The sequence below is a fragment of the Dysidea avara genome, chromosome 2, assembly GCF_963678975.1.
Source record: "Dysidea avara chromosome 2, odDysAvar1.4, whole genome shotgun sequence".
Taxonomy (NCBI): Eukaryota; Metazoa; Porifera; class Demospongiae; order Dictyoceratida; family Dysideidae; genus Dysidea; species Dysidea avara.
The window spans coordinates 34,697,949-34,842,127 of NC_089273.1; the positions used below are offsets into that span (position 1 = coordinate 34,697,949).

At 36.9% G+C, this 144,179-nt stretch overlaps 1 protein-coding gene and 6 long non-coding RNA genes across 14 annotated transcripts in view; 4 read left to right on the forward strand and 3 right to left on the reverse strand.

The window, feature by feature from the left end:
• Nucleotides 1-1,639: 1,639 nt before the first annotated feature.
• On the reverse strand, nucleotides 1,640-19,002 carry LOC136247150 (uncharacterized). The gene is made up of 6 exons (XR_010697120.1): nucleotides 18,873-19,002; nucleotides 10,263-10,381; nucleotides 5,354-5,465; nucleotides 5,080-5,295; nucleotides 3,449-3,843; nucleotides 1,640-1,780 (listed from the first exon to the last, which is right to left on the reverse strand). It is a non-coding gene; the product is annotated as an uncharacterized lncRNA (long non-coding RNA).
• Nucleotides 19,003-19,043: 41 nt separating this feature from the next.
• Nucleotides 19,044-53,749, forward strand: LOC136247158 (uncharacterized). 2 transcript variants are annotated; one of them, XR_010697130.1, is made up of 4 exons: nucleotides 19,044-19,165; nucleotides 27,567-27,946; nucleotides 51,904-51,976; nucleotides 53,523-53,749. It is a non-coding gene; the product is annotated as an uncharacterized lncRNA (long non-coding RNA). The 2 variants fall into 2 exon arrangements; XR_010697131.1 differs by lacking the exons at nucleotides 51,904-51,976; nucleotides 53,523-53,749 and adding an exon at nucleotides 28,268-28,596.
• Nucleotides 53,750-56,892: 3,143 nt separating this feature from the next.
• Nucleotides 56,893-59,712, forward strand: LOC136244488 (uncharacterized). 3 transcript variants are annotated; one of them, XR_010695349.1, is made up of 5 exons: nucleotides 56,893-56,980; nucleotides 59,180-59,270; nucleotides 59,322-59,409; nucleotides 59,463-59,531; nucleotides 59,583-59,712. It is a non-coding gene; the product is annotated as an uncharacterized lncRNA (long non-coding RNA). The 3 variants fall into 3 exon arrangements; XR_010695345.1 differs by lacking the exon at nucleotides 56,893-56,980 and adding an exon at nucleotides 58,743-58,782; XR_010695344.1 differs by lacking the exon at nucleotides 56,893-56,980 and having other exon boundaries at nucleotides 58,830-59,270.
• Nucleotides 59,713-64,710: 4,998 nt separating this feature from the next.
• LOC136247152 (uncharacterized) lies at nucleotides 64,711-67,306 on the reverse strand. Its single transcript, XM_066038786.1, has 2 exons — nucleotides 64,970-67,306; nucleotides 64,711-64,910 (listed from the first exon to the last, which is right to left on the reverse strand). Exons 1-2 carry the CDS (start codon nucleotides 67,300-67,302, stop codon nucleotides 64,832-64,834), a joined length of 2,412 nt encoding a protein of 803 aa, XP_065894858.1. The 5' UTR covers nucleotides 67,303-67,306; the 3' UTR covers nucleotides 64,711-64,831.
• An 8,982-nt stretch (nucleotides 67,307-76,288) lies between these two features.
• On the forward strand, nucleotides 76,289-99,685 carry LOC136247155 (uncharacterized). The gene is made up of 2 exons (XR_010697123.1): nucleotides 76,289-76,427; nucleotides 99,479-99,685. It is a non-coding gene; the product is annotated as an uncharacterized lncRNA (long non-coding RNA).
• Nucleotides 97,167-114,668, reverse strand: LOC136247156 (uncharacterized). 3 transcript variants are annotated; one of them, XR_010697126.1, is made up of 6 exons: nucleotides 114,553-114,668; nucleotides 105,941-106,059; nucleotides 101,031-101,142; nucleotides 100,757-100,972; nucleotides 99,126-99,520; nucleotides 97,167-97,463 (listed from the first exon to the last, which is right to left on the reverse strand). It is a non-coding gene; the product is annotated as an uncharacterized lncRNA (long non-coding RNA). The 3 variants fall into 3 exon arrangements; XR_010697124.1 differs by lacking the exon at nucleotides 97,167-97,463 and having other exon boundaries at nucleotides 97,470-99,520; XR_010697125.1 differs by lacking the exons at nucleotides 97,167-97,463; nucleotides 100,757-100,972 and having other exon boundaries at nucleotides 97,470-99,520.
• An 11-nt stretch (nucleotides 114,669-114,679) lies between these two features.
• The window catches only part of LOC136247157 (uncharacterized), a 56,111-nt gene continuing 26,611 nt past the window's right edge, over nucleotides 114,680-144,179 (forward strand). For 2 of the 3 annotated variants that reach the window (XR_010697127.1, XR_010697129.1), the window contains exons 1-3: nucleotides 114,680-114,817; nucleotides 119,263-119,365; nucleotides 124,701-124,955. This is a non-coding gene — a long non-coding RNA (uncharacterized lncRNA). Of the gene's footprint in view, nucleotides 114,818-119,262; nucleotides 119,366-124,700; nucleotides 124,956-125,246; nucleotides 125,545-144,179 lie in introns of those variants that run through there. The other variant, XR_010697128.1, reaches the window with a different exon arrangement.

The following is a 144,179-nucleotide window of genomic DNA, read 5'->3' on the forward strand; positions in this document are numbered from 1 at the left end:
ACATGATGGCTTCCTTTGTAATGGAAATTGTCCGTATTTTTCATAGTGGCTATTTTGATTTCAGAGGTGCTTTTTGAATAGTTTTTGATTCATACTGCTGTGTAACGGATTGAATATAGCTGACAATGAAGCTTAATGGATAGTTCATTTTTCAGACGATAATTGATATTACTGGGGTGCGCGGCACCAACCTTTTCTTTCGGTTTGCGTGGGTGGCAGAGATGCTTTTCAAACAATTCTTGATTTGTACTGCTGTGTAACGGGTTGAACATAGCTGACAACGAAGTGTAATGGATACTTCACTTTTCAGACGATATAGCTAGGTTGTGCGGTGCCATTTCATATGCAGTATACATGGGTTCACCAATCATAATAATATTATCTACAAAAAAAGTTAACAAACAAGTACCAAAAAAATTGGAATTTTTCAACTAGAGTAGGTACCATAGCACATCAATAGAAAATACTGAAACAAGCTGGAGTAGTGCATGATATTAAATCACAGTAAAACAATAAGAAGTGTTATATCGCTACTGTGCATTTCTTGAGCACAGTAGGGATATTACACTTCTTATTGTTTTAATGTGATTTAATATCATGCACTACTCCAGCTTGTTTCATTACTTTTATCGATGTGCTATGGTCTTAAAAATTCCAATTTTTTTGTGTACTTGTTATTTTAAAGAGTTATAAATTTGATAACCAAAACCCACAATTATAAAGTGAAGTCTGTAATCTTGACCAACAATATGAGTATATAACTTCCATCTGATTTATGTCATTGAATTTTTGGAAAAACTTTTGCTGAAAACAGAAAGTCTTTGATCGCTCTTACAAACTTGATTCTCTCATCAACGTTGGCTCACTAAAATATGGACAAAATGACAGAAAATAACTAAGTACATGATATTGATGTTTCGAATGCTGAAAATCAACTCAGAATTAAAATGATTGATGTAGTGAGAACAATGGTAACATTGGCTGAAGGTGAGAAATTGCATCTAGATCTGCAAAAACCTGTCTAGTACGTAGCCTTTCTAGAAAATCTGACGTCACCAAAGCTGACCTGTGTTTTAATCGCAGAGGAAATGAAACCACCTTCTTACCTGTGAAGAAGTATAGTATTAGCTTTATTTCCCTGTGCATGTGCAATGGGTAAGTAATTGAGTTGTGTCTGTTGTCGTCCGCACAGAATAACTATGTTGCTTAAAAAATTCAATACTAATATTAACACATTCATACACTGTTTAAAAATCTTTCCCAAAAAAATTATTTTGCATCTTAGAGTAGTAGTCTTGAAATCCTCAGCGTCTCTTTAAAACGGTGTAGTTTTATGCTTAGTTCTACTGTAAACACTAAACTTTGATGACGTTAAATATCTGTAAATCAAAATCACGTATTTATGAATTAGAAAACCGTCACACACTTCAATGGATCTGAGAAGAGACCCAAAACTTTTGTGAGCAGCATGACACTGAATTTGAAACGGTATAGAAAACTTATAAAAAGGTAAGTACATGCACAACAGCCTGTTGTTAATCTTCTGCTCGCTGCCAGCTGTTCCATCATTATTCTAATAACATGTTAAATAAATTCCTAATCATCTATTGTTCTAATAATTTTGTACATACAAGCTAGCCACAGGTTTACGTAAATTTTTGCATGAATAAATCAAGGCATGGTACGTAATTATATTGATATAGCTATTAGTTGATCTGCCAGTTATTTTGTACTGCATCCGTGTCACCAGACCTTCAATAATCAGCATAGCTATGCACTTCTGTGAAAATAAATGTAGTAATAATTAAATGTGTACATTATGAATTTCTTTATTTATTCAGTTACTTATGGATTCTTTTTTTTTTTTTTTTCAATTCCAATGTCCCTGCTGTATTTATACACTTATTACAACACTGAATCAGGGATTAATGTCCACTAGTATACAGTATCTCTGCAGGTGTATGTAGGTCTTATCACCCATGTCAGCAGATTCGATCTTTCACCCAGAACACAAAGCTACGTACGTGAATAATCTATTTAATCTCGCAATCAAAATCAGCTAGACTTTAGTGGTCTGGTTTTCCTGGATGCTGCGATTCGTACGTGCGGTGTGGGGCTCCAAAGGAGTTCTGGTCAGTCTGGGAATGGCTGTATGTGGCTGTATAGCTCCATGGTGTTCAATAAATACATTTGCTTTGACTTTCTTTTTATTTTAGTCAGCTTTGAGACCTGAATGGCCCATAACTTGGCCTGATTCATCCCAAAATTTTCCTCTACAATTTTTAAACAGCATCTTTCCTACCTTTTAGGCCCCCACCTCCCACACCTTTTGGAGCTTTCCTGATGCAGCCAACTTCGGTAAAAAAAAACTATCTAAAATGGTAGGGAAACTTAGCTGTACTTCTTCAGTAGATAATCTAGAAGGTAATAAATTGCTGTAAAACGTGTAAAATTTGGTAGGTGTAGCTACCACCATTAGCAAGCTACAACACTCTGAATATTTAGAACTGGCGTTTCTCAATACTTTCAGATGGACGATAAGACCGGTTTTCCCAGATGGTCACATATAAATTTCCTAACTCTTGTTACTCAAATCAGAGCCGATATTGACATTTTGATATTGATCTATTCTGATACTGAATAATAACCACTCACACCAATTGTCATCGTCATAACTATCACTATAAAATACTAAGTCAGCAAAATGTGGGGTATAACAGGCTGGAAATAGTGTTGAGTATTATTCTACCATAATTAGTTCAAGAATTATGTTTTTAAACATTGAGCAACTGCTACTCACTACGTTTGCATGAGATAATCTAATCATGTAGTACAAAGAGTGTCATGTAACAACAAAACATTTATAGCACTTGTCAAGATAAAGTGATGTATATTTACAAGTGCTACACTTTTGCCATCAATATTAAGTTACGGATTACCACTCAACTTGAAGTACTGTAGGAATACCCTGTTGAGACTGAAGGTGTGCAACATCTCTGTGTTTGTATGACTAAATGTTTGTAGTACTGTTTGCTGTACATGTTCATCAATAATATTGCATTGTTCATGCTGCGTTGTATTATTGGGGTCAGTAATATTAGAAATTGGTGATGTCATCGTTGTTAAATTAAGTAGTACATAGAATGTCACATCGGAACAACCAGTCATGCAAGAGCTACTCCCTATCACGATAATCGATAGATCATAACTATTGCTTAGCTATCAGCCTCACTTCTCCATGACAACAGCTTGACAATTAATGAGGCATATTCAAATCCAAATTTGCCTTCAAAATGATCCCAAGCACTCCCACCAAGATAAAGACTTCCTTTTGTCTGCAATACCCACTACACTTTCAGTAATTCCTAGTATTAGTTACTTCCACTGCTACCATGTATACGTACGTACTTAAACACATATACTATATTATTTTTTAAAAGGTACGTACTGTCTTAGAGTTTCATGGTTCAGTCAATCACTGCAGTTTACAAATCTCTGGTGATATAGTTTAAACATACAAAAATTACAGTTTAATAATTTTTACATATGCACAGTTTTACTTACTCACATTATGTTGTAGACAGAATTTTTAAATTGGATATGCCACAAGTAAAAGCTACTCATTGTTACCAGGTTTTGAATGCATTTTATTTAAATAGGAAGTAATCTATGGCAATCTTCCCCAATTTGTGACCATTAGTCAGAACACTACACAAGTGGAATATGTTTTGTTTAATCATATGCTTTCATGTGTACAACTCTTTAGTTGTTGACTGTAGCTCATCTTTGTTATTTCCACAGATAGCAGCTACGTGAAATGACAGTTGTTGACAAAAGAAGGACCTGAAAGAAAAGATATGAAGTAACACACAGCACAAACTACTCTATGTGGTAACTTTCGTATATTTATTAACACGTATAACTTTTTTTTCTTTTAACAATAAACATATTGTAAAATAATTAATAGAGGAAAGTACTAAATTTAATGAAAGTTATATTATAAGTAAATACATGTAATTCACTTATGAAAGTGTTTTTGTGATATGCTAGACGTTTATACATATAATGTTTTCAGCTATCTTATGGTGGCAAGAAACACATGCATGTAGTTTTAAGGGAATTAATCTCCAAGGTTTGGGAGGTATTAGGTATAAGTAGTTAATGAAGGTTTTTTTTAGATACCACAGTGGTTTTCTAAACTACCAAAATACCAATTTTTAATATCTTTCGTGGTTTAGTGATGGCTAGGGACCAGTCTATTTTGCTTTTTTTTCCACCTATTTTTCTTTCCAGCAATTCTTTTATTTTTCACCTATTATGCTCCATATTTTGCTCAAGAATTATAAATTTTGCTCAGCACTGATCTTTGTTAATCCAATTGCAAAGCTACAGTTTCGCCTTAAAGTGACTGTTCTATTAGAGTATCTCGATCAGCAATTCTAACATGTAAAGCAAGAAGCTAGCTAATATTGCTTAACATCTGTGACTGTTTTATTAGGGTATCTCGATTGTCACTTGTTGCTCCTGTAACAATTAGCTATGCATTGTCGATATTTTAGCGCGTCTGACTGTTCTATTAGAGTATCTCGATCTTTTGTGCAATTTTTATGTCCACTTCACAAAAATTGCACCTAATATGCCAGCATTTTGCTCATTGCAATTTACCCATCGATTATGTCAAAAATTTTGCGGGCAAAATCAACGGATCTTTAGTGATGGCCATACATCTAGCGAAGCCATATGCAGACAAGTATGTGTGTGAAGTACTCACCTGCTTTATAATAATTTGTTTATTATTGGGTTACTTCCATTCTTACTTTGTAGTACAATTGTCATTTTATTATTATGCTGCTTAGAAAACTTTTGGTAATAACTGGGATGTTGATGTACATGTGAATGATAACACACTCATCTCTTAGTGAGTTTTAGATATTTAGGTATTTTACTCAATACCATATCATTCTAAATGTAATCCCATTACAACATTCATGTGATCATAGATTCCACATGCACATAGGTGAACAGTTATCAAAATCTGGCCTGACCAGAAGAGGTTGGATATGTTCACGTGAGCCATACCTTTAATTGCATTCTTTGATTTGGTAATTCATGTGATGCTCAATTGTTGCAATGCAAAACTGAAAAACAGTCAGGATTATTAGATATTTGATCGTCCTTCACGTAAGCTTCAAGCTAGGCAGTATAATTTGCTTTGTAATTGACACTTGAATTCTGGGTGGAACTAATAAGTTGCGGTTTGGTGTACACTACTTCACCAGTCTCTACATACGTATTCTATTAATAAAACAATGATGATTCATTGAGTTATATATACTGAGATCAATGTACTAACCTACTCTGCAACAGTTGAATTTTGTGCAATTTGTTTCAATGGTAATTAAAGTGCGTCCAACCTCCTCTGTAGTCTGACAGTGTCAAATTCAAACCCAAATACAATAGATTAGCTAGGAGAGAATAAAACAGATAATTATTCAGTGATTGTCAAGATCATGGCATGTTTCAAATTTTTGAAAAATTCATAACTGCATGTTTGACCTTAAATTTTGGTCATTGCTATGGTATACTAGGGGTGTGTGATATTGAAATTTTATTAACGTACCTCATTATCACGATACTTGACTACACACGCAAATACTAATATTACATAATGTTAATATCTCTATAAATTATCACTGTGTCATTCATTATTCCATTGTGCATGCTTTATCAAGACACATGGTAGTGTGTCGTGTGGCCAAAGAAGCCGGGGCACAACACCGTGAGTATATTAACAGGAAGAAAGAAAACACGATTTTCGCACCCCCTTAGCTGTGCTAGCTGCCTTAACAAAACAAAACGATTTTTGTCGTGGACATGCCCATGCACTAACTTCAATATTTTACACACCAACTTTGAGCAAAATTGCTTCAAGCGTTCCTGAGATATATGCAACTTAAAAAATTAGCTTAGTTTCTTTGTTTTATTTTCTTTCTTTTTTCTTTGTCTTTTCGTAAATTTACAAAAACTGCCATAAAACGCGAACTCCATATCTGATTACAGATGCAACAATATTTTATATCGGTATATTGCGTATCGTATCATTTTACAACAATATTGCTGTATCCATACAAACCCAAACCGTATTGATATATCGCGTATTGTGATATATCGACATATTGTGGCTTATTGATATGGCTGACAATCAAATTAGGTCAAGTGTTGAAGCTCAAACCTTTTGTGGTTTGAAAGAAATCGAGCTAAAACCACGAAGATATAACGAAAAAACCAATAGTGTGTAACAATCACGCAATTGAGATTAGCTAATAAAAAAACAAAATTGCTATTGTTTCGGCAGCAGGAAATATGTTGCCAGGGCTATTGTTCCAGCAGTCCACTAGATTTCTCACTATCAAGCACATTAGTTGTATGCTATGCCCAAGTGTTCAACTTTAGGGCATGCGTCTAGTAGGTTGCCTCAAGTATTCGATTTTAGGGAACACATCTAGTAGGTTGTCCCAAGCATTCAACTTTAGGGAATGAATCTAGTAGGTTGCCTCGAGTATTCAACTGTAGAGGATGCGAAAAGTAGTTTTAGTGTTAGAGTAGGGTCGGGTTCAGCTTTTGTTTCTTCTTCACCTTCAATATATATTAGCTATATAGAAATTACTCCACTCAGAGATATGTAAGATAGAAACTAAGGGAAATGGGTAGCTGGAAACTACGTAGTACAATGGTTAGGACTCTGGGTACAAGCACTGGAGGTCCTGGGTTCAATTATCACTCGAGGTATTTTGTATTTTTTTTTGAGGACCTTTTTGTCTAAGTTTCCGTTTGAGGACCTGTTTTATTTTTATTCACATCACTGCCAGAACAATAGCAACAGCTACTTGCCACGCCTATCAGAAAAACTGCTTGGAGTAATCCTTTGAAAATTGCTGTACAGATGGAGTAATCATCTTAGAAAGGTTCTTCAGTGGTGTAGAAGAATCAGACTTAAAGCCACGGAGTTATAACAAGAAATTCAACTTGGTGTAGCAAGTGCAACATCAAGATACTCTAATAGATCACTCATCCTAATAGAGCAGTCACCCTGAAGAGAATTCAAGAGATCAGCTAAACAAAAAAAACCATAAAGAGATCAGCTACAAACAAATCACCCTGTAGAGCATTCAGCTATAAACAAATCACCCTGTAGAGAGATCAGCTAGAAGAAGTTACCTTGTAGATACGGTACAGTCCAAGCGCAACGTTGTACTCGCTCGTACACACAACTTTGCTCGATATTAAAAAAATAGCTAATTAAGGGGCGTGGCAACTGTTTTGCTCACGATTTTCATGAACAAAACAGCTGCCACATAGTCTCGCAAGCGAAACATTTGCCACACCCCTCAATTAGTGATTTTTAAAATCTCGAGCAAATTTGCATGTGCGAGCGAGTGTGACGTTGCACTTGGGAGGTATGTACCATAGTTCAGCTACAAAAAACCCATCATGTAGAGAGTTCAGCTGCAAACAAATCACCCTGTAGAGAATTCAGCCACGAAAAGATCACCTTGTAGAGAGTTCAGCTAGAAGAAGTTACCTTGTAGAGAATTCAGCTACAAAGAAACCACCTTGTAGAGAGTTCAGCTACAAACAAAATCACCCCGTAGAGAGTTCAGTCACAAACAAATCACCCTGTAGAGAGTTCAGGTACAAACAGATAACCCTGCAGAGAGTTCAGCTAGAAACAAGTCACCCTGTAGAGAGAATCCTGTACAGAGTTCATCTACAAGCAAATCACCCTGTAGAGACTTCAATTACATTTCAAGTCACCCAGTAGACAGATCAGCTGTAAACAAGTTATCCGTAGGGAATAATTTACACGTAATAAATACATGTATTACATAAATAATTTGTACATTTATGGATAAAATCAGAACTAGTTAAAGTATTTAAAATCTGTTTCATCTTTTTCTTCTTCAATAACGATAACTCAGGTGAATTTTGTGCCACTTACAGTCTCTTTGAGGGCCGCACTCTTTTATTTTTTACAGCATGGCTGTTATGGATTAGATAGGTATATCTGGAAGCTATAGTATCATGACAATAAATGTATTCGTTAGAATTAAACTGGAATTGTAAAATGTTCTCATTTCACGTTGGCCACATGTAGTTTCCAGAAGTTTACCATTATCACAATAATGCAATAATGAAAATTTCGCAGCAAAAACAATGGCTTTTCACAATAATCAATTATTCACAATAATTGCATAGCACTATGGTATACATGTTCTACATATTATTGTATGTGGCTGTAGTATTATGGTGATTGATGTACCCTTGAGAGTGCCCTTAATCTACATGAAAGAAAAAAGTCATTCTTTCTTCAACACAGACAAAAAAAAACAGTTTTACTGAAAACTAACTATGTACATTCCCTTTCAAATGTGAAATCCAGTCACATGCATATTAATAACATACATGACTACCCAAAAATTCTAACTATGTAATACTACCAAACAATCAGCAAGAATCAAACTCTAATATCACTAACATTACCTCATTGTACATCTTATATAATGCCACTTGTTACATTACATTGTGGGTTTCAGTTAAAAACTGTGCTATCTCAATAAGGACCGTTGAGAAAAACCCTGATTTATATAATACAGGAAGTTGGCAGGATCTTAACATACAACGGAATAAAATTAATGTGGTGATGTTGAAGACATGTTATTTCACAGCCTGGAGACAATTACCAGAAATTTACGAAGGAAATGTATGTGACTGCTGAACGAAAACTCAACTAGTTTGCATTTTGAGATAAATTACATTGAAATAGAAAAATGCATGCTACAAAACGCTTCAGTGAACAATTGCAATGAAACAATGCTTGAACAAAAATATAATAAATTTTCTTCATGGACAGTAAAAATATCTTTGTTTTGTTTCAATACCATGAAGCAAGCATGAGCAATGTGTGTTTGTTCACATTGCAGTAAAATGTAACATCATTCCGTTTCATAGCTTGAACAGCCTTCTTGCTTTAAAATACGAATGGACACTGGATATAGGCTAACAACTGTACCTCCCAGTTTATGGTAAACACAATGAGACAAGTCCCTACATAGCCTGTTGACCTCTTGACTTATGATTGATTAAATATAGGCACTGTACAAATTGATTGTTTTGCTCTTCCTGTTGTTTATTGTTATAACTACTTTGTATTCATCTGAAATTTTAATAGCTCATTGGTTTTTACTCTAGACAACAAAGAAGTCACAAAGTTCAAGAAAAATTACACACAAGTTGGGGTTTTTGCTCAGTGGAATACACATACATGAAACGGCAGCATTCTGGGCTTGTATATTTATTGATGACTATACATATCCTGGTAAGGCTACACTCTAGCCATCCACTTGCTGAATACAAGTTTTGTAGTGGACAATAAGTATTAAAATAACAATCGGCTATTGGTCACTTTTCTACCTGGCCAACATTCATTTTTTTACTTTATATTTAAATGGAAAACAAGTTGATGTTGTGCTACTTCTAAAAACCAGGCGCCATGCAGCTAGCTAACTCATCTGGAATAACTATAGACAGTATATACTACTATGAATTAACCAACTATGTATTACTACTTTACAATAGGGTAGTTTGGGTTGTGCAATAATATAATTAGCTATTTCTCGTATTTCGTAATTCATGAAATATTCGTAATTCGTTCAATTACGTTGCTATGCACTGCTAAGGAAGCGTTTGTTAAATAAACCGCTTTTACCAACATATTACGCTCAAAACTATCTTCTAAACTGTTTTATAGTGTGACTAACGTGTTTTTTCCCACAAATTCTCTCGACAAAGGCTCTTCATTTCCGTTCGCGTACTTAAGGGATACGCCCCCTTTCAACTCAAAGCGATAGGCTATTCCTGGCAGTGTACGAGGCCTGCACCGTTGTTTTTCAGTTGCTAAATGCCTGAAAACCTCAAGGGGAAGGTAGTCTGAGGAAAGTCACCACACCCGTATTTCAGTCCGCCGAAAAGAAACCACCTCAGAGCAAAGTTCACCTGTGCAGAAGTTTAATACAGACTTCATTTCACTTTTACTTCTTACGTAAAAGCTGCTTTTATCGTTATTAAACGATTTTGCTCACGTGGGTGCGTACGGACAAACATAGGTAGATAGATAGGTAGGTACACACACACACTTTTACGAAAACAATTTCAGTAAACTAGGAAAAAAATGGAAAAGTTGCTATCTGTTAAACACCACTGACCATTTTTGAGCATTATTTTGACATGGCACATTTGTACATAATCTAGTTGTTGTCTGTAGTTCATCTTTGTTCTTGCCAAAGGTGGCTACATAAGTAATCAGTTCTTGTCAAAGCAGCACCTGAAATAAAAGATACAAAGTAACATACAGCAAAATTACTGTATGTGGTAACTTTCATATATTTTTGAGCATATTATATTTTTCTTTCAACAGTGAACATACTATGCAACAAAAAAAGAGAGGAAATTGCTGCATTTATGGTTACAGTACAGTCACGGGTAATCATTCAAATTCTTGAATGCCTATCCTTCTTGAGTAGGCCATAAAACCAGTCTACTTAGTCTAACAGCATGAAAGGTTTAAAGTGAACACAAAGCCCTTCATATTTAATGTTTTTATGTCACTGCAGTGTAGTTTGAGGCAGGTGGAACACTACAAGTTGTTGTAGTAACACAAGTAAGCCAGCCTGTACATTGTTCAGCTCCAGCTGTCATTACCATGTTTTTCCGCCACCAAATGCAGCAAAAGCTGTAGGCTCTATGGGCAGTTCTGGGGCATGGTGATACTGTATATTAAATTTATTAGGTCCTGTGGTAGCATTTTTGGCATATTTCTTCCCGGTGACAGAGATACAAGCCTTCAAAGAACTTGTTTCACTCAAAGAAACTACTACAAGTTTAATAAAATAATTGTCTTCACAAATAGTAAATTAAAATATCGCTTCCACAGGACCTAGATATTTTAGTTACTTAGTTACTTGTGTCGAAATTATAGGGATTAAGTAATCTGTTAGTCTGGTATTTGGCAGCATGTTTTGAAAAACATCAGCTCTATCGGCTCTATTGTGGACCACACACCCAAGAACAGTCGTTGTTCTGCAGTATATACAAACAAGTACAAATAGTTGTATTACATCTGCAACACAGTTGGTGAAATTATTTATCCCTTGCTTGGTTTAGAGCAGGTTCTGTAATCTGTTCCACCCATACATTTTAAAATATACTGTAACCTTAATGACAGTTAATTACAAAGTTTACCAATGAAAGCTTTTTTTATATGACATTTCTTGTAATAAAAAAATTTACAGAGATTTTCATCTAGTTTTAGCATATGCTGTGGTGGCAAAAATACATGTATGCAGTACTGAACGTATTGTTGTCACAATGAAATCGATTTTGCATGTCATACACGGGTGATTAGGGAGTCGGGTACGAGTCTTTTTCACCTGTTATGCTCCACACTTTGCTCAACAATTATTTATTTTATTCAGCATTAATTTTCATTATTAAGTGACCATTCCTAAGAGCAAAGCTACAGTTTCACCTTGAAGTGACTGTCCTATTGCTACTATTAGAGTATCTCAATCTTTACTTGCTCTTAGCATGTGGCTGCTTAACATACATACATGTACGTGACTGTTCTATTAGGGTATCTCATCGCCACTTGCTCTTCCCACAACAATTAGCTAATATTTTATTGGATGTATCTGGTCTATTAGAGTACTCAATGTTTTGTGCAGTGTTAGTGAAACAAGAAATAGCTAAAAAGTAGTGAAACAGGACAGGTTGTGTATACCTGCAGATATACTAATCCATATACTTCAGCCTATAACCATGACTGAATTAGGGATTCAATGTCCATTACTATATCTGCAGGTATAGACAGTCTCTCTTGTTTCACTATATTCTTCAACTTTTCATTGTTTTTCTTTTTGATAACATACTTATCTATGATAGAACTTGTGCATACATGCCACACAAAACCAATGGCACCAGGCATGCCATAAAATTAATTTTATATCTGAACGTGTGCTCCAACAATCAATTACTGAGAAGCTGCGTTTCATTTTCAGCTATGTTCTACTCATATACACAATGTCACAAATGAATAACAGTACGAGAAACGTCTCTACAATCAGTCCAGTCACTACGGAAGATACAAACAATACACATGATAACTATAGTCAACACAGCCACAGAGAAGATGTATTGTGCTATCGTGAATCAACACCTTGCATGGTTAGTGAAAAGAACTAGGACACAAAGAAGGACGAAGGGAAGTCCATGATATAGTACATGTATTGTAGGTACTGCAGCTGCTTTCAGTCACATACGTATATCAAAACATACGTGACTGCCCAAAAATTCAAATTTTATTACATCTTCATGTATCAACTGTCTTCATCGCTTCATACTGGGCATTATATATAATGTTACTTGTTAAAATGTATTGTGGGTTTTGGTTTAAAAATAATAACAAACATGAAAGTGTTATCAACCAAAAGGGATCTGTGAGTTAATCCTGTAATACAGCGAGGCAACAGGATCTCGATGCTCTTGAATGACATTTTATTTCATAGCATGTGAGATTAGATCATTACACAACAGGTCTTTTCAATAGCAAATAAATGTTGTAGGACTCCAGGCTTGTGCATAAGTAATTATCCAGGTGTACCCTCTGGCCATCCTCTTGCTGGATACAAGTCGTGTAGTGTTAATTATGTGTAGCTGCATTCTCTACATGCCCTTTTATGATCATTACTTTTAATCAAAAGTTACAATAATTATAAGATGTACAAGTACAAGGAAAAATAGGAGTTTTTCTTTGGGTGCAGTTGACCTCCCTTGTTATAAACTTTTGCAACAAGTTTGCCTCAACAATCCGCAAGGAACCAATGATTCCTCATGAGGTTCCATCTCGCCCATGGGAGAAAGTAGGAGTGGATTATTTCACTGATTATTTTTGTCTTTAACTCCCTGAGACAGTAATTAACTTGTTAAAACATGGTACCAAACAAAAGATCTTGCTGATAGAAACAACTTGGTTTTTATTTGAAGTCAATAGGTGATTATTTCTTTGATCCCTTAAAATTCATATTTTTACTTGTTTACTAGCATGTGTTTGTTAACCATTTTGTAACCTAATTGTGACTGATGAACACGCGTATATTGCACAAATAGAAAGAATGACACTAGACTTAATTTTCATCTATATTATACTCCCCCCTATGAGAAAAGCACCTCTGCAATCAATTTAGCCCTATGGAAAATATGGACGATTTCCATTACAAATGTAGGAAAGTCGGATCACATGATACTGTGAATTGACATTTTTAGTTATAAGCTAGTGAAGGGAAATGGAGGATGAAAATCCATGATACATGTACTGTGCATGAAAAGGCACCTATCGGCCTGAAGCGACATTGAACAGTGAAATATAAAATCCATATCCCTTGCTGTTATTGAGTTACACTTGTCTGAAGGTATAAGTAGGTCAGTAGAAAATACAAAGTTGTACTGGAAGCACTTTTGTGCTTGGTTATACCTAACTAACACTGCCAAGACAATATGAAGGTACAGTATCTGGCTTTTTTGTGAAAAGTACAAACCCTACGTAATATACAACTACATGCAGTTAGCTACTGTTCTGTATAATATATGAACTAGAGATGTACTGATCTACCAATCTACTGATCTAGTATTGGATCAGTGCCGATCTCGACCATTTGAGCAAAACCGATTTTCTGTTGAAGCCACCAATTCATGGCACCAGTCTTTCTTATCTCCATTTCTTCAAACATACTAGTTTTCTTCTATCATTTCTCTGTTCCATTTACAAAATAAGCCAAAGTATAGCGCCATTTCTTTGCCTGGTGTTCATTGTAACTACGAGAGACCATATAAATACGTGCGACTTAGTTGTTTTAATTACCCTTGAACTTACCAGAGGTCCTTGGCAGAAAACAATGTATGGTGCTACACCATATCAAATAGACTAAACTATTAGAATCTTTGCTACAACAGCCTAAAAATCATTACAGATAAGTCTTGGTAGGAGCATGCATTAAAACATTTGTGGGTGTTGTCACTGCTGAATGTCTGGTGTAATCGAGGCCACACCACCACTGATATTGACTCCAGTAATACTATAAGAACTACCTGTACAAGATCAATCATCGCATCAGATAACTTATGCCAGATCGGTACAATATCAGTAATAAATTTCCTAGGTATGTACGTATCGGTAAAGCTCAGAAAAGTTGAATGGGTACATCTTTAAAATGAACCAAATACAGTAGTAGAATGTTACATATTAGTAACTGGTTTACTAAAATTTAAAGCCAGAACTCAAACCCACAACACAAGGTAATAAATGATACTATAAATTGTTTCAGTAAGGATTTATTAAATGATGGATGAGGCCATTGTGGTAATCATAAACAGCCGCATAGAGCAGATTAGTCAATAACTTTTGGAAGGTCATAATTGCTTGACCTCAACTGTGGCTATACCAGAGCCTACAGTACAACTGAGAATTCATAACACAAAAAAGGAGAGTGTCCAATCAGTATGGCCTGTATGAATGCGTATCTTGAAGTACATAATACTTTTGATTTCTTTAGGATATCATGTCAATACAAAGTGTTAAGGAGTGTTGACAATGTTATCGGTGGACTGCTTATTGAAGCCATAACTACGAGGGTCATTGTAACTTGAGAGTTTGTAAAACACAGAATAACGGAATAAGCAAAACTCAGACAGTTATATGGTCTATTGTAATTACAAGTTTAAGGAAAAATTAGGAATTTTAAGTTTGATAAGGGATTATAGAAAAAAAGTAGGGAAACAAGGGAGATTGTCTACACCTGCAGATATACAAAGACTGAAATAGGGATTAAATAATTGCTAGTACATCTGCAGGTGTAGGTGATCTCCCTTGTTTCCCTACTTTTTTTTCTATAATCCCTAATCGAATTTAAAATTCCTATTTTTTCCTTAAACGTGTCTGTTTACTTTTTTGTAACATTATTATGACCACGCATACTGCATCAAAAAAGCAGGATGGTGCCAGAATCAATGTTTTCGTCTGACGTGCGCCCCAGCTATCAAATACTGCTTTGAAAGTGCAGTGGCCATTATGCTTTGCTTTCAGCTACGTTCAGCCTGTTACACAGTGCTACAGACAAAAAAAACAGCAGAAGTGCCTCTGAAACAATCTAGTTACCACAAAAAATGACGATTTGTATGCCCCCAACTATCACCTTTTTTTTCAAACTATCAATTACTTCCTCGAAAGTGTAGTAGCCATTATGCTTCGCTTTCAGCTATGCTCAGTCTGTTATACAGCGTTACAAATGAAGAACAGTGATAGAATCGTCTCTACAATCAATCCAGTCACCACAGAAAATACGGATGATTCCTGTTTACAAACATATTGTAGGAAAGCCATGCATAGTGCTACCGCGAATCGACACATTGTCAGCAAAAAGAAATGGGACACAAAGGAGGACAAAGGAAAGTCCATGATGCGTGGATTGTACATACTACAGTATGCCAAACGGCACATATTGGGATGAAACGATGTTGAACAGCGAAAAAATCAAGCCCATAACTCTAGCCGATATTGAGTTACAGTTGCCTTAAGGCAGGCAGGCGGGCGGTCAGGCAGAATATTTGGAGGTGTACGTCATTTCGGGTGATCTCTACTTAAACAATACTAACGTACTGTGTGATAGAACAAATTGTGACTCAATTTGGAAAAACAATCCAAATCGCACATAAGATGAATGGTTTTAATGAATTCAAGTCAGCACACCTTGCCAAGGATAGCAAGCACATGTATGAAATTCACACGAAAGATGCATCAGTCTATTAGCTTTCAGACCACTTCCAGTACTTGTACAGAGCTTCCTGTAGAGTTTCCTGCGAAATAAGATAGAAAACTGAGCAGTTGGACGAGCGAAGCAGTATGTATCATGAGTGCTGGCTTCTTAGTGGCTGGTATGTAGCAAAATCAACAGAAAAATGTCTGGCCAACATTATTGCCATCCCCCAGTATATCACTGATTCTTGCCAGCCAGGCCCAGAAACCACTATTCAAGCTCTCCACATCATCCAGAAGAGACATCTGTTAAAACCATCCACAAGTAGTTTGAGGGTCAAAACTAGTAGTACAATAGCATAGCTATCCACTGATGGTGTTAGTTTGATTTTGCCAGATGTGTGATTTAGTAAAATCTGGTCACCACATGAAATATCACTCAACACGGCTGAGAAATAATCCTTGACTGTATCCTCTTCATTAACTTGTAACATACTGTAGTCCAACTACCTCAAGCACACTTGCTTACACGATACAGTCCCTCGTGTCTAATGGAACATTTCAAAAGTTACAGCACTTTGTTTACAGTTATACGTAAAAATCCTAGAGTGTATATACAAAATTTCATGTCTTTTTTTGCTCCAGGCCTTAGAATGTTTCTTGGTACCCTTGACTACTGTTACATCACTCAAAAACTAGACTTTGTTTTTGTTTTTTTCCAATAATGTACACTCAATGTAATGTTCTCTACTGTAAAATTTAGTCTTACATTATTTGTCAAAACCAGTCACATATAATATTAATAATATACGTGACTACCCAAAAATTCCTTTACACGATGCTGTTGAAGAAGATGATCATCACCTCTTCATCCTGGATAACAGTCAAATCCTGGATAACAGTCACTTATATAGAGTCTCTTATCACAATGCATTATGGGTTTTGGTTTTAAACATAATATTGTTGTGTAAGCCAAAGAGATTGCAGTACAGTATGTCGAAATCTTGATGTTAACCTGATCATTGTCACATGTAACCTGCTGAGCAAAACTCTAACCATAGTTTGCAAAACTCTGTTTTAGAGATAAATCATACAAGTTTATGAGATAAACCACATTGAAATGCACTGGGTAAAAATGCATACTATAAAATATATATTTACATTCTTTGGTAAACAGTGAAGCAATACTTGAATTGATACCAGTACATTTGCCTTTTCATGGAGGTACAAATGTGAGTTATGTGTGTTTGTTTATGTTACAGTAAAATCTAATGTTATTGTCACAGTTTGTAAGCTTGAACAGCTTTCTTACTTAATGGCATGGGAGGATAAGGCCATAAACTGTACCTTAATGAATTCCTCAGTTCATTGTGAACACAGTGAGACACGTCCTAACCACATAGCCTACTGCACAACTGATTAAATGAGCACCTGTAAACAGTCACTGTACAAAAAAATTGTTTTGCTCTTCCTGCTGTCTATTGCTATATATAACTCCAAAAGTTTCACTACTGAAACTCTAACAGCCCATTATTTTTCCCTCTAGACAACAATGAAGTTATAAAATAAATAAAGGTTAGGGAAAATTCAAACTAGTCGGGTTGCTGAGATTTTGTTCAGTGGGTTACAAATGGCACCAAACAATAATACCACTTTAGTATGCCTACGCAGTTATGGTCCTAGCTATGAGACTTTATAAAATCATTCATGTTGTACTGTTTAATGAAAACACAGTTCTTTCATTACAAAATTATTAACACACTTTTACATTTTATTTTACTGGCTTTTGAAGGAGCTCAGGTGAAGGTCAGACTAAATCAAGTCACATATATTTAAAATATATACATGACTGTCTAAAAATTACAATTTCATACACATAGCCAGTTTGAACGGACTACTCCACATCATCATCCAACACACATGTAGTACACTTATATAATGTCACTTGTTACAATGCATTGTGGGTTTTGGTTTATACAAAATAATGTTTTTCATCTATTAAGTAGGGCTAAAACGAATATGTGACCCCATTTTGGAAAACCATACATCTGGGCACATGCAAAATTTGTGGGAATTAAATTTCAGTGATTTTTTTTTTAATAATTTTTTTTTTTTTTGCATATTCTGATAAAGCAACTATTAAGCCTTCTTGCTGTGAAATTTCACACACATAGCTTCTTTTATCTAGGAGATATACTGAATTATATCAGACCATGTAGTAGTTTCACAACGTGTGGGACAACAATTAACTTACAAATTGGGTGATTTGTTCATTCCCAAAATCAAACATTTTCTTGTCTTTAGACAATAATACAAGTGCTTTAATTGAGAAAAAGCACAAAGAACAAATGATTAAACTCTCAAGAATCTCTTTTCATTAATATTAAATTGTAAGAATGGTGATCTTTATCAACAAAGCGATTTGTCCTCACAAAAGAGTTCTCATTTTAGCTGTTTAACTAAAGACAACTCATGTGTCATAATTGAGAAGCCATCAACATCGCTGCATATTAACTTCATTAGAGGTCACAGCACTATTTAACAAGGATCAATTAATAGAGTGATTCCAGAAACTTCTGAAAATCCATGTTACTACGTAATTGCTACACCATAATATGAGATCAACAGCTAATCAAAAGTGATGTCAAAATACATTGGAGCCTATGGAAAACAGACTTTTGTGGTTAATTTAAGGCACCCCAGTAAAGCCATACAAGAAGCCAAAAAGTGCACTGCATACTTTAGCCTTATTGAAATATGGACTATTGAAATTTGCATTTACACCGATGGAACCAAAAATTTCTTTGAATTGGACTTCTTCTAGCATCAGTGTTTGAAGAGAATTGTTCTTCACGTATCTCACCCTGAAAGTTGCCCAAGCAATCACTATGAACTCTTGTTATAAACATGCATAACCCTCTCTCCCACCCCCGCCCACGACCACATGTCAAGTGCTACATGTACAGCGGGCACATCTATGTGTAGCTACAACACGTACGTACGTACGTACCAGTCATCATACATAGTAGCATTGTTTGTTAAAATATCAAAATCAACAGCTTCTCTCGCTCGCTCTTGCTCGTCTAAGTTGTCTTCTTGTACGGTTCTCTGCCAGGTGGCGCTTACCGCAAGATTTTAAGAGGCGCTCTGCGATGTACTTTTTTAGTGATGTAATCATAGATAATATACCCACCGATGTAATCCATCGGATGGCTGTCAGGATGGCCGAGGAAGACGCAGATTTGTTTCAGACTCTAGATGGAGAGTTTAGTCGATCCAGAGGTGGAACTACCATCAGACTTGGTAATTCGTGATGTTTGTTTGTTGCACGTGCTTGCGGCAATTTGTAACCTTGTGTATTTGTTGTGAAGGCTGTAAGCAGTACGATTGCTTCATTCGCGTTTTAGCACCGTTGGGGTTCTTAGAAGCGGAACAGTTGTCTGTTTTGTTCGCGGCATTTAACTTGGCGCGTTTGTGTTACAGCTTTCACAGATTTATTTATAGTGGTTTACTTACTGTAGAAGAGAAAACATTTTAAATGTCAATTTACAGCTATGTTAGTACATCCTGGTCAGCAGAAGCTGTTTGGTGTTGATGAGGGGTCTGCAACGTAGCCAAAAATTGCTTACAGATTTAGGGATTCAACTATTAAAAGATTTAGTGGCTGCCAGTAAACTAATGTTTAGTATCCTGAAGAATCTGAAGTTGTACCAGAATCTGACTAAGATGTGATAAAAGCTGTATGAGATTCAGAGACCTCAACCAGAAAGTGCACTTGGAAGTGACACCTGAGGTTAACATGAGTGAGATTTGATTATGCGTGAGGTCTCGTCTTATAGAAAAATTCTTGTAAAATTGCAAAATTCACAACTTTCTTAGGCTTTAGACTCTATTTCACATTACACTCAGATTACTTACCTCATCCACAGCTGTTTCTGCTGTAGGTTCGGAAATACCAGCTGGTTTTCTTGTGATAATACTAGCGCCATGGCAATTATGCGGCTTCAAGTGACAAAATAACCCCCCCCCCCCCCCCCCCCCTGCCTAAATAGAGTCTAATTTCAGTTATACCTCTCCATTTTTAGCCATTAGGGCACTGTTTTGTGCTTTGCCAAGAAGTCTGAAGGAAATTAACTTACATGGTAGCTTAGGAATTGCAATGTGTGAGATGGAAAACATGCATAAGACAACAATCTGATGCATGTGTCTCACATGTAATGTGTGAGAGTTGAGGTGTCTGGAATTAGCTGTGTTGTGGACCCCTCGGGTATTGAAGGTGTATTATAATTTGTGTATTGTATATCAAATGTTTAGCTGCTTTTGTATACCTCTAGTAATGTGGATTAGTAAAGTATATAATGTTTGTTGCTAAGTTGTAATGCACACAAATGGTATTAGACATTCAGTAAATGTGACCTGATATGCAAGAATCCAATAATGTTAGTGTGAGCCTAATTTTATAGTAGAATGCAATAAACGCAATGGGTGGAGTATTTATGAAATTGTAAAAAAAAAATCTGTATTTTAAAAAACACTTCTTTCACAGTGAAGGTAGGTGATAAAAGTTGGTAGCATTGTGATACCCAAAACAGGAAGAGTTCCAAAACATTGTTACATGTTAGTACTCCTAAAGAGACATGATATGAGCATTAGTCTGCCTTGTGTTGGATAAATGATTCATGATCATTATTTTTTCACATTTTTGTCTTTGCCCTGATCGTAGGAAAGGCCTGGAAGACAAAACTTATCCAGCAATGAATTCACCTGTTCATGGAGAATCCGATGGTGTAAGCTGCATCTTACTAGAGCAGAGGTGATTATAATTTAATGATCAGACAATGGTCAGACCAGCTTGGTGGTTGATCTCACATGGCTGCCAGCCAATCAGCCACAACACTATTTACCTCAAAAATATTTGGTGTACAGTGGCCTCACCTAGTTAGTTTAATCTCCTAGCAACAGAACATTGTTATTGTGTCAACAAGAGTAAGAATACAGGTGAGAACCACAGCCTACACCCAACCTTGACAAATGTCAGACCAAACAAGGAAATGGATGGCAATCTTGCTAATTGGTCAGTAAACAGTTGGGGACTGTTACAATCACTCCTGGTAGAGGACTGGGTTTGTAATTTATGATTGTTAAATTAAGCTCCTGTAGTTTATATCTATACTGTCACTACTAATCATTTTTTCTATTGTTGCCACTTTGTAGCACTGTAACTTCAAAACTTCAAGGCTTCTAGAGCCGAAACTTTGGTTGACCATCTCTTTGGCTATCTAGATAAAGAAAATGTCCTAAAATGGAATTCAAAAAATGTGCTAACTTATGGGGTTCTTGCAGATCCAGTCACACATGATAGTTGTTTTTGAACATGTTTGTGTTGTTTGTGTGACACATGTTAGTTTGTTTGTCGACTCTGTTTAGCTAATGGTTTTGTAAACTTGTTAGTGTAGTTAGACTGGTAGTCTTTCAAGGTTACTCAGTCTAACTGATTATAGAGTAGTATTGGATTATGTGTTAGCTGTATGATACTGTTATAGACATAATCGCATTTGATTAGGAATCAAACCTTTTAAGTTGTGCAGTTGTTTATGTACACATCTGTTGCTAGTAGCAACTATTATAGCCTTAAGCATTTTGTCAGCTACTTAAGTGTATACAGTAGGTACTCAATTATCCAGACACTCAATTATCCAGAACAGTACAAATGACAGTTCTATTAGGGTATTTTGACAAATTCACTTGTCTGAACACATTTGAACTGGTATACAGGTGTTCAGATAATGGAGAACCCAATGTATCTATATTGAACTATGTTGTGTATACAGGAAATGTTGGATGTACTCAACTCCCACTTGAATAGATTTTCAGTTTGTTTTGCCATTCATCAAGTCTTAATATTCATTTGTTATATATTGAGATCAAGCTTCACACATAATCTACAATGTAATGTATCACTTTGTACATCATGTATTGTTTCCTTCAGTGTTAGCAAGTTTATATTTTAGTGGCACTTCAAACTTTGTTTAAAAGTTGTAGCCTTGTAAAGTATGAAATGTTTTTATTTGTTTTGTTTAACTTAACAAAATGTTTATTTATATCCTTTACTAAAGTAATTATTTAGTGGAAAAGGAAACAAGGTATAATTCTTTTTAAACATCTCCTCTGCTTGAAAAGTTTTGTTATGTTTAAGCTAATAGGTAGAACCAACCATGCTTTTATTCATTTGACCCCTAAACCTGCAGAGAACTTTGGTGAATGCATGTTTACACAATATAGGCAGGCATGGTGACACTAGGTGGGGTAACTTAATTCTTACAGCCTACAAATATACATCGATTACAAGTGTGTTCACTTGGCTACTTGGAGAAGGTTAACTTTACACTGTAGCTACAGTGGCTTACTTGTTATGAAGTGATGGAACAGCAACAAGTCACGTCTTTGTGTTTCAAAATTCTTGCCACGTGTTTAATTTTGATTGTGGGTTTACTACCATACCACATAAAACAATTAGAAGTCATACCAGAATATAGTGTTGTAGTGTACTGAGGATTTCCAAATCTTTGCAACATGTTTGAAATGCAAAGTGGAAAACGTGACCCAGTACATCACTTCTTGCCTTTTACTCATGTGATGGAATAGACCACACCAACGGTTGTGATTCAATTAGTTGCTTGTTGATTGATTTCATGCTTGTGTGTCAGTGTTTCACTTGTCTCATGACAATTGTAAATTACATGTCATAGGCAGGCATGTGAACGCAGTGCACTTAGGGGCTAAGTCGTTGCAAAGATTTGGAAATCCTCAGCAATAATTTGTTTTTGATTTTTTCACTGTTTGATGTTGCTTCAGCACAACAGATACATTTTGTCATACCACAGTATGTGCTTCATGTTGTGTTATGGCTTCCTTTAGTTTGTAATGAGAATCATCGCAAGTTTTCTGTTGTGACTAAATTGATTACAGAGGTCCTTCTCGTAATGAAACAGGCTAAACAGGCTGAACAAGGCAACTTCACTATTTCACTAATTGATAGTTAGGGAACATGTTCAGATGATGACATTCTTTTTTTTTCTAATGTCAGGTAAAATGAACTGAACAAACAACAACAACAACAGACCAAATGTTAGAATCCCAATGGTGCTAAAACACGAATGAAGCAATCGGATATTAGAACAATATTTCTGTGATATGTTGATCAGTTTTTGTAACTTGGGTCTTGTTACTATTTACCACCTGTGTTAGAGAGGTAAACAATTATAAGTTTACTGTACTGATTTAGGATATTATAACCAAAACCCACAATCAGTTGTAGAATATACATGTATATAATGAATTCAGTAATCTTGACAAACAGTTCTTAATCATTATTCTGTTGTACTATACTTGTATAATTTTTGGCAAGACTTTTTGCTGAGCATCAAGTCTTTGAAATCATTACAAAGGACAGGCTCTATTGGTTCATTGTCCACTAGTATAGCAGCAGGTAAATAACCTCTGTTAATGATCTATAATATTCCACTCTGTGTGGGCAGTTCAAAAGTACTGCCACTGTCATAACTTGTATATGGCACTAATGCAGACTGCATTGAGTGCATTTTATCTTATAATGAACTGGTTCTGGCTTTGCAGACCGTAACAATACATTATACCCCCTGTAAGTTATAATGTACTAATCACAGTGCAATATATTGCACTGACCATGGTTTTGTACAGCATTGCACAATTGCTGGCAGCCGAGACCACCATCGAATGAGTGGGAAGACACTTCACAATTCACTTAAATTCTTTTTTAGCCTAACATGTAAAAGTCTATTGTGGGTCCATAATCTCACTAAACATCACCAGATCAAAGGTCAACCAAGCAGCTTATGGCAATCAAAAAAGCCAACATGGTAGCCACAGCTCTAGTCTACATATATATAATCATACTTATATACCTTATTAGTCTGATTGTATCTGAGTCTAGGTTAACCCATTAACGGCTACTGCCACCATATAGCGGCATGGCATCATAACTCACTCATAGAATAAACTTTAGCCTTGCTGTAACTTGTAAAACGCGTTTCATAGCAAGATGCTCTAGTACTGAAACGGACACGCCCATAGAGGTCCCATTTCTGAGATAACCAGATCTTTCCCAGACTAGTGTGCATTTGTTATGTAATAGCGTAAAGTGTAACCTGTTATAATAGGAGAATTAAATCGTTCTTCAACTTAAAATCTAGTAGCTGATAACAAAGAATGTGTTATAACATTGATGGAGACAAGTAAAGTCGACAGTCAGCTGCTTTATCCCAGACATGGCATGGTGGACACGATTGCAGATACGCATGCGCAATAGCAGAAATGGGACAAATCACAAAAAACCAGCTGTGGAATAGATCACACATTAAGTAAACTGTATAGAATAGTTCTTTGGAGTGTAATACACCATAGTAAATACCTAGTAGGGATTCTGTTGTTTGTTCGGGCCGGTTTTTACCGAAGTTTAGACTTTGTTGTCTAATAACTTCGTTGCGGTTACTGTTATGTAAACAAAAATAACACAGTCGACCTCCTTAGTTTATAGCGAGCATTTAGATATATGGTTACTAAGTAGTTCTGTGTACTGGACGGTTAGTATGGTTCGATTCGGCAGTTTGGCCAGGGGTCCTGGCAAATTTGGCCGTCAATGGGTTAAACCATCTTCAACATGAGTCAACAAAACAATTGTACTTTAAATATTATTCACTGTTACATTTGATTGTGGCAGCCAGTTTTGTCTTGCCACTCGATATTAGTTAGGTTTGTTTACTTAGACCATTTTTAGTTGTATTTCTTTGAGTGAACTATCACAGGTGGTCAAATTGATCATTTATGCTGAGTGCCACATGATGATTGTGAGCCAAACAGTGAATTCAGGTTAGTGCTATAGTCCATAGCATTAGTGTTGGTCAGCGCAATATCTCAGGTGGCTGCAGTAATGTAGAGGGAACATCACCGCAACGTTCAACTTGGTAATCCACGATCAATTTTAGCGATCTGGTCTTTATAAGAGGTGCAGCTACCTTGTGATGCTATCCTGGTCCTGGTCAGTAATACATAACAGTTGTGCAATGACCAAAAGGCAGGCACTGAAATTCGTACATTTGCTCTTGCCACTGGAACCATAGCCACTGACGATGTTTCTGATGGATTTAGTTGGAGAAATGGGCATTCTTGAGATCCATCTTTATCATCCAGTCTCCCTCCTGAATTAAATTCTGCACTAGTTAGATGGATACTTTCCATCTTGAAATGTTCCCAAATAACATAATAGTTTAGTTGCCTGAGGTTTATTATGGGCCTTTGGGAGCCATCTTTTTTTGGTACCAGAAACATTCTGGACAGAATCCTTGGGTTTGTGGATTGGATATAACAGAGATTGCTCTCTTCTCCAGGAGTTTGTGAATTTCTACATTCATAAGTTTAGTCTCCTTCTCTGAGAGGTAAAGTGAAGTTGGAGGACTCAACTACCTGAGCTGTTCCCAGAATTCTATTTTGTAGCCCTGAATAGTGTTTATGACCCAGGGATCTAATGTCACTTTCATCTAATTTGCCACTGCCAGGTGTAAACGACCTGATCGATGCAAGCTGTGACTTAATGATGGCTGAGCTGGGAAATTCTGTTGCACCCACTGAAGGGCTGTAGCTGTAGAGGTATTGTGTGTACTGTGTACACCGTTTCTTATTAAGTTTGCTACATGTGATACATTTGTACAATTTGTATGAATTGCAGAAACAATGCCCCATTTTGGGGGAGTCTAGAACTGAATTGTCTATGGCTATTCTCGCCCTCTGGAGGCTGGCTTCTGGAAGATCCTTTTTGGATCATCAAAAGTTTTGGGTGTTGGTACGACTGGTATCTGAACTGCAGCTGGTATCTGCCTCTCCTGGAGCCGCTTCCGTAAGAGGAGCTCCCTTGGAAAAAACTGCTTCGATATAAACTTGGTGGTTGTATGCCTCAACACTTGAACAGCTTCAGCCCAGTCTTTGATCTTTTGCTCAATGCCTTCTCCGAATAGGCAGGGGACTGACTTCAAAGAGTCTATGTCCTTGGATAGTCCTTTAACATCTCGGTTCATCCGGTTTAAAATTTTTGTGTGTTGCACATGGCTTACATGGGCATTGCATTGCCCAAAAACAGCAGTGCTTGCTGCATGGCGGCGCCCACCAAGTCAGGGTCTGGTTCATCTTTGCCTAGCTTTTCAAATGCTGCCACAAGGGGTCCAACGGTGTCCAGATAAAAGTTCTGGAAGTGGGAGAGCTGGCTGTCTTCATCCGTGCACGGCATCCTTCTTGATGACGTCTTCACTTATGGAGTCGAGCTTGGGGCATCTCGTAGCATCACACTCTGGTACTCGGAATTTCTCTTCCCACACCTTGCAGGTTTTGTTTTCTATTGGCTTTTTTAGCCTGAAGGCCAGATTAAGGAAGGCAGTAGTTGACTCTTGGATAGGATAGGTACCGATATCCGATTGTGAAATTTCAGCCCCACTTCTTGTGATTCTAGTAAGGCCCTTTGTGGGTCTGGGGCAGCTGAATGGACCGTTTTTGGGTCCTCAACACTGTTTACGTTGCTTTCTGCGGTAGTGTTCTTCAGAGTGATGGCCTTCGCCAGCGTGGTGATTGTCTCCGTCATTTCTCTCACTTACCTGGATAATCTGTCAATTTGGGTTTGTACATCAGGCTGGGTTGCGGGCGTCGGTGGAATTTGCTCCTCAGACATCGTTGACGGAACTACTAGAGTCGGTAGAGTACACTTGCAGAGCTGTCACTTAGTTTCAAGCTAGAAGAAAAAGCTGATGAGTTCACCTTTAGAAGCATTATATAGGGACTCTGTTTAACACCTTTTTCATGTTTAAATGTGACTCATCCACATTATAAACACCTTGTATGCTTATAAGAGCTGTTTTATGTCAGTGGAAAAAGAGCAATACAAAGTTGATTATGTGAATGAATTCTTCGAAATATAATCGTTGTAATTATTCTACGTATACTGAAGTGTGGAATTCTTAAATTTTCCTTACAATTGCTGTTGTCCATAAAATGAAAACTTTTTATGTTCTTGATATGCAAAGGCAACTAAAATTGTGTGGCCTATTTCCTAGGCTTAATTGTCAAAGAAGTGGTCACTAATGTATTATTTTATAAGTGTACTTACAACTTCTGATTATGGTTTTAGTTGTTGAGGATTTGTGTATGAATCAGAGAAGGTTGGTCACTCATCTAAAAAAGTTGAAGCCATTCAATCCCGTCACCTCAGTGTTGATATAAAGTATTCTAATGTACTAATTGATATCAATAAATTATGACTCTTTTCAATTACCCAACACTGTGTGTGGCATTTGTACCTATCTAATAAACACTATATTAGGTGTACTTCTCATCATGTTTTAGAAACAGACAAAAATCTTTCAAACGCAGATTTACCTTATGTTATACTACAATGCTTGGATAAAGCTTACGATAGTATCTGTTAGCCACAGTGTATCATGGTCCAAACCATATATTCATAGGATATTTTGTTCATGAGTTATATGTGTTTGAATGCATTCGTGTAACGAGTGCTGTGTTCATGTTTAATAAAACATTTTTTATTAACTTTGCAGCCAAAGGGTTAATTAAGCCTAAAACTTTGTACAATTATTTATTTGACTATTTAAAACTTTATTTTCAGGTAACCTCTAAAGTTAGTTTCCATTGTATTACAGAGCAAACCAACATCATTTAGCTTATCAAGCAACTTTTTCATTTGAAGTAGCTCAACAATTTGTATTTTTTTCACTGTTTCTATTCCTGTAAGATTTATGGAGACAGTCAATAACCAGATGACCAATGATGAAGAAGATGTTCAAGTATGCACATTGCTTGCATCACTACCAGAGGAGAGATGTCGGTCATTACAAAGAGGATTGTCTTTTACTGGTACGTAGTCCATGAAATCAGGAGGAATCCAAAGGAAGATGGAGGGATTTTGTGGAGTAGTTACACGATAAATGGTGGATGGTTACGACATTGTAAATTAACTTCATGACCAGAGATTGTCTGAGCAACAAAGTATGTGTGTGTGTGTGTGTGTGTGTGTGTGTGTGTGTGTATGTGTGTGTGTGTGTATGTGTGTGTGTGTGTGTGTGTGTGTGTGTGTGTGTGTGTGTGTGTGTGTGTTGCATGTGCTTGCTTGTGAGTCTGTGTGCCTCCTGTGTGGTCATGTGCATGTACATTAAAGATGATATAATTTTTCTTGTGTAGTAATTGTGTATTTATCTGTCACACTATACATATCTGTAATAGAAGGGTTACTTGTGACAACAGTAAATGAGATTTAATGATAAAAGAGTTCTTACTGTAATTGTTTAAAATATTTTGTCACATATAAAGGTGTAGAATTATATGTGAAAGACAACAAGAGGAAGGAGGGGTATTCATTGTCAAGCATGACCCAGATTGACACACACTGCTGGTAAGGTGGTTTGGTACAACTAATTTTGAATTATTCAATGAACTACATCACAACTATTCAATAAGAACAGCTAGTTAACTTGTAGTATTGTCAAGTGCTGGATCCAGACATAAGATCATCATTTAACTTTGTGATTGACGCACATGTAATATGTGACTGATGTACATGTGTGATTGAGTATTGTATAATTGTAATTCATAAACATTGTAACATGTACTAGTAATTGTGAACATATTACAAAAGTATATTATTATAATGAAACTATTATTGTCTTCCCAGTATCAACTATTCTCAATTACCATCAATATTTAGTGTATTAATGTTACACAGAGCATTCTCTCCTAGTGTAAGTCATTCTATCATCAGATTTCTGGCTTTGGCCATTTTCCAGTCCATGTTATTCTGTGTATCTGTTTACTATAATATCATCATCTTCTGTACTGGTTTTATCTCAAGGGAACTCAACCCATAGTATGATTGTCAACTTTCCTTCATGATGTCTAACATCTTCAAATGGAGTAGTAGCAAATGTGAAAGCCTGTTTCTATTTTGTTAAACCTTTTCTACCCCAAAAGCTTGAAATGCCATGTACCATATGCAGTGGAGCCGTCACTACCTTTAACTTAGTGTCACGACTCTATAGAAAACCTTGATTTTGGAGAACTTGTCAAAGCATGCACAGTACTAGTGCTTCAGTATATAAACATTTTATGTTGTGAAGTTGATGAGAAACAAGCTAAAAAAATGGATTATTAGCCTTAATGGCTCTGGTTGAAGTACCTGCACTAAAAATGTGAAACAAAAAATGGACAAAATGGATTTTTAAACGTTTATAATGGATGTACAGTGTCAATGATATTCGGACAATATTTCTGTGATATGTTGATCAGTTTCTGTAACTTGGTCTTGTTACTATTTACCACCTATGTTAGAGAGGTAACCAGTTATAAGTTTATTGTACTGATTTGATGTGATAACCAAAACCCATGATCAGTTGTGGATGTACATGTATATAAGAAACTCAGTAATGTTAATAAACAGCTGCTCGCTGCACCGAAAAATAAAAGTATAGTAAAATACAATTTTTGGCAAGACGTTTTGCTGAGCGTTAAGTCTTTGAAATCATTACAAAGGACAGGCTCTATTGGTTCATTGTCCACTAGTATAGCAGCAGGTAAATAACCTCTGTTATTGATCTATAATGTATCACTCTGTGTGGGCAGTTCAAAGGCACTGCAACTGTCATAACTTGTATATGGCACTGCTGCAGATTGCAGTGAGTGCATTATAACTGACAACGAACTGGTCCTGGCTTTGCAGACCACAACAAGTGCATTATACCTCCTGTAAGTTATAATGCACTAATTGCAGTGCAATATACAGATATTGCACTGGCTGTGGCTTTGTGCAACATTGCACAATTGTTGACTGTTGAGACCACCATCTAATAGGTGGAAAGATACTTCACAATTCACATGAATTCTTTTATAGCCTAACATGTAAAAGTCAATTGTGGGTCCATAACCTCACTAAACATCACCAGATCAAAGGTTAACCAAGCAGCTAATGGTGATCAAAAAAGCCAACATGGTGGCCACAACTCTAGTCTACATACATATAAACATACTTATATACCTTATTAGTCTGATGGCATCCGACTCTAGATTAAACCATCTTCAACAATGAGCCATCAAAATGATTGTATTTTAAATATTATTCACTATTACATTTGATTGTGGCAGCCAGTTTTGTCTTGCCACTCGATTGTAGTTAGGTTTGTTTGCTTATACCATTTTTAGTTGCATTTCTTTGAGTGAACAATCACAGGTGGTCAAATTGATGAGCAGTACATGATGATCGAGAGCCAAACAGCGAATTCAGATTAGTGCTATGCATACTAGTGTTGGTCAACGCAATATCTCAGGTGGCTTCAGTACTGTAGAGGGAACATTACCGCAACATTCAGCTCGGTCACCCACAATCAATTTTAGCAACCTGTCCTTTATGAGAAGTGTAGCTGCCTTGTGACGCTATCCTGATCCTGGTTAGTGGTACACTTCTGATGGGATCAGCTGTTGAAGTATGTGCGTGTGTGCGTGCGTGTGTGTAAAATAATCCATAAATTTTTTAAGCTCTTGTTTAACAATAAAGGAAGATTATAACACTGACAACCTTGGCAGCATCATGATCATGTTCCAAATACTTTGTTTCATGTCAGTACTCTCTAGGAGGTGGAAGATATAAGCATTAGTCTGCCTTGCATCAGATGTCAAGCGGTTTCACTATCATTTAAATTTTCTCACATGTTTGCCTTCGCCCTGGTTGTAGGAAAGGCCTGGAAGACAAAACTTACCCAGCAATGGATCCTCCTGTTCATGGAGAACTTGATGGTGTGACTGGTAGAGTACTGCATTTGTAAGTTATGACTGTTTAATTAAGCGCCTGTAGTTTATTTCTGTATTGTCACTATACAAATCAATTTTTCTGTTGTTGATACTTTGTAGTTCTGTAGCTTAGAATGTTCTTTGCTTCTAGAGCTGAAAGTTCAGTTTACCATCTCCATTAACGTTCTAGATAAAAGAAAATGTAATAAAATGGAAATTGAAAAATGTGCTGACATGTGGAGCTCTTGCAGATCCGATCACATTTATTATTAAGCGTTTTATAAAAAAAAGTAAAAAGTAACCTTTTTCCAAACTATGTACAGTGTATACATGATTGTAATATTAGGAGTTTATTTTTGCAGTGACTGTTCTATTAAAGTATGTTGATTGTTTATACAAGCTCGGTCCTTCTGAGCAGTTTGGTAGCAATTTCAGCTTTGTAGCCCCTAGAAAAAAAGAGTTATGGCTCCGTTTATAAAGGGAACGTGTTGTGGCAATATATTAGCCATTCGATAATAAAGGGTTAATGGCAAGAATTTTTTTTAATAACGACAAGTCAGGTGAATTTGTGTTACCTCCTCCAAGGATTTGGCACCAAATTCACCTGAATTGTTGTTATTAAAAGTAACCTACCATCACAGCCATTTCTTGGTTGCCACCTTTGTTTTCATATCTTCTTCACCCTGGTTGTTTTGGAGGCCTTTTTTTACAGCTTGGCTGTTTTTGATTAGAGAGCGTTTTTTTTTGTAGTTTCATAACTAAAGCTTATGGCCAGCTTTGCATATTTTTTCAACTTTTCTTGTTTCTTTACTACAGGAATGAAGATTAAAATGGAGAAGATATTTACCATTTGCTTAAACCTGCATACGCTGATAAATCGGCATTGACGCATGGCTGTAAACAAAGCACTGTAACTTACTAATCATTTTCCTAACGCTACGTAATCAATACCATTTGATTTGTCATTAAACAAGGATTAAAATGGTACCAGGGGTTTACCCTAACATAAAAGCATGGTGCCACAACTTGCCATTAAACTAGCATTATGCAAAATAAGCGCATGCAAACTCCTTACATACCTTTTAGTAGAGCGGCTAAGCAACAAATTTTGATGAAATCATTCACTATGTGATAAAAGCACCAAAAAGTAGACTAAATTGTTTGAGATACAGTGCCATGTCAAACTCATTGCCTTAGGGCATGTTTATAAACATTTACACTGGGTTATATGCCTCTTTCTAGCTGGTCAGGAAACCATACAAGTGGATTAAAATCTTTGTTTTTTTGCTCGATTATCCAAACCCTCAATTATCCAAACAGTAGCAGTGACTGTTCTATTAGGGTATTTAGTCACAGGTGTATGTTCTATTAGAGTAATTCAACAATTCTGTATATAAATCAATGGGCTTCATTTATCCAAACAGATTCACATATCTGAACACTTTTGTGATTTAACTGGCACACAGGTGTTCAGATAATGGAGGTCAATCAAAAAAACTTCTAAATGTGGTAAAATAAGCAGTTTTTAATACTGTTAATGGAGCCAATATTTCAGTGTTAAAAGTACAGGCACAACCGAATAGAAATAGTACATTGCACATCAATGGCTTCATATACCATGACCCTCCACACTTCTTAACATGGTAAGCTAATGACCTGCATGGACACTCCTTTGATCAACTTTTGGATATGATCTTTGCTCGTCTATGCGGATGTAAAGTTTCAGTATAATTTCCTATGGAGCACTTTTATGGCTTTTAAAATACATTTTCTATTGATTTTATTTTCAGGTTCTCTGAGTGTGATATTGTAATTTTAATGGCATTGTATCTAATATGAAATAGTATGAATTAAGCAACTGTTGTACCAAGTTTGGTGCTTTTATCAAAATGAATGATTTTTTTTGCTTGGCCAAAAATGATTAATACCTCCTTCCTATTTCACAGATTCATGTGAATAAACACCAGGTGATTCCCCATTCAATTACGAGTCACGCCATGTATAGCTGACATGATTTAATTAATTGTCTACATGGTTGCCATCACGAATATTGAGAAATAATGGAAAATTGAGCCACCGTATTCCATTGCTCCATAACAAGTAAGCCTCTGTCATTACAGTGGTTACTTAGACTTCCTCATCTAGCCCAATGAATAAACTTTCTGTTGGTATATAGCTTTAGGCTAAGAGAGTTAAGCTAGTCTGGCTAGACAGGCCATTTTAAATGGTTTTCTGTAATGATGTATTACGTGTGGGTTCAAGGGTAAACTACATGTACATTTAGGCTATATTGTTTAGTAATTTACAATTGTGTTGATTGATGATAAAAATTAAGTCACCATAGCTATATAGATTGGATTGTTTGCAGCTTAATACTTTACAGGGAAATGTGTATGTAGCTAAAATTTCTACCGAAAGATTTGTAACGTAGCTGTACCTTAGACTACGTGGTGAATGGTTTGACCTCACCACAGAGGGACTTGTAACCTAACTAAACTCTCTACAGAAAGAATTGTGACATAGTTGAGCTTTCTACAGGATACATGTAGGTGAACTCTTTACAGGGTGACTTTAAATCGAGGGGAGGGGTAGGTAACGAGATGAAATTTTGTAGATCATTTCTGAAATTATTTCTGAAAGATGAAACATTGCCTGAAATGATGCAGTTTGAAAGATGAAATTTGATGATCAGGAAAATGGAATGAAAATTTATGGAATTTTGCAGAGTCTAAAATTTACGGATTCACTAATTGTGAGTGTACTGAATTTATGGAGATATTTAGCTGAAATTTGTCTTGAAAGATGAAATATGGATAGTCATATTTCTGAAGGATGAAATATGGGCAGCCATCTTTGAAATTTCATAGATGATTTTGGCTCGTTACCTACGCCTTGCTTAAAATGTTTAGAACTCTCTGTGATTTGTGTCTGGTTGATTGCTCTGGATGCATCGTAACTTGTTTCTAGCTGATGTTGCCATGGTAACCCTAAAACCCACAAGCGCCATTAAATCAGTTTTGATACATGGCTGTAACAAAGTGCTGTAACTAACGAATCGTTTTTCCTAACGCTACGTAATCAATACCATTTTATTGCTAATTAAACAAGGATTAAAATGGTACCTAGGGGTTTACCCTAGCACGAAAGCAAAGGACCAAAACTTGCCCTGAAACTATTGTTACACAAAATAAACATGCAAACCCCTTACATATCTTTATATGATGGTTACTATCTCCTTCTACTTCATCAGATTTATGCGAAATAAACACGAGGCGATTCCACATTCTATGGCGAGTCACACTATATAGCTGACATGATTTATTTAATTGTTAATATGGCTGCCATCACAAGTATTGAGAAATAATGAAAAATTGAGCCACCGTTTTCCATTGCTTTATAGCAAGTAAGCCTCTGTCATTACAGTGGTTATTTAGACTTCCTCATGTAGCCCAATGAATACACTTTCTGTTGGTATATAGCTTTAGGCTAATAGTCTGACTAGACAGGCCATTTTAAATGAATTTGTGTAATCACGTATTCCTTAAAATAATGTGCGGGTTTAAGGGTTAACAGGGTGACTTGTTTCCAGCTGAACCCTTTCCTGGTGACTAGGCCTAATTAAAATTCTCTCTGGGTGAACTCTCTACAGGGTGATTTGTTTGTATCAAAACTCTCTACAGGGTGATCTGATCTCTCTACAGTGGGTGATTTGTTTATAACTGAAACCTCTACAGGTTGATTTGTTTGTAGCTGAAGTCTCTACAAGGTGTTTTGTTTGTAGCTGATCTCTCTACAGGGTAATTTGTTTGTTGCTGAACTCACTACAAGGTGATTTGTTTATAGCTGATCTCTCTACAGGGTAATTTGTTTGTTGCTGAACTCACTACAAGGTGATTTGTTTATAGCTGATCTCTCTACTGGTTAATTTGTTTGTAGCTGAAGTCTCTACAGGGTGATTTGCTTGTAACTGAATTCCCTGTATTGTGTCTAGTTTCTAGCTGATCTCTCTACACGATGATTTGTTTCTAGCTGATCTCTCTACAGGGTGGTTTCTTTGTCACTGAACTCTCTACAAGGTGATTTGTTTCTAACTGATCTCTCTACAGGGTGATTTGTTTCTAGCTGTTATCTCTACGGGATGATTTTTTTGTCACTGAACTCTGTACAAGGTGATTTGTTTCTAACTGATCTCTCTACAAGGTGACTTCCTCTAGCTAGTCTCTCTATAGGGTAACTTGTTTCTAGCTGAACTCTACAGAGTGGGTTCTTTGTAGCTGATCTCTCCACAAGGTGACTTCTTCTAGCTGATCTCTCTATAAGGTGACCTGATCTCTCTGTAGGGTGACTTTTATCTAGCTGAACTCTCTACAGAATGATTTGTTTGTAGCTGAACTCTACAGGATGGTTTCTTTGTAGCTGAACTCTCTACAAGGTGACTTGCTTCTAGCTGATCTCTTTATATGGTGACTTCTTCTAGCTGATCTCTCTACAGGATGACTTGTATAGCTGAACTCTCTACAGGGTGATCTGTTCATAGCTGAACTCTCTACAGGGTGATTTGTTTGTAGCTGAAATCTCTTGTTTCAAACTGATCTCACTGTATAGGGTGATTTGTTTGTAGCTGTACTCTGTACAGGATAGTTTCTTTGTAGCTGAACTCTCTACAGAGTGATTTTGTTTTGTAGCTGAACTCAATATAGGGTGATTTGTTTGTACTGTACCTGAACTTTCTATCTATAGGGTGATTTGTTTATAGCTGGCTGAACACTCTGCAGAGTGATTTGTTTGTAGTTGATCTCTCTACAGGGTTTCTTTGCAGCTGAGATCTCTACAGGGTGGTTTATTCTAGCTGAGCTCTCTTTTGTTTCTAGCCGATCTCTCTACAGAGTAACTTGTTTGTATAGCTGAACTCTTTACAGGGTGGTTTTTTTTGGTTGCTGAACTCTCTACACGATGACTTGTTTGTAGCAAACGTCTCTACAGAGTGACTTGTTTGTAGCTGAATTCTCTTCAGAGTGACTTATTTGTAGCTGAACATTGTATAAACTATAAAGTGACTTGTTTGTAACTGAACTCTCTACAGGATTACTCGTTTGCAGCTGATCTCTATAGGGTAACCTGTTTGTATAGATGAACTCTCTACAGGGTAGTATCTTTGTAGCTGAACTCTTTCCACAGTGACTTGTTTGTAGCTGAATTCTCTAGAGAGTGTAGCCGAACTCTCTACAGGATGCATGACTTGTTTATAGCTGAACTCTCTTCAGTGAGACGTATAATGTTCTGAATCACTACAGTGATATATTTGTAGCTGAACTATCTATAGGGTGACTTGCTTCTTGCTGAACTGTCTATAAGATTAACTGTTTGCCCTACAGAATAACTTGTAATGTAATCGAATTCTATAATGGAGTAAATAAATTAGCTGAATGCTCTATTAGGGTGACTGTTCTATTAGAATATCTCGATCGCGCATTTGCTACACGGAGTTGATTTTCGGACCATAACTCAGTGGTTTGTAATCCGATTCTTCTGTACTACTGCAATGACTTTCTATGAAGATTATTCAAGCTATACAGTGATTTTCAGCTCATTGCTCTAAGCGGTTTGCCTAGTAGGCGTAAAAATTAATACTTTTTTATTCATAAAAATTGATGGCGTAATTTTGACACAGGTTGGGTTTTGTGTCATATCTCCATGGTCTTTATCTCGATTCCTTTCAAACCACCGAAAAGGCACTCCTACGATGGTTACTCCATCTACATAGAAATTTTCAACTCATTCCATGAAGCGGTTTACCCTGTAGGCGTGACAACAAATCAATCTTGTTTTACATGAATAATCGGTCATAAATCCTGAAACATTCATTGGAGTTGCACCACATTTGATACTAGGATTTGCCTTTGGACTCCCTTTTTGTGTGCCAAATTTCAAGGCGATCAGAGTACGCATTTGCATTTTGTAGCAATTTTTGCAAGTGTGCAAAAACACAAAGAAGAAAAATAACGAAAAAAAATTTTAAACTTTGGCAGCTCATATCTCAGAAATGGCTAGAGTGATTTCCTTCAAATTTGGAATGTAGACTCCCCTAGCTAGCGGGCAACTCTGTAGCAAATTTGGTTCCAATCAGATAAGGGATCACCGAGATACAAAGGTATGAAAATGACATTTTCTTTCTTCCTGTTAATATGTCCACGGTGTGGCGCGCTGGCTTCTTGGCTTGCACAACACACTATTGTGTGTCTTGATTATTATTGCAGCTTTACAGTGGCCAGCACTGAAGGTCTACCAGCAACACGTTCTACAGTCTTTGTAATCTAACAAATAATAAACTAGAGACTTAAACATTACTTAATGGTTGAATGCTACACTAGACAATGCTATCACCACAAAACACTGTGTTGAAGTAATAGAGAGTAAACTAGAGGAACATAAAGTGATTATGTATGATAGTAGTAGTAGCAGTAGCAGTAGCAGTAGCAGTAGTAGTAGCAGTGTAGTGTGTGTATTTGTGTATGTACAGTATACTGTCTGATGAGCCTAAGGTGTGAATTTATTTGCCCACACTCCATCAATCTGCCTACGGGTTACTAGTACCAAGAGTTCATAATGTTAAGAGTGGGTATTATGAACTCTTGCTAGTACTGCACTAGCAGGATTGTCCACACTATGGTAGTCTAGTATTCTACTGGGTAAACATAGCCATTTACATGACGTCAAATGCTTTTGTTTTTCGTGTGTTTTGACTGTAGTGTAGTGTAAAGTGTGTAGTTACCATATCTGTTTGTTTTGTTTTGTTCTTTTGTTAAACCAGGTGCATGTGTGGACGCACTCCTGGTTTACTGAAATTGTTTTCGTAAAAACTTGTGTGTGTATGTGTGTGTACCTACTGTACCAACCTATGTTTGTTTGTTTGCACACAGCCATGTGAGCAAAATTGTTATTATTATTTAATTACTAGGACTGTGTCACATACAACCAAGTACATATACCAACGTGACAGCCCAGCCCCCTGGTGAGGCTATTAGGTGGCGAAGGCACAATCCCCAAATCATCTCAATATGTCACAGTAGTGACAGATATAACACAATAGTGGCATCGTAACTAAAGGCCACCAGTAGCTAAGTGCCAGTACATCACTTTTGTGGTAATGGCACAGTGATGTGTACACCGTATATGTATACAAAACATACAGGAGAGAACTATACATTATTGCAGTATTGTGTGCAGCAATACATTATAGGCAACATCACCAGATAAAAATTATTAGCCAATATACAGCACAGTATCAACATCAACTAGAGCTAAATAAGGTTCATCAGTGGTGTAGCAATGGCACAGTGATGGGTGACACACTATAATTATGCATACACAACTTGTAGAAGATAACTACACAATGCTGTAGGATTATGCAAGCCAGATGAACCAGATAAAGGAAGACAGCCAAGCCAGCCAGAGCCTAGTAGGCTAATTTGCCAGGTGAAAGAAAAAGATTAAGCACGTATTGAATTGCCTGACACCAACACAAAGGAAGTTCACCATGCCAGCTGCACAAGACAAGATTGTTTACTTGTATTTTATATGCAACTGTATTGTAAAGAGCATGGCATATGTTTTAATGTTTTCTTTTATTGTTAATTTACATGAATGAATCCACTGGCAACTGGCATGGAGACTGAAAAAGGTTACAAACATAAAAACTTACTTATAATCTTCTTGTTTACGTGTAAAGTGGCCTCTGGCTCTCCTCCATGGACATTCGCTAATCTTCTCCTTTGTACAATCTGTAATTAAGCAAGGGTGTGGTACTGGGCATTATATAGAATTACATATATGGTCAAGTCTCAGCAGGAACAGGTGCAACTATTATATGTTTGTACCTCCGTTTGCAGGCGAATCTATCCCCAGTTAGTTCTTGTCTCTAGGCCTCGTAGTTTTGAAGAACATTAATTATTAATTAATTATTTATTTATGACATAATTTTAACCGCATTTCTTATTATTCTTAGTACTTGTTTGTATAATTATTAACACTTCACAATACACTAAATGTATCGATGGTCAACCAACAACCTGTGTTGGCAGCCAGAATAAGTTAGTTAAATCCAATACTTAATTACTAAATTACAAAACTGAAATACTGAGATAAATTGCTAAATAAATCTATGTTATAACAATTGCTACATCTGCAATAAAAAATGATATGTACAGGGATGGGAAAAATGGAGTACGTATGAAGTGTTGGTGTAGATACTTGTAGATGTTGTCTTTTATGACTGATAATGACTAGCTCAGATTGATGGACGGTAATTTATTCTACAGTCTTGATATTCTATTGAAATAGAAGTTCCTAGTGTAATTGTTGGAAGTATAGACATGATTAGTTCATTATTAGAGGAAGATCTGGTGTTTACAGTGCTAAAAAATACATGGTCATATACATATTAAAATGGTTGGATGGCTGCTTTAAAACTTTAATGAAAAACATGATGTCATAGAAATCCAGTGTATGCATTAAAGGTAATAGATCTAGTTTGAGCAGATGAGTCCGATAGTCAGTGTCATAGTCTTTAAGAATGAATTTTAGTTGCTTGTCGGATGATAGTGTCCTTGGTCAAGTATGGATTCCACAGCTGAGAACAGTAAGTTAACTGGAAGAGTTATATATAGAATTTTTTTAGCTTTGACAGGGTGACAGCTACTAAAAGCATGCCTTAGCAGGCCGAAGTATTTATAAGCCTTGGAAGTTATATGTTTGTAATGACAGGTTGTCAGAAATTTGTATACTCAAGTCACGATAACTGTGCAGCTGTGGAAGTGTATTGCCATCAACTGAGTTGGAGGTTGGTGATTTGTTATCAAAACTCAAGTGGATACACTTGTTGATGCCTAAATGTAAGTCAGAGTCAATGCTCCAGACATATAGCTGATTTAGATCTTGTTGTAAATCAGGATGATCAGGGGGGTAAAGGATTATTTTACAAAGCTTGGTATCGTCGGCAAACAGAAAGAGATCAGAGAATTGTGTTACTAGTGATAGAACATTTGTGTACATTAAAACAGCTGGGGATTGAGGATGATGCTGCCTCGGGGCACACCAGACGACACTGGCAATGGATCAGAGGTAGCACTGCAGACTTTAACACAGTGAGAGTGATTATGTAGATAGTTGTAAAACCAATTTCAAAGATTTCCAGTTATTCCATAATTTGTTGGTTTAACTAAGAGCTTGTTGTGGGATACTATCAAAAGCCTTTCAAAAATCAAGAAAGATAGAATCAGTTTGGTGACCTTGAGAGGTAGCTTTGTAAATACTGTTTAAGTATGCCAAAAGTTGTTAGGTAGTGGACCTACCAGGTGGGAATCCAAAGTGGCATGTAGTGATGTTATTAAGTACATGAGCAATGATTTTGTTGTAGATAAGAGTTTCTAAACCTTTTGATGTGTTACATACGTAGAAGGGAAATAGGTCTGTAACTCTTTACAGATGATCGATCAGCTGATTACAGGTATACACTGGTACAACTAGATGAAGTTTCCATTCCTGAAGGATAACACCACATGCCAAACTTAAGTTGAACAAGTGGTAAAATGGATGGCTGAGTGAGGAAGCACGATATTTAAGAATTTTGGGACTAATAGAGTCAATTCCTATGACTTTATTAGGATCAAGTAGGCTGATTAAGTATACTTCTTCACTAAAGACCAGTGAGTTCATTTCATTAGGGTGTGAGGTTACATTTGCGCGATGTGGAGTTGTAGAAGGTAAAAACTGAATAGAAATATTAATTGAAGAGATATGCTCTATAAATGTTGTTGTTGGCTGAAATGGCATCAAGATGGATGGTGGGTGAGATTGTGGCTGACTTTGTAAAGCTTCTTATGTAACGGTATATTGAAGAATTAGCATAGTTGGTGATGAGTGTAGTTTCATAGTCAGACTTATAGCTGCAGCCGCACTTTGTTGGAACATGTCTTCAGCATGATTTAATCAGCTTACATCGTGTTCAGAAGGTGAACACTTGTTCTTTCTTCTCAGGGTGTGCAAACACTTCGGTAGATGTTCTAGATCTCTGTTAAACCACTTGGGGTATTGTTTATAGCAGATTTGTATTTTAGGAATAAGTAACATTATGGCTTTGTAAATAATAGACTTATTCATATACCATGTAACTTCAACATCAGATAAGAACAGATGGTTTACAAAAATGGAGTTGGATATGTAGGCATTCATTCCAAGAAAATCAGCTTTAAAGAAACCGTAAACATATTGAGAAATACTTTCTGTTGGCTGAGGTCTGACTAGTGATAACTCAAATGTGATAGCATAGTGATCGGATTTGATAGGTAGGTTATCAGTAGGGCTTACCGAAATACTGTCTATTAGGTTGTCATTGTTAGTAAGGATGAGGTCCAAAGTGTTGCCATGAATATGAGTTGAGTAGGATATTAACTGTGATAAATTATGTTCAAAACATGTGTTCAAACCTGCAATGACGTTGCCACAGAGAGTATCCCAGTCAATGTCGGGCAAGTTGTAGTCACCTAATAGCACAATGTTATATGATTGTTGAAACTGGTAGGGGTGACTTGATAGATTGGATCAGTGGTACAGTAGGATTAGGAGGTATATACACAATACATAGGATTAGTGCTTGTGAGAGTTCTACTTCAGTGGTGGAGTAGTGGAGGATTTTGCTGACAGTATTATCCCGTACTGCAAGAAGAACCCCACCACCTCTTGAGCCACGATAATTACGATGTATAGTATAGTGTGTAGGTAAAATTTTGTTCTCATTATATTGTTGGATAGCCAAGTCTCAGTTACTGCTGTAATGTCAAAATCACAGGAATAAATCATAGTATGAAACAAGGATAATTTGTTAACAATACTTCTTATGTTCATATAATAACAGTTAAGTAGTTATAGATTTGCTGCAGGTGCTGCAGAAGAAGATGGCTGATAGGTAGATGTCATTATAAGGAGGGGAGGATCATAATCAGAACGACACAATTCAGAATTTTGGTACTGTCCATAAAGTTTGATCAATGAAAATGCTTTTTTTTTGGTCAAAGCCTAATTGCATCAATATCCATCTCTCTTTAAGTAGTGCAGATTCAGCTTTCCTTTCTTCGGGTGTCATCAGGTTTGATTCGCACTGAAGCTTGGAATGACACAGTGGCTTCTGTGGATCAAAGGAACTTGATGAGAATTAGTGTGGGATGGGAGGCATCAAATTTGTATTTACCCAATCAGAAGCAATCTTTGGCTGAATTGGCCTGGATGGGAAGCTCAACTTTGGCAAATTCATTGGTTATTGATTGTAAGTCATTTTCCAGATGATCGGATTTGGATTTTTTCGGTGGGCTTTCTTTAATACCATACATCACAACGATGTACTTCTTGTCCTTGTAAATAGTAACTAAGAATGTAGGTTTATTGGTAGGGACGATGTTGGCAAGTTTAGGTTGAATATTTATAGAGGTTGATCCATCAGGTATCGACACAGTCTCAGTAGTAGGCTCCAATGACTTGACTGAGGTCTGGAGAGCTGTGATATCACAGTTTCGGTGAGTGAAGGAATTGTGACTTTCAGATCTGAGATGGTTGTGGCATGTTGCTTTAGTTGACAATGTGGACAGTAAAAGGATCAAACGGACCTTGTAAACTAGTATACACAGATTTGGGAAGACCTGCTGCATAACCTCTATGCAACCCAGAGGTGCTCTGGCCTTCACAGAAAATAGCATCATTACCCTTCTTAGTCTTACTGGAGTCTTGTATAGCTTCTAAACAAATCAGACAAGTACACCCCCTTTCTTCTTAGTTTTCTTTGGCCGAGACAAGTTTTGTGGTGAATCACCCAGTGTATTATGCTTTAAGCTGGAGGTGGTGTCCATGCTAGCTGTGTCAGTGGCTTTAAAGGACAATATTTAGCCGTTTCTAAATAGAGAATGCCACAACAAAATAACATACAACAAAGAACCGTAGTGACTAGCCTTAAGTGGTACCGTTATCATATAATCCAATCTTATGCCACAGTACAGCAGCGTTTTAATGTAGCAGCGAAGGAACAGTCCACAGAAGAACAGCATTAAAGTTTCCCACAATCGATTATTCATCATATTTTGTGTTGATACTTAAGGAAATACTATGACCACACTAACCAGTGATCATACTGCACTAGTGGTGCTAATATGTAGTCTAATGTTCAAAAATTTATATGTAAATTCAAATCCACAATACAATGTAACAAGAAAGACTATAAATTCAAAGCTTATAAAATAGAGTGTGAATTTCACCTCTTCTACATCTTGTAGCATGTTATAATTTTTGGAAGGTCATGATTATTTGACCTGAAGTGTGTACTCCTTACTTTGGTCTTAGCTCATTTCAAGAGAAGAATAGATAAAATTTTTAAATTGTTATATGGCTATGATATCAGATTTAATTTTTCTCTTCAGTCATTAAGCTAAAGTAATAGCTTTATTTCTATCACTTCAGTACCTCGATATTTATTGGCCAATATGTCAGACAAAATTATATATTTTATGTAACAGCTGTTTTGATTAGGTACAGTGTATGCTGAAGTATTTGTGTACAGTTGATGGTATGGTCCCTCTTCTCCTTCTACCAATCCCAAAACCCTCCACTAAAAGCCATCAAATGTGATGAAAAGCACTTTTAGATGGGCCTGTTAACCCCCGTTAAAGGACACTGGTGTGTGGTTTTTCTACTTTCCACATTTCAAAAGGAATGCAAAATATTGTTCTATGAGGTGAAACACCATAGTTGTGGATTAATTTTTTTTTACCCAGGTGTGCACGCCTGGTTTCCTGAAGCTGTTTTCAAATCTAAACAGTGTGTGTGTGTGTGTGTGTGTGTGTGTGTGTGTGTGTGTGTGTGTGTGTGTGTGTGTGTGTGTGTGTGTGTGTGTGTGTGTGTGTGTGTGTGTGTGTGTGTGTGTGTGTATGTCTGTTGTGTGGCAAAGAAGGTTTATCTTTAAAAGAGCCAGTGTGAGCACTTGATAGACCCTGTACTAAACTTACAAGCTGGTAAGCTATACTGTGAGGCTTATACTTTGTACTAATTCGTAATATGGATGAAAGTGGTTTCTGAATGCGGTGTGAACAGATTATACAGGTGTTTTTGTGCACGAAAAACAACAGCGCGGGCCTTAGTAGGTTACCAGAAAACATATATTACTAATCTGCATGGGTGCACCTGTTTTTAGAAGTAGCAGAACATCAACTTATTTCAGTTGGCATGTAATTTATGTCTATGCCAATTACATCATTTCACTGAGTTTGGCAGTTTTAACCTACAACACAGCAACAGTAAGACCCACAGTACATACGTACGTACGTATGTGTAGTCATAGAAAACTAACACTAATTGACAAAGTGACTTGAGGACGACCTGTTTAGCTCATGGAGTAAAGTTCTGGTAATTAACAGAACATCAAAGACATTAAATTTCTACACTAAACTACAATTACTCGGTTATTACAATTACATTACTTTATTTTGATTTCTACTGTAGGCACATCTTGTACTAGCATAATCATGATAGTGCTGTTAATCCTTGTTGGAATGCTTCACATGCAGGGAATACATTGTAAATATCCCTCAGTACAAACTCATAGGCATGAATGTGAATGCATTGCTCTTAGGCGTTTCGAAGATTTGGAAATCCTCATTACTAAATTGTTTTGATGTTGTTGGTTGTTGATAGGAGACACTCTACCAATGGTTCAAGGAGGTCAATAACTCTACCCAACATCCCAGTTGCTCCTGGCAACTACACTGAGTTTCTACGGAGTGTTGAAGCGATTGAAGTGAGACAAGAAATTTGGGATATTTGTATTTAGCAGATCACAGATCAGCAGATCACGGATTGATGGATCACATGGGCTCCCGACACCAAGACTACAAACTGTTATTTTTTGCTGTTATCTAGGACCGCGTCACATACACCAACGTGACAGCCCCCGGTGAGACTATTAGGTGGTGAAGGAACGATCCCCAAATCATCTCAATATGTCATAGTAGTGACAGATATAACACAATAGTGGCATCGTAACTAAAGGCCACCAGTAGCTAAGTGCCAGTACATCATCGGTGTGGTAATGGCACAGTGATGTGTACAAAGTTCATACTGTATTTCTATAAATATAAGCTGCGAGAAATTTTCACGAGTTAAATTTTCGTGTTAAAATTTTTCACCTGTGTCCTCAAGCGCCGAAAAATTTTTAGCTGTGAATTACATAACTTTATTAATTCTATACGGCCTTTTTCGAGACCTTTTTGTATACAGGAGATGCAGAATGACAAGCAGCAAAACTGAATTGTGGCGTCTCCGTTCCACGGCCATGGAGGCTGCACCCCAGATTCAGAAGTTGTCTGTCACAAGTCAAGCAATGGACTGGAGTGAAATGGCTGTAGCTAGAAGCTCATTTCATCAACTTGCATATTTGTGCATATATACTCCATTTAATGTGTGCTGTAGTAGTTTTCTATCACGGAATCAGATGGCATCATTACCAATGTGCGGCGAAATAGATCGGCAGCTCCCTTCTCTCCTAGGATGAGGGAGGCCTTTGTTTTTAAAAGACCGCAGCAACCTCGATCCAGGTGGCTAGAAAGCAGTCATTCAACTTCTCGAATATTACGTTGGTAAAAAATTTTTGAGTAATAAATTTTCGTCGGATGCTAGCTTCGACAAAATATTTTTAACGGTTTATAAATATAGAATTGCGTTATTTGTATACAAAACATACAGGAGAGAACTATACATTATTGCAGTATTGTATGCAGCAATACATTATAGGCAACACCACCAGATAAAAATTATTAGCCAATACACAGCACAGTATCAACATCAACTAGAGCTACATAGGGTTCTTCAGTGGTGTAGCAATGGCACAGTGATGGGTGACACACTATAATTATGCATACACAACTTACAGGAGATAGCTACACAATACTGTAGGAGTATGCAAGTCAGGCGAACCAGATAAAGGAAGACAGCCAAGCCAGCCAGAGCCTAGTAGCTACGCCAGGTGAAGGAAAAAAATATTAAGCACGTATTGAATTGCCTGACACCAACACAAAGGAAGTTCGCCATGCCAGCTGCACAAGACAAAATTTTTTACTTGTATTTTATATGTAACTGTATTGTAAAGAGCATGGCCTATGTTTTAATGTTTTCTTGTATAATTGTTTATTTACGTGAATGAATCCACTAGCAGCTGGCATGGAGACTTGAGATGTTACAAACATAAAAACTTACTTGTAATCTTCTTGTTCATCAGCACGAACAGGAACGACGATTATACGTTTGTGCCTTCATTCACAGGCGAATCTATCCCCGGTTAGTTCATGTCTTTAAACCTCGTAGTTTTCGAGAACATTATTTATTAATTATTTATTTATTTATGATGTAATTTTAACCGCATTTCGTATTATCTTTACTACTTGGTTGTATAATTGTATGAGAACATAAATATTATTATTTATATTAAGACTTACAAACACACTTTCAGGTCACGCTTGTCCAAACGCCTTTGCTATGGAGGATCATCATCTATGTCCACACCACGTATATTTTACAAGACACAACTTTGTATCTTGAAGGACTGAAAGTATACCCCCACAGTGAACATTGTCAATATCAACACGTGGCCAGATCCAATAATAAGCGCCCTGCGGGAAAATGAGGTCTAAGAATGTTCTGTGTGAAAAACCACAATCGCATATTACATGAATATGCCCTTGAACAAGTAGAAGAGGATACGCGGACACTATTTAGCAAAGTGCTCAGTGCTAAAGCAAAGTAAGTGTGTTTACTGTTACAGCAGGAGTTATATAGCTACCAAGCACAGTTATTGCTGTTTTGTACGGCATACAAAGGGCTGAGTTTCACGAATAGCTAATCACTTCAAACAAGCTTGCATCATAGAAATTAGACTACGTACCACCATCATAGTAACAGTGTATGAACTCCACTCCACTTCGTGATAATAGTCATGTGAGCATTGATTTATTCCATAATTGATTTCAGTCTGAGCATTTATATACAAACCAGGACAGTACCACCAAACCTTATCCACATCAAGGCCATGCTTGCCTTGATAAAACCCAAGTTGTTCACACCACTTCTGATAATTATTTTCTTAGCAGTCCAAGGAATGGATCACCAAAGTTTTAGTAGACAGTAGGAAGAGCACTAAAATTGATTTGTACAGTGACTATACTGAAAATAAACTACAGGTGCTTATATTTGCAGTCATAACTTCCGTTTACATTAATCTATAATGTTGGAATTTGGCTTAAAATGTTCACCATGGATTAGCAATCAAACAGAGATATAGTTTTATCCCTGTGGTCACTTACACATATTATAGGTATGAAGACTGTTTAGTTGAAGAAATGATGACAATCTTACCTACATGTAGATAAACACACGTGACACGCATAACATTTACATCAATGCAATTGAAGTCTTCACATTTAAGTTGCCTTGGAAATAGTTATTGTATTCTGTGTCATATGAAGTCTATGCGTACACTGGTAGAAGTATGTTGTGCTTATGTATTTTGTATATCTCGATCCCACAATCAGTTTCTCCTAGGACTCCTATAAAAACAGTAGACTGACTTGTGATTCGTTGTTGACGCTTAACACATCACAGATGTATATCACATGTTTTACTTAATTTTTGGAAAGGGAGTGCTGCAAATGACAGCAACAACCCTTGACCTGTAGTATCATACAGTACGATAGTACTGTGTGGTAGGGACGACGAAGATGTGGGTATGGTCTACGAAAATAAATCAAGCCAAAATCATCTTTGCAAACCGTTCACGGCCACTTGACAGTATTGGTCAGGCATAACCAAGCCCAAACATGCCTTCAGAATGACCAGAAGCATTTTCGATTAGGTGCTACGAATTTGTAAATTTTCTACTGCCTCACTGCCTGCCTGCCTGCCTGCCTGCCTGCCTGCCTGCCTGCCTGCCTGCCTGCCTGCCTGCCTGCCTGCCTGCCTGCCTGCCTGCCTGCCTGCCTGCCTGCCTGCCTGCCTGCCTGCCTGCCTGCCTGCCTGCCTGCCTGCCTGCCTGCCTGCCTGCCTGCCTGCCTGCCTGCCTGCCTGCCTGCCTGCCTGATGCGTTCAGTCAAGCGTAGCAGGAAATTGGCTACAGCTACAGCCTTACTTCTTTGGCAGATATGCATTGAATTTCATGGAGATGAAACTTTTAGTATTTTAAATATCCTACAATGTATGCGTTATTGCTTACTGATTTTCCTTTGATCCTTCTTTATTGTGGCCATTGCTCATCAGTAGGGCTTCCATATCAATAGGGCTTCCATATCAATAGGGCTTCCATAATCATTGTGAATAGGCACCGGCCAATTATGCCAGCATAATTTAAAGCATAGTAGGTGACCAAAAGCATCAAGCATAATGCCAGCATAATAGGGACGATGTTTGAAAAATTAATTAAATGCGTAATACGCGTGCCTGAAAGAAAGCAAACATTTACTGCCAATAGTATTATTAGTGCATTTCATATTTAAAAACATGTAATATAACTTATTAAACCGTTTCTTTGTTGGTTATTTACACTTTGCTGAAATAAGATCGAGATACTCTAATAGAGCAGTCAGGAAAGGCTGATATACTCTAATAAAACAGCCAGTTCTAGAGCATAATCTTGATTTTGAAAGCATAATTTTGAGCATAATAGGTAAAAAATTTGGCATAATTGGCCGGTGCCTAATTGTGAATACACGTGTTATCGCACCAAACTTTCAGAATATGTTTGTGATTTGACGTTTAGTTTATATAGGATCTATCTGGGGACCTATCGTACATTGTCGACAAAATACACACGTAGGAGATCTTGTTTAGTATTAGTGTGTTTGTTGTTTAATGGCTAGGTTTAACTGCTTGCGTTTCTAAATACATTTCTTTGCGACTAACACATTCTTCGCTATTACAATATTAACACTTCTTTATGTATCCTTGCATGTACTTACTATTGTCTACACAGTCAGCAAAACCAAATACATACATGATTGGAATAGTCAAGTAACTATCTAAAGCTGTTAACACTATTAAGTGTAAAAATGCATATACAAAACTTCTAATTAAATGCATGAATAATAATGTATTAAATGCATAATCTCACAGAAACTCTGCATATTATGTTTTGTCACAATTGCCTGTCAGTTGTCAGTCGCTCCAGTAGCATCGTCCTTATGTGCAGCAATTACGTATTGTTTTCCACAATATTCCCACTACAATGATCAATGTGTACTGTATAGCTAACCTATGACAGGTACTAAGACAGCATAGTTTATTTGGTAACATCATTGTTAACAAAGTTATAGCTAACGAATGTGTAAAAGGTAGAGTAGGGCTTATCATACAGTACGATGGTAACTGTATAGTAGGAATCACAAAGGAGTAGGCGTGGCCCACAAAATAATATTGCCCAAAAATCAGTCTCAATTTTCCCTTACGATGATGAGGCAGTATTGGTGAGGTAAAACTAAGCCCAAACAAGCTTTCAGATCGACCCGAAACGCTTTCAATAAGTTGCTACAGAATTTTAATTTTTTTATTCAATGGAATTTTCTACTGACTGACTGAGTAAGTAACTGACTGACTGATGCCTTCAGACAAGCGTAACTCAATAACAGCTAAGGCTAAGGGCTTGATTTTTTCACTGTTCGACGTCGCTTCAGCCTGACAGGTGCCTTTTGGCATACCGCAGTACGCACAATGCATTCTTCATGGACTTACCAGTGTCCTCCTTTGTGTCCCATTCACCTTTGCTGACAGGGAAAGGTGTCGATTTGGCGTGCGCAGGTGATGGCTTCCCTTGGAAACGAAAATTGTCCGTATTTTTCATCGTGGCTATTTTGATATGCAGAGGTGCTTTTTAAACAGTTCTTGATTCGTACTGCTGTGTAACGGGTTGTACATAGCCTACAACAAAGCGTAATGGATACTTCACTTTTCAGGCGATAATTAATATGATTGGGGCGCGTGGCACGATTTCTTTCTTTTGGTATGCGTGGATTGTAGAGGTGTTTTCGACAGTTCTTGATTCGAAATGCTGTGTAACGGGTTGAACATAGCTGACAACGAAGTGTAATGGATACTTCACTTTTCACACGATAATTGATATAGCTGGGGCATGCGCTGCCTTTTCAGATGTGGTATGCATGGGTTCACCAGTCATAATGAAATTATTTACAAAAAAAAGTTAACAAACAAGTACACGAAAAAATTTGAAATTTTCAACTAGAGTAGGGACCATAGCACATCGATAAAAAGTACTGAAACAAGTTGGAGTAGTCTATGATATTAAATCACTGTAAAACAAAAGGAAGTGATATATCCCTACTGTGCATTTCCGTTATGGTGTCTTGAGCACAGTAGGGATATAACACTTCTTATTGTTTTACAGTGATTTAATATCACGGACTACTCCGACTTATTTCAGTACTTTTTACCGATGTGCTATGGTCCCTACTCTAGTTGAAATTCCAAATTTTTCATGTACTTGTAGCTATTAAATATTTTTAATGGTGCTTGTTGTACTGAATTCCTACATATGTGATGGTAGTGTTTGGTAGGGACCTCCAAACAAAGTGGCACCTCTCATAATGTTTCCTTCGAAAATGACAAGAACTCCTATCACTAAAGAGTCTTATATATCAAGTATGTTGTTTAAAATATACTGACTTACAGAAACACTTAGTATTATTATTATTAACACTTTACAGTGACCAGTACTGAAGATCTGACAGCAACATGTACTGCAGCCTTAGGATTACCTAACCTAATTTCAATGACTTAGACTTAATGACTTGACTTATTAAGCATTAGCAAGGCATTGGTTAAAAACTACTCAATGACATAAACTTCTTGCAGGCTCCTCTAAAGTAATTCAAGATTAAAGTTCTCTTTGTATTAGAGATAGGCTACATATGTTATTCTGTTCATTTTACAAATGAATCTCTCCATTACTGTCTCATTCTCACTTGAGCCTACTCATCTAAAACCTAAATGCTAATTTACTTGGTTAAACGCTGAACCTTCAAAAGTAGCTGTACTTGAGTGGTGCAATGATTGATTTTGAAAATAAGGACTTCAACATCATTTTTGAGCATCAAGTGGTGGTCAATTTTGACTAGTTGCCACATCAATTTTTAGAACTAAGGTAATAATTGCTGCAGTGTTTAACCAATTAAATACAGTATCACATTTGTTGTAAATTTGTTCTAAGCTAGTAAATATTTTAACAACCCATAAAACAAAAGTTCCGGGGGAAGGGCAAATTGGAGACATGTTTCTCCTGTTTGTTTCTGCATTCAGCAAAGTTTAGAGATCAAGACACTTGATGTCCTGTATAGTGGCCCAGAGCAAGATGTGTATATCACATTTATTGGGTCATATTAACTAGAGTTGCACCGATATGCATTTTTTCACATTTGCCGATACCGATTATTTGCCTATTCCTGTAACCGATACGCCGATATTTACCGATATTCTTCATTTCTTCAGAACAGAGGAGGAGGAGCAGAAAATCATCTAAAGTTTATGCGTATAAACTGCATTTGTAATGATAATGTAATCAATGTAATTAATTACGTGGGCGGCCGACTTTTACAATGTTTTACACAGTTTTGCTACTATCTCCTTTCATGGAAAAGGAAGCCAAGTAGTTATAAAACAGCTAATCAAACAGTGTTTTAGTGGGACTACAGACCCTTTGTGAAGAGTGATCAACTAATTGCGTGGGCGGCCGATAAATATACACAGCCTACTATAGCCTTGCAACCACATTTGTGCAAACAAACAAACTCAAATAGTTACAAAACAGTTACAACAAACCACTTACTGCTACATTCACCACCTTCTTTACTTTCACCTGTTCATTGTCGTCAACTTAACGATTGATTGTGGGTTTCGGTTAACCGGCAAGTTATTTCCGCTTCGTAGCCGATACCGATACTTGTAAAATTAGCTAATATCGGTTGTTACCGATAATTCAACTGATTATCGGTGCAACTCTAATATTAACTGCATAGTTCTGTAGTTAACTTTCGTAGTGAACTGCTCGTGTGCTTTATACCTTATTGTTTATTCACACATAGTTGTGATGAACAAGGACTCAGTCAGCTTCATAGTGATACACAACAACTACAGTTAGAGAGAATCATAATAAAGGTACCGTATATGACCGTATTAAAGCCGGGCTCAAATACACGCAGGGGCTCAAATATACGCCGGGTACAGCTAGGAGACTGTCATAATAAACGCCGGGGCTCATTTAAATGCCGGGGTGCTAATGATATGTACTGAAAGGGGTTCTAAACTCGTGTCAGCTGCTAACTATACAGTGATGTCTCGTCACCAGTCTTATGATGTCTTGTCTTGTTCGACTATGCCTTCTCTTCTGGTGATGGCCATAGCGTATTTATCGTGGTCATTGTCATCTTTCCACCCGACTTCCATGTTTCACCCAGCAGAGGAGTCCAAATGGTTTTATGTACGTGATGGGCTATGGATTTCGTATTTCGTAGGTACTTGTACTGACACCTGTCATTCTCAACGAGTGGCTAGTAAGAAATAAATTCCCGGGTTCAAATTAAGGCCGGTCTCGTTTAAACGCCGGGTAAAAATGATTTATAGGAAATAAATGCCCGGGCTTCTATACGGTCATATACGGTAGATATTTAGTGTCATTGCAACTTCTGTAAGAGACTAGCATAATTTATATGCTAAAGTAATTGATATTAAAATAAATTGTTGTGGCCTTAAAACTGCAAATGTGTGTGCATGCGTGTGTATGTGTGGGTGTGTGTGTGTAACATCAATAGGTACCTGGTGTTTACTGGGGGAGCAATGCCCAACTGTTCTTGTCTCGCTTAGCAATATTGGTGTTGTTGTGGAAATTCTGGGTTCTGCCACCTCTCTCCATGAGACTTTGACAGTCCTCCTGCGAGTTACTACAGCAGTCCTGTCCCAGGAGGATTTGCGTGCACAAACCTCAAGCACCTGAGTGGTGCACAGGCATCCCAGTGCCAGTTCGCTTGGTGGCATTGTGTTTCATGGCTACCGTAGGCTCTTCTCTAGTTAGACCTCTAAGGCTGAGAAACTAAATTCAGGCACCAAATGCACAGATGACACAATTAGACAATTGTGGCAGATACAACTCAGTTCCACTACTATATAGGAATGTGGAATTCAGGGTCGGTGGAGCAGGCCAAAGAGTGAGGGGGCCAGGCCAGCTGTAGGTTGAAGACCAAAAAAAAACAAACAAAAAGGTCACAGCCTGTTGACAATAGCTGCTTTTCACCAATTACATCTCCTTATTTATAACTACACATACGTAGCTAAGGAATTTGCTACACTGCTTCTCTGAATACTGTGACTGCTCTATTAGAGTATCCAGATCCTGACTGTTCTATTAGAGTATCTCGATCTTTTCTTGCAAACAGTGTCCCAAAAAGTGGGGGGGCCATGGCCCCCCGTCTCCACCGCCTATGGTGGAATTTAATTATGACATGCACTTATGCAACCAGATGACAGCAAAATCCAATTGTTTGAACAAATGTACACTACATTTTAAATATACGGGTGGAAACATCACTACTCTATAATACCACTGACCAATTTTTAACCCATTTTTGAACATACGTACATGCTTACGTATGTACAAGTGAAGTATAGTAAATTATATGGTTTCATTTCATCCATGGTCTTTTTACAGGTATCAGCTATGTACGTAAGGAAACAGTTGTTGACAAAGCAGCACCTGAAAGAAAAGATACAAAGTTACACATAACACAAATTACTCTCTGTAGTAACTTTTGTACATCTATTAATCTATTTTGAATAGTTCGCTAACACTTCAGGATATAATAGAAATTGCAGCTACTACATAAATGTGATAAATTATGTTGCACAACAAACATACTTGTGTGTATACATGCACATATTGACATATAGACACTGCAAACAGATCACCAATGTGATTGGGCCTGCGAAAACAGGGAATGTGGGCACAAACTACACCTTATCACTCTATAGGTCATATCTCAGTACTAGAAAAGTATATTTCCATTCTGTAACTTGCATCATGATGCCAATTAAATGCTTACAAAGAGCCAAAAATTGCAATGCCATTACATAATAATATTGCACAGAAAGTTATCAGTATATATAATGAAAGTGTGAAAAAGTAGGCAAAAATCATGTGCCCACATGCCTATTATCACAGGCCCGGTCACATATGTGGAATCATTTACAAAACTCAACCTCACAATTATTTACAGCATGTGCACTTATAAAAACACTGTCCACAACTCTATGTACTAACTTCTAATGTCATTCAAGTAGTCATAATTTTTGGAAAAGGTCATCTGATTGAGTGTTGGGACAATTACTTTTTAAAAGTAACTAATTACATATTACTTGCAACTGAACTGTTTAGTTACAGTTACATATTACCCATAAAATAATTACATATTAATAATTATATTACTTTGTGTCCACAGCCTTAAGGTGTCACATGTGCAACTACCACCTTATCACATGACATGATTGTGTTGTTGAGAAATGTGTAAATCTTGGTTATAACTGTAAGAAACTGGTGAATAAGCTTCATTCATTAATTCAAGGTGGCTTTGTTGTGGCTAAGCATTACTCAGTGGACTACTAACAAGATTGGAAACTTGTTACTTGTAGTAATAAAATTATTTAATAATTATGAGGCTCGTTACAGTAACTTCATTACTTAGGTAAGTGTTACATTTCTAAGTGAAGTAACTTGAGTTATATTACCAGTTTTTATAGCATATTTCATTACATTACTTGGTTACCACAAAAGTAATAATTATTACATAACGCATTACCCCCAACGCTGAAGGTCATACACTTTTAGAAGCCTTTGTGACAACATTATAATATATTCAACTATCTCTGTTAAGTTATCTTAGAAGTTTAATTTTTATGCAGCATCTCAGGTTTGTAATTGTAAAATTCAACACTAATAAATTTTACCTATCACAAGTTTCCTGCACCCTATATACTGAATGTTAGTTATTCCTGATCTAGTTTCGAACAGCTTCCAGTTTGTAGATAGTTTGGTGTGAATTATGTATCAAGAGTTTGAAAAGCCCTATTCCAGCCTGATCACAAGTCATGCTTAAATAAAGTGCCATTAAATGATATTATATTGCAAAGGAAATGTCAAAAATATTTAAAGCAAGTGTGTAGATGCTGTGCTGAAAAACATCAGCCACCTGGTTAACCCTATTTGGACCCGGTAAGCCTATATTTGTGACTGGATTTTGGAAAAACCATCCAAATCGCACATTAGAAGTTTCGAGATAAACGGTTTTAAAGAATTGAAGCCAGCATAACTCTCCAAGGATAGCAAGCACGCGTATGAAATTTACACAAGAGATGCATCAATCTGTTACCTTTCAAACCACTTCCAGTACTTGTAGCTGCTTGTACAGTTTCCCGCCAAATAAGATAGAAAATCTGAGCAGTTGGACGAGTGAAGTAGTATCACGAGTGCTCACAAAGGGGTGAAGGCTGGGGGGTGGCGGGGAGGGCAAAAGATAGGCCTCAAAATGGAGGCAGACCACGATTGGAGTCCAGACACGAGATTACAGGGCTGTGCTGGCTCCTTAGTGGCTGATATGTAGCAAAATCTACAGAGAACATGTCTGGCCAACATTATAAGGCTGTCCACCAGTAAACCACTGATTTTTGCCAAGCCAGGTCCTTCACAAGGCCTGAAACCGCCATTTGGGCACTCCACACCACCCAGAAAAGACGTCTATTAAAACCAGCCTCGTGTAGTTTGAGTAGTGCTGAGGGTCAAAACTTGTAGTACGATAGTGTAGCTATCCACTGGTGGTGTTAGTTTGATTTTGCCTGATGTGCGATTTGGTTCGGTTCTGTAAAATCTGGTCACATTTAAGCTTTGACGCAAGTCTTTATACAAACTAAAATAACTTCACAAGTATTAATGATACCACAGCCACTACATTACTTACTGTGAACTCCACAATTAAATGGCACCAAGCATCGATGCAGTTGGGTACAACGCCTTTCAGCACACCACTTAGAAAACAGCCTTCTTCATCAAATGTTCACCATGATTGTACACTGCTTCAATAAACAAGGAATACCGTCGCCATACTTAGTGCTATGGCTTTAAACTAAGCGCCATTAGAATCCTAATGTGCTACAGAATCCAGTAGTATACAGATCACGTGATCTCATAATGGACCCTTAAAAGTGCTGTCAAGTTCCACTGAAGACAACGTTTACCATTCATTGTTTTCATTTCAAAAGTACTCTGTAGTGTTGTATAACACTGTTAACATGTTATTATGACGCATGCATAATTATGTAGGTGACCTACACTGTGAAAAAAGAGGAATATAAGATGGTATATCTAATGGCTTAAATTATACAAATAATCTCAGTATAGTCTTGCATTATACTAACTATCTTATACTTTAGTATAAACCCCATCTTATATTATGGGAAACAGATTATACTTTAGTTTAATACACATTCTTTTGCTATGGCTTTGTTTACTTAACTAAATGTGATAACTCAGAGACTTTTTATCTTCACCATCTCATTATTCATGGACTTTTGTTTATACAGACAGCATGTGACTTAAAATTTTTTACTGTATCAAACAAAGTCATGATGATTTTACAATAAGTACACTTCTGTTAATCACTATAGCTGGCTTTGTTGTGATAGCTAATTTCATATGCACATGGACATTTTCATATGGCAAAGCATATAATACCAGAAAAATTTATTATTCAATCAATTCTTTCTAAGAGTCATACAAATCCAGATTTTCTTGCACAGTTAGCACACCTGCAAAAGTTGGTAGTAAAGCTTGTTTAAAATTGAAGGAGTCAGTGGTGTGCGCATGCGTAGCAGATGCAATTAAGTCGCCATCTTTGTTGCTATTGTTGTATCAGAGCCTGAGAGGTTGTAAATGTGAGACGGTGTATCTCGCGGAGAGAGTGTGCGCGATCGGCGCCATCGGCGCCATCGTCCAATGACCCATGCTCCGCACGATGATAGTTATGGACCACACTGACATCCCTGCTGGCTGTAGTGGTGAAGTGGCGGTGTGGTGGCCCAATTGCTACGATGGCAGTGATCAAAAACAGCTCTAGATGAGTAAGTATTAGACTAAAATGATAGCTTGTACGATAGGTTTAGTCGTATTAAATTGTTTATTGTGTATTGTATGACAACGGCCTGCAAATGATTGAACTTTGGTCACAGTGCAGTTACATATTTTATCTCAGCTTATGGCGGATGATGAGTGGATACAGTTCATCAGCCATCAATGTTAAGAGTTTGCATGGTCTGCTCTTATGATTTTGTATATTATCTCTTCAGAGGTACAGTTTCTTGTCGGACCTCTAGGTTGTTAGTGTACAACATCTGCAGTGTTAGTTTCCTTCAATGGCAGCTGCTTCCTTTAAAGAATCTGGTAGCGACCATATGTGGACAGTTTTTGTTCTTTTTTTGCGGAGTTGTTCAACCTCATCTTCTAATTACTTACAGCTGTAAGTGCATTAAGCCTGATTGTGTTTTTATTTATTTTCTTTTCAATAGGGTAGGAATTACAGACTTAGCCTCAGTTCTAGGAGATTCTTCTTATTGCTAACATCTGTAAGTAAGTACACTGAGAGTGCCCAGTATACAATTTGTGACCCGGTCTGCAAAAAGGGCTCTTATAGCCTTTCCAATTGCATATATATGGTAACCCATAACTTGACTGGTGAATATGGTACAAGCCTACAATTTTGTCACTCAACAACCCTAACCTGGCAGTAGCTGTGGGTGTAATTACATGATGATAGCTTTAGTAGATTAGGAGTTATGATTAGCCAAACATGGATAATTGGAAAGGCTATAAGAGCCCTTTTCGCAGACCGGGTCACATTTATATTTACCTTCGTTTAGGTTTGTGAAAACTGGTCTCATTTCTTTTGGGAACCGGTCTCATTTCTTCATGTTTTCCACTACTTGTTATCAACAACTGACGACTGCTATCTCATGTACGTCTGGCACTGTAAATGTGTTGAGTGCTTTCAAGAACCCGTTTCATCTTGTTTGTCCTTATTTCACTGACCATGCTCGTATTGCTAAGTAATAGTTAGACACTCGCAATAGGTGTCTTCGAGGATTTAAAAACCTGAGGTGACGTCAATAATTACCGAGGCGCAGCCGAGGTAATTATTTACGTCACCGATGGTTTTTAAATCCTCGAAGACGTCTATTGTGAGTGTCTAAGTGTTTTAGACAATGGCGTAGAAGCAGTGAGTTAGTATAGAGAGTTCCCATTGTAAACACCTAGGGTGTTTCAGCAAACAAAAGATGTGAGGTCGCGCAAGCTCGCGCGCAAGCCATGAAGCGCAAACTAACTGAAGGTTTGTAAAGTCGATAAAAAGTATGTTTGAGGCATTATAGATACGTGTGAATGGCAGCAAATGGGAATAGCCAGTGCCAACATGGCTGTCTTGCATGGTCTACAGAGCGTGCTTTAATATGGCGAAGGCCACAAACTGAATTAATGGCTTGTAGCTACCACGATGGTCTATAAATCCGCTGAGCTACCCACGATAACAGCGTACCTGAGTGTAATATCTTTGTAATAATCTGCTCGCAATCGCTTGGTGTTTACTGATGTGCGAAATACTAATTGTCCACAAAAGGCTAATTGCATTACTGTAGGCCACATTGTGGTTGTAAAAAACTGTCGGGTGTCTTACCAGTAAGACACCTGATATCAGGTTTCTTCGCGAATAAGAGACCTCCACACATTAAACGAAACGCTGCATGCCATTGTCTAACAAAAGTAAGTCCACACAAAGTATGCAAATTATATTATATTATTTTAGTCTTGTTTCAATTGTACTTAGTGATTACAAGATTCTTGGACTTGGTTATCAGTGTATCAGATGCTTCTTGTGAGCTTACGTAGCACATAAAAATGGCCATGTGATAGGAGTATTTTTGTGAGTTTTGGGTATGAGCAAGTGTCAGACGAAGATTTTTGAACGGTTATATCTCAGCCAAGAGTGAATATATCAAACTCTAACTAGCAGGTATGCTTATACATTAGCCAAAACAATAGGGATTTAACATAAATCAATGCTTGAATGTACTTATTTTAACACTTTATAACCATACCTGCTAGTTACAGCTTGATATCATTGTTCTTGGCTGAGATATGACCGTTCAAAAATCTTCGTCTGATATTAGCCCAACAAAGTCACATACTAAATGGCCGTTTTATGTGTGGTTACACTCACTGATAACAACTGTAAGTAATCCAGAATATGAATTATTTTTGCCTCCATTTAGGGTTGTGAGACCTGGTCTTATCACACTTGTCTTAGTTCCATGGATTGTCAGTCTCAGACTCGGTCTCAGTTTTACAAGATTGTTACAAACTGTAAGTACAGTGATTGTTCAGTATACGCATTATATTTACCATCTTTAATAGAATTGTGGGACCTAGCCGCCGTTCTACATGGTAATACTAGGTTTCCAGACAAGGTCTAGGTTTTATGAGATTTTTATTGTTACAAACTGTAAGTCCAACGATTGTCCAGAATACACATTATATTTACCATCTTTGTATTAGAGCTGTGGGACAGTTCTACCAGACGACTAACAGATTGTCACAGAGTTCTACATAGTGATGATAATACAGGTAATTAGTAATGGAACTTGTGAATTGTATTTACTGTCTTACCTGCTACAGTTGGATAAAGACTGATAAATGACGAAATTGAGTTGATACTGTCATGGTCAGCCAAGGAAGACGTCGATTTTACTAGCTGTACCTATTGTGGTTTTAACATATTTACAGAATTAAATTATTACAAATATAATTATAGAAATTATTTATTTAAGGTAGCCACAGATTATGGGAAAGTAAAAAAGTACAGTAGTATAGTAACCAATATATGGTTGAAATAGGCTTAGTATAGTCTGATAATACACTGCACTATACTAGTGATTTAATCTCTAATATATGACTGTCTTAAATGTATTCAATAAGCTTGTTATTGTAAAGTCTTAATCTAATAATATATGCTGTACTATTTCATTCTAATACTAACATAATAAGACTGTTATAGACCTTATTATTCTGAGCTTTTTTCACAGTGCTAGTATATGTAGGCAACCCCTACTTTTTTCTGTGATCCCTAATTGAACTTAAAATTCCTATTTTGGTATTAGGCTTGTTGTCTTTTTTGTAACATTATTATGAATGGTGAACCTGGGCATACTGCATCAAAAGAAAGAATAGTGCCAGAGTTATATACATAATGTTTTTGTCTGAACACGTTGTCCAACTATCAACTACTGACTCAAAAGTGAAGTGGCCATTATGCTTTGCTTTTAGCTATGTTCAGCCCATTACACAGTGTTACAAACAAAGCTCTCTGCAGCATTGGTTTGGGTAGGTTCAGACAACCAAGCACATGATGCACCCTCTCACAATTGCAAAACAATAGGTGCATGTTAAAATGATAATGTTGAAAGTGGAAAATTTTGAAATTTGAATGATATGAGATTGACTCAGAGGATATTCTGTGGAAATTATGTATCTGAATTAAGCATTGCCATGCATAATAACTACACAAGTAGATGAATCAAGCCTTTTAAATAGACCAATGCACTTCATTGTATGTAATAGGTGCAGACAGATATGGATAAATTCCATAGCAGAACCAACTATAATGTATATATCTGCTGAATGTTCTATTAGAGTAGTTAGGTAACTGCTATTAGAGCATCTCAATCTTGTACACCTCAAATGCTGATCCGGGTACTTGTTGCTGATCCGGATCCTTAGTCCTCAAATGCTGATCTGGGTCCTTGTTGCTGATCCGGGTTGTTGATACAAATATCCATAAACCCACGTGCACCTTATAAACATCTTTCCAAGACATTATCACTGGATTTATGCTAAAGATTTAGCATAAATCCAGTGATAATGTCTTGGAAAGATGTTTAGCATAAATCCAGTGATAATGTCTTGGAAAGATGTTTATAAGGTGCACGTGGGTTTATGGGTATTTGTATCATTGCTGTGCTAAGACTATAAGGTGCAAGTAGGTTTATGAGTATTTGTATCATTGTTATGCTAAGACAAATAAATTTTCATTATAATCCTCAGACTAGGGACCAGTCTATTTTGCTTTTTTTTCACCTATTTTTCTTTCCAGCAATTCTTTTATTTTTCACCTATTATGCTCCATATTTTGTTCAAGAATTATAAATTTTGCTCAGCACTGATCTTTGTTAATTGAATATTTCCAAGTGCAAAGCTACAGTTTTGCCTTAAAGTGACTGTTCTATTAGACTATCTCGATCAACAATTACTTCTAACATGTAAAGCAAGAAGCTAGCTAATATTGCTTAACATAATTATGTGACCGGATTTCACATAACAAGGCTTCCACACACACAAAATCAAACTTACGATTTTACCAGAAATGGATTGCTGGTCTAATGCACTATCATATTTCACACTGTACTTCCTTCAGCACTGACAAATCATATTTCACACTGTACTTCCTTCAGCACTGACAAGTCTGGTTTCTGTAGCAGCTTTCTTCCGACCCTGTCAAAGCCACGAGTGTGAGATTGGCACCATTAAATGGCCATGGCTTTGTGATAATGGTGTGTACTGAGCTGGGACTTCACGGAGAGCTCGCCAATAGTGTTCTCAGTCAATTTGGAGTAATTTGAGGGCCATGGAGGGCCATGGAGAGCCCAAACTTGGCCTCTGGATTCCAATCGTCTTCTTACTTCATTTTATACTCGTATATTAAGACCACCGTCCAACAGGGCAAATTTTGGGTGTCAGAAATGTATACACCCACTCAGTGATAGCTAGTGAATAGATGAACAATTGGTGCAAATTTTGCTTGCACAGCTGTAGGCACTGGGAAGTTATTACACAATGATTCCTTAAAATCGCCATATCTCCTAACAAAGCTTTGTGCGTCGAATCCTTGATTTGTCAAATTCAGTCACTGTTTTATTAGGGTATCTCGATTGTCACTTGTTGTTCCTGTAACAATTAGCTATGCATTTTCGATGTTTTAGCGCGTCTGACTGTTCTATTAGAGTATCTCGATCTTTTGTGAAATTTTTATGTCCACTTCACAAAAATTACACCTATTATGCCATCATTTTGCTCATTGCTTTTACCCACCCGTTATGCCAAAATTTTGCCGGCAAAATCGACGGTGCCCTACCTCAGACCTCAGCGTATTGATCAAGTAAAGCCAAAAGTGAAGGGGGACTTCAGCCCCCCCCCCCCCCCCCCCCCCCCCTGGATCTGCCTCTCAGCATTATCCACATGGTCAAGTCATTCTTATATGAAAATGGAAGATCTAAAATGGCACATGTCCCCTTTTTTCCACTGACCTCTTCAATTGGAAACAGAAGAAGTATAATATTATATAAAATCATGCAATGGGTATTAAAAATTCGAAATAATATTACACAGTGTAATATGCTATATTTACACACCAGACTGAACCAGATGATGATTGTAAATAATAAGATTTACAATGCACCTAGCATTGTTAATTAATTATAGTAAATATAATCCAGTGTAGTCAATCACACACATTCTCCATACAAGTACACAATATATGCACAGTAGGGATATAATGCTTCTTTTTGTTTTACTGTGATTTGATTCCGTGCACTGCTCCAGCTTCGGTATGCAAAGTAACGGTTGGTCACTGGACAATTTCCGGTCAATTACACCAGGTGTCAGCCTATAATTGAATTTGTCCAGAAATACTGTCCTCTCAACAATGTTTATAGTGTTAGGATTGGGCTAGGAGGGAGGCCAGACATGATGGTATTGACATGTAATTAATTTGTGTTGTTGGCTTGTACTTACCACAAAGGCATTCCCAAGCAGAGGTCAACAGTTTACTATGTTGTGCCAGCCTACTGTATCAGTCTCATGTACTGCAGTAGTAAAAAGCATTTATAATCTGATTGCCATTAGTACTTTTACTTGTGGTATTTATGATATCAGCACAACCAGAGTTTAAGCTAGAATGAACAATGCATCTGTTCATATTAGATATAGAGCCACTATATTTTCTAAGCCTAAGCTAAGTTTGACCATATACAGGGTAGCTATATTATTATAAGGCAAGCAGAAGGCCTTGACTGAATTCCTTATGACTCTTTTCCTACAAAGGCCCAATTGATTCCTTAGAAGCCCTTTCATGTGGCCAGTAGCTACTCTTTAAAATGCTGTAGTTAGGGACCCGCCGATTATGCGCATTATTTTACCTATTATGCTATGCAGCACCGCTCAAAAATTTACCTATTAAGCTTAAATTAATGCTCAATATTTACCTATTATGCTCAAATTATGCTCAATATTTTTACCTCAGTTCCCATGTTTTTCTAATAACTTTGCATTTTATGGAAAAGCAGTAAGTGGTTGAAGCACAGACTGTAAATCCTTGCTTGTCAAAATACATGTCACAGAAAAGATCGATATACTCTAATAGAACAGTCAGCTACCTGATAATTTTATTAGAGTTACTGACTGTTCTATTAGAGTATATTGATCTTTTTGTTGGTTATGTATTTTGATAAGCAAGGATTTATAGCATTGCACAAGTTTTCTGCCTATTATGCTAGCATTATGCTCAATGCTTTCAGGCACCTATTATGCTTATTATTATGCCAGCATAATCAGCGGGTCCCTAGCTGTAGTATCAGTATCAGTGGGTGTTTGACAAGTAATCAGCTCTACAGTACATTGATACAGGCCTCAATGTTTGAAACATACAAGTGGTAAAAACACAGGAAAGGAGAAACAATATAAGTTAAAATGTCCGGTCAAATTGCTTGATGTCCACTCAAATTTTACGATGTCCTGACAGTATGACAGGACATGTCTGAAAAGTTATTTCGCACACTGAGCTTGTTTCAGTACTTTTTATCGATGTGCTATGGTCCCTACTCTAGTTGAAATTCCAAATTTTTCTGTGTATATACTTGTTTGTTAACTTTTTTTGTAAATAATTATTATGACTGGTGAACCCACGCATGCCCTATATATATATATATATATATATCAATTAATGTCTGAAAAGTGAAGTAGCCATTATGCTTCACAGCTAGCTGTGTTCAACCTGCACCACAGCATTTCGAATCAAGAATTGTTCAAAAAGCACCTCTGCAATCCATGCATACCAAAACAAAGAAATGAAGCCGAGCACCCCAGTTATATCGTCTTAAAAGTGACGTATCCATTACGCTTCGCTTCATTGTCGGCTATGTTCAACCCGTTATACATGCAGCAGTACAAATCAAGAACTGTTCGAAAAGCACCTCTGTAACAAAATAGTCACTATGAAAAATATGGACGATTTCCATTACAAAGGGAAGCCATCACATACTACCACCAAATCAACACTTTTCACTGTCAGCAAAGATGAATGGGATACAAAGGAGGACACTGGTAAGTCCATGAAGAATGCATTGTACATGCTGCGGCGGTATGCCAAAAGGCACCTCTCGAGCCAAAGCGACATTGAACAATGAAAAAATCAAGCCTGTAGTCTTAACCATTATCGAGTTACACTTGTCTGAAGGTATCAGTAAATTACTCAGTCAGTAGAAAATTCTGTTAAATATATATATTTTTAAAATTCTGTAGCAATGTGTTGAAAGCTTTTCAGGTTGATCTGAAAGCTTGTTTGGGCTTAGTTTTACCAAACCAATACTGCCTCATCATCACCAGGAAAATTAAGGTTGGTTTTTGGGTGAAGTTATTTCATGGGCCATGTCTACTTCTTTGCATGTGGTCCCAATTATACATTATATTGCACTCTGTACATTCAGTGAACATTATGATGTCTACGATGCTCATCTAAAGTATATGCATTATCACACTATGCATTGAAATAACATCAAATTAACTAAAAGGTTTGGGTGTGCAGTTTATGTATTTTAACTGTTGCTTTTCACTGCTGGATCAAGAAATGAGTCTTGAAATCTAGCAGAATTGCTTAAATCAAACTGATGATTCCTAAGATAAACATAAAAGTAATCAAATGCCTTAATTAGAGACCAATAAGGTTACTGTACCTCATTGCATCATCATCATCATCATCACTGCTATCATTAATAGCAAAATATTGATGCCTCTTGTAATGGAGTACCTTCTTGATAACAGCAGCAACACATAACACAATTAGTGGAAATATCACCAACACTAGTGCTAACTCAGTAGTGGCAAACTGTAGGAAGTCAAAACTACTAATAATGACTGCTATTAACATCAACTGTAGGAGTAGCCCATCAAATATATTTAAGAATTTATTTTTGTATGGTTGAAGCCACAAGTGAACTGTAGCAATTACAACACAAGTCAGTAGTAGGTAAAACAACATGCTTTCATAGATATTATGACCAAGGAGCACAATAAACATGATTACTTGCCGACAAATCAGATAATATGAAGCAAACCAACTATATTTGACCTTGTAGCAACCTTGAAATTGATCTAGTATTGGCTTCAATCTGATAAAGTTAATCTTTCTTTTAAGAAATGGCTCCAGCAACAAAAGCAATGGCAGACCAATTCCTATCACCAGCTCACAGATGATTGCGACACTACCATACACCACATGTCTACCTTGAAAATACTTGATGTTAGGAGATGAGTATGTATATAGATTATCTGCATCAGTAAATTTTAGAGGCCTCAGCAACTGTAGGGAAGTGGAGGCTAATGATGTATACGCTAACAACAGAAGAAGGCAAAAAACACGAATGATACATCGACTAATCAATTTAGACACTTTTCTGGAGCATTTTGCAGCTACCACAAAACCATATAATAAAACTGAAACAGCACCAGCATGTGAGTAATGGATAAATAATTGATCAATTCCATTCATTTCTCTTGTCAAACAAAGATTCCCAAGAAATTGAGGATTTAATTGTGCAATTCCTGATAATATATTTATGAACTGAGCTGCACCACTAGATATGTAGGGATTATTACTCAGCAATATATTCACCATACTGTAGTAGTAGATTAATCCATATAAGTATCCTGAGGACAGTTTAAAGTCGGAGTACATCAATGTAAACACACCAACTATCATAACAATCCAATAGAAACCTGTCAACACTACCACTAACACTGTCATAGCAGCACTACAGTGGTCTTCACTGATACAGTCATTAGAGTCATATGCTAGAGTGAATCCTGGACTGCATTGTCCACAAGCAGGACCAGACCTGCCATGTTCACATTGATCATTTATCCTTTCAGGCAGTTTAAAGTAACCTTCTCTGGTCGTCTTATGATCAACAAACCCACAATACTCACTGGGGCACAATGATGTAGTTGCTCTTCCATTGACTCTACCAAACCAGTAACCTCTTTTTATCTCATTATAGTCATCATAACACTCCACCACATCATGATAGTAACAAACACAACCTTTAGATGTTGTACTGTAAACATATCCAGGATGATCAGAACATGGGACAAACTCTATTACAAGTGTCACCTCTACTTGATGGTAATAAAAATTTAAGTTAGACAATAATTGTATTGTGACATTTGTATCGTTAGTCACTGTTTCTCCAATGAAAATTACATTAAGTGGTGATGCATTATCAATTACTAGTTCTGTGCTGATCAATGTCAAAATACCACAATCAACACATTGCAAATAAAATTTTGTAGTATCTGCAGGCTTTTCAAAGTAATCTAAAACAACGCCAAAAAATCTTACTACTCTACCTAGAATTTTGTTATCAATAAAATACACACCATTTGAAAAGGTAGTGCTACCACCAAACAATTTCAATTGTTTTGGAGAAGTGACCACTGGAAAATGTGTTATGTTTAACTGAGTGTAATTGTAGTCAATGGGAATATGAACATAAGAACCATTGATGAATTGTATGTAGTTGAATTGATATGGCACATACATGAGCGATGAGGAGTTTCTATAATTTAAATTTAAGATGCAATAATTTGGTACACTGAAATATACAGAATTATCACCATATCCCAATTTAGAGTTTATAAACTGAACACTTGCATTACCAATATGGATATTTAAGACTTGATAATTTCCCTCACAACCTATGCTGAAGTCCACGTATATTGCACCACCATAATAGACAGCTGAATTGTCAATAAACTGTATCACTGCTCCATCACTAATACTAATGCTACTGGTTTGATCGATGTATAAAGCTCCTCCCTTGTCAGCACTATTTTCTTTGAAAAATGTATTTCCAGAGAGTGTAATACGAGAGTTTGTAGAAATGAAGCATGTACCAATATTGTTAGTGAAATTTGATGTAGCAATACTGATTTGTGCTGGAAAGTCTGCATTTACATTAACGTAAACAATACTATAGACAGCTTTGTTTAAATGAAACACACTAAACATAATAGAAATAACAAACCATCAATATAAATAGCTGCACCATGAACAGATGTATTGTTGAGGAATAAGCATTCTCTTAATGTTATCACACTTGGAGCAGGATTCTTAATATACACTGTACCTGCACTATTGTAGTGGCATACATTTGAGGTTACGTTAACTTTATTCATAGTTACATTAGTAATAATACAAGGTGACCGAATTGATATAATTGATGCTATTGGAGAATTGTATTTACCACTCAACAAGCTATTATTTGAAATAACGACATCATTAAAATACAAAGAGCCCCGAAAGCAATAGTCTACAGAGTAACGAATAAAAGTTAAATCTATTATGGGAGAATGATAATTTGTATTGCTAGTAAACACTGTGTCTTTGACTACAACTGCTATATCACCCCTTGTGTGGAATTTTGCACTTAGTACAGTACCAGTATTGCTACTGAAAACCGAAGATAAAATCATTAGATCCATATTTCCATTTTCTGAATCAAGACCAATGTCAAACAATGTTCCACCTTCAACCAAGACATGGTTATTATAAGCAATAAGTTCATAAAGTGTTAATGATGATTCATAAAAGTTGGTTAAATCAATGTTTGCTACCTGTGCATTATTGAAGAATTGTGTTTTTGATATTGTAATATTCACGGATATTTGGAAAGATGAACATAGTATCAACAAAGCATATCCATCAAAATCGTCATCATACTGGAGCTCTCCATAATATCCATTATCATAGAAATGACATTGATGAATCGTTACATTTGCAGTTGTATTATCAAAGCAATCAAGAGTTAATCCACCAACATCTCCATATGGAAATTGTTTATTTCGTTTGTTAGATAAAAACTTACATTGATCAACTATTACATTTCCGCTTATACCAAATAAGTTAACTGCCATAATCCGAGAATGCTGAAACACACAATCTGCTATCATAATATTGCTGATATATCTAAATGATATAATTGGTAGGGTTTCCTTATGATCAGGGCCACTTTTGTCCCATGTGATCCCCTTTATTATGACACCACTGCACTGGTAACACTCCACACTTCCTCTATTGTTACACATGATGGTAGCACCATTACCAACTATTGCAATGTTTGTAAGGTGACCTGACCCCATTGTGACTTTGCTGTGCAGTGTAACTGACTGTGATGTGATGTTGATTACAGTGTTACTGGTCATACTGTGTAAAGCAGTGGATAGTGAAGAACATGGACATTCTCCCTTCACACAACATTTAATACTATCACTACCAGTAGTGTTGATGGTAATCACTTTATTGTTGACATGTTGACTGGTGAGGATTATCAGATATATCAAACCATAGGTAATGATGTTCATTCTACAGTGGGTAAACTAGATGTTTACTATTAGTACAAATAATGTTACTATAGTGTACATATAGTATGAGTGCAAAAATGACTATCTAAATGAGTGCACTCTATTGTTCCTCTGGTCCTGATTGGTGTCTATTAATTGTGGAATATAGGAAAAAGCAATACATACAAATTAAGAGTGTTTTATCTAAATGTGCAAGGGATTTGGTATTAGGCGGTTGGCATCAGTATTTGTTTTTGGTTAATTATTAATTTTGATGATGTTACCACTTCAGGGAGAAAGGATGAATACTAGTAATTCCTATGGATAGAATTCTAATCTACTTACACCCCTGGCTAGTATAGTTAAAAACTCTATACAATGGAACCTGAAACTTAAAAATAGAGGACATTCCATATACTGGATACTTAGTAATAACCTCAAAGTATCTCATAGCACGTGGATAATCTAATCTGGCCACCTTGATGATCCTTTAACACACAGGTTTCACTATACACAGTGGTTCAAATCATATGATTATGACTGTCCAAAAATTTTAAACCTCTGCACAATGCTGCAAGTAGTGGAAATGATGATGTCTATGTACTGACTAGCTAGAAGTATATATAAAGCCACTTATCACAATGTATTGTGGGTTTGAGTTTTGTTACCACTAATCCAACATGTAATACTCACTCGGAACATGGCAGATAAATAGACAAAGTATCGATGACTGGAGTGTTCTTTTAGCTAATACGTAGCCTAGACAGGAATGTATGATGTGCAAATGCAATATTTTCTAGATATGAACCCTCAGTTGATTGTCAAAGCACCTCTCACTCCTATACAATGGATGGAATATAGTTGATACTGAAGTGAAATGACCATTTCACATTTCAGCAATCAATAAATATTTGTGGAGTGCATTTAGTTGTGCAATCAATTTCTAATGGGTCTGGTGACATTCTTTCTTTTGACATGGCATGTGATGGTTCATGAGTAAAAAATTATGCCATTACGAAAAAGGTAAACACACATGTCAAGAAAACTAGAAATTTTAGAAATATAAGGCAATAAAACATGGGAGTCCCTACACATGCAGTTACTTATACTAGTGGATATGTAATTCATGTGTTAGTCACATACACCTGTACAGCCTGTCAATTATACGTGATGACTGAAGTAGATGACCTCCCTTGTTTCATTGCTTTTTATAAAATTTCTAATTTTCCTTACACTTGTATGGTATGGATTATGAAAGTGTTGATATTTTTACCAAAATACTGACCGCAAAATTATATAAAACTAAAAAGTTATCTTATTCAACAACACTGTAGCACTAAGATACCAATATGGCCCAAAAGTTATCTACAACAAGGCGGTACTGCGATTGCAATCAGTATTGAAGAAAATTTCTACTAAATAACTCAAGTATTCAGCCAAATATGGCTTTCATTTTATATGTCATTTGTAGCCATTACACATACGACAGAGTTAGACACTTGAGATATTACTTGCTGTACAAAATGAAACAGTGTAGGCATGTACATATGCACATATCTGCATCACTTCAGTGACAAATATACATTGGAAAAATACAAATGCCCTGACATTATGGCACAATCCAGAATGCTGTGATTTCAGGGGTCTTTAAAGTACGTATGATTTTTTCACTGTTTGACATTGCTTCATCCCGAGACATGCCATTTTGCCAACCAAAGTACGTACAATGGACTTACCTTTGTCCTCCTTTGTGTCCCAGTTCTTTTTGCTAACAACAAAGGATGTTGATTTGTAGTACGTAGCACAAGATATGGCTTTCCTGTAGCTGTGGCAGTCACTATTATGCAGGAGTTCATAAAATGTGGAATATGGAATAACAGAATTGCAAAATAACGGAATAAGCAAAACTCATCTTTTGCAGATTATACAAATGTGACCGGATCTATAAAAACAGGACATAATTGCATTTTTTCAAATATTTGTGTTTGTTAAATATTTATAATCTACTTAGCCAAGTGTACCCACTGGCAAAGTTTCAGCTTCATATGCCAATAACTTTTGGAGTTATAGCCCTACAAAGTAGTAGCAACAGAAAAATCAATTTGTACAGCAAGTATAGGGATAATAAATTACAGGTGTTTACAAAAATGGTTGTAACTCACCAACGAATTGAGGTAAGGAGGTAAACGTTTCACCATCGCATGAACAGGGGAATCAATTACTGGGTGCGTTTTTCTTTTATTTGCCCTTCATCACTGTATACAAAGGCAAAATTCAGAAAGAAAATCAATTGCGTACGATCGCTTCAACATGACGTAAACAAACGCTCATAACTTACGTATCCTTGGGTGCACTGCAACACAACCAAGCTTGTCCAACTCCTCATGAGCAGGTGGATAAGATGGTATCCAGGTTTTTGTTTTTAGACCCTTCCTTCACTAAGAAAGAGAGGTTAAAAAAATTATCAATAATACGCAAGCATTTAGCTCAATGTATTCAATGTTTTATACTGTAAATTTAGGCTTGTGCGATTAGCTATGCCTCTTTTTCGCAGATCCAGTCACAAACAGTTATATACTTTATACTTTATTTACCTTGTAGCAGCTCTGCATGTCATGCCACAGTGGTGGATAAACAACAGCTGCACAAGCATTAAACAGGATGAGCATGTACCCATTCAACCTGGAATGATCTACGTACCTTCACTAAACTTATAACCTACACTCCTGACTCAGACATCATGAATTTTGAAATCCACTTTAAAGACAAACACAACCACTGGACTCCACTAATTCAATTATGTGACTCTAATACGTAGATTCGGTTGGATGCACATGAAGGCCAGATAAGAATAGACTTAGTGTTTTGTAACACTATCAACTAAGTAGTATATATAGATCAGCACGTCTAGATCGATCTAGGATGATTGGTTGTGTGTTCATCCTATTTAATGCTTGCCAAGGTGCTGTTATTCATCACTATGCTGTGCCATGCAGAGCTGTTACAAGGTAAATAAAATGTAATTACTATTGAGTATCATAGAGCACAGTAGTACTGTACAATCCTGCATATTAGGGATCACAGAGATTTGGGTTTTCCCACACAAAATTTCACCCAAAAAACCAGCTTCATAACTCCATCCTGGCACCTTGGCAGCATTGGACTGAAAATGCATAATCCAGTAAACTGGATCATATGCATTCCTTGTAAAGCTAAACTCCATAACACAAAAACTGTTAAAGCTATCTAAAAATGGGAAACATCATCTTACTCACCATTAAATTTTGATTTGAATGGTCTCATACTTCATTTCGTCCATCTAACCCAGAGATACTCATTTCACTTTGAAAGAGTGAAAGAACTATCCTTCTGTCTTCCTTCTTCACATAATCATGTACAAAGGGCCATAACACAGCCGTACTTCATCATATCAACTTGTGCTTGGTGTCCTGGTACTCCTCACATGATGGCGATTCGGTTGGTACATAGATAACACGTGATAATGTCACTGTCGGATGAGCACAGTGGCAATACGAATGTGGAAGGACTGAAAATGATTCAGCGCATCGTAGTGGGTGAGTTCCTTGTTTGTATGTTGAAAGCTTATATACTGGCAGATAGCTTACTCATTGCCAATTACTAAAATCTGTTTTCCGAAGCGATCAGATAAACGCTTCATGAGATATGCTTGTTTGTAACCGCCTATGAAAATTGGCAAAAGTATTGTGCATTTTCAATTGGTTTTTTTAAATCAAATCCAGTTTTCTGGATTATGCGGGTTTAAGGGTTGAAGAAATTCTATGACATTCCTAGACATTTTGGTGCAAAAATCCCACAAGTTTGGATTCAATCTGCACCCAAATGTACATACATATAATGCAGTGACTATACACATCATGAATGATTATATGCAAAAGTGCCTTCAGTACAATCCTAAAAGCTTCTAATAAATTGTTACAAAATTAAACATATATATATATATATATATATATATATATATATATTCAATGGGATTTTCTACTGCCTGCTTGCCTGCCTGCCTGATATCTTCAGGCAGGCGTAGCTCAGTAACAGCTAATAGTGCGTTTACACTAGCAGTTGGGCATGGTACGGCACAGTACAGCACGGCACGGTATGCTTAATTTTGCTAGTGTAAACAGGTATCGATCCGAGCCAAACAGTTACGTGCCGGGCTCGGCTGGCCCTGCTACTTCAACCATGCTGGCTCGATATGGTACGGCACGGTAGACAAATTGAAACAAACCTAGCTATATCCTTGGCTGCTGTATGTAAATACGATGGTTGGCCAAACGTGAAACAACATCCAGTTACCACGTTCGACTTGAAATGAGCTGTCCACCGAGCGGTAGCCGCTGATATTGTCCCTCAAACGGATTGCTGATAACTTGTACGACATCAACAGCTTGAAACGAGCTTTAAAATGGCAAGGGCATCTCGTAGGACGATACTTTAGCCATCACATGCTTATGTATAAACTTTCCAAGCATAGTTATTTCCTTACCAATCTAAATGAGCACTTAAAACGTAGCGTACCGTACCATGCTGTACCGTACCGAGCTGGAGCTACTAGTGTAAACGCACTATAAGGCTATGGGCTTGATATTTTCACTGTTTGAAGTTGCTTTGTCCTGAGACGTGCATACCACAGTACGTACAATGCATGCATCATGGACTTACCTTTGTCCTCCTTTGTGTCCCATTTCTTTTTGCTGACAGTTCAATGTGTCGATTCACGGTAACATGATGCATGGCTTTCCTACAGTACATTTATAAACGGGAATTATCCATATTTTCTGTGATAACTGGATTGATTGCAGAGGCAATTCTAGCACTGCTCTTCATTTGTAACGATGTGTAACGAGTTGGACATACGTGTAGCTGAAAGCGAAGCATAATGGCCACTACACCTTTGAGGCAGTAATTGATAGTTTATATTTTTGATAGCTGGGGGCACGCAAATTGTCATATTTTTGTGGTGAATGAATTGTTGTAGAGGCACTTCTTCTACTGTTTTTCATCTGTAGCACTGTGTACAGGGAATTTAAGACTTCTTGCAATTTCATGCGAAATGCGCAGTGTGGTTGCGCATGTATGTCTGTCGTATTTTGCTAATCTCAAAGTGAAATAACCTATGCTACGACCCTGTTAAAGAAATTTGTCACATGTGCAACAGTATGAGGCACGATATGAGAATTCACCATCATTGTGGCACCAGATAAATTGCTTATAAAAACATGGATGCATACGCATTCACACTTACAAAATTGCAAGAAGTGTTAAATTCCCTGTAACTGGCAGAACATAACTGAAACTAAAGCATAATGGCCACTGTACTTTCGAAGCACAGTATTTGATAGATGGGGTGTGTGTTCAGACGAAAACATTAATTCTGGTGCCATCCTTTCTTTTGATGCGGTATGCATGGGTTCACCGGTCATAATAGTGTTACAAAAAAAAGGAAACAAACAAGTTTAAGGAAAAATTTGGAATTTTAAGTTCGATTAGAGATCACAGAAAGAAAATACGGAAACAAGGGAGGTCGCCTGTACCTGCAGATATACTAGTGAACGTTTAATCCCTAATTCAGTCTACACTAGTATATCTGAACTCCCTTGTTTCTCTACTTTTTTTCAATGATCCTTAATCAAACTTAAAATTCCCAAGTTTCCCTTATACTTGTAATAAAGTTTTACACATAGCTATAAAAACTATTAAACAGAGAAACTATGTAGCCTTCACCAGGAATTTTGTGATTCCAACACCTACAGTATGAGACACAGGTAAGTTCCTTTGTTACACTACATATGTGCAGATATTCAATATTAGGTTATTATAAAACGAAACACTACAATGAAGAAGATTTTGACATGGTGTTATTCACTAAAAGAATATATGTACGTACATAGCTATCGAATTCTAAGTAAAATTCGTTGCTTTTGCAATCAATAGAATTTGCCACCTCATTTCAGCTACTTTGCACAGTGTTCCTATTTAGCAAAGTGCTAACTAAATAGTGATCACAAATTTTCCTGCAAACTTGAAAAACTCTATTGTAATACAGTGCCTAATTCTATTGCAAGCATGCCAAATCCAATTGCCAAGGCAATGCTGTTTCAAAAACAACTAATTCTATTGCAAAAATGGACAAAGATGATTGCAAAGCTGATGAGTTTAATGGAGAAAATTTGTAAGAATTCCAGTCTTTAAACATTGAAAATATGTAAGCCTTAATTGCAATTTGAAAATGTATAAACAGACTACATATATCCTCATTACACGTACTTACATACATTATCTACACTTGAATGTGTACCTTAAACTAGAGGACATCTCCATAATCTGGAAACTTAGTAATAGTCCAAAAGTATCTCTTAGCACACAACCGACCTGGACAAAATCAAGACACCTTGATAATCAGTAATTTAGGATAGTACTGAGGTGTCCTTAATACACAGGTTTCACTGCACACAGTGGTTCAAGGTATATGATTATGACTGTCCAAAAATTTACATTATGCAGCAAACCCACTAATAGCTGCTACTCTACTTACACTCAAACCTCTCTAATCCGATGCTCAATGGGAGCTATAAATTTTGCTGGATTGAGGTTGTTGGATTATCAAGTCACCTCTGTAATCCAACATTGTACAATATCTAGAAGTATGTCGATTATACAGCAAATTACAGTTAAAACAGATCACACGGTGTTTTTAACATGAATTAACTTGCAAGTATTACAGTTTTTTTTTTCTGTTACTATAAACCAATTAAATACTTCAGTTGCTTAATGCTGCTATTAATCTCTGTCGGATTACAAAAGTCAAAAACAATGACAAGTTTAGGGAATCAGGATTGAGAGTACAGAGGTACCAGATTACAGAGGTATTTGTTCTATACAAGAGTGTTGTTAAATGCCATTATGGTCAGGATTCCGGATTACACAGGTATCTGTTCAACTGTACTACTGTTGAGGGGTACGTATAATGAACCAAAATCATTCACAAAATTTCAAATTTTAAAATATGGGTGCCCATATTTCATCTTTCAAAGAACATTTCACTTTGTAAAATCCCAGATTTTAAGTCTGTAAAATTTTGTAAATAAATTTACAAAATTTGTAATTTTAGATGTCCATAAACTCCCATTACATCTGTTCGATTGTCAACTCAGTTCGAAAATCTTTCAAATGTACAGAATTTCAGGCAATATTTTACCGTTCAGAAATAAATTCAGATGTGACCTACGAAATTTCAGGTCGTCACCTGCCCCTCAACTATTGTTTTACCATAGACATGCCCATACATGGGTTGGTTACGTCACATTTTAATACTACACAATTAACTCGACAAATAAACAGTCATGTCGACAGTGCAATGTAAATCTACAGGCTTCTTTGTATGTCTCACCAACTCTTCAAGGGTAGTGAAATTCCTCGATGTGTTTTCAGTAAATAATCACCCTCTCACTGTTGGAGTCTATTGAACTTTCCTAGGACCTCGCCAACCCAGATTTCGTAGGATTTATCCTGGTACCTCCTACACTCGCTAATTCTGAAATCCGTCACAAGTGTGAGTAGGGGTGAGTGACAGTAGTATGCGAAGTGGGTGAGTAATGTCCGAGGTAATATCTGATTAATTATTTTATATAAGCGCTTAATTATAGACTCAACAAAACGATAGGACCAACCGACCCGAGATCCGACCAACTGATGTGCCATACTGCTACTGTGATTCTACCACCGAGAAGCAACTGAATTGATATCATCTCCTTAACGGTGAGCCACTGTTTTGGAGTAGAATCGAGTCGTTTATCAGTTGAGTTGTTGCAATGATCAGGCGTATAAAGTCATCAGTTGGGTGTAAAATAGAGTTGTTTCTTGCGTTTCCTTTTAGATTTCCCTTTAGAAGTAGGTTTTTCTCACCTAGATGCACTAATTTTACTGTACGTGCCGAGGTACGTGCTCGATCTCACTCTTAAACAAAATTTTATGATTTGTTTCATGTACATACCTCATAATCGAGTGTTGTGTGCATGTGAAAAGATGTAAACTTAAAATTACTGTTGTCTATAAAGATGAAGTGCATGTCAAAATGTGTTTAAGTCAGGTGAATTAGTTGAACATTCCGCTTTTGTCGCTTTGTGTTGACATATCAAAACTCGTGTCAAATTAACCCATACATTACAATCTTCCGTAAAATATTATCTAATCCAAAACAGCCAAGCTGTAAAAAAAGTGTGCGGCCCTCAGAAAGGCTATGGTGAAAAAAGATGTGAAATCCAAGGTGGCGGCCAAGAAATGGCTGTGATGGTAGGTTAATGGTAAAAATTTTAATAATGACAATTCAGGTAAATTTTGTGAAGCGGCACAAAAATTCACCTGAATTGTTATTAAATTTTTTACCATTAACCTACCATCACAGCCATTTCTTGGCCGCCACCTTGGATTTCACATCTTTTTTCACCATAGCCTTTCTGAGGGCCGCACACTTTTTTTACAGCTTGGCTGTTTTGGATTAGATTTCATTTCTTTTTGTATTTGTATACCCCAAAGACGGCCTATGGCCAGCTTTGGGACTTTTTTAACCTATGTTTTTTTTCTTTACTACAGGAAGAAGTAGATGCACTTTAATATTTTATCAGTAAATGTACAAATTATATATATAATACATATGTGACCGGATTTGCGAAAAGGGGCCTTCCACACACATCCAATTTTCCAACTTTGACAATTGATAACTTCAGATTGGAAAGAGCTATAATTGCCTTGAAATTTGGGCAGTGGTGATTTCTTTGCAGCTAAACTCTTTACAAGGTAATTTCTTCTAGCTGATCTCTCTACAGGGAGATTTGTTTGTAGCTGAACTATCTACAAGGTAACTTCTTCTAGCTGATCTCTCTACAGGGTGATTTGCTTGTAGCTGAATTCTGTACCGGTGATTTGTTTGCAGCTGAGCTCTTTACAGAATGGTTTCGTAGCTAAACTCTCTAAAAGGTAACTTCTTCTAACTGATCTTTCTACAGGGCAATTCTTTGTGGCTGAATTTTCTACAGGGTGATTTCTTTGCAGCTGAACTCTCTACTTGGTGGTTTCTTTGTAGCTGAACTATGTACAAGGTAATTTCTTCTAGCTGACCTCTCTACAGGGTGATTTGTTTGTAGCTGAATTCTGTACAGGTGATTTGTTTGCAGCTGAGCTCTAAACAGAATAGTTTGTTTGTAGCTGAACTGTCTACAAGGTACCTTTTCTAGCTGATGTCTCTACAAGGTCACTAGTTTGTAGCTGAACTCTCTACATGGTGGTTTCTTTGTAGCCTAACTCTCTACAAGGTAACTTCTTCTAACTGATCTTTCTACAGGGCAATTTGTTCGTGGCTGCATTTTCTACAGGGTGATTTCTTTGCAGCTGAACTCTCTACATGGTGGTTTCTTTGTAGCTGAAATCTCTACAAGGTAACTTCTTCTAGCTGATCTCTCTACAGGGTGATTTGTTTGTGGCTGAACGATCTACAAGGTAACTTCTTCTAGCTGATCTCTCTACAGGGTGATTTGTTTGTAGCTGAATTCTGTACAGGTGATTTGTTTGCAGCTGAGCTCTTTACAGAATGGTTTTGTAGCTGAACTCTCTAAAAGGTAACTTCTTCTAACTGATCTTTCTACAGGGAAATTTCTTTGTGGCTGAATTTTCTACAGGGTGATTTCTTTGCAGCTGAACTCTCTACTTGGTGGTTTCTTTGTAGCTGAACTATGTACAAGGTAATTTCTTCTAGCTGACCTCTCTACAGGGTGATTTATTTGTAGCTGAATTCTGTACAGGTGATTTGTTTGCAGCTGAGCTCTTTAAAGAATGGTTTCTTTGTAGCTGAACTCTCTACAAGGTAACTTTTCTAGCTGATGTCTCTACAAGGTCACTAATTTGTAGCTGAACTCTCAACATGGTGGTTTCTTTGTAACTGAACTTTCTACAAGGTGACTTCTTCTAGCTGATCTAACACAGGGTGATTTGTTTGTAGCTGAACTCTCTACAAGGTAACTTCTTCTAGCTGAACTCTCTACAAGGTAACTTCTTCTAGCTGATCTCTCTACAGGGAGATTTGTTTGTAGCTGAACTCTCTAAATGATGGTTTCTTTGGAGCTGAACTCTCTACAAATTAACTTCTTCTAACTGATCTCTCTACATGGTGATTTGTTTGTAACTTAATTCTGTATACAGTAGGTGATTTGTTTGCAGCTGAGAGCTTTAAATAATGGTTTCTTTGTAGCTGAACTCTCTCAAGGTAACTTCTTCTAGCTGATGTCTTTACAGGGTCACTAGTCTGTAGCTGAATTCTCTACATGGTGGTTTCTTTGTAACTAAACTCTCTACAAGGTAACTTTCTAGCTCATCTTTCTACAGGGTGATTTATTTGTAGCAGCTGAATTCTGTACAGGTGATTTGTTTGCAGCTGAGCTCTTTAAAGAATGGTTTCTTTGTAGCTGAACTCTCTACAAGGTGACCTCTTCTAACTGATCTTTCTACAGGGTGATTTGTTTGAAGCTGAACTCTCTACAAGGTAACTTCTTCTAGCTGATCTCTCTACAGGGAGATTTGTTTGTAGCTGAACTCTCTACATGATGGTTTCTTTGTAGCTGAACTCTCTGCAAGGTAACTTCTTCTATTGATCTCTCCACAGGGCGATTTGTTTGTAGCTGAACTCTCTACATGGTGGTTTCTTTGTAGCTGAACTGTACAAGGTGATTTTTTCTAGTTGAACTATCTCTTTCCACAGTTGCATGAACTCCCTACAAGGTAGCTTCTTCTAGCTGATCTCTCTATAGGGTGACTTGTGTGTAGCTGATCTCTATACAGGTTTCTTATTTCTAGCTGATCTCTTGAATTTTCTTCAGGGTGACTGCTCTATTAGGATGACTGCTCTATTAGAGTATCTCGATCTCGCACTTGCTGCACCAAGTTGGATTTCGTGTTATAACTCCGTGGCTTTAAGTCTGATTCTTCTACACCATTGATGAGCCTTTCTAAGATGATTACTCCATCTGTACAACGATTTTCAAAGCATTACCCCAAGCGGTTTATCTGGTAGGCGTGGCAAGCAGTCGTTTTTTTATTAGCTAATCTCGATTGCGTAATTGTTACATACTGGTGGTTTTTTCGTTGTATCTTCCTGTTTTTTAGCTCGATTTCTTTCAAACCACAAAAGGTTTGAGGTTCAATAGTTAACCTATTCACCCACCGATTTTCAGCTTCTTCCCATACGCAGTTTACCCTGTAGGCGTGACAACATATTGGTGTTATGTTTCGTGAATAATCGCTCATAACTCTTTGCCTGTTTATCGTATTCCAGCCAAAGTTGATACCGAGATGCGCCTTTATATCCCCCTTCTGTGTGTCAAATTTCAAGGCAATCAGATATGGCGTTCGAGTTTTATAGCAGTTTTTGTAAGTGTGCGACAAGAAAAAGAAAAATAAGAAGGAGAAGAAGAAGAAGAAGAAAAAAAAAAAAACGAAGAAACTGAGCCAATTTTTGAAGTCGCATATCTCGGGAACGCGCGAAGCGATTTCGCTCAAATTTGGAATGTAGAGTGCTGCAGTTGGAGGGCATGTCCACAGCAAAAATCGTCTTGTTTCATCAAGGAAGCACAGAGCTACGGAGGTGCGAAAATTGCGTTTTATTTCTTCCTGTCAATATACTCACGGGTGTTACGCGCCGGCTTCTTGGGCCGCACGACACACTACCGTGTGTCTTGATTATGTGTAAAATCAATGTACAGCAGCCTATGGAGGTAAGTTAGTTTTGAGTTACATTATTACGTAACTCTGGTTCTGAAGGTGGTATCAAAATTGTTCGGCCGCCATTACACACGCATAACACTCCTCTATCCGATGGTATCAAAATTTATTCAAAGCTAAAGTGTTTACAGCTTGCAAATTTACAACAAACGATAGTTATTAGCAACTTATGCAATACAAAATCCATTGGAGAGCAAATAACAAATTTCGTGTTCTAATTAAATTGTGGCATCACGCCATCACCATAGCGATTACGAATTTTGTTCGGCCGGAATCAGATAGAGCAATTCATAAGGAGTTCAATGATATCAAGTTTTATGGTATTTGATCATGTCTAGTGCTTGCAATTATTGAGTATACAAAATGATGTAAAATGTATGGAGTTTGTATTGGAGAAATTGAAAAAGTGATCCATCCATCCTGAGACCTTTGAAAAAAATCTGTGTTTAATCAGTCCATTTCATGATCTAAGGGCAGAAAACAAACAAAGGACACTGGTAATGTACAATATTGCTGATAAAATGATTGCTGGCTGTAAATTTGATTTTGCCATTTTTGCCATTTTGACTTTACAAATCCCAATAGCATGTTTTGATATGATACATGTTGACAGTCAAGAATTCAGAGAATCCTTAACAAATGTCAATGATTTTTTGTAGAATTTATTGAATACTTCATAGTATTAAACTTACTCTGTGATTAAATTCTTGACAGTGAAAACAGTGGAAAAGTTTAGGGTCTTTCCCACTTCTGGAGGCATAGGTTCCTCAACTACTGTTACTTATGAATGCTTTCCAGGAAGAAACAATGTGCAGTCTTGTAAACAAGATTCTTGCATGAAAATGTCCATTTTATTGCAAGTCATTTTTCTTGAATTGGCATTGAATATTCTCGTCTTACAAGTGGAAGACACCTTATTGCAGAGTAATGAGCTGGTTACACTGTCATCTCAGTTTCTTCTTACTGCACTCTGCCATCATGTGAATAAGGGGCTTGTGTTCCTCCTCTTCATGGTCAATCCTGTAAGGGTCACGATTCAGCTTTAGTTGACTCAGTGTCGGAGGAGGGACGTCTTGGACTGTCTAAACCATGAGAATATGTTTGAACTCTTAGTTAATTGCTACCTATTTTTCATGGTATGTTTTATTGTTGAATAAAAAAAGTTTAAGACTTGTTAGTGATGATACTATAAAGATGTGTGCGCAAACATGTACGGGTGTGCACACATGTGTCGCACATGTGTCACACATGCTCGTATGTGTGAGTGTGTGTGTGTGTCAGCGTTGAAACCGGGTCGGGTCATCCGGGTCACATTTTCTCTGGGTCATCCGGGTCTGACCCGGATTGGATCACGTGAGAAACGAAATTGTTCGTTTGACGACATGGAACTTATGAATGCTATCGCGTAGCTCTTTCGTGAGCCACGTCCACTTATCGCATTACCAACATATGCTCAGCCACGCCCATTTGTTGGTAAGTGCAGTATGTAGCATGAAACTGAGGGTATCTATGGTGAGGGGTAGCTATTGTTAGTAGGTGAAGACCTTTTTTTTTTTTTTTTGTTTTTGGTGCTAGGCTGAAGTTGCAATATTTACTCAACACAAATCAAACGCTCAAAATGTAGACTCGTTCGCTCGCTCGAGACTAGCCGAAACACGTCTCGGCTTTAATTAATCCGGGTCAGTGGGTCATCCGGGTCAGCAGTAGTGACCCGGTTTCAACGTTGGTGTGTGTGTGTGTGTGTGTTAGGGCGGAGTGATACTGCCATTTTAGTATCACGATTGATACTAAAGCCACTATTCATGATACTGAATAGTTCACGATACTTACAAATAAGTCAATCATAGATGGTGCCACATAGTGTATTGCTCAGCGTTCCTGCAGGAAGTCCTTATAGGTGATAGCAAACTAGCCACTATCATCCTTGTTTGCAGTATCAGTTATTGTAACACATGATTTGAGGTTGTTATGGTGTTCATACCTCTCTGCAGGGGAAACCAGATAGGTGGACTTTATCATTTACAAGGATTCTTAGCCAAGTGCTGCATAACAAATGGATTTTTAATGTCAGTAATGTACAGGCATGGTTTCACGATAGTTAATAAAAAAAATTGCGATTTCGATACTTTCAAAATATCGCAATATATCGCTAAAACGGTAGTATCACTCAGCCCTAGTGTGTGTGTGTGTGTGTGTGCGTGTGTGCGTGCGTGCGTGTGCAGAGTGCATACAAACTTGCAATTTTTGATTGTGCTGCAACTTGTAGAAAGAAATTAAGCAAGTATGTTCTACTTCACCTTGGCAGTGCTTGGATACATGTACTGTGGCTGTTTAGGGAGAAACTTTGTGCTACATTTACCATCTACTCTATAGCCTAAATATTTCAAGGGAGAAAATTTGTGCTGATTTTGAGGTTTTGGGGTCACCAGCAAAAATTTTATCTTTGAAATATCTAAACCTATACATTTTGGGAGTGTCAAAAATATAAATTTGGTAACATTACTCAACCTTGAAAATATTATCCCTTGAAATATTTTGGCAATATCCAAGATAAAGAATACGAACTCTGTGTGGTCATCAATCACAATCAAGTGAAAAACATTTAGGGTGGTCCATTGATGTGCTGTCCAGGATATTTTTTCTTTCTTTTTTAATGTAGCAAGCTGGGTTTCTTTTTATCAGTGATATGCCATATATTCAGGGGCATAGCCAACCAATATTTGATGGTTGGGCATAACATCAACTTAACTACACACACAAGAAACACGCTAGCTTTCATGTGAGACATTGTCAAAGAAAAACATGAAAAGTGTATGCACACAAGGCCTACAGCTACCTATGCTATAGTGTAAACAAATGTTGCTTGCATGTATGCAAACATTTACTATTATGCTATTCTATTAAACTTGTAGGGCAGGCATCCACTGACGATCGTCGTAGCCGAGCATCACGTGACATCAAACTGCTAAACCTACAAGAACCAACAATGTAAACAGTTCATCACATTTACTACAATCAACTGGCAGTATAACTTACAGGCCAACCACCACAGTGACATGTAATACTTTTTCAAGTTAACAACACATGACCCCAAATGAAGGCCGGGGGCACTGATTTACGAGTCTTATCACTAATATCAGCATGCCAAGAAAGCTTCGTCCCCGACTTATAGCAGCCAACGTACATTTTGTGTGAATATGGTGTAAACCACCACTCGGTTAATCAGTACAAATTGTGCACATGACACCACTTTATAATGACTTGACCTTTTCTCCATTTCCAGCTCCATTTGCATATGCCCTTATTGTTATCTAGAAGAGTACGTTTTCCCATTTTCTTTCGTCAGCAGTAAGTTACGCTATATGGTACTTTCCTTATCAAAAAAAATACGCTTTATGACAAGTCCACTGAAATGAAATATTTTGCTGCCAGCACCATCCACACTGAATCCTACTGATGATTATCACTCACTGTGACGATACAGTACCATGGCTATAGTGTACCACATTTCTCGCTCCAGTTTTAAGTTTTGAATTTAAACCACGCCAATGAGCTTGGCACGTGCGTCTACTCCCAAGAGATTTTCTATTTAACAGATCACGTGGTGCACCATCTATCTTGATCCCAAAGTCATGGTTCAACAAATGAGGTACACGTTTATGCTTTACAGTATTAAAGTAGCTAAGGGTTGTTTTGTGTTCTGCTGTGAATCTTTGTGTAAGCTACTTGTAAAAGTTTGTGATGGTTGGGCAAATGCCTGCCCATGCCCACCCTTGGCTACGCCCCTGATTCTATTATGCATTTGGCTTTTTTTAGATGCTGTAGAATCTTCTGTTAGCAGCTTGATAAAATAAAGAAAAAAAGAAAGTTGTATCATTTTGTGTTTGTGTGTGTATGGTGTGTAACAAGAGAGAGGAAGCATTAGAATTTTCATTTTTCTTGGTATATATTCACAATAGCATGCACATCTATAGGCACTATTAAAGCCTTACAAGTCACTAATTATCTACATTGTTGCTGGTCTCTTTTTGATGTTTCCTTTTGTAAAGTTGATAAATATGCTGAAAGCTGCTTAACAAAAATTAGAATATCACAATGAAGTAGGGTTCCAGCAATAAAAAATAGTGAAACAAGAGATCATGTTAGCTGTGAGGGAAAATTCCTAGCTGCTTGGCACAGTAGCAATGTAAAAATATCTAAATTGACATGTTTTCACCATCTTTTCAATGCCAAAGTAGGGATTTTCCCATACTACTACAATGCCAAGTAGGGATTTCCCTCATAGTTATTATCATCTCTTGTTTCATTACTTTTATCACTTCATTTTTAAATTAATAATTTTATTACAGTACACTGTATTTTAACTTTGTTTTGTTGGAGCAATGAAATACACGTGTGGTTGCAATTGCTGTATTAAAATCACTACAGTACTACAAAGCTAGGGGGTCATGGTACAATACCTTATTTTCTGTGGAGTTCAATCATTGAGGGGCATGTCCTCAGTTCTTATTACAGTGTGTTCTGACTGATTGTTTAAGGATATGTGCAATTGTTTTATTCCTAAACCCAGCTAAGTTGATACCTGATACTACCAAGGTTACTACAGTTTTTAAGCACTTCAAATAGTATTTGGCATCTGAATATGTTCCTTTAAGGTAGCACTAAACCAATTAAGGGCAGCCGTACAAAGTTTATTGGACAGCATGTTTGTGGTCATGTGCTAACAAAATTTAATATGGAAACACATAGACCACAATGCAGGGTCTCATTGTACTAACAGAACAAGGACCTGTCAGACTGCCTAGCTACTGTTGTTGATACAACTAATGTTGTTCACACTTTTAAAATGTTATAATTCTGATTAATTCAATGGCGAGCGAATGGACAGCACCAGCTGCAGTCGCGTTGTTACTGTTACACGAAGTGCACCCAGACTAGCCACACAGTCTTAGAATTTTCAAGATTCTACCTCAAAGGGGTTGTTAGCCAATGTTGTAGTCCACAGGTGTTCATTTTCACTACTTTCCATATCGTTACGAAAAGCATAGAATTGAAGTAGCTTAGTGCTAGACTTTAAAAATCAGCTAGAAACTTAAGAGTTACAACTGTATAGGTGTGAAGGCATATTAGTTATTTTATGAAACTTTGTATGCTAACTAAGGCTTTACAAGCTATCAGCTTTGTGGAGTAGATTTAGCTGGAGACTAGCAAAGTTTCAAGCCAAAGCTCATTAAGTGTGTGGGGGTTGTAATGAATTGTTTTGTGTGGTTACCCTTAATTGTTTAATTTCCACCACCAAATTAATCCTACTGTATGTTTCATGGATTATTCAGTGTGCTGACGGGTCAAAATATAAACTCTTTGTGGAATCCATATCAGCTACAACTGATTATTTTATTAGAACGTAATTTATACGTGTGACTGCTCTATTTGATCTTTCCCTTAATTCCATTCACTTTTTTGCCTTTTTTTTGGTTTGCAACAAGGGTGTCAGAGTATGTACAGGTGTAGGTGCGACCAGTGAGGATAGAGCCTCACCACTTTTTGGCTGAAATTCAAAAAAAAAAAAAAAAGAGATGAAACAAAGTAATTAACAAGCAATAATTTACATTTATTTAATGGTAATAATGGACAGAAACAACACTTATTTAACCTGTCTTTCACTTAGAACAGCTTCATGCCAACTTCGTTTGTTTTAGCACCTCTAGAAATATTTACCATTATACTAGCATTGGCTTTGTTTCTCTTTGTAGCTGCTTTGGAAGTATTCATTACAGTTATCTTTTAGTTAATAAACTCAAATGATAAGGTTTAAGAGTTAAACAATATTATGGAGGTGCTTTTTGGCCAGTCTCCAGTTTGTCATTGAACACCTGTCAGCAGGTAGCTAGCTAACTAGCACCTTGCACACAGTACTGCAGCCCAAATAGATATAGTTCCAAATATGTAGCATATCAGAATGTGTAATGTTAAATTTTTCCCTGGGGCATTTCCCCCAGACTGAGCATTACCACTTTTACTCTGATGCCCCTGGTTTGCACAACATTCATGATACTGTCATCATAGCACTCCATTTTAAGGGGTCACATGATAGACCGTATTCCAAATGACATTTAACGAATTTCTATTTAGGGGACTCTTATATTTTCGAGTATTATCACCAATGGTGATAGAGATTTCAAAGATTGATATTGAAGTTGACAAACAAGCTAACAAGGCAAAACTACAAGGTTCAGTTATTACAACAAAAAAACAATAGTATTTCTTCTGAACTTTAAAAACCAGCTGAAAATTTTAACGAAGTGTTAGAGAATAGATTTTATACCCTTATAACTGTACCCGTTAGTTTTAGGTCAATATCTTCTTCCAGGATTGAATAGTGATTTGAATCTTATTAAGCCCCATTGGAACTCTCTCTCGAAAATTGTTCCAAATAGCTGCAGCCATTTTATTTCATGATGTCATTTGGAAAAGGAAAACTGAGACCTACTGCATTCTGTGAAGCATAATTTGTCATATCCTAAGGCGAGTGTTGATATGAAAAATTAATACCTTGGTATGGTTTCCTGGAATGAAGAAGGTGACTATTTTATTTAGTTGCATAAGGCCAGCTAATTTTATTGGTCATCCATAATTAACACATTTTGAGATTATGAATTAAGAGGATTTGCTCTACCACAGAAGCCATTCATGAGGTGCACTCATTTTACACAGCCTTATTAACTTTTGATGTTAGAATAAAGCAAATTGGTTTTTTTTTCTTATGCTTCCTAAAGTCAGAGTGGTTATAAGCTAACTTCATGTGGTTGGGACACTGACATTGACTGTCAAATTGTGTTTTTGTTATTTCAATTCGATGGTTAGGAATGACTTGTAATAGTATATAGATTGTTTTAATGTGTACATGTTTTGTGGTTGTTGTTAGTTTCATCGTGTTTTATGAATGCTTCAGGATCAAAACGAAACCCACAAGTACTTCTAACATGATGCAGTATATATTTGTACATTACATGTGAGTCTATGGCGTGAACAATGGTTAAACCTACCTATTTTTTTTGAAAGATTCCTGAAGGAAATTTTGCGCAGGTTTCTTGAAAATTTTTAGTTATATACTTAATTAGTCCATTAGTATATCTGCAGGTATATGTAACTTCTCTTGCTTCATTTCTTTTTAGCTATTCCCTTTTGTAAACTAGGTGAGCAGCACCAGGTTTCCCGAAATTGGTTTTGCCAAAATTGTTTGTCTGTGTGTCGGTATGTCTGTCCAGCACCCACTTGAGCAAACAGGTTTTGAGATACAGAAAATAAGTCTTCATTCAATGAATAAAGGCTGTTTACATGCAGTGTATTGTATTAAGGCTTAACTTGCTGTTTTCATTGTGTTACAACTTGCTGTTTTCATTGTGTTACAACTTGCTGTTTTCATTGTGTTACAACCTGCTGTTTTCATTGTGTTACAACCTGCTGTTTTCATTGTGTTCACTTGAAGGGTGTGTGGCCGGAGGATGAAATCTGATGAAACAGTTTAGTAGGGGCCTGTGTGCTGGCATATAACAACTGAGAAACACGACTTAATTAACAGACCTTTTAAGATTAGGAATGGCTTATCTTCTCATGTTGAAAGGGGGCAGATCCCCTATGAACGTGAGCAGCAGCCATGAGGCTTTATATATAGAATTTGCATATAAAAACTGATAGACAAACTATAAAATAGTTTACATAATGATGAAATGGCTATACTGCATGTGCAACAGGGACACTAGTACAATTGTAGCAACACCATTCTTTCCTTTGCTACGTTATTATAAAAATAGAAAATTCTAGACCAGGTATTGACTTGATCTAAGGACAGGTTGCAGATGACTAAGGAGCCACACAGCCTGAGATCCAGGATTTCTTATGAAGTTTGTTTCAATTGGTCATGTAATGTTTTCTTATGTATGTAAAGGCTGTTTATTAGTAGCCAAAGAATGGTGGAAGCTGTTTAAGTGCCGTTAAAATGAAATACACAGAACTCTTGGTTTTGTGATGAACTACTGTCGATTTCATGTTCGCTGTCAATTTCCATGCCACATTACAACTATTACGTTATTAATTACCTATTAATCACAACGTTTAGAGTTGATTATGTGGCTGAAATATCTCTTTATGATGTGAACTGTTATGTTTGCTGACGAAACTGGAAAAGATAAGCTTGGTTTAATTAGAACTGAGGTATGGAAATGCAATACGAGGTATCAACACTCCAATTTTCAATGGGGGTAGGATATCAACTGTTGCTGCTATTTTTGCACTGGATTAGTACGGTAGGTTTCAATGCATTTACTAGAAGTGTACGAGGCAGTAATTTTTTTGATGTAGTCCTAGGCAAAACATGAAGCCATACAATGAAACAAATGACAATTCAGTTTTTGTGGATAACTGTTCCATACACTACAAAATGAAGAAGCCTTAGATCTGCTCGATGGATATGGAATATTTGTGATTTTTTTTACTCCTTACAGTCCAGATTTGAACTAACCTTTGTAAAGAAGATTTATCCAAGATCACGAGGATGTTGTTTAAGCTGCTAACAACTTATCAGACATTATAAAATCAGCATGTGTGACTGGATCTGCGAAAACCTCACATGATAGTGCAAACCTAAATTTTCAGTATAGGCTATTAATTGCAATGTGTAAATTATTTGCGTAAATGAAAAAAAAAATTGTAAAATTTTTAAGCGCTTTGTTCTTTATGCATTATATTGCTTGCCTTGCAGTTCATCATATTGAATCTACGATATGGCCCCACTCTCCATCATTCAATGCCACGTTTCTAGTTATTCAGTACACTGGCTTCATAAGGAGACTCTCATTGTTAGGGACAATGTTTCCTGGTCTGAAACGTGCTTAGTAGATGCTACATCACTACCAGACCTGTTATTCTCCTTAGCAGCATTAGCATCGAAAAATCTACCTGCTAGAGGCTGATGTAGAGATTGGTGCTTTTCCATTAGCACCATGTTAGCCCATGCCTGCAGCTGTTCTACTTTATAAAACCACCATGTCTATTGTTCAAGGTGTTGAATACGTACCTCTTTAACTTTACTCATTTTCTTCTGAAGGGCACTTTGGAATCTTGGTCTACCTGTCTTGGCGCTTGTTTCAATGCAATGTACATCATGTGGTCTTTTACTAGCCTTCAGATTAGTAGGATCGAATGGTTATGTACGTATATTAAGTGAGAAAACTGTTACTAACTTTGCTTCGTGTTACTCAGCCACCTACCTGGCCATGATACAAAAGGGGAAAAGGTATCCTAATGATTATGAAGGTGTATTAGAAATGAAACAAGTCTATGAAAGGAAAAAGAAGTCTTAATGTGGTGCTATGAACAAGATGTTCTGATGTACAAAATTTTCTAATGTACAAGCTATAGTTGTAACACGGCATGAGAACTTTGTGTGGCCTTCAGGATGTTGGGCATACACATCAAGCAAAAGCTGGAATGCCCCATGTAACAGCTAATATGTAACACTTCCAATCCATATCAGGCTAATAGCCTGAAGCGTGAGCAATCATTCACCCATGCCAATACGAATGCAGGGTTCTGCCGAGGATTTCCTGAGTGGTGGATTAAAGTTAACATGAACTAATAAACTGTGTGTTGTATTAGAATGTTTGTGTGTTGTATTAGAGTATATTGCATGTGCATCAGTGATACATGTAAGAATTGTACTGGTCGGATTTAAGAAGGTACCGGTTGGTTTTTAGAGGTTCTACTTGGTGAATAGGCTATAGCACTAGTTTTTACCTTAGCCCAGTGTTTTTCAAATCGTAGGGTAGCGACGATAACAAAATGTTTTCCATCTGTGAGTGGTATTCATGGCCAAATCCAAGTCGTGCATACTAATCGGTAATCACATGAGTATTAATCAATCCCACAACCAATTTTCATCATGGTAATGTACAGTATAGTGTCTGCAGTGGTTATACTTATACAGTATGTCACGGGTGTATTTAACTTGTTAATATTGTTGCTATGAGACACTACCAATGGTGCGAGAAGGACAACAAGTTGCTTCCCAACATCCTGGATTCCCCCGGCAACTATGTACAAGTTGAATCTCTACAGCTTTGAGGTGAGAATAAATTTGTGTATCTCTAATCTGTGATATATACACACAGTATGTCTTTGTGTTGTGGTCTGTTACACTTTAATATTACAAACATGTGCTGGACTAAAAACTCCAATTGGTTTTGTGGTTACCAACCAGTCATAAGCTGAATACCATAATGTTTCTTATTTGTACGTACTAAGCTATCTAATTGAACCAAGTGAAGTCCATGACGTATGCACCATAGTTGCTGTGGTTGGGCTAAAAGGCACACTTTACGCCTGAGTGATGTCAAACATAATTAGATCAAACCTATAGCATTAGTCATTATTGAGCAATGCTTTTGTGAAGGTAATAGTTATCCAAACAGTCAGTCATTAGAACATTTTAATTAAACTTGTTAAAGCATTTCATATCCCTCTTTGTCACTATAGTTCCTCTGAAGGCATGTCTGGTCAACATTGATACCGTGAATGGGGCTGGTATTCAGTTTTACTTGTTACCAAGAAAATGGGAACTCCCATTATACAGTCCTACCATTATACAGTCCTACCAGTGATAAGCTGTATAACATGATTAACCCCGTTAATCATCATAGGCTCCATATGGCACCAAGCGATATAACTTATGCATTGATTATATGTGACCGAATTTTGGAAAACTGTCGATATACGCACAATAGTACTTTTGTAATAAAACACATTTAAAAACTATGGGTAAAAATGCAAGCTCCAGAAAGAAAAAAAATATGCAAGTTTTTATCGCCTCACTGGTGGGCGAAATAAGCCTCCAATGGATAAATCCTGGGTATCATCATGTTCGCCTGTTCATAGGGAGTACAAAAATCTTTGTTTCTTCTTCATACACAAAATGATTTAAACATTACAGACGATTGTTTACATTGCGGTGACGAAAGAATTTACCGACAATCATTTTTCAGTGAATTTTGCCTTCCTTCTCGAATACAGAAGCGTGCCTGGGAAAAACGCTATGGCGGCTCCTTTGATCAGAAGTGTGAAATTGTTACATATATATTTAAACCTGTAGTTTGTCTGATATAACATGTTTTGGTGGACACTATATAATTATCGCTCCAGGAGGCCTAACGGTTAATGGATTAGGTTTTAACAAAGGCCTCCAGATATTGTATAGACTTTTTCAAAAAATAAATAATCTACAGGCACTTAATACGTACAAAGATGATCATAATGGTCACTATATATTAGCTGTATTTATATGACTACATTTTATTATTGATTGTGGGTTTTGGTTTCTGAAAATTAAATGATAAAGGTGATCTGTATGAATTAATGATGAACTGTGGGAAGGGTAGTTGTTTTGTGATATGTGCCATTAGAAATTAAAGACTTGATGTTAATAGATGCAGGGGCATACTGAAATTGTTGTTGATTGAAATGTTCTACTGACTGACTGGCTAAATAAACATCATTCTTTATACTCATACTTACACTTAAATTAGGATTCAGTAATGAACTTGCATATATAACTTTGTCCTTCTGTGTGTCCATTTCTTTTTTGTTTGAGGTCCATTTTAGGGGGTGATATTCTTTGGTGGGAGGCCCTAACCCTACTATACATTACTACTGAACTGTATGAACCATTTACTATATCTGTCCATACCCTCCCTCATAACTAAACCATTTAGTTCTGCAGGGATGGATGAAGCATGTAATAAATGTACGTATGTATGGTTACAGGTGTAAGCATTGTGTTGTGATGGTCTCCTCTGGTCATATTGCAGTACGAATGTAAGGAAACCGTCTCCTGATTTTTATAGGGAACTTGTTTCTTTGCAAATATCTCAAGATAAGCTTTTCCAGAAAACCCCCTTATGTGATGCAAAGTAAATTCTCACATTTAAACGTACAGGTGTACGCTATCTGCCCGGCTTTCTCTCCAACTTGTAGAGTGTTGGACTGGATCATGTACTCCAGTGGTCTCTCTTGGACCTTGAAATTTGAAATTCAGATTTCTCCCATCTATGAGATTTTCATATCCAAAAATGACTGGGATGCACATATGTGACCAGATCTGCCAAAACCCAACACAATAGCACAAGCATAAATTTCCAGTATAAAACATTGAAAACAAATGGTGAATTATTTGCGTATTGTTGAAAAAAAATTCGTAAATTTTTTGCTTTGTTGCAGTAGACCCAAGGATACGTAAGTTATGAGTATTTGTTTACGTGACGTCGAAGCAATCATGCATGATCAATTTTCTTCATGAATTTTGCCTTTGTATCCAGTGAAGTAAGGTGATAAAAGGACAAACTTACCGAGTAAATGATTCCCCTATTCATGGCAAATGCGGTGGTGAAAATTGCAGCCCATTATGTCCATCCTTTCGTAAGCTACAACCGTTTTAGTAAACGCCTGTTTTTTTTTTCCCAGATACTTGCTGTACAAATCAATTTTTCAGCTGTTGCTACTTTGTAGGTCTGTAACTCCAAAAATTGTTGGCATATGAGGCTGAAACGTTGCTAGGGAATACACTTGGCTAATTAGATTATAAACATTTACTAAACAGGAATTCGAAAATGGGCTATTGTGTCGGGTTTCCCAGATCCGGTCACATATATTCAGTAGAATTTCAAGCAAGCTGCTATTTTTCATAAAATCTGGTCCAACTTTTGTTACAAAATTCAAAACCACAATACAACAAGACAAGTGAAACTAAATTATTTCATAATTATCTGATGAGACTACACAAAGACACATGTAGCTCTAATGAAAAAGTTTGGAAGGTCATATGTAACTATTTGACTTGAAATGTGTAGCTACTCCGGCTATGCTTGTGATGTTATACTGTTAAGAGCATTTTGTAGATTACAAGCTTATACTCTGAGATTAGTGTTATAAATAGATGTTACCAGGCAGGCCTGCAAAAACATAGCATGTGGACACAAACTACACCCAATCACACAACAGGTTATATCTCCGTATAGGAGTTAACTATTTTCATTCTGTGGCTTGTGTTTACAGACTCGATATAGCTATGACTGAAGTAAGAATTAAGTATCCACTAGTGTATAGCTACTGGTATAGAGACCTCCCTTGTTTCATTGCTTTTTAGTTCTATGTTTCCTACTCAAATATAACATTACTATTTTCCCTTATACTGTTTTGTATGCAAAGGAAAGAGTGGCACCATCAGGCATCCCCAACTATCAATTGCCGGAAAACATTATTACTATTTCGCTTTGTTTCAGCTTTGTCCCACCCATTAAAAGAACAGTGCAGGAAGCATGTCTGCAATCTTGTGATTAATAATTAGTTAAAATGTGCGTCCCGATTATCATTCCTGTAAAGTGAATGGCTATTCTGCTTCCTTTTAAGAACAGATAGTTAAATGTTTGAATTATTTGTCCCTCTGTGTGTGTGTGCATGTGTGCGTGCATGCGTGGGTACATGTGTGTGTCATACATAGCTGAAATTTGTATACAAGGACCTCCAGAAAGTGTATGGTCCTTTCTAAAAAATATTGTAGTGGTAATTAGTACCACACCCTTGCTTGATTACTGCTGATACAGAGAATTGCTTGGTATTTTATAGTTGTACCTTAAACTTGTGATTGTGGGTTTTAATTTTGATGTTAGTACTTATCAATGTGTTGCTGTCCTTTCAAGCAGTGATACTTTTGTAAAGTTTAGCAACAGAATGCATAAATATTGTGGTTGTTTGGAATCCATCTATTTCTTTTCTATCACCATGCTGCTAATTCATGGGTGACACAGTAGCTTTGTGGATTAACTATAACATATGGACAAAATAATAATTCAATCGTATCTTAGCATACGTATGTCCAACAAGTGACACAGCCTTTGTGACAGAGAGCTTTAATGGTCAACAAGGTTACTAAATTAATAGTACTGTTCATACTATCAATAAGTACTGCTGTGAGCTTATATGAGAAACAAAATGATTTAGCTAACCTGGAAAAGTCTAAATCTGAGCCCAAGTAGCCAAGTCACTGATACTGGGATTTTTTTAAGTGGTAAGTTTTAACCCTTAAAGCCACACGAAACTTTTAAAACTGCATCCGTATAAGCCACTGTAACTTGGACCTCTCATTATGCCCACTCTGATCATGCTAACAAAAAAAAACAGTTTGGTGCAACAGAAAGCCACCAGCTTTAATTTGTGTTGTAGAACAAAGTTCTTTGAACATCAAAAAGTTGTGTGCAAAATTCTTGGCAGCCATTTTGCTAGCAAGTCGACCACTGACATATAGAGGTAAAAGTGGAATGTATATTGTATTATACAGTATGATAGTAGTGTATAGTAGGAACCACAAAGGAGTAGGCATGGCCCACGAAATAGCATCACCCAAAAACCAACGTCAATTTCCCTGACGACAATGAGACAGTATTGGTTAGGTATAACTAAGCCCAAACAAGCTTTCAGATTGACCCAAAACACTTTCAACAAGTTCCTACGGAATTAAAAAAAATATTTAACGGGATTTTCTACTGACTGACTGACTGACAAAGTAACTTACTGATGCCTTCAGACAAGCGTAACTCGATAACGGCTAAGGCTACGGACTTGATTTTTTCACTGTTTGACATCACTTCTGCCCGAGAGATACCTTTTGGCATTAGTGCTCTGCGATATACCGGTAGTACCGTTTATCATGATATTATCATAACCGATTATCTTATCATGACAGCCTTTGATAACCAATATATCAAAATACTGGTATATCAATAATACCAGTATAGGATTGCTTTTAACCCAGCTAGCCTTGGGTGTTTAATTACCCAATTTGTTGATGGTTTAGCAGACACGCCCTAAACAAAAACTTGAGGTTGTCACATTACAACACATGCCTACTTGTACTGAACTAGTTTTTTTTGGATGCGTACTGCTTCATACTAGGCCCAAGGAATAATGCAGTAGTTACAATAGCAAGCTAACTATATATCGATATACTGTGATATCTTCCTGTTATTAATACCATGTATTCAAATGTCAATAACGCATAGCACTTTTTGGCATACCGCAGTATATACAATCAGTGTTGGGACATACATACAATGCATTCTTCATCAACTTACCAGTGTCCTCCTTTGTATCCCATTCATCTTTGCTGACAACGAAAAGTGTTGATTTGGTGGTAGCACATGATGGCTTCCTTTGTAATGGAAATTGTCCGTATTTTTCATAGTGGCTATTTTGATTTCAGAGGTGCTTTTTGAATAGTTTTTGATTCATACTGCTGTGTAACGGATTGAATATAGCTGACAATGAAGCTTAATGGATAGTTCATTTTTCAGACGATAATTGATATTACTGGGGTGCGCGGCACCAACCTTTTCTTTCGGTTTGCGTGGGTGGCAGAGATGCTTTTCAAACAATTCTTGATTTGTACTGCTGTGTAACGGGTTGAACATAGCTGACAACGAAATGTAATGGATACTTCACTTTTCAGACGATATAGCTAGGTTGTGCGGTGCCATTTCATATGCAGTATACGCATGGGTTCACCAATCATAATAATATTATCTACAAAAAAAGTTAACAAACAAGTACCAAAAAAATTGGAATTTTTCAACTAGAGTAGGTACCATAGCACATCAATAGAAAATACTGAAACAAGCTGGAGTAGTGCATGATATTAAATCACAGTAAAACAATAAGAAGTGTTATATCGCTACTGTGCATTTCTTGAGCACAGTAGGGATATTACACTTCTTATTGTTTTAATGTGATTTAATATCATGCACTACTCCAGCTTGTTTCATTACTTTTATCGATGTGCTATGGTCTTAAAAATTCCAATTTTTTTGTGTACTTGTTATTTTAAAGAGTTATAAATTTGATAACCAAAACCCACAATTATAAAGTGAAGTCTGTAATCTTGACCAACAATATGAGTATATAACTTCCATCTGATTTATGTCATTGAATTTTTGGAAAAACTTTTGCTGAAAACAGAAAGTCTTTGATCGCTCTTACAAACTTGATTCTCTCATCAACGTTGGCTCACTAAAATATGGACAAAATGACAGAAAATAACTAAATACATGATATTGATGTTTCGAATGCTGAAAATCAACTCAGAATTAAAATGATTGATGTAGTGAGAACAATGGTAACATTGGCTGAAGGTGAGAAATTGCATCTAGATCTGCAAAAACCTGTCTAGTACGTAGCCTTTCTAGAAAATCTGACGTCACCAAAGCTGACCTGTGTTTTAATCGCAGAGGAAATGAAACCACCTTCTTACCTGTGAAGAAGTATAGTATTAGCTTTATTTCCCTGTGCATGTGCAATGGGTAAGTAATTGAGTTGTGTCTGTTGTCGTCCGCACAGAATAACTATGTTGCTTAAAAAATTCAATACTAATATTAACACACTCATACACTGTTTAAAAATCTTTCCCAAAAAAATTATTTTGCATCTTAGAGTAGTAGTCTTGAAATCCTCAGCGTCTCTTTAAAACGGTGTAGTTTTATGCTTAGTTCTACTGTAAACACTAAACTTTGATGACGTTAAATATCTGTAAATCAAAATCACGTATTTATGAATTAGAAAACCGTCACACACTTCAATGGATCTGAGAAGAGACCCAAAACTTTTGTGAGCAGCATGACACTGAATTTTAAACGGTATAGAAAACTTATAAAAAGGTAAGTACATGCACAACAGCCTGTTGTTAATCTTCTGCTCGCTGCCAGCTGTTCCATCATTATTCTAATAACATGTTAAATAAATTCCTAATCATCTATTGTTCTAATATAATTTTGTACATAAGCCAGCCACAGGTTTACGTAAATTTTTGCATGAATAAATCAAGGCATGGTATGTAATTATATTGATATAGCTATTAGTTGATCTGCCAGTTATTTTGTACTGCATCCGTGTCACCTGACCTTCAATAATCAGCATAGCTACGCACTTCTGTGAAAATAAATGTAGTAATAATTAAATGTGTGCATTATGAATTTCTTTCTTTATTCAGTTACTTATGAATTCTTTTTTTTTTCAATTCCAATGTCCCTGTTGTATTTATACACTTATTAAAACACTGAATCAGGGATTAATGTCCACTAGTATACAGTATCTCTGCAGGTGTATGTAGGTCTTATCACCCATGTCAGCAGATTCGATCTTTCACCCAGAACACAAAGCTATGTACATGAATAATCTATTTAATCTCGCAATCAAAATCAGCTAGACTTTAGTGGTCTGGTTTTCCTGGATGCTGCGATTCGTACGTGCGGTGTGGGGCTCCAAAGGAGTTCTGGTCAGTCTGGGAATGGCTGTATGTGGCTGTATAGCTCCATGGTGTTCAATAAATACATTTGCTTTGACTTTCTTTTTATTTTAGTCAGCTTTGAGACCTGAATGGCCCATAACTTGGCCTGATTCATCCCAAAATTTTCCTCTACAATTTTTAAACAGCATCTTTCCTACCTTTTAGGCCCCCACCTCTCACACCTTTTGGAGCTTTCCTGATGCAGCCAACTTCGGTAAAAAAAAACTATCTAAAATGGTAGGGAAACTTAGCTGTACTTCTTCAGTAGATAATCTAGAAGGTAATAAATTGCTGTAAAACGTGTAAAATTTGGTAGGTGTAGCTACCACCATTAGCAAGCTACAACACTCTGAATATTTAGAACTGGCGTTTCTCAATACTTTCAGATGGACGATAAGACCGGTTTTCCCAGATGGTCACATATAAATTTCCTAACTCTTGTTACTCAAATCAGAGCCGATATTGACATTTTGATATTGATCTATTCTGATACTGAATAATAACCACTCACACCAATTGTCATCGTCATAACTATCACTATAAAATACTAAGTCAGCAAAATGTGGGGTATAACAGGCTGGAAATAGTGTTGAGTATTATTCTACCATAATTAGTTCAAGAATTATGTTTTTAAACATTGAGCAACTGCTACTTACTACGTTTACATGAGATAATCTAATCATGTAGTACAAAGAGTGTCATGTAACAACAAAACATTTATAGCACTTGTCAAGATAAAGTGATGTATATTTACAAGTGCTACACTTTTGCCATCAATATTAAGTTACGGATTACCACTCAACTTGAAGTACTGTAGGAATACCCTGTTGAGACTGAAGGTGTGCAACATCTCTGTGTTTGTATGACTAAATGTTTGTAGTACTGTTTGCTGTACATGTTCATCAATAATATTGCATTGTTCATGCTGCGTTGTATTATTGGGGTCAGTAATATTAGAAATTGGTGATGTCATCGTTGTTAAATTAAGTAGTACATAGAATGTCACATCGGAACAACCAGTCATGCAAGAGCTACTCCCTATCACGATAATCGATAGATCATAACTATTGCTTAGCTATCAGCCTCACTTCTCCATGACAACAGCTTGACAATTAATGAGGCATATTCAAATCCAAATTTGCCTTCAAAATGATCCCAAGCACTCCCACCAAGATAAAGACTTCCTTTTGTCTGCAATACCCACTACACTTTCAGTAATTCCTAGTATTAGTTACTTCCACTGCTATCATGTATACGTACGTACTTAAACACATATACTATATTATTTTTTAAAAGGTACGTACTGTCTTAGAGTTTCATGGTTCAGTCAATCACTGCAGTTTACAAATCTCTGGTGATATAGTTTAAACATACAAAAATTACAGTTTAATAATTTTTACATATGCACAGTTTTACTTACTCACATTATGTTGTAGACAGAATTTTTAAATTGGATATGCCACAAGTAAAAGCTACTCATTGTTACCAGGTTTTGAATGCATTTTATTTAAATAGGAAGTAATCTATGGCAATCTTCCCCAATTTGTGACCATTAGTCAGAACACTACACAAGTGGAATATGTTTTGTTTAATCATATGCTTTCATGTGTACAATTCTCTAGTTGTTGACTGTAGCTCATCTTTGTTATTTCCACAGATAGCAGCTACGTGAAATGACAGTTGTTGACAAAAGAAGGACCTGAAAGAAAAGATATGAAGTAACACACAGCACAAACTACTCTATGTGGTAACTTTCGTATATTTATTAACACGTATAACTTTTTTTTCTTTTAACAATAAACATATTGTAAAATAATTAATAGAGGAAAGTACTAAATTTAATGAAAGTTATATTATAAGTAAATACATGTAATTCACTTATGAAAGAGTTTTTGTGATATGCTAGACGTTTATACATATAATGTTTTCAGCTATCTTATGGTGGCAAGAAACACATGCATGTAGTTTTAAGGGAATTAATCTCCAAGGTTTGGGAGGTATTAGGTATAAGTAGTTAATGAAGGTTTTTTTTAGATACCACAGTGGTTTTCTAAACTACCAAAATACCAATTTTTAATATCTTTCGTGGTTTAGTGATGGCTAGGGACCAGTCTATTTTGCTTTTTTTTCCACCTATTTTTCTTTCCAGCAATTCTTTTATTTTTCACCTATTATGCTCCATATTTTGCTCAAGAATTATAAATTTTGCTCAGCACTGATCTTTGTTAATCCAATTGCAAAGCTACAGTTTCGCCTTAAAGTGACTGTTCTATTAGAGTATCTCAATCAGCAATTCTAATATGTAAAGCAAGAAGCTAGCTAATATTGCTTAACATCTGTGACTGTTTTATTAGGGTATCTCGATTGTCACTTGTTGCTCCTGTAACAATTAGCTATGCATTGTCGATATTTTAGCGCGTCTGACTGTTCTATTAGAGTATCTCGATCTTTTGTGCAATTTTTATGTCCACTTCACAAAAATTGCACCTAATATGCCAGCATTTTGCTCATTGCAATTTACCCATCGATTATGTCAAAAATTTTGCGGGCAAAATCAACGGATCTTTAGTGATGGCCATACATCTAGCGAAGCCATATGCAGACAAGTATGTGTGTGAAGTACTCACCTGCTTTATAATAATTTGTTTATTATTGGGTTACTTCCATTCTTACTTTGTAGTACAATTGTCATTTTATTATTATGCTGCTTAGAAAACTTTTGGTAATAACTGGGATGTTGATGTACATGTGAATGATAACACACTCATCTCTTAGTGAGTTTTAGATATTTAGGTATTTTACTCAATACCATATCATTCTAAATGTAATCCCATTACAACATTCATGTGATCATAGATTCCACATGCACATAGGTGAACAGTTATCAAAATCTGGCCTGACCAGAAGAGGTTGGATATGTTCACGTGAGCCATACCTTTAATTGCATTCTTTGATTTGGTAATTCATGTGATGCTCAATTGTTGCAATGCAAAACTGAAAAACAGTCAGGATTATTAGATATTTGATCGTCCTTCACGTAAGCTTCAAGCTAGGCAGTATAATTTGCTTTGTAATTGACACTTGAATTCTGGGTGGAACTAATAAGTTGCGGTTTGGTGTACACTACTTCACCAGTCTCTACATACGTATTCTATTAATAAAACAATGATGATTCATTGAGTTATATATACTGAGATCAATGTACTAACCTACTCTGCAACAGTTGAATTTTGTGCAATTTGTTTCAATGGTAATTAAAGTGCGTCCAACCTCCTCTGTAGTCTGACAGTGTCAAATTCAAACCCAAATACAATAGATTAGCTAGGAGAGAATAAAACAGATAATTATTCAGTGATTGTCAAGATCATGGCATGTTTCAAATTTTTGAAAAATTCATAACTGCATGTTTGACCTTAAATTTTGGTCATTGCTATGGTATACTAGGGGTGTGTGATATTGAAATTTTATTAACGTACCTCATTATCACGATACTTGACTACACACGCAAATACTAATATTACATAATGTTAATATCTCTATAAATTATCACTGTGTCATTCATTATTCCATTGTGCATGCTTTATCAAGACACATGGTAGTGTGTCGTGTGGCCAAAGAAGCCGGTGCACAACACCGTGAGTATATTAACAGGAAGAAAGAAAACACGATTTTCGCACCCCCTTAGCTGTGCTAGCTGCCTTAACAAAACAAAACGATTTTTGTCGTGGACATGCCCATGCACTAACTTCAATATTTTACACACCAACTTTGAGCAAAATTGCTTCAAGCGTTCCTGAGATATATGCAACTTAAAAAATTAGCTTAGTTTCTTTGTTTTATTTTCTTTCTTTTTTCTTTGTCTTTTCGTAAATTTACAAAAACTGCCATAAAACGCGAACTCCATATCTGATTACAGATGCAACAATATTTTATATCGGTATATTGCGTATCGTATCATTTTACAACAATATTGCTGTATCCATACAAACCCAAACCGTATTGATATATCGCGTATTGTGATATATCGACATATTGTGGCTTATTGATATGGCTGACAATCAAATTAGGTCAAGTGTTGAAGCTCAAACCTTTTGTGGTTTGAAAGAAATCGAGCTAAAACCACGAAGATATAACGAAAAAACCAATAGTGTGTAACAATCACGCAATTGAGATTAGCTAATAAAAAAACAAAATTGCTATTGTTTCGGCAGCAGGAAATATGTTGCCAGGGCTATTGTTCCAGCAGTCCACTAGATTTCTCACTATCAAGCACATTAGTTGTATGCTATGCCCAAGTGTTCAACTTTAGGGCATGCGTCTAGTAGGTTGCCTCAAGTATTCGATTTTAGGGAACACATCTAGTAGGTTGTCCCAAGCATTCAACTTTAGGGAATGAATCTAGTAGGTTGCCTCGAGTATTCAACTGTAGAGGATGCGAAAAGTAGTTTTAGTGTTAGAGTAGGGTCGGGTTCAGCTTTTGTTTCTTCTTCACCTTCAATATATATTAGCTATATAGAAATTACTCCACTCAGAGATATGTAAGATAGAAACTAAGGGAAATGGGTAGCTGGAAACTACGTAGTACAATGGTTAGGACTCTGGGTACAAGCACTGGAGGTCCTGGGTTCAATTATCACTCGAGGTATTTTGTATTTTTTTTTGAGGACCTTTTTGTCTAAGTTTCCGTTTGAGGACCTGTTTTATTTTTATTCACATCACTGCCAGAACAATAGCAACAGCTACTTGCCACGCCTATCAGAAAAACTGCTTGGAGTAATCCTTTGAAAATTGCTGTACAGATGGAGTAATCATCTTAGAAAGGTTCTTCAGTGGTGTAGAAGAATCAGACTTAAAGCCACGGAGTTATAACAAGAAATTCAACTTGGTGTAGCAAGTGCAACATCAAGATACTCTAATAGATCACTCATCCTAATAGAGCAGTCACCCTGAAGAGAATTCAAGAGATCAGCTAAACAAAAAAAACCATAAAGAGATCAGCTACAAACAAATCACCCTGTAGAGCATTCAGCTATAAACAAATCACCCTGTAGAGAGATCAGCTAGAAGAAGTTACCTTGTAGATACGGTACAGTCCAAGCGCAACGTTGTACTCGCTCGTACACACAACTTTGCTCGATATTAAAAAAATAGCTAATTAAGGGGCGTGGCAACTGTTTTGCTCACGATTTTCATGAACAAAACAGCTGCCACATAGTCTCGCAAGCGAAACATTTGCCACGCCCCTCAATTAGTGATTTTTAAAATCTCGAGCAAATTTGCATGTGCGAGCGAGTGTGACGTTGCACTTGGGAGGTATGTACCATAGTTCAGCTACAAAAAACCCATCATGTAGAGAGTTCAGCTGCAAACAAATCACCCTGTAGAGAATTCAGCCACGAAAAGATCACCTTGTAGAGAGTTCAGCTAGAAGAAGTTACCTTGTAGAGAATTCAGCTACAAAGAAACCACCTTGTAGAGAGTTCAGCTACAAACAAAATCACCCCGTAGAGAGTTCAGTCACAAACAAATCACCCTGTAGAGAGTTCAGGTACAAACAGATAACCCTGCAGAGAGTTCAGCTAGAAACAAGTCACCCTGTAGAGAGAATCCTGTACAGAGTTCATCTACAAGCAAATCACCCTGTAGAGACTTCAATTACATTTCAAGTCACCCAGTAGACAGATCAGCTGTAAACAAGTTATCCGTAGGGAATAATTTACACGTAATAAATACATGTATTACATAAATAATTTGTACATTTATGGATAAAATCAGAACTAGTTAAAGTATTTAAAATCTGTTTCATCTTTTTCTTCTTCAATAACGATAACTCAGGTGAATTTTGTGCCACTTACAGTCTCTTTGAGGGCCGCACTCTTTTATTTTTTACAGCATGGCTGTTATGGATTAGATAGGTATATCTGGAAGCTATAGTATCATGACAATAAATGTATTCGTTAGAATTAAACTGGAATTGTAAAATGTTCTCATTTCACGTTGGCCACATGTAGTTTCCAGAAGTTTACCATTATCACAATAATGCAATAATGAAAATTTCGCAGCAAAAACAATGGCTTTTCACAATAATCAATTATTCACAATAATTGCATAGCACTATGGTATACATGTTCTACATATTATTGTATGTGGCTGTAGTATTATGGTGATTGATGTACCCTTGAGAGTGCCCTTAATCTACATGAAAGAAAAAAGCCATTCTTTCTTCAACACAGACAAAAAAAAAACAGTTTTACTGAAAACTAACTATGTACATTCCCTTTCAAATGTGAAATCCAGTCACATGCATATTAATAACATACATGACTACCCAAAAATTCTAACTATGTAATACTACCAAACAATCAGCAAGAATCAAACTCTAATATCACTAACATTACCTCATTGTACATCTTATATAATGCCACTTGTTACATTACATTGTGGGTTTCAGTTAAAAACTGTGCTATCTCAATAAGGACCGTTGAGAAAAACCCTGATTTATATAATACAGGAAGTTGGCAGGATCTTAACATACAACGGAATAAAATTAATGTGGTGATGTTGAAGACATGTTATTTCACAGCCTGGAGACAATTACCAGAAATTTACGAAGGAAATGTATGTGACTGCTGAACGAAAACTCAACTAGTTTGCATTTTGAGATAAATTACATTGAAATAGAAAAATGCATGCTACAAAACGCTTCAGTGAACAATTGCAATGAAACAATGCTTGAACAAAAATATAATAAATTTTCTTCATGGACAGTAAAAATATCTTTGTTTTGTTTCAATACCATGAAGCAAGCATGAGCAATGTGTGTTTGTTCACATTGCAGTAAAATGTAACATCATTCCGTTTCATAGCTTGAACAGCCTTCTTGCTTTAAAATACGAATGGACACTGGATATAGGCTAACAACTGTACCTCCCAGTTTATGGTAAACACAATGAGACAAGTCCCTACATAGCCTGTTGACCTCTTGACTTATGATTGATTAAATATAGGCACTGTACAAATTGATTGTTTTGCTCTTCCTGTTGTTTATTGTTATAACTACTTTGTATTCATCTGAAATTTTAATAGCTCATTGGTTTTTACTCTAGACAACAAAGAAGTCACAAAGTTCAAGAAAAATTACACACAAGTTGGGGTTTTTGCTCAGTGGAATACACATACATGAAACGGCAGCATTCTGGGCTTGTATATTTATTGATGACTATACATATCCTGGTAAGGCTACACTCTAGCCATCCACTTGCTGAATACAAGTTTTGTAGTGGACAATAAGTATTAAAATAACAATCGGCTATTGGTCACTTTTCTACCTGGCCAACATTCATTTTTTTACTTTATATTTAAATGGAAAACAAGTTGATGTTGTGCTACTTCTAAAAACCAGGCGCCATGCAGCTAGCTAACTCATCTGGAATAACTATAGACAGTATATACTACTATGAATTAACCAACTATGTATTACTACTTTACAATAGGGTAGTTTGGGTTGTGCAATAATATAATTAGCTATTTCTCGTATTTCGTAATTCATGAAATATTCGTAATTCGTTCAATTACGTTGCTATGCACTGCTAAGGAAGCGTTTGTTAAATAAACCGCTTTTACCAACATATTACGCTCAAAACTATCTTCTAAACTGTTTTATAGTGTGACTAACGTGTTTTTTCCCACAAATTCTCTCGACAAAGGCTCTTCATTTCCGTTCGCGTACTTAAGGGATACGCCCCCTTTCAACTCAAAGCGATAGGCTATTCCTGGCAGTGTACGAGGCCTGCACCGTTGTTTTTCAGTTGCTAAATGCCTGAAAACCTCAAGGGGAAGGTAGTCTGAGGAAAGTCACCACACCCGTATTTCAGTCCGCCGAAAAGAAACCACCTCAGAGCAAAGTTCACCTGTGCAGAAGTTTAATACAGACTTCATTTCACTTTTACTTCTTACGTAAAAGCTGCTTTTATCGTTATTAAACGATTTTGCTCACGTGGGTGCGTACGGACAAACATAGGTAGATAGATAGGTAGGTACACACACACACTTTTACGAAAACAATTTCAGTAAACTAGGAAAAAAATGGAAAAGTTGCTATCTGTTAAACACCACTGACCATTTTTGAGCATTATTTTGACATGGCACATTTGTACATAATCTAGTTGTTGTCTGTAGTTCATCTTTGTTCTTGCCAAAGGTGGCTACATAAGTAATCAGTTCTTGTCAAAGCAGCACCTGAAATAAAAGATACAAAGTAACATACAGCAAAATTACTGTATGTGGTAACTTTCATATATTTTTGAGCATATTATATTTTTCTTTCAACAGTGAACATACTATGCAACAAAAAAAGAGAGGAAATTGCTGCATTTATGGTTACAGTACAGTCACGGGTAATCATTCAAATTCTTGAATGCCTATCCTTCTTGAGTAGGCCATAAAACCAGTCTACTTAGTCTAACAGCATGAAAGGTTTAAAGTGAACACAAAGCCCTTCATATTTAATGTTTTTATGTCACTGCAGTGTAGTTTGAGGCAGGTGGAACACTACAAGTTGTTGTAGTAACACAAGTAAGCCAGCCTGTACATTGTTCAGCTCCAGCTGTCATTACCATGTTTTTCCGCCACCAAATGCAGCAAAAGCTGTAGGCTCTATGGGCAGTTCTGGGGCATGGTGATACTGTATATTAAATTTATTAGGTCCTGTGGTAGCATTTTTGGCATATTTCTTCCCGGTGACAGAGATACAAGCCTTCAAAGAACTTGTTTCACTCAAAGAAACTACTACAAGTTTAATAAAATAATTGTCTTCACAAATAGTAAATTAAAATATCGCTTCCACAGGACCTAGATATTTTAGTTACTTAGTTACTTGTGTCGAAATTATAGGGATTAAGTAATCTGTTAGTCTGGTATTTGGCAGCATGTTTTGAAAAACATCAGCTCTATCGGCTCTATCGTGGACCACACACCCAAGAACAGTCGTTGTTCTGCAATATATACAAACAAGTACAAATAGTTGTATTACATCTGCAACACAGTTGGTGAAATTATTTATCCCTTGCTTGGTTTAGAGCAGGTTCTGTAATCTGTTCCACCCATACATTTTAAAATATACTGTAACCTTAATGACAGTTAATTACAAAGTTTACCAATGAAAGCTTTTTTTATATGACATTTCTTGTAATAAAAAAATTTACAGAGATTTTCATCTAGTTTTAGCATATGCTGTGGTGGCAAAAATACATGTATGCAGTACTGAACGTATTGTTGTCACAATGAAATCGATTTTGCATGTCATACACGGGTGATTAGGGAGTCAGGTACGAGTCTTTTTCACCTGTTATGCTCCACACTTTGCTCAACAATTATTTATTTTATTCAGCATTAATTTTCATTATTAAGTGACCATTCCTAAGAGCAAAGCTACAGTTTCACCTTGAAGTGACTGTCCTATTGCTACTATTAGAGTATCTCAATCTTTACTTGCTCTTAGCATGTGGCTGCTTAACATACATACATGTACGTGACTGTTCTATTAGGGTATCTCATCGCCACTTGCTCTTCCCACAACAATTAGCTAATATTTTATTGGATGTATCTGGTCTATTAGAGTACTCAATGTTTTGTGCAGTGTTAGTGAAACAAGAAATAGCTAAAAAGTAGTGAAACAGGACAGGTTGTGTATACCTGCAGATATACTAATCCATATACTTCAGCCTATAACCATGACTGAATTAGGGATTCAATGTCCATTACTATATCTGCAGGTATAGACAGTCTCTCTTGTTTCACTATATTCTTCAACTTTTCATTGTTTTTCTTTTTGATAACATACTTATCTATGATAGAACTTGTGCATACATGCCACACAAAACCAATGGCACCAGGCATGCCATAAAATTAATTTTATATCTGAACGTGTGCTCCAACAATCAATTACTGAGAAGCTGCGTTTCATTTTCAGCTATGTTCTACTCATATACACAATGTCACAAATGAATAACAGTACGAGAAACGTCTCTACAATCAGTCCAGTCACTACGGAAGATACAAACAATACACATGATAACTATAGTCAACACAGCCACAGAGAAGATGTATTGTGCTATCGTGAATCAACACCTTGCATGGTTAGTGAAAAGAACTAGGACACAAAGAAGGACGAAGGGAAGTCCATGATATAGTACATGTATTGTAGGTACTGCAGCTGCTTTCAGTCACATACGTATATCAAAACATACGTGACTGCCCAAAAATTCAAATTTTATTACATCTTCATGTATCAACTGTCTTCATCGCTTCATACTGGGCATTATATATAATGTTACTTGTTAAAATGTATTGTGGGTTTTGGTTTAAAAATAATAACAAACATGAAAGTGTTATCAACCAAAAGGGATCTGTGAGTTAATCCTGTAATACAGCGAGGCAACAGGATCTCGATGCTCTTGAATGACATTTTATTTCATAGCATGTGAGATTAGATCATTACACAACAGGTCTTTTCAATAGCAAATAAATGTTGTAGGACTCCAGGCTTGTGCATAAGTAATTATCCAGGTGTACCCTCTGGCCATCCTCTTGCTGGATACAAGTCGTGTAGTGTTAATTATGTGTAGCTGCATTCTCTACATGCCCTTTTATGATCATTACTTTTAATCAAAAGTTACAATAATTATAAGATGTACAAGTACAAGGAAAAATAGGAGTTTTTCTTTGGGTGCAGTTGACCTCCCTTGTTATAAACTTTTGCAACAAGTTTGCCTCAACAATCCGCAAGGAACCAATGATTCCTCATGAGGTTCCATCTCGCCCATGGGAGAAAGTAGGAGTGGATTATTTCACTGATTATTTTTGTCTTTAACTCCCTGAGACAGTAATTAACTTGTTAAAACATGGTACCAAACAAAAGATCTTGCTGATAGAAACAACTTGGTTTTTATTTGAAGTCAATAGGTGATTATTTCTTTGATCCCTTAAAATTCATATTTTTACTTGTTTACTAGCATGTGTTTGTTAACCATTTTGTAACCTAATTGTGACTGATGAACACGCGTATATTGCACAAATAGAAAGAATGACACTAGACTTAATTTTCATCTATATTATACTCCCCACTATGAGAAAAGCACCTCTGCAATCAATTTAGCCCTATGGAAAATATGGACGATTTCCATTACAAATGTAGGAAAGTCGGATCACATGATACTGTGAATTGACATTTTTAGTTATAAGCTAGTGAAGGGAAATGGAGGATGAAAATCCATGATACATGTACTGTGCATGAAAAGGCACCTATCGGCCTGAAGCGACATTGAACAGTGAAATATAAAATCCATATCCCTTGCTGTTATTGAGTTACACTTGTCTGAAGGTATAAGTAGGTCAGTAGAAAATACAAAGTTGTACTGGAAGCACTTTTGTGCTTGGTTATACCTAACTAACACTGCCAAGACAATATGAAGGTACAGTATCTGGCTTTTTTGTGAAAAGTACAAACCCTACGTAATATACAACTACATGCAGTTAGCTACTGTTCTGTATAATATATGAACTAGAGATGTACTGATCTACCAATCTACTGATCTAGTATTGGATCAGTGCCGATCTCGACCATTTGAGCAAAACCGATTTTCTGTTGAAGCCACCAATTCATGGCACCAGTCTTTCTTATCTCCATTTCTTCAAACATACTAGTTTTCTTCTATCATTTCTCTGTTCCATTTACAAAATAAGCCAAAGTATAGCGCCATTTCTTTGCCTGGTGCTCATTGTAACTACGAGAGACCATATAAATACGTGCGACTTAGTTGTTTTAATTACCCTTGAACTTACCAGAGGTCCTTGGCAGAAAACAATGTATGGTGCTACACCATATCAAATAGACTAAACTATTAGAATCTTTGCTACAACAGCCTAAAAATCATTACAGATAAGTCTTGGTAGGAGCATGCATTAAAACATTTGTGGGTGTTGTCACTGCTGAATGTCTGGTGTAATCGAGGCCACACCACCACTGATATTGACTCCAGTAATACTATAAGAACTACCTGTACAAGATCAATCATCGCATCAGATAACTTATGCCAGATCGGTACAATATCAGTAATAAATTTCCTAGGTATGTACGTATCGGTAAAGCTCAGAAAAGTTGAATGGGTACATCTTTAAAATGAACCAAATACAGTAGTAGAATGTTACATATCAGTAACTGGTTTACTAAAATTTAAAGCCAGAACTCAAACCCACAACACAAGGTAATAAATGATACTATAAATTGTTTCAGTAAGGATTTATTAAATGATGGATGAGGCCATTGTGGTAATCATAAACAGCCGCATAGAGCAGATTAGTCAATAACTTTTGGAAGGTCATAATTGCTTGACCTCAACTGTGGCTATACCAGAGCCTACAGTACAACTGAGAATTCATAACACAAAAAAGGAGAGTGTCCAATCAGTATGGCCTGTATGAATGCGTATCTTGAAGTACATAATACTTTTGATTTCTTTAGGATATCATGTCAATACAAAGTGTTAAGGAGTGTTGACAATGTTATCGGTGGACTGCTTATTGAAGCCATAACTACGAGGGTCATTGTAACTTGAGAGTTTGTAAAACACAGAATAACGGAATAAGCAAAACTCAGACAGTTATATGGTCTATTGTAATTACAAGTTTAAGGAAAAATTAGGAATTTTAAGTTTGATAAGGGATTATAGAAAAAAAGTAGGGAAACAAGGGAGATTGTCTACACCTGCAGATATACAAAGACTGAAATAGGGATTAAATAATTGCTAGTACATCTGCAGGTGTAGGTGATCTCCCTTGTTTCCCTACTTTTTTTTCTATAATCCCTAATCGAATTTAAAATTCCTATTTTTTCCTTAAACGTGTCTGTTTACTTTTTTTGTAACATTATTATGACCACGCATACTGCATCAAAAAAGCAGGATGGTGCCAGAATTAATGTTTTCGTCTGACGTGCGCCCCAGCTATCAAATACTGCTTTGAAAGTGCAGTGGCCATTATGCTTTGCTTTCAGCTACGTTCAGCCTGTTACACAGTGCTACAGACAAAAAAAAACAGCAGAAGTGCCTCTGAAACAATCTAGTTACCACAAAAAATGACGATTTGCATGCCCCCAACTATCACCTTTTTTTTCAAACTATCAATTACTTCCTCGAAAGTGTAGTAGCCATTATGCTTCGCTTTCAGCTATGCTCAGTCCGTTATACAGCGTTACAAATGAAGAACAGTGATAGAATCGTCTCTACAATCAATCCAGTCACCACAGAAAATACGGATGATTCCTGTTTACAAACATATTGTAGGAAAGCCATGCATAGTGCTACCGCGAATCGACACATTGTCAGCAAAAAGAAATGGGACACAAAGGAGGACAAAGGAAAGTCCATGATGCGTGGATTGTACATACTACAGTATGCCAAACGGCACATATTGGGATGAAACGATGTTGAACAGCGAAAAAATCAAGCCCATAACTCTAGCCGATATTGAGTTACAGTTGCCTGAAGGCAGGCGGGCGGGCGGGCAGGCAGAATATTTGGAGATGTACATCATTTCGGGTGATCCCTACTTAAACAATACTAACGTACTGTGTGATAGAACAAATTGTGACTCAATTTGGAAAAACAATCCAAATCGCACATAAGATGAATGGTTTTAATGAATTCAAGTCAGCACACCTTGCCAAGGATAGCAAGCACATGTATGAAATTCACACGAAAGATGCATCAGTCTATTAGCTTTCAGACCACTTCCAGTACTTGTACAGAGCTTCCTGTAGAGTTTCCTGCGAAATAAGATAGAAAACTGAGCAGTTGGACGAGCGAAGCAGTATGTATCATGAGTGCTGGCTTCTTAGTGGCTGGTATGTAGCAAAATCAACAGAAAAATGTCTGGCCAACATTATTGCCATCCCCCAGTATATCACTGATTCTTGCCAGCCAGGCCCAGAAACCACTATTCAAGCTCTCCACATCATCCAGAAGAGACATCTGTTAAAACCATCCACAAGTAGTTTGAGGGTCAAAACTAGTAGTACAATAGCATAGCTATCCACTGATGGTGTTAGTTTGATTTTGCCAGATGTGTGATTTAGTAAAATCTGGTCACCACATGAAATATCACTCAACACGGCTGAGAAATAATCCTTGACTGTATCCTCTTCATTAACTTGTAACATACTGTAGTCCAACTACCTCAAGCACACTTGCTTACACGATACAGTCCCTCGTGTCTAATGGAACATTTCAAAAGTTACAGCACTTTGTTTACAGTTATACGTAAAAATCCTAGAGTGTATATACAAAATTTCATGTCTTTTTTTGCTCCAGGCCTTAGAATGTTTCTTGGTACCCTTGACTACTGTTACATCACTCAAAAACTAGACTTTGTTTTTGTTTTTTTCCAATAATGTACACTCAATGTAATGTTCTCTACTGTAAAATTTAGTCTTACATTATTTGTCAAAACCAGTCACATATAATATTAATAATATACGTGACTACCCAAAAATTCCTTTACACGATGCTGTTGAAGAAGATGATCATCACCTCTTCATCCTGGATAACAGTCAAATCCTGGATAACAGTCACTTATATAGAGTCTCTTATCACAATGCATTATGGGTTTTGGTTTTAAACATAATATTATTGTGTAAGCCAAAGAGATTGCAGTACAGTATGTCGAAATCTTGATGTTAACCTGATCATTGTCACATGTAACCTGCTGAGCAAAACTCTAACCATAGTTTGCAAAACTCTGTTTTAGAGATAAATCATACAAGTTTATGAGATAAACCACATTGAAATGCACTGGGTAAAAATGCATACTATAAAATATATATTTACAATCTTTGGTAAACAGTGAAGCAATACTTGAATTGATACCAGTACATTTGCCTTTTCATGGAGGTACAAATGTGAGTTATGTGTGTTTGTTTATGTTACAGTAAAATCTAATGTTATTGTCACAGTTTGTAAGCTTGAACAGCTTTCTTACTTAATGGCATGGGAGGATAAGGCCATAAACTGTACCTTAATGAATTCCTCAGTTCATTGTGAACACAGTGAGACACGTCCTAACTACATAGCCTGCTGCACAACTGATTAAATGAACACCTGTAAACAGTCACTGTACAAAACAATTGTTTTGCTCTTCTTGCTGTCTATTGCTATATATAACTCCAAAAGTTTCACTACTGAAACTCTAACAGCTCATTATTTTTCCCTCTAGACAACAATGAAGTTATAAAATAAATAAAGGTTAGGGAAAATTCGAACTAGTCGGGTTGCTGAGATTTTGTTCAATGGGTTACATATGGCACCAAAACAATAATACCACTTTAGCATGCCCACGCAGTTATGGTCCTAGCTATGAGACTTTATAAAATCATTCATGTTGTACTGTTTAATGAAAACACAGTTCTTTCATTACAAAATTATTAACACACTTTTACATTTTATTTTACTGGCTTTTGAAGGAGCTCAGGTGAATGATGAATACAGTCAGACTAAATCAAGTCACATATATTTAAAATATACATGACTGTCTAAAAATTACAATTTCATACACATAGCCAGTTTGAACGGACTACTCCACATCATCATCCAACACACATGTAGTACACTTATATAATGTCACTTGTTACAATGCATTGTGGGTTTTGGTTTATACAAATGTTTTTCATCTATTAAGTAGGGCTAAAACGAATATGTGACCCTATTTTGGCAAACCATACATCTGGGCACATGCAAAATTTGTGGGAATTAAATTTCAGTGATTTTTTTTAAATTAATTTTTTTTTGGCATATTCTGATAAAGCAACTATTAAGCCTTCTTGCTATGAAATTTCACACACATAGCTTCTTTTATCTAGGAGATATACTGAATTATATCAGACCATGTAGTAGTTTCACAATGTGTAGGACAACAATTAACTTACAAATTGGGTGATTTGTTCATTCCCATTTTCTTGTCTTTACACAATATTACAAGTGATTTAATTGAGAAAAAGCACAAAGAACAAATGATTAAACTCTCAAGAATCTCTTTTCATTAATATTAAATTGCAAGAATGGTGATCTTTATCAACAAAGCGATTTGTCCTCACAAAAGAGTTCTCATTTTAGCTGTTTAACTAAAGACAACTCATGTGTCATAATTGAGAAGCCATCAATATCGCTGCATATTAACTTCATTAGAGGTCACAGCACTATTCAACAAGGATCAATTAATAGAGTGATTCCAGAAACTTCTGAAAATCCATGTTACTACGTAATTGCTACGCCATAATATGAGATCAACAGCTAATCAAAAGTGATGTCAAAATACATTGGAGCCTATGGAAAACAGACTTTTGTGGTTAATTTAAGGCACCCCAGTAAAGCCATACAAGAAGCCAAAAAGTGCACTGCATACTTTAGCCTTATTGAAATATGGACTATTGAAATTTGCATTTACACCGATGGAACCAAAAATTTCTTTGAATTGGACTTCTTCTAGCATCAGTGTTTGAAGAGAATTGTTCTTCACGTATCTCACCCTGAAAGTTTCCCAAGCAATCACTATGAACTCTTGTTATAAACATGCATAACCCCTCTCTCCCACCCCCGCCCATGACCACATGTCAAGTGCTACATGTACAGCGGGCACATCTATGTGTAGCTACAACACGTACGTACGTACGTACGTACGTACCAGTCATCATACATAGTAGCATTGTTTGTTAAAATATCAAAATCAACAGCTTCTCTCGCTCGCTCTTGCTCGTCTAAGTTGTCTTCTTGGCCAGGTGGCGCTTAATTAGTATACCGCAAGATTTTAAGAGGCGCTCTGCTATGTACTTTTTTTAGTGATGTAATCCATCGGATGGCTGTCAGGATGGCCGAGGAAGACGCAGATTTGTTTCAGACTCTAGATGGGGAGTTTAGTCGATCCAGAGGTGGAACTACCATCAGACTTGGTAATTCGTGATGTTTGTTTGTTGCACGTGCTTGCGACAATTTGTAACCTTGTCGATTTGTTGTGAAGGCTGTAAGCAGTACGATTGCTTCATTCGCGTTTTAGCACCGTTGGGGTTCTTAGAAGCGGAACAGTTGTCTATTTTGTTCGCGGCATTTGAACTTGGCGCGTTTGTGTTACAGCTTTCACAGACTTTTTTATAGTGGTTTACTTAGGCCACTACAATGAGATAACTTGTTTCTCATCAACTTCTCATAGAGTAACACATGCGGGCGGGCGGGTTATCTCATTATCTCATTATTGCACAAGCCATAGCATATTTGTACAAAACCAGTATTATTTTTAGGCTATTGGCAGGATGCACACCAAGCACTGGTGCACACTGAGGGTAAAATTCCAAGTGCACATAAACTTCAACTTCAGTAACATAGCATTCAAGTCTTTTGCGAAAGTTCCACCAGTCTTGGAGTCATGTACCATGCAGCAGCAGCAGACAGCAGCAGTCTTAGCACATGTAGGCTGGTCAGTCTTATTAGGGGGAGGGGCTGTGTAAGCTTGTGGCAGAAGTAGCAACACTAAAGCTACTATGTCTCTTAGATATGATGGCCCTGCACATAGGGAATGCAGGTCACGATACCAATGCTAGTGTATGGTCTAATGTACACTGTAGCACTCACTGTTGATGCCTTGGTGGTTGTTGATGCTCCAGAAAGCTCTCTAATCAGCACAGAAGTAAAAAACACTCATAAATGGTGTCTGTATCTCAATGGGATTGCAGTTTTTCATGGAAATAGTGCTTTTCTACGTGATAAACCCACTACCACAACACTCAAAAAAGCCATGCTGCCATCTCGTGCAATAATGAGTGCGCATGGGAAAAAGAAAATTTTGGTGCGGGCGGTTGATGAGAAACAAGTAATCTCATTGTAGTGGCCTTACTGTAGAAGAGAAAACATTTTAATTGTCAATTTACAGCTATGTTAGTACATCCTGGTCAGCAGAAGCTGTTTGGTGTTGATGAGGGGTCTGCAACGTAGCCTAAAATTGCTTACAGATTTAGGGATTCTACTATTAACAGATTTAGTGGCTGCCAGTAAACTAATGTTTAGTATCCTGAAGAATCTGAAGTTGTACCAGAATCTGACTAAGATGTGATAATAGCTGTATGAGATTCAGAGACCTCAACCAGAAAGTGCACTTGGAAGTGACACCTGAGGTTAACATGAGTGAGATTTGATTATGCGTGAGGTCTCGTCTTATAGAAAAATTCTTGTAAAATTGCAAAATTCACAACTTTCTTAGGCTTTAGACTCTATTTCACATTACACTCAGATTACTTACCTCATCCACGGCTGTTTCTGCTGTAGGTTCGGAAAAACCAGCTGGTTATCTTGTGATAATACTAGCGCCATAGCAACTATGCGGCTTCACGTGACAAAACAATCGCGCTCGCTAAATCACTGCATGTGAACAATGCATAGCGATTGGATAAACCTAGATTTTGAGCATATGTTATATTGTGCCTGAAGGCGTGGAGTATATTAGAAAACAAGGTGGAGTATATGAGATTTATTACCCACCCAAAACGGCCTAAATAGAGTCTAATTTCAGTTATACATCTCCATTCTTAGCCATTAGGGCACTGTTTTGTGCTTTGCCAATAAGTCTGAAGGAAATTAACTTACATGATAGCTTAGGAATTGCAATGTGTGAGATGGAAAACATGCACGAGACAACAATCTGATGCATGTGTCTCACATGTACCGGGGTTTTCAAGTCCGTTGTCCTATGTATTTTGGCGCATGCGCTTAGCAGTGCGAAAGAAATGGCAGATTCAAGTGAGATCAGGTAACTGTGTGTGCCCTATTATGATGGATGATTGTAAATGTGGTAAAACTATTACTCACTGTGTTGTTGTGACTCCTTTATCACCAGTGAATGGCCCTTTGGTTAGTAGGTTTTTAGCGCATGCGCAATTATAATAGGACAACGGACTTGAAAACCCCGGTAATGTGTGAGAGTTGAGGTGTCTGGAATTAGCTGTGTTGTGGACCCCTCGGGTATTGAATGTGTATTATAATTTGTGTATTGTATATCAAATGTTTAGCTGTACCTCTAGTAATGTGGATTAGTAAAGTATATAATATTTGTTGCTAAGTTGTAATGTACACAAATGCTATTAGACATTCACTAAATGTGACCGGATCTGCAAGAACCTCATATGTTAGTGTGAGCCTAATTTTATAGTAGAATGCAATAAACGCAATGGGTGGAGTATTTATGAAATTGTAAAAAAAAATCTGTATTTTAAAAAACACTTCTTTCACAGTGAAGGTAGGTGATAAAAGTTGGTAGCATTGTGATCCCCAAAACAGGAAGAGTTCCAAAACTTTGTTTCGTGTTAATACTCCTAAAGAGACATGATGTGAGCATTAGTCTGCCTTGTGTTGGATAAATGATTCATGATCATTATTTTTTCACATTTTTGTCTTTGCCCTGATCGTAGGAAAGGCCTGGAAGACAAAACTTATCCAGCAATGGATTCACCTGTTCATGGAGAATCCGATAGTGTAAGCTGCATCTTACTAGAGCAGAGGTGATTATACTTTAATGATCAGACAATGGTCAGACCAGCTTGGTGGTTGATCTCACATGGCTGCCAGCCAATCAGCCACAACACTATTTACCTCAAAAATATTTGGTGTACAGTGGCCTCACCTAGTTAGTTTAATCTCCTAGCAACAGAACATTGTTATTGTGTCAACAAGAGTAACAATGTAGGTGAGAACCACAGCCTACACCCAACATTGACAAATGTCAGACCAAATAAGGAAATGGATGGCAATCTTGCTAATTGGTCAGTAAACAGTTGGGGACTGTTACAATCACTACTGGTAGAGGACTGGGTTTATAATTTATGATTGTTAAATTAAGCTCCTGTAGTTTATATCTATACTGTCACTACTAATCATTTTTTCTATTGTTGCCACTTTGTAGCACTGTAACTTCAAAACTTCAAGGCTTCTAGAGCTGAAACTTTGGTTGACCATCTCTTTGGCTATCTAGATAAAGAAAATGTCGTAAAATGGAATTTAAAAAATGTGCTAACTTATGGGGTTCTTGCAGATCCAGTCACAAATGATAGTTGTTTTTGAACATGTTTGTGTTGTGTGTGTGACACATGTTAGTTTGTTTGTCGACTCTGTTTAGCTAATGGTTTTGTAAAGTTGTTAGTGTAGTTAGACTGGTAGTCTTTCAAGGTTACTCAGTCTAACTGATTATCCAGAACAGTACAAATGACTGTTCTATTAGGGTATTTTGACAAATTCACTTGTCTGAACACATTTGAACTGATACACGGCTGTTCAGATAATGGAGAACCCAGTGTATCTGTATTGAACTATGTTGTATATACAGGAAATGTTGGATGTACTCAACTCCCACTTGAATAGATTTTCAGTTTGTTTTGCCATTCATCAAGTCTTAATATTCACTAATATGGATTTGTTATATATTGAGATCAAGCTTCACACATAATCTACAATGTAATGTATCACTTTGTAGTCATCATGTATTGTTTCCTTCAGTGTTAGCAAGTTTATATTTTAGTGGCACTTCAAACTACGTTTAAAAGTTGTAGTCTTGTAAAGTATGAAATGTTTTTATTTGTTTTGTTTAACTTAACAAAATGTTTGTTTATATCCTTTACTAAAGTAATTATTTAGTGGAAAAGGAAACAAGGCATAATTCTTTTTAAACATCTCCTCTGCTTGAAAAGTTTTGTTATGTTTAAGCTAATAGGTAGAACCAACCATGCTTTTATTCATTTGACCCCTAAACCTGCAGAGAACTTTGGTGAATGCATGTTTACACAATATGGACACGCATGGTGACACTAGGTGGGGTAACTTAATTCTTACAGCCTACAAATATACATCGATTACAAGTGTGTTCACTTGGCTACTTGGAGAAGGTTAACTTTACACTGTAGCTACAGTGGCTTACTTGTTATGAAGTGATGGAACAGCAACAAGTCGCGTCTTTGTGTTTCAAAATTCTTGCCACGTGTTTAATTTTGATTGTGGGTTTACTACCATACCACATAAAACAATTAGAAGTCATACCAGAATATAGTGTTGTGGTATACTGAGGATTTCCAAATCTTTACAACATGTTTGAAATGCAAAGTGGAAAACGTGACCCAGTACGTCACTTCTTGCCTTTTACTCATGTGATGGAGTAGACCATACCAACGGTTGTGATTCAATTGAGTTGCTTGTTGATTGATTTCATGCTTGTGTGTCAGTGTTTCACTTGTCTCATGACAATTGTAAATTACATGTCATAGGCAGGCATGTGAACGCAGTGCGCTTAGGGGCTAAGTCGTTGCAAAGATTTGGAAATCCTCAGTAATAATTTGTTTTTGATTTTGTTGGTTGTTGCTAGGAGACACTTTATCAATGGTTCAAGGAGGCCAATAACTCTACCCAACATCCCAGTTGCTCCCGGCAACTACACTGAGTTTCTACAGTGTGTTGAAGCAATTGAGGTCAGACAAGAAATGTGTGTGTGTGTTGTGTTGTGTGATGTGTTCCACATATTGCAAACTATTTTATCATGTGGTATGGTAGTACTTATTAGGGGTCATGGAGGTTTGTACTTGCTCATGAAAATAATGTTGACCAGAAGCCACCTCACAATACCTTCATGTGCCTTGGTAGTATTAGTTAGGAATAACCAAGCACAGAAGTGTCTTTAGTAACACGTCCCATAGATTCCTAAAATTAAAAATTGTATTTAGTGGAATATTCTATTGACTAACTGCCTGACTACTGGCTTCAGACAAGCATAACTTGATAATAGCTAAGGTTATGGGATTGATTGTTTCACTGCTTGATGTTACTTCAGCACAACAGATACATTTTGTCATACCACAGTATGTGCTTCATGTTGTGTTATGGCTTCCTTTAGTTTGTAATGAGAATCATCGCAAGTTTTCTGTTGTGACTAAATTGATTACAGAGGTCCTTCTCGTAATGAAACAGGCTAAACAGGCTGAACAAGGCAACTTCACTATTTCACTAATTGATAGTTAGGGAACATGTTCAGATGATGACATTCTTTTTTTTTCTAATGTCAGGTAAAATGAACTGAACAAACAACAACAACAACAGACCAAATGTTAGAATCCCAATGGTGCTAAAACACGAATGAAGCAATCGGATATTAGAACAATATTTCTGTGATATGTTGATCAGTTTTTGTAACTTGGGTCTTGTTACTATTTACCACCTGTGTTAGAGAGGTAAACAATTATAAGTTTACTGTACTGATTTAGGATATTATAACCAAAACCCACAATCAGTTGTAGAATATACATGTATATAATGAATTCAGTAATCTTGACAAACAGTTCTTAATCATTATTCTGTTGTACTATACTTGTATAATTTTTGGCAAGACTTTTTGCTGAGCATCAAGTCTTTGAAATCATTACAAAGGACAGGCTCTATTGGTTCATTGTCCACTAGTATAGCAGCAGGTAAATAACCTCTGTTAATGATCTATAATATTCCACTCTGTGTGGGCAGTTCAAAAGTACTGCCACTGTCATAACTTGTATATGGCACTAATGCAGACTGCATTGAGTGCATTTTATCTTATAATGAACTGGTTCTGGCTTTGCAGACCGTAACAATACATTATACCCCCTGTAAGTTATAATGTACTAATCACAGTGCAATATATTGCACTGACCATGGTTTTGTACAGCATTGCACAATTGCTGGCAGCCGAGACCACCATCGAATGAGTGGGAAGACACTTCACAATTCACTTAAATTCTTTTTTAGCCTAACATGTAAAAGTCTATTGTGGGTCCATAATCTCACTAAACATCACCAGATCAAAGGTCAACCAAGCAGCTTATGGCAATCAAAAAAGCCAACATGGTAGCCACAGCTCTAGTCTACATATATATAATCATACTTATATACCTTATTAGTCTGATTGTATCTGAGTCTAGGTTAACCCATTAACGGCTACTGCCACCATATAGCGGCATGGCATCATAACTCACTCATAGAATAAACTTTAGCCTTGCTGTAACTTGTAAAACGCGTTTCATAGCAAGATGCTCTAGTACTGAAACGGACACGCCCATAGAGGTCCCATTTCTGAGATAACCAGATCTTTCCCAGACTAGTGTGCGTTTGTTATGTAATAGCGTAAAGTGTAACCTGTTATAATAGGAGAATTAAATCGTTCTTCAACTTAAAATCTAGTAGCTGATAACAAAGAATGTGTTATAACATTGATGGAGACAGGTAAAGTCGACAGTCAGCTGCTTTATCCCAGACATGGCATGGTGGACACGATTGCAGATACGCATGCGCAATAGCAGAAATGGGACAAATCACAAAAAACCAGCTGTGGAATAGATCACACATTAAGTAAACTGTATAGAATAGTTCTTTGGAGTGTAATACACCATAGTAAATACCTAGTAGGGATTCTGTTGTTTGTTCGGGCCGGTTTTTACCGAAGTTTAGACTTTGTTGTCTAATAACTTCGTTGCGGTTACTGTTATGTAAACAAAAATAACACAGTCGACCTCCTTAGTTTATAGCGAGCATTTAGATATATGGTTACTAAGTAGTTCTGTGTACTGGACGGTTAGTATGGTTCGATTCGGCAGTTTGGCCAGGGGTCCTGGCAAATTTGGCCGTCAATGGGTTAAACCATCTTCAACATGAGTCAACAAAACAATTGTACTTTAAATATTATTCATTGTTACATTTGATTGTGGCAGCCAGTTTTGTCTTGCCACTCGATATTAGTTAGGTTTGTTTACTTAGACCATTTTTAGTTGTATTTCTTTGAGTGAACTATCACAGGTGGTCAAATTGATCATTTATGCTGAGTGCCACATGATGATTGTGAGCCAAACAGTGAATTCAGGTTAGTGCTATAGTCCATAGCATTAGTGTTGGTCAGCGCAATATCTCAGGTGGCTGCAGTAATGTAGAGGGAACATCACCGCAACGTTCAACTTGGTAATCCACGATCAATTTTAGCGATCTGGTCTTTATAAGAGGTGTAGCTACCTTGTGATGCTATCCTGGTCCTGGTCAGTAATACATAACAGTTGTACAATGACCAAAAGGCAGGCACTGAAATTCGTACATTTGCTCTTGCCACTGGAACCATAGCCACTGACGATGTTTCTGATGGATTTAGTTGGAGAAATGGGCATTCTTGAGATCCATCTTTATCATCCAGTCTCCCTCCTGAATTAAATTCTGCACTAGTTAGATGGATACTTTCCATCTTGAAATGTTCCCAAATAACATAATAGTTTAGTTGCCTGAGGTTTATTATGGGCCTTTGGGAGCCATCTTTTTTTGGTACCAGAAACATTCTGGACAGAATCCTTGGGTTTGTGGATTGGATATAACAGAGATTGCTCTCTTCTCCAGGAGTTTGTGAATTTCTACATTCATAAGTTTAGTCTCCTTCTCTGAGAGGTAAAGTGAAGTTGGAGGACTCAACTACCTGAGCTGTTCCCAGAATTCTATTTTGTAGCCCTGAATAGTGTTTATGACCCAGGGATCTAATGTCACTTTCATCTAATTTGCCACTGCCAGGTGTAAACGACCTGATCGATGCAAGCTGTGACTTAATGATGGCTGAGCTGGGAAATTCTGTTGCACCCACTGAAGGGCTGTAGCTGTAGAGGTATTGTGTGTACTGTGTACACCGTTTCTTATTAAGTTTGCTACATGTGATACATTTGTACAATTTGTATGAATTGCAGAAACAATGCCCCATTTTGGGGGAGTCTAGAACTGAATTGTCTATGGCTATTCTCGCCCTCTGGAGGCTGGCTTCTGGAAGATCCTTTTTGGATCACCAAAAGTTTTTGGGTGTTGGTACGACTGGTATCTGAACTGCAGCTGGTATCTGCCTCTCCTGGAGCCGCTTCCGTAAGAGGAGCTCCCTTGGAAAAAACTGCTTCGATATAAACTTGGTGGTTGTATGCCTCAACACTCGAACAGCTTCAGCCCAGTCTTTGATCTTTTGCTCAATGCCTTCTCCGAATAGGCAGGGGACTGACTTCAAAGAGTCTATGTCCTTGGATAGTCCTTTAACATCTCGGTTCATCCGGTTTAAAATTTTTGTGTGTTGCACATGGCTTACATGGGCATTGCATTGCCCAAAAACAGCAGTGCTTGCTGCATGGCGGCGTCCACCAAGTCAGGGTCTGGTTCATCTTTGCCTAGCTTTTCAAATGCTGCCACAAGGGGTCCAACGGTGTCCAGATAAAAGTTCTGGAAGTGGGAGAGCTGGCTGTCTTCATCCGTGCACGGCATCCTTCTTGATGACGTCTTCACTTATGGAGTCGAGCTTGGGGCATCTCGTAGCATCACACTCTGGTACTCGGAATTTCTCTTCCCACACCTTGCAGGTTTTGTTTTCTATTGGCTTTTTTAGCCTGAAGGCCAGATTAAGGAAGGCAGTAGTTGACTCTTGGATAGGATAGGTACCGATATCCGATTGTGAAATTTCAGCCCCACTTCTTGTGATTCTAGTAAGGCCCTTTGTGGATCTGGGGCAGCTGAATGGACCGTTTTTGGGTCCTCAACACTGTTTACGTTGCTTTCTGCGGTAGTGTTCTTCAGAGTGATGGCCTTCACCAGCGTGGTGATTGTCTCCGTCATTTCTCTCACTTACCTGGATAATCTGTCAATTTGGGTTTGTACATCAGGCTGGGTTGCGGGCGTCGGTGGAATTTGCTCCTCAGACATCGTTGAAGAAACTACTAGAGTCGGTAGAGTACACTTGCAGAGCTGTCACTTAGTTTCAAGCTAGAAGAAAAAGCTGATGAGTTCACCTTTAGAAGCATTATATAGGGACTCTGTTTAACACCTTTTTCATGTTTAAATGTGACTCATCCACATTATAAACACCTTGTATGCTTATAAGAGCTGTTTTATGTCAGTGGAAAAAGAGCAATACAAAGTTGATTATGTGAATGAATTCTTCGAAATATAATCGCTGTAATTATTCTACGTATACTGAAGTGTGGAATTCTTAAATTTTCCTTACAATTGCTGTTGTCCATAAAATGAAAACTTTTTATGTTCTTGATTTGCAAAGGCAACTAAAATTGTGTGGCCTATTTCCTAGGCTTAATTGTCAAAGAAGTGGTCACTAATGTATTATTTTATAAGTGTACTTACAACTTCTGATTATGGTTTTAGTTGTTGAGGATTTGTGTATGAATCAGAGAAGGTTGGTCACTCATCTAAAAAAGTTGAAGCCATTCAATCCCGTCACCTCAGTGTTGATATAAAGTATTCTAATGTACTAATTGATATCAATAAATTATGACTCTTTTCAATTACCCAACACTGTGTGTGGCATTTGTACCTATCTAATAAACACTATATTAAGTGTACTTCTCGTCATGTTTTAGAAACAGACAAAAATCTTTCAAACGCAGATTTACCTTATGTTATACTACAATGCTTGGATAAAGCTTAAGATAGTATCTGTTAGCCACAGTGTATCATGGTCCAAACCATATATTCATAGGATATTTTGTTCATGAGTTATATGTGTTTGAATGCATTCGTGTAACGAGTGCTGTGTTCATGTTTAATAAAACATTTTTTATTAACTTTGCAGCCAAAGGGTTAATTAAGCCTAAAACTTTGTACAATTATTTATTTGACTATTTAAAACTTTATTTTCAGGTAACCTCTAAAAGTTAGTTTCCATTGTATTACAGAGCAAACCAACATCATTTAGCTTATCAAGCAACTTTTTCATTTGAAGTAGCTCAACAATTTGTATTTTTTTCACTGTTTCTATTCCTGTAGGATTTATGGAGACAGTCAATAACCAGATGACCAATGATGAAGAAGATGTTCAAGTATGCACATTGCTTGCATCACTACCAGAGGAGAGATGTCGGTCATTACAAAGAGGATTGTCTTTTACTGGTACGTAGTCCATGAAATCAGGAGGAATCCAAAGGAAGATGGAGGGATTTTGTGGAGTAGTTACACGATAAATGGTGGATGGTTACGACATTGTAAATTAACTTCATGACCAGAGATTGTCTGAGCAACAAGGTATGTGTGTGTGTGTGTGTGTGTGTGTGTGTGTGTGTGTGTGTGTGTGTGTGTGTGTGTGTGTGTGTGTGTGTGTGTTGCATGTGCTTGCTTGTGAGTCTGTGTGCCTCCTGTGTGGTCATGTGCATGTACATTAAAGATGGTATAATTTTTCTTGTGTAGTAATTGTGTATTTATCTGTCACACTATACATATCTGTAATAGAAGGGTTACTTGTGACAACAGTAAATGAGATTTAATGATAAAAGAGTTCTTACTGTAAATGTTTAAAATATTTTGTCACATATAAAGGTGTAGAATTATATGTGAAAGACAACAAGAGGAAGGAGGGGTATTCATTGTCAAGCATGACCCAGATTGACACACACTGCTGGTAAGGTGGTTTGGTACAACTAATTTTGAATTATTCAATGAACTACATCACAACTATTCAATAAGAACAGCTAGTTAACTTGTGGTATTGTCAAGTACTGGATCCAGACATAAGATCATCATTTAACTTTGTGATTGACACACATGTAATATGTGACTGATGTACATGTGTGATTGAGTATTGTATAATTGTAATTCATAAACATTGTAACATGTACTAGTAATTGTGAACATATTACAAAAGTATATAATAGTGAAACTATTATTGTCTTCCCAGTATCAACTATTCTCAATTACCATCAATATTTAGTGTATTAATGTTACACAGAACATTCTCTCCTAGTGTAAGTCATTCTATCATCAGATTTCTGGCTTTGGTCATTTTCCAGTCCATGCTATTCTGTGTATCTGTTTACCATAATATCATCATCTTCTGTACTGGTTTTATCTCAAGGGAACTCAACCCATAGTATGATTGTCAACTTTCCTTCATGATGTCTAACATCTTCAAATGGAGTAGTAGCAAATGTGAAAGCCTGTTTCTATTTTGTTAAACCTTTTCTACCCCAAAAGCTTGAAATGCCATGTACCATATGCAGTGGAGCCGTCACTACCTTTAACTTAGTGTCACGACTCTATAGAAAACCTTGATTTTGGAGAACTTGTCAAAGCATGCACAGTACTAGTGCTTCAGTATATAAACATTTTATGTTGTGAAGTTGATGAGAAACAAGCTAAAAAAATGGATTATTAGCCTTAATGGCTCTGGTTGAAGTACCTGCACTAAAAATGTGAAACAAAAAATGGACAAAATGGATTTTTAAACGTTTATAATGGATGTACAGTGTCAATGATATTCGGACAATATTTCTGTGATATGTTGATCAGTTTCTGTAACTTGGTCTTGTTACTATTTACCACCTATGTTAGAGAGGTAACCAGTTATAAGTTTATTGTACTGATTTGATGTGATAACCAAAACCCATAATCAGTTGTGGATGTACATGTATATAAGAAACTCAGTAATGTTAATAAACAGCTGCTCGCTGCACCGAAAAATAAAAGTATAGTAAAATACAATTTTTGGCAAGACGTTTTGCTGAGCGTTAAGTCTTTGAAATCATTACAAAGGACAGGCTCTATTGGTTCATTGTCCACTAGTATAGCAGCAGGTAAATAACCTCTGTTATTGATCTATAATGTATCACTCTGTGTGGGCAGTTCAAAGGCACTGCAACTGTCATAACTTGTATGTGGCACTGCTGCAGATTGCAGTGAGTGCATTATAACTGACAACGAACTGGTCCTGGCTTTGCAGACCACAACAAGTGCATTATACCTCCTGTAAGTTATAATGCACTAATTGCAGTGCAATATACAGATATTGCACTGGCTGTGGCTTTGTGCAACATTGCACAATTGTTGACTGTTGAGACCACCATCTAATAGGTGGAAAGATACTTCACAATTCACTTGAATTCTTTTATAGCCTAACATGTAAAAGTCAATTGTGGGTCCATAACCTCACTAAACATCACCAGATCAAAGGTTAACCAAGCAGCTAATGGTGATCAAAAAAGCCAACATGGTGGCCACAACTCTAGTCTACATACATATAAACATACTTATATACCTTATTAGTCTGATGGCATCCGACTCTAGATTAAACCATCTTCAACAATGAGTCATCAAAATGATTGTATTTTAAATATTATTCACTATTACATTTGATTGTGGCAGCCAGTTTTGTCTTGCCACTCGATTGTAGTTAGGTTTGTTTGCTTATACCATTTTTAGTTGCATTTCTTTGAGTGAACAATCACAGGTGGTCAAATTGATGAGCAGTACATGATGATCGAGAGCCAAACAGCGAATTCAGATTAGTGCTATGCATACTAGTGTTGGTCAACGCAATATCTCAGGTGGCTTCAGTACTGTAGAGGGAACATTACCGCAACATTCAGCTCGGTCACCCACAATCAATTTTAGCAACCTGTCCTTTATAAGAAGTGTAGCTGCCTTGTGACGCTATCCTGATCCTGGTTAGTGGTACACTTCTGATGGGATCAGCTGTTGAAGTATGTGCGTGCGTGTGTGTGTGCGTGCATGCATGCGTGTGTGTAAAATAATCCATAAATTTTTTAAGCTCTTGTTTAACAATAAAGGAAGATTATAACACTGACAACCTTGGCAGCATCATGATCATGTTCCAAATACTTTGTTTCATGTCAGTACTCTCTAGGAGGTGGAAGATATAAGCATTAGTCTGCCTTGCATCAGATGTCAAGCGGTTTCACTATCATTTAAATTTTCTCACATGTTTGCCTTCGCCCTGGTTGTAGGAAAGGCCTGGAAGACAAAACTTACCCAGCAATGGATCCTCCTGTTCATGGAGAACTTGATGGTGTGACTGGTAGAGTACTGCATTTGTAAGTTATGACTGTTTAATTAAGCGCCTGTAGTTTATTTCTGTATTGTCACTATACAAATCAATTTTTCTGTTGTTGATACTTTGTAGTTCTGTAGCTTAGAATGTTCTTTGCTTCTAGAGCTGAAAGTTCAGTTTACCATCTCCATTAACGTTCTAGATAAAAGAAAATGTAATAAAATGGAAATTGAAAAATGTGCTGACATGTGGAGCTCTTGCAGATCCGATCACATTTATTATTAAGCGTTTTATAAAAAAAAGTAAAAAGTAACCTTTTTCCAAACTATGTACAGTGTATACATGATTGTAATATTAGGAGTTTTATTTTTGCAGTGACTGTTCTATTAAAGTATGTTGATTGTTTCTACAAGCTTGAGTTGCTGCAATTTTTTATCAAAGTTTTTTGTACTAGAATAGAAGAGTTACTATATATGTAGATTTCTAGCCTGTTATCACAAGAGTTGCTAGCATAGAAGTTAAAAATAAAACCAAGCTGTAAAAAGGGTTCATTCAGCCTCCAGAGTGAAAAAAGAAGTGAAATCCAAGATGGCGGTCAAGAAATGGCTGTGATGGTACAGTAGGTTAACCCTTTATTACCGACGTTTTTTTTTACAAAACCGCAAGTGTGAAAACTTTTATGGCTTGTGTGAACTGTGTGCGATACGAGTGGAACCCACCCATTAATTAACCCATGAAGCTATATACCGTTTGATAGCCATCTCTCTCTTCTACCAACACAGCTAGAATACTTACAGATCACACACACAACTCATGCGCTACGAAGCGAAAAAAGCGTATCTTCTCCGTATCACCATGGCATTGAAAGATGGGCGCCGCCATCTTACTAATCAACGCGATGACATCACACTATTTATTTTTAGAATCCTTATCACGTGGGGAATGGAGTAATTCTAACCAAAGCCTCCTAGTAGCAGGGAGAAGGCGAACATGGAGTTTTAAACAGGTATTATTGTTTTGTATACGCTATTTTATATTGCCAAGTGCCATAACTTACCCATGCTTCTTCCTATTGCCGAACGGTAAACTTCATTAGAAGCGCCCGGTCCTTCTGAGCAGTTTGGTAGCAATTTCAGCTTTGTAGCCCCTAGGAAAAAAGAGTTATGGCTCCGTTTATAAAGGGAACGTGTTGTGGCAATATATTAGCCATTCGATAATAAAGGGTTAATGGCAAGAATTTTTTTTAATAACGACAAGTCAGGTGAATTTGTGTTACCTCCTCCAAGGATTTGGCACCAAATTCACCTGAATTGTTGTTATTAAAATTAACCTACCATCACAGCCATTTCTTGGTTGCCACCTTTGTTTTCATATCTTCTTCACCCTGGTTGTTTTGGAGGCCTTTTTTTACAGCTTGGCTGTTTTTGATTAGAGAGCGTTTTTTTTTGTAGTTTCATAACTAAAGCTTATGGCCAGCTTTGCATATTTTTTCAACTTTTCTTGTTTCTTTACTACAGGAATGAAGATTAAAATGGAGAAGATATTTACCATTTGCTTAAACCTGCATACGCTGATAAATCGGCATTGACGCATGGCTGTAAACAAAGCACTGTAACTTACTAATCATTTTCCTAACGCTACGTAATCAATACCATTTGATTTGTCATTACATAAGGATTAAAATGGTACCTAGGGGTTTATCCTAGCATAAAAGCATGGTGCCACAACTTGCCATTAAACTAGCATTATGCAAAATAAACATGCAAACTCCTTACATACCTTTTAGTAGAGCGGCTAAGCAACAAATTTTGATAAAATCATTCACTATGTGATGAAAGCACCAAAAAGTAGACTATATCATTTGAGATACAGTGCCACGTCAACTCATTGCCTTAGGGCATGTTTATAAACATTTAAACTGGGTTATATGCCTCTTTCTAGCTGGTCAGGAAACCATACAAGTGGATTAAAATCTTTGTTTTTTACTCGATTATCCAAACCCTCAATTATCCAAATAGTAGCAGTGACTGTTCTATTAGGGTATTTCGTCACAGGTGTATGTTCTATTAAAGTAATTCAACAGTTCTGTATATAAATCAATGGGCTTCATTTATCCAAACAGATTCACTTATCTGAACACTTTTGTGATTTAGCTAGCACACAGGTGTTGAGATAATGGAGGTCAATCAAAAAATCTTCTATATGTGGTAAAATAAGCAGTTTTTAATACTGTTAATGGAGCCAATATTTCAGTGTTAAAAGTACAGGCACAACCGAATAGAAATAGTACATTGCACATCAATGGCTTCATATACCATGACCCTCCACGCTTCTTAACATGTTAAGCTAATGATCTGCATGGACACTGCTTTGATCAGCTTTTGAATATGATCATCCTTTGCTTGTCTATGCGGATGCAAAGTTTCAGTATAATATCCTATGGAGCACTTTTATGGCTTTTCAAATACATTTTCTATTGATTTTATTTTTCAGGTTCTTTGAGCGTGATATGGTAATTTTAATGGCATTGTATCTAATATGAAATAGTATGAATTAAGCAACTGTTGTACCAAGTTTGGTGCTTTTATCAAAATGAATGATTTTTTTTTGCTTAGCCGAAAATAGTTAATACCTCCTTCCTATTTCATCAGATTCATGTGAAATAAACACCAGGTGATTCCCAATTCAATTACGAGTCACGCCATGTATAGCTGACATGATTTAATTAATTGTCTACATGGCTGCCATCACGAATATTGAGAAATAATGGAAAATTGAGCCGCCGTATTCCATTGCTCCATAACAAGTAAGCCTCTGTCATTGCAGTGGTTATTTAGACTTCCTCATCTAGCCCAATGAATAAACTTTTTGTTGGTATATAGCTTTAGGCTAACAGAGTTAGGCTAGTCTGGCTAGACGGGCCATTTTAAATAGTTTTCTGTAATCATGTATTCCGTGTAGGTTCAAGGGTAAACTACATGTACATTTAGGCTATATTGTTTAGTAATTTACAATTGTGTTGATTGATGATAAAAATTAAGTCACCATAGCTATACAGGTTGGATTGTTTGCAGCTTAATACTTTACAGGGAAATGTGTATGTAGCTAAAATTTCTACAGAAAGATTTGTAACGTAGCTGTACCTTAGACTACGTGGTGAATAGTTTGTAGTTGACCTCACCACAGAGGGACTTGTAACCTATCTACAGAAAACAATGCAACATAGTTAAGCTTTCTACAGGATACATGTAGGTAAACTCTTTACAGGGTGACTTGAAATGTTTAGAACTCTCTGTGATTTGTGTCTAGCGATAAGGACACCTGTTAAGAGATCAGCTAGAAACAAGTTACACTGCAGTACAATCAGCTAGGGGGCACTGGGTGACTTTATGTTGGGGCGACTTTGAAGGGCAAGAAAGCCCAAAATTCCATAATCCCTATTATACTGTACTGTATGTTGTTTGAATAAACAAAGTGGGTTACTAAAAGTATTTGACATAATAATAATAAAAAGAATATGTGACCCGGTCTACAAAAACTGGTCTTATAGCCTATTTATCAGTGTGTTTGGAGATTGTAATATCTAGCAATAGCTAACCAAAAATCCGCACAAATATATAGTACAATGTCTGCACATAATTAGTTTTGGGTGGACACACATGTCCTTGCAAAACCAATAGTGGTACCATAAAAGCTGATGTGTACATGTTTGTTTGTAGTGCTAACAATAACTGTCACTTGGTTGCTAGGAGATACTACATTTTCCCGACCCAAGGATTTACCAATGCCACTGTACTGCTATCACCAGCAGCTGTAATGACCACAGCCTGGTGATATGTTGCAGTTATGTGGTTTGTGTTTAACCTCAAAACATTCAATGGAAACTCCCTATTCCAATTCCAGCAGTGTATATAAAGTGCTCCTCTAGCTCATGTCTGTACAGTTTGACTCTATGTCTGTACATTTGTGAATATGTAAGGACGTTTGTTCTCGGCACCTTAAAAATTAAAACAAGGCCTGATATTTGTACTACCTATGATATACTGTATCCTTGAACTAAATAGCTCAGACCCCTGGGACACAACCTATCCTTCCTAAGACAATCTATTGTAGCTAAGTTTGTTCTTACATGCAATATACAAACTCACTGCACAACTGTAGGATTATTCTGTTATGGCAAATAGATCTGTGAACAAATTTACAAGCTTGCTATATAGTATCTCCAAGACTTCATCGTTGGTTAACCATAAATGGCACATTCCCTGCAGCATACTGATAAGGAGTATAGGTATATGTACTGTAGAAGAACATGATAAAGGTGAAATCACTAGAAGTCAGTTTTTGCTTACTTCACTCCTCACACTCATCATTTTAGTAGTAGTCTGCAATTTTTCTGAAGGCCCTTGGTTAGCAACTCAATAAAACTAACCTCAAAATGTGTAACAACCAAAAATACATCAGTTCAGTAGTCCAGTCCAGTGATTAGTTGCACCATAAGTTTTTTACATTCCAGAGTATCCAATGTACAAGTAGCCAACAGCTACGTTTCTCACCATTTTAGATAGTTTTATAAACCAGAGTTGACTGTATCAGATGAGGGGGGGGGGGGGGGGGGGGACAAGGGGCTGTTTGAAAGATTAAAGAAGACATCAGGATTAATTATGCCAAGTTATAGCTAGACCATTCATGTCTCGAAACTAGTAAAATTAACGAAGTGACATTTATAGCATGGGTGTTCATTCAACACCACGGGTGTTCATTCAACACCACGGGTGTTTATTCAACACCACGGAGCTGTGCAGCCACATACAGCCATCCCCCACTGACCAGAGCTCCATTAGGGCTATATACCACTCAGACAGGTTGTCACTGTGCTTGGGAAAGGCAGCCAGCAAAAGCAGACCACTCAAGTCTAGCTGATTTTGATTTCAATTGGCTGGAATCTCAACTAACAGGATGAAGTAATACAATTTCCACTCGAGTGCTATCCAATCACTCGGTGATCTCGCCATCCTGCACTGATCAGTGTGTTCAGAGGAACAACCTATCGAGTATCAGTCTGTCTATTATGTAACAAATCTTCAATTTCGTCGATTGCAGTCCAGGCGTTGGCAAAAGTCGAAGTGACAACTCCGCAGCCTTATTGTTACATGTGCAACATTTGTAAGTATAAGCACCCCACTTTTTCAGCAGCACAAGCACTTTCTGAAATTATTTTGTGGTGTCTACGGAGAAGTGTTGATACAGAAAATTAACACCTTGGTATGGTTTCGATGCTTGAAGAGGAAAACAACCAACCTGATTGAAGATAAAAGGAATGATAAGAAGCACAGGGCATACACCCAAAAGGCACATCCCACCAGTGAATTTGTTGTTGTGGCGTAAAATTGTGAGTGTGCGCTGCTTTGTTTGGGCTCTAGGTTTGTGACTGTGGTCAGTGAGTGAGTAAGTGAGTAAGATGAAATTTCAAGCTTGGAGACTTAAAATTCTATATCTGGTCACCAATAAGTATTTTCTTGTTTTTAATGCTGTATTTCATATAATATATTAGATTGACTAATATTATTCTGTAAAAGTGATTTTCGTGGTGTAAAATGTCTCTAGGATGATTTTTAAAGGCAGCATTGAGGCGGCGTGTGACATTTTTGGGGGATCTCTATTTATGATAGAAGTATTTATAATCAGTAACTACATTTTGTACTGAATTATGTCCTAGCACATTTGTGACAGGATCTACAAAAAGGAGTCTTACAGCCTTTCCAATTGCATTTACTTGGCAATCCATAACATGACTTATGAATATAGTAACAGCCTTAAATTTAGTACCGTTACCCTCCCAACATAGCACCATACCTGGATATAATTTTAAGACAATAGGTTAAACACATGATGAGTTATGACCTGTCAAACTTGGAAATTTGGAAAGGCTGTAAGACATCTTTTTGCAGGTCCACTCACATTGTTTTGTCATTATTATTTCACACACTACTTGTATTAACGATGGTAAGGGTGTGTAATGGTTGTGTAGTAATTTAGGATGTAATAACCAAAACCCACAACCAATTGTTGTATGGGAGGGTATATAACAAATAGCTCTTATAAGTATTTGTATTAGTTTGTGGTAACCATCTATGTGCCAGAGTGCATAAAATTTTTGCAAGGCCTTTTAACTGAAGAGAGTAAAGGCCTGATATAAGCAGTTAATGCTACAACAAGGAGTTTAGCTAGTGTTTCTACTTTTGTAGTAGCAGTGAAGAACTGCTGTGTGTGTGTGTGAATGGGTGAACGAGCGAGTGAGTGAGCAAGTGAGTGCTATTATGAAATGAGATATGTAGTTATGATATAATATAATTAATATAAGGTATTGACAGTTTCTACATAAATTGTACAACTTTATTATATTAATCAGTCAACGAAAATGCATCCGAGTGAACATGAAGCCCGTGTCAGGGAGATGAGGGACGAAACTTACTTTCTCTGTTATAGCACAACAATCTTATTCATTAATACTGCAGAGAACTGACTATTGTACAACACAGTATTATTTTATATAAAAAATATCACGTGACAGTACTACATAATATTAGTTACAAGTTTGTGACACTCCTGGGGGAAAACAAAATAGAATGCATGCAGCATTTTCTGTCAATTGTCTAGAAATCCTTGTACGAGCTTCTGTAGCAGCTTGTCTTCTTGATACATTTCTTAAATCAATTGATGCTTGATCCAATCTGACTGCCGATTCTTCACAGCTAACTTGTGAGTTAACTTCCAATGTAAACAAGTGACTTATTGCTCTAGTAATAATGTTTTTATTAGCAAGCAAAATTTTTGCTGATCTTATTTCCCCATCTTTGCTATAAATAAATTCTCTAATTTTTGCTAATCTCCACGTCCTGCGTGGAATATGTTCATCTTTGACAATAACTATTTCTCCTATTCTAGGCTGTCTGTTTAATCGTAATCATTGATTCCTATGAACAAGTGGTAATGTAAAGCTAGACAAATAGTCATGCTTCCAAGACTCCCAAATAGATTCAATTGTTTTTGACTTCTTTTCCAATGTTTACTCAACTCTTTCACTGAATGCATCTTGTGAAAATAATCAACATCATCACTATAGTCTAGACAAGATGGGATCACATCTTGGTTACCAGTGAGGAAGTGAGTGGAGATTAGGACAAAACTTGAGTCGAAATCCTCACCAACGTACATTAAAGGGCGTCTGTTGATGATAGCCTCAACTTCGACTAACAATGTTGTTAATTTATCCCAATACAGTACCTTGCATCCCATTCCCCTCTTCAAACTCTGTTTCACCATACCAATCAAATGTTTGTAAAACCCACCTAGCCATGGGGCAAGGGCAGTAGTAAAACTCCACTCAATACTTTCACAACCAAGGAAATCCCTTAGTTCATCACTTTTAAACAACTCAGTCCACTGCCAGTCCAAAGTCGACTTTACTAATCTAAATTGTGAGGCATTGTCACCAATTAGTGATTTTGGTTGCCCTCTACGAGATATAAATCTTCGTAGGCAATCTAGAAACATCTGAGGCTGACAATCCCTTTACTAATTCCAAGTGGACGTATTGATAGACATGTAAATAAGCATACCCACATTTTCCCCACTGATTCATCTTCCTTAACATTAATAGGTCCAAGATAATCAAGTCCGATAAATTGAAAAGGCTCTGATCTGGAGACCCTTTCACAAGGCCATGGCAGCATATATGTGGCAGTTCAAAAGAAATGTCACAATATTTTTTACAGATCACACACTGTGATAAGACTGCCTGATTTCTGCTCGTCCTTTTGGTATCTAGAACTCGTGACGAAGATGACTTAAAGTATGCAAAACACCTGCATGTACTAGTCTACAATGTATTTCCATAACAAGTTTTGAAAACTGGTGCTTACGAGGCAACAACTTAGGGCTCTTGGTGTCAATATCAATGTCTGCATTGGCATATCTACCGTAACATCATAATACAGTATGTCAAATTCATCCACTTTAACTCCAAGCTGATTCTTTAAATTGTGGTTCTTATTTTTCTTCAATGCAGAAAATAATTTTGTAAAAGCTTAATTGGACACACCTAACTGACAGTAAACATGTCAAGTGAATTTCTTTTGAAGTAATTGGTCCCCACATTCGTAAATCATGAAAAACAGTTTTCAACAAGTGATTCCCAAAACAATTCCCCCTCTTCTCCACCGGAACTTTGTTCCATATCTTCAGCTTAATATATCTCAACACAAACACCAAGACACGCAACTGCTTCTGAAGAGACGAGGCCAGGCTTTTAATACCAAACAAAAAAACATTCTTCTTAGCCTCAGTAGTCATCTTGACCATTACTTGAGATTCCTTTATTTCAGTCTGCATTTGATCCAACATCTTTGGTGTAAGCTCTGGCAAATTTCATGTCAGCCATTGAGCCTGTGACTTTCTAAGCCAATCTGGTCCATGCCACCATAATGAACATACTTTAATATCCGCAGCCGACAAACCCCTTGTTGCATAATCAGATGGATTTTGATTAGAGGCAATATAAAAAAATTATATATTTTTCTGATACTGTATTTTCCTTAATACGGTTTTCCTCAAAGATAGGTAAAGGTTTCTTTGTCTTCAGCCAATGTAAAACACACTGGGAGTATGTCCACAAAATTCATTCATTGATGGTCAAATTCAGTTCTTTTGTTACAAAGTTAGCTGAAAGCACACCAATCAATGTTGCCATCAGATTTTGTACATTTACCCTTTCCCTTATTGACTGGAACTATTTGAGGTTTAGCAAAAATCAAATTAGTCTTACTCAATGGCCCATCAATGGATCTTAAATACACTGCAGTGGCGTAACAATTAGTTGATGCATCACTGAAGATCAATAATTGATCGGTGCCCTTCTTTGAACTATCCACAAATCGAGGAATACAAAAATGTGACCGGATTTCATATAACAAGGCTTCCACACACACAAAATCAAACTTACGATTTTACCAGAAATGGATTGCTGGTCTAATACACTATCATATTTCACACTGTACTTCCTTCAGCACTGGCAAGTCTGGTTTCTGTAGCAGCTTTCTTCCGACCCTGTCAAAGCCACGAGTGTGAGATTGGCACCATTAAATGGCCATGGCTTTGTGATAATGGTGTGTAGTGAGCTGGGACTTCACAGAGAGCTCGCCAATAGTGTTCTCAGTCAATTTGGAGTAATTTGAGGGCCATGGAGGGCCATGGAGAGCCCAAACTTGGCCTCTGGATTCCAATCGTCTTCTTACTCCATTTTATACCCATATACACCCACTCAGTGATAGCTAGTGAACAGATGAACAATTGGTGCAAATTTTGTTTGCACAGCTGTAGGCACTGGGAAGTTATTACACAATGATTCCTTAAAATCGCCATATCTCCTAACAAAGCTTTGTGCGTCGAAGCCTTGTTTTGTCAAATTCAGTCACAAATTAGGAACCTTTGAAAGCATAGCTGCTATCTGAATCCATTCTTTGGAAATTCATCATTCAAAGGCCCATCCCAAGGCTGGTTAAGCTTCCACAACTTTTGCAGAAACAATTTCCCACAAAGGGTGGTTGGTGCTACCGATCCCAGGGGATCAAATACTCTAGCCACACAGTGAAGTACTTCACACTTACTGGCATCACTACCATGATATTGAAATCCTGGAATTCGAATAACATCATTTATTCGATCCCAAACCATTCCCAGCACCCTTACAATACCTGAACCATGATTAGCCCTCTCTCCCATTGGCAAAGACTCTAAAAATTACTCTGAATTCAAATTCCATTGTCTCAAATTCATTGCAGCCCTTTTAAAAATATCCTTAGCCTCTCCAAATACACAACAAGCTTCCTCCACAGAATCAGTCCCAATCAAAACATTATCGACATACATATTCTTCAAAATGTTCAGTGCAAGAGGAGAGTCATCCTTTCGTAGATGATATGTAAGAGTGGCTCCCAATAGAAAAGGACTGTAAATCAAGCTGAATGGGACTCTACAACAATGGTACACCACGACATTGCTGTTATTCACACCACAACTGATATCTTGCAACCGTAAGAATCTTGTTACATCACGTTCATTTTCTTGAATTCCAATTTGGAGAAAAGCTTTCTAAAAATCTGCCATTATTACCAATGAATACATCCAGAATCTAATAAGTAGTCCACAAAGGTCAGGTAAAACCACTGGACCACGATACAAACATTCATTCAGGCTTCTACTGGCACTTCGAGCCTTTGTTGATGCATCAGAAACAATCCGGATTTTCGTAGTTTCTTTATCAGGGGTAAGAACAGGATGATGGGGCAGATAATACTTCCTAGTACTAGATCCGCACACATCTACTACTTCTATTATCCCTGCATTCATTTGTTGCTGAATAACATGATCATATTTATGTATCTTGTGATCTCTGTAAGTTATCAAAACACTTTCCTGTTATGATGTACCCAAACTTGGAGGGTATCATAAACATTCCTGAGGGTAACATGATCTTATCCCCACTAATTACAGAGTACAATATAACGGTCGGCCATTGACCATTTTCCGACCAAGTGATGCTGTTGACCGATCAATGTAGCCGTTGGTCGGCCATTTGTGCCGATCAATTTTTCACAACTGTAATTCTTCGTTATTAGTCTTTATAACATGTATTATTATAGTTATTATTATTAATGTCGTATCATTACCTTCCCTTACCGAAGCTATTGAAGTCTTGATTCCATCGAAGCATCAACTCGGTTGCGCATGCGTAAGCTAGAGCACTGCACCTCGTGTTTACCCCAATTATCAATTGTGGGTTACAGTCGATGTTGTAAAGAAGTGATCACTACGCTGACTACACGAGTGGTGAATTCCAGAAGAAGAAAAGGAAGTAATGTTTACGAAGTGGAGGTACGATATTAAGTATAAGATGGCCATTTTGTAGTTAGAATGTGTAGAGAATGCACTGGCAGCTGGCTGGAGAGAGCGGAATGAAAGTCAGGTGACAATAGTGTTCTGCACCGGGCAAGTTTGAGAGTAAAGTTTGATCTATTGCTATTCATGAGGGAAACTTTAGCAATAGCTAGTTGGATAATTACTAGATGAATTAAAAATTGGATATTTTAAAATGGGAATAGGGATGGCTGAAAAAAGCCACAAAACAAGAAGGGATCGCTGGAGTGGTAATGTAAACCACAAATCCCTATTTTGACTCAGTCATAAATCTTTAGTTACATGCTCTGTCATTTTGAAGTGAGTTGAGATTTGTGGTTTACATTATCACCCCAACGATCCCTTCTTGTTTTGTGGCTTTTTTCAGTGATCCCTATTCCCATTTTAAAATTTCCAATTACTTTTTAATTAATCCAGTAATGGATTATGAGATTTCTTTTATTGATAATAAAGACTGTTGTGAATAGTGTAATTTTGCATTCTGCATAGTAACACTATCAACATTTCAGTACACACATGAAACTGATCAAATTGCAATGTGCCTGCAGACTGAGAGTCTCCTAATATGAGCTACAATTTACATTACTGGTACCTTTAATAGCTATCAAATTCAATGCAAGGATTGTAGTTACACACTTGACTGCATTATTAGAGTATTTAAGTGACTGCTCTATTAGAGTATTTAATCTGGATAACCCGCCCACGTACAATAATCACGGAGTGAAAAAAACCACCTTGCAACAAAGTCATCAGCCCAGATTAAGCTTCCTGGCCTATACTAAGTTTAATAAAGACGGATTTTATTAGCCACAAGTAGTGCACACCAAAAAACTTAACTCTGAGTGTGATCTTGTATGGCTTCTCAAGTGTAATGGCATTTTGGCAAGAAGAAACGGCCCGGTTTGGGCTGTTTCCATCCGAAAATGAAATCAAAAATAGGTCATGGACACGCACAATGATCCATTCAGCAAGCCTTGCTACTTTTTATCCCAGGATTCTCCTTGTAAACTTCGCTATGCCTGTGAAAGAATAACAATAATAATATGAATAATAAGAATAATAATAATAATAATTGATCTTTATATTTGCTTGTCAAGATCAAGCGGTTCCTACTAATTTAATTAAAGTTAGAATTTTTCAACAGCCTGGGTCTGTTAATTGTCGTCTTTGTGGTTCACAGCAAGAAACTGTCGATCATTTGCTCACAAGTTGCAGTGTCATTGCCCAGTCTTTCTACAAGAAATGGCATGATGCTGTTGCTAAGTTGGTTCATTGGGAGTTGGCAAAAAAAGGTGGCTTTGAAATCAATGACAAGTGGTGGGAACACTGCCCATTGCCTGTTCTTCACAATAATTCAATGAAACTCTTGTGGGACTTTACAGTTCAGACAGATAAACATCTGACACACAACCGGCCTGACATAATATGCCTTGATTTCACAATGAACTGCTGTTTTTTGATTGATGTTGCTATACCAGGAGATAGTAGAATTTTCCAAAAGATTTCTGAAAAACGGCAATGCTATAGTGACCTGAAGATTGAAATTCAGAAAATGTGGTCTGTAAGAGCATCTGTGGCTCCTGTTATCATTGGTTCCCTTGGCTCTGTTCCTGAAGGTTTAAAAGATCAACTACAAACATTAAAGATTTATCATGCTAACCTCATCCCGAAGATGCAGAAGAGTGTCTTACTGAGTTCCTGTCATATTTTATGTCGGTTTGTGACAGAACATTAAAATCCTAACCTTTTGGCTAAAGTGTGGGATATATAACTTATTTTTTACATCTAGTTGTAATTCCAGCATTGCTGTGTGTATATTTAATAATAATATGAACAAACTGGCGAATTTCAGTTTTGTCTGAAATACACATACTGTTTCCTTTTCACTTGATACTTACCAGTACTCATTGCAAAGAACCACCAGAGGGTTGTTTTGAGTTGAAGGATGCTTTTCAAGGTAGTTTTTAAGTGTGCATTCTATTAGGATTTTTGCGAAAAACATGATGCTAATAATGATTGTGTGAACTTGGTCTCATTTGACTGTTGGGGAGAGTGGTCATCAATGGATTTCCCATTGTCAGTTGAAGATAGCAAAAGTCTATCAAAGAATTCACCATTTTACTTAGTGACAAGAAAGGAATCAGCATATTCAACTGAAAATTTTTCGAGACATAAACATTGATTGTGCCCATCACGTTTACCATAATGATGACAAGCCCTCTTATGCAGGTTAGGACTCTCAGACATACAAAATACCGTCCTGCTGATTCAGCCTTCTTTTTCGTTGTGTTAGTGTGGAATATTCACCACACTCATCATTGTAGTGGCTTCCCTTACAAAATATACAAGGACTTAACACCTGAACATTTGTTGTATGACCCGGGTCACCTGTACTAGTACTACCAGTAGTTTCATTAGCACTAAATACCTCTACAGAGGATTTGTATGATTGTGATTGAGGGTACCCTTTTACTTTTTTAACATGTTCATAATGACCTCCACTGTATAAAACATTGTTGTTGACAAACTGTGAAACATTTTCTTGTATGTCAGCATTATAAATTATGGTCTTACGTAGTTCTTTCATCTTCCATGGAATCTTTGGATCCTTGGACTCTTCCAACTTGATAAAGGAAACTTGCTTAAAATTTGTTACACTAAGATTCATTGATCAATGGGTTCACTCAGTGCCTCCAATTGTCTGAAGATCTTTTCAACAGAGTCACTTGTTCACTTTAAATCCACAAATTTATTCCTTGACCTTGGTAATAGTTGTAACTGTGAATACAGAGATTCTATTATCTACTCAGGCCTTCCAAATCTTTCTCCTAGCAACAAAAGAGCCATGTCATAGTTCTCATTACTCACCGATATTCCAGAAATCGTAGCCGTAGCTGCACCTTTCAACACACCTTTTAAGTAAGTAAATTTAGCAACTGGCGGTAAGTTTTGTTGATGAACAGCAGCTGAGAATGTGTCCCAAAATTCTTACCACTGTTGCAAGTTACCATCAAATGTCTGTAGCTGTAAATTTGGTAGGCTGATTTGTAATCCGCCAGTATTACTACCACCAGCTGCTTTAGGATCAGAAGGGCATGAAAGGGGAGTTCTCTGCACTAATTTCTTCTCAATTCGTTTTAATCTTGCTCTCATACGACCTATGCATTCACCTGCATTCAATAACACCTCAACATACCCTTCATCTCCTTCAGCAACGCGACTATGTTCCTGTTCCTCGGTGACCTTTGCTTCGCCCTTTAGGTCTTGCAAAAGACTGGTCCAGTTGGCATTACATTGTTCTATAATAGATACATTTATTATTCATACGCTCTATGAAGTCCTCCAGGGTGAGTTCTTCCTCCTCCATCGTCCCTCCTTCAATAGGCGTAGAGATTAACTGCTCAGCCTCCTTGATATAATGCTGGGGTCACACCTTCGCCGGTCCTAAAAGCTTCCGCAGCGGGCCTGACATCCTGCCAACTTCACCAAAACCGTGTGAGGGAGATGAGGGAAGAAACTTGCTTTCTTTGTTATAGCACAACAATCTTATTCATTAATACTGCAGAGAACTGACTATTGTACAACACAGTACTATTTTATATAACAAATATCACGTGACAGTACTACATAATATTAGTTACAAGTTTGTGACAGCCCAGACAAGAATTTGGCAAAGTAGTGGCTTGGCGAGTAGAGTTTTAAGGCAACCTGGAAGCAGCATGCAGGTGCCATTTCTGAAGCCTATAATAAGCATTGTTCATTAACTAGAGGACTTTGTGAATCTCTTCATCAGTATTAATTAAGATCTAACAATACTACAAAGAAACATTGTGCTATAATTCATGCTGTGATGATCTTTATCAGGCGTTTTCCATTGTTTCGTTCCTGTTCCCACGTTTTGTTCCCATTTCCTAGTCTTCTACTAATCTCAACTCTCTGGTGTGCAACAGCTGCAGCAAGGTATATGACATATTACCACTACAAGGTTGTTCTGCTACAGTACATTATACTGTAATTGACACAATAGACCTTATCTTCCACATGTCCAACTACTGTCTGGCCATATCTGGTTTGTTGGGACATTGTGGCTAGACAACAGAAATTTCTTATCATAAGCTTTGTACCATGGTCTCAATGTACCTTGTGAATGTTTAAAAGCCAATAATTCTTACCATGAAATATCTTAAAGATAGTTAGTGTGAACAACTAACTTTGTAGGATACCTGTACAGTAGCCCATTATGGCTTAATATGAAACCTTTCAACAGTTGGTCATCTACGTATGTTCCTTGGAAATTATGTGTTCACATTATTTATTGTTATTTTGAAGATTTGAGTTACTTATATAAAATTTTTATACTTAACACTTGTGCTATGGAAAATGAATGTGCCATGTATAATACCTGAGCCGACATAAGCATAACAGAAGGTGACAATTGAGCAGCCTTTTAAAATCCCTAGAGACATTTTATGCACTGAAACCACCTTTGCGGAATAGTACTAGTCCATATAATACATAATACAGTATTAAATATAACAAAACACTTACAGGTGGGCAGATATAGAATTTTTAAAAACGATTGCCAAAACTCAAATTTTAGTCTCACTGCCTGACTTGCTGATCACAATTGCAAGGCTGGAGGCCAGCATATGTCACCATTTTATGCCACAATAACAAGCTCACCAGTGGGATGTGTCTTTTGGGGTTGCAACAGGTGTAGGCCCTCTGTGCCTTGTCTTTTGTTTTATCTTCAATCAGGCTGTTTGTCCTTTTATCCATCAAACCATATCAAAGTGTTAATTTTCCATATCAACACTTTCCTTTAGCATATTTAGAAGCCACAGAATTATTTCAGAGCTGGATTTCATAAGCGCTTCAGTCCTGGCACTGCTATAAGAATATACCAGCTAGATATCTGTAATGCTATAGCAATCCTGTTTGCAATTGGTTCGTGACCACACCCATCAAATAAAGATCTAGGTGGACTAATAGCTGTAGAGTACGGTGACCATACATCTAAACAATCTAGATAATTACTTACAGTAAACAAGATGACCTCAACCCTTATTGGTATAGCTATCTGCACACCCCTTGGCTGACTTGATATACTCTAATACAACAGTCGCTCTAGTACAAGTCACGTATGATATTCTAATAAAACAGTCACAAGTTACACTGTAGCTAGCTGTGCTACTACATAAAACTAAGGAATCTAGTATTTTAAAATGTTAATTTAAATGAAGTAGGATCCATGTAGTGAAAAGTAGTGAAATTAGATGAATGATGGTATTACAGCATGGCTCACTGAGAAAGTCCCTACAGTTATTTTGTTCAATGCCAAACTAGGGACTTCAATGCCAAATTAGAGCTGTGCTGTAATTCTTGTGTTACAACTTTGTATTGCACCCCTACTTCATTTAAATTTGAAAGTAATGGTAAGAGTGTGTAGTGGTAGTGTAGTCAATAACTAGTAATTTAGGATGTGATAACTA

Excerpts from the sequence above, each read along its gene's own strand:
- LOC136247152 (XM_066038786.1), bottom strand. The coding sequence starts at position 67,302 with ATGTTTAGTGTGTTTCATTTAAACAAAGCTGTCTATAGTATTGTTTAC. Across the intron at positions 64,911-64,969 it reads GATGATGATGATGCAATGAG|GAATCATCAGTTTGATTTAA; the intron begins GTACAGTAACCT and ends TGTTTATCTTAG.